The sequence below is a fragment of the Alexandromys fortis genome, unplaced genomic scaffold (genome assembly GCF_014885135.2).
Source record: "Alexandromys fortis isolate MF-2015 unplaced genomic scaffold, M_Fortis_MF-2015_v1.1 scaffold_58, whole genome shotgun sequence".
Classification (NCBI taxonomy): domain Eukaryota; kingdom Metazoa; phylum Chordata; class Mammalia; order Rodentia; family Cricetidae; genus Alexandromys; species Alexandromys fortis.
The window spans coordinates 2,140,585-2,282,263 of record NW_026067940.1 but is presented as its reverse complement, the minus strand read 5'-3'; the positions used below and the strand labels follow the sequence as shown (position 1 = coordinate 2,282,263).

General features: G+C 44.8%; 1 protein-coding gene and 2 long non-coding RNA genes across 4 annotated transcripts in view; 2 read left to right on the top strand and 1 right to left on the bottom strand.

The window, feature by feature from the left end:
- Window positions 1-22,362: 22,362 nt before the first annotated feature.
- LOC126505034 (uncharacterized) lies at window positions 22,363-80,294 on the bottom strand. The gene is made up of 3 exons (XR_007592787.1): window positions 80,119-80,294; window positions 49,529-49,665; window positions 22,363-23,209 (listed from the first exon to the last, which is right to left on the bottom strand). It is a non-coding gene; the product is annotated as an uncharacterized lncRNA (long non-coding RNA).
- A 23,209-nt stretch (window positions 80,295-103,503) lies between these two features.
- Window positions 103,504-111,693, top strand: Znf281 (zinc finger protein 281). Of its 2 annotated transcripts, none has more exons than XM_050147722.1 (3): window positions 103,504-103,541; window positions 104,019-104,248; window positions 104,465-111,693. In XM_050147722.1, the coding sequence occupies exon 3, from the start codon at window positions 104,483-104,485 to the stop codon at window positions 107,141-107,143; it is 2,661 nt and encodes an 886-aa protein (XP_050003679.1). In that variant the 5' UTR covers window positions 103,504-103,541; window positions 104,019-104,248; window positions 104,465-104,482; the 3' UTR covers window positions 107,144-111,693. The 2 variants fall into 2 exon arrangements, with proteins under 2 accessions (XP_050003679.1, XP_050003678.1); XM_050147721.1 differs by having other exon boundaries at window positions 103,506-103,541; window positions 104,469-111,693.
- A 24,829-nt stretch (window positions 111,694-136,522) lies between these two features.
- The window catches only part of LOC126504968 (uncharacterized), a 7,424-nt gene continuing 2,267 nt past the window's right edge, over window positions 136,523-141,679 (top strand). Inside the window, exon 1 of the long non-coding RNA XR_007592770.1 lies at window positions 136,523-136,619. This is a non-coding gene — a long non-coding RNA (uncharacterized lncRNA). The remainder of the gene's footprint in view (window positions 136,620-141,679) is intronic.

Sequence of the window (141,679 nt, the reverse complement as noted above, 5' to 3'; positions counted from 1 at the left end):
ACAGCTTTACTTCCCTGTTGAGCAAGTGCTTTGAAGTTGTGCAAGCTTTTTGCACATTTGGAAGCTGTCTTGCCGGCTGCTAAGGAATTACACGACCTTTAGGAGCTAGCTGCCTCGTCCCCGGTTCCTCATCTGCAGGAGGAAAGGCCCACTGCGTCATGGACTGTGTCTATGGTCACTATGTGGGAGGATGGAAGGATGCTCTTGGCCAATAGTGGATGAGAAGCAAATGTTAGCTGCTCTTCCTTATCTGCTGCAAAACCTTGTTATATAAACAAGATCATGGTGGGCGTGGTAGTGCACACCTTTAGCCCAGCACTTCGGAGGCTGAGGCAGGCAGATCTCTGAGATCGAGGCCAGCCTGGTCTAGAGAGTGAATTCCAGAACAGACAGAGCGACCCACCAAAATAAATAAATAAATAAATAAGTAAAGAAATAAATAAGCAAGACTACACCTGGTACAGGCAGATGCTAGTGTACGAGGATCACGGTCCTTGAAGCATGGCGTGTTTAAAAGTAGATCTTCCAACACTGGGTTCCACAAAAACTGATATAAAGACATGAATTCCATAGTGTTCACAATATCCTCACATACCTTTTGGTGTGGATACTAGGGTTGCCCAGTCTGCTCGGTGTTGTAATGTGATGGTTAGTTTAATTATCAAGAGGACACATCCAGAGTCACCTGGGAAGGGAGTCTCGCTAAGGCACTGTCTGGGTGGGGTTGTTCTGACTACGTTAGTTGAGGTGGCGCTAGTCCCTGGCTGAGGATTCTGAACCGTGTACAATGGAGAAAGTGAACTGAGCACTAAGTTGTGTGTTAACTCATTGTCCCCTGCTCTTGACTGGGAATGAGCAGCTGCTTCCCATCCCTGCTGCCTGGCTGATCCACACTGATGGACCATAGCCTAACGGTCGCCCAATAAGCCGTCTCCTTTAAGTTGCTTTGGTCAGGGAATCTCATCACAGAAAAGAAACTAGGGACAGTTATCATTTTCCAAAATGACATCCTTGTGCGATTCCCTTTACTACTGTTATTATAACAAGTATCACATGTCCACAAAGTAAAAGCATCCGTGTGCCTGCTTTGATTCACGCTCCAGGACATAAGGGAGTCATGAACGATCATGCCTCAGGCAGGGGTGTCTGATGCAGCTGCCTTCTTGCCTGTAAACATAGGGCGTGGTGGGTCCTGGTGGGACCCAGGTTGCGTCTCTTTGTCTCTTCAAGTGAAACTGAACCCACTTTGAACTAGTTCTTGCCCAGCCGGTGCCCTATGGGCCATACATCACCAGCACGCTTTCCTGAGAGGACCATTGCCACGATCCGTCATCCAGGTGAGTGGGGGCCTTCCTAACGTATTGCTCTTATACGTCAGTGTGGTGGGCAGCAGCTCCGGTAATCTATTAGTGGAATATCCCACTGGGTGAGGCATATTGATAGCGCAAAGCTGGTCGATCTGTGAATTGTGGGTATCTAGGCGTCTGGGTCGAGAGAGCGATGCAGATCTCAGACTGGATTGATGTGGCTGTGGATGGTATTTTATGATGGAAAGTTTACCTCTGATTTAGAAAGTAATTTAACGTTAGTGACAGCTTGGGTTCAGGCGAAGAAAGGTCAGCGTGGCCGACATCTGGGAGCTCTTGGAAGATGTATTCCAGGAATAAAGTACCGTTGTTGATACTTCTATTTTATTTTGTAATATGTCATTTGGGGGTACCAGAAAATTGGCCTGAGAGTAAAGTTTTGCACATCAAGCAAAACATTCTGCTGCCTGCCAGGTCAATAAATATGCAGGAGTGTGGCCTCTGGAGGCCTGTAGCCATCAACTTCTGCTGCATCCTCAGGCGCTCATTCTTGACCCTAATGTTACTGAAACAAAGCAACGGTCAGTGCATGGCTCACGGAAGGCTGGGGAGCAACGAGAAGCGGTGCCTGGGCAGAAGAACGGGGGTGCAGAAGACATAAAGGTAGACCCCATGAATGTCCAGTGTGGACCCAAAGGGGGTCACATGGTGACTTTTTTAATATGTATGGTTGATTCGCTTGCATGTGTGTCTGTGTACTACATGCTTGCCTGGTGTCTGTGGAGACCAGAAGAGGGCATCGGACCCTAGAGCTGGACTCTCATGTGGGTGCTAAGACTCAAACCCGGGTCCTCTGGAAGAGCAGCCAGTGTTTTTAACCACTGAGCCATCTCTCCAGCCTTCTGATCTTTTTTTTCCCCTCCAAGAAAGAAGAATGAAGCATGGTGAGATTACTTGGCAGCGTCTGACCAGCAGAGGGAGGATGTCCTGGTGACCCTCGAGTGGCCCACAGCGTCATTACGTATTAAGTCCCCCACTGCAGTTCCAGGTACAGGTAGGCAACCCCTGTCCGGCAGGGTTGGTATTTGCCTTGACTCTCGTACAGTATACTGCTAACACTGTCACATTTTACTATTAGTTACTGCTATCAATCTCTTAATGTGCCTACGTTATAAGTTACCTTAGCACAGGTATGTGTGCTAATGAAAATACATTTATTATATATGTAATGTCTGTATATGTGCAGGGTTTGATATTATCCATCATTTCAGGCTTCCGGGAGAGATCTTGGGGAAAAGCCTCCATGGACTACAGTATAAAACAATAACAGCAATGTCTCATTAAACATCACTTATTCATTTATATCACTAGTAAGTGACAGCCTAGGTTAACCCTGTTAATCCTTACGACAGTCATGTCAGTTAGGTACTGCCTTAGTGAGAAGAGACACCATGACCAAGGCAGTCTTACAAAAGAAAGCATTTAATTGGCGTTCGCTTACAGTTAGGGAGTTAGTCTACTGTTGTCATGGCAGCAAGCAGACAGGCGTGGATCGGGAGCAGTGGTTGAAAGCTCTCCATCCTGATCTGCAGGCCGAGAGGGAGAGACACTGGCCTTTGAGACATCAAAGCCCACCCCTAGTGGCACAGGTCCTCCAACAAGGCCACACCTCATCTCCCTCAAACAGGTCTACTCCAATTGTGTGAGCCTATGGGGCATTCCCATGCAAAACTTGCAGGTGCTGTTACTGTCTCTGCCTTAAAATTGAGAAAAATGGGGGACTGGAGATATGGCTCAGAGGTTAAGAGCATTGTCTGCTCTTCCAAAAGTCCTGAGTTCAATTCCCGGCAACCACGTGGTGGCTCATAACCATCTGTAATGGGGTCTGGTGCCCTCTTCTGGCCTGCAGGCATACACACAGACAGAATATTGTATACATAATAAATAAATATTTTTTTAAAAATTGAGAAAAATGATTCATTAAGGGGTCAAGTGACCTGGTGCCTTTTTAAGACTTCCAACACCTTAATCCTGACTGACGCAGAGATTCTGAGCTGATTAGTCTAACCGGTCCCCATCACCCACATGACAGCTCACAGTTATCTCTAGCTCCATTTCCAGGGGATCTGACCACCTCTTCTGTCTTCCACAGGCACTGCATACATGTGGTGCACATACATGCATTGCAGGTAAAATACTCGTGTACCTGAAGCTCAGAAAAGAAAGGAAGTATACTCAAAGCCATTCTTGGCTATATCGTGAATATAGTAAGTTGAAGGCCAGTGTAGGCTACATGACACTTCATCTCAATAAAGAAGAGGGAGGAGCTGGAGAGATGGCTCAGTGGTTAAGAGCAGTGGCTGTTCTTCCAGAGGACCCAGGTTCAATTCCCAGCACCCACATGGCAGCTCACAAGTGTCTGTAACTCCAGTTCCTGGGGGTTTGACACCTTCTCACCAATGCGCATATAATAAAGTTAAATAAATTATTTTAGAAAAAAGAAGAGAGAGATCTGCTATTTTCTGGGACCTGAGATCACAGAGACCTGCCTGCCTTTGCCTCCTGAATGTTGGAATTAAAGACATGTGTCACTGACCTGGCTGATTGCCTTCAGTTTTGAGCCCAGTCAGATTCCACTGCATAGGGAAAACAATTTCTTTATCTTCCGACTCATTGTGGTGTCTCGACTAGTGCACATACTAATTCATTTCTTACAAATGCGCACTCTGTGGTGGGATTGCTGGACCCTGTGATCTCCTTCCTGCCAGTCCTGCCTAGAGTCTTCCCGGAGCAGCAGAAACAGGGTTTGTCAGAACTTAGCCAGGTTGTCTTGTTTCTTCACTTCTTTCCAATGGTTCTTTTTGTTTGTCAGTTTTATTATTTATTTATATATATTTTTGAGACAAGATCTCTCTGCATAGCCCAGGCTGACCTCAAACACACAACCCCCCTGTCTCAGCCTCCCTACCTGGGCTACAGGTGTTGTCTGCAAGGTTCTATCAGCAGAGTCAAAGCCAGTCATTACAGATGTGTCTGAGACCCTACATGCCCTGCCCTTCCCCTTCCTCACCAACTCTGATGTTGCTTCCTGCTCGTGTGACTTGGCTGCCACAGGATTCCCCCTGCCTTACGGTCTTGGACTTACTGGTCCCTCTGTCTCCCATGTACTTTCCAGGAAAGTGTGCTTGGCTTCTTCATTTCCTATAGTTCTGCTCTTATATTTCACCATGTCAGCCAAGGCTTCCTTGCCCACTGTAATAGACTAAGTGCTGTGTGTCCCACTGGCCTGGTTCATAAGCGGAAACCTTAGGCCTGTGTGACCGTATTAGGGAGAAACTTTCTGCAGACGATTAGATCGTGAGATGAGAACAGGGTAGCCCTTGGAAGTGAGCCTAGGCTTCTTGTTAGGGTGCTGTTGTAGCTGCTCTGTGAAGCTGAGCATCTCTAACCTGGCACCAAGCAACAGCACCTCGATCCTGGATGTCAGCCTCCTGAACTCTATGAAATAGACATGGGCTGTGTGGCTCAGGTAATGGCATTTTGCTAACGCAGCCTGGACTGCCTGACACACCACTTCAACTTTCTGTTCTCTCACTATTTTCCCTGGTGCTGGGGATCAAACCCAGGGTCAGCACTCTACCACTGAGCTGATGCCCCAAGCCCTGCTAACAGGGACAACCCAAAGCTGTGAAGGTGAAATGGAGATTGTTCAGAAAAAGCTGTACTGTACTGAGCACTGTTGAGGTTAGTGGTCAGTTTCAAGTAATTTAATATGTTTATGTGGCATAAGAAACAATACCTGATCCTGTACAAAAGAAATTGCAATGTTAAGATACTTGTTTTGTCTTTTTGTTGTTGTTTTGTTTTGTTATGTTTTGTTTTTTCAAGATAGGGTTTCTCTGTAGCGTTGGCGCCTGCCTGGAACTTTCTCTGTATCTGTAGACCAGACTGGCCTTAAACTCACAGACATCTGGCTACCTCTACCTCCCAAGTGCTGGGATTAAAGGTGTACGCAATCACCACCAGACTGTTTTTGGGTTTGTTTTTATTTATTATGTATGCAGTGTTCTGCCTGCATGTATGATTGCAGGCCAGAAGAGGGCACCAGATCTCCTTACAGATGGTTGTGAGCCACCATATGTGGGAATTGAACTCAGGACCTTTAGAAGAGCAGCCAGTGCTCTTAACCACTGAGCCATCTCTCCAGCCCCTAGGATACTTGTTTTAATATGTGTTCTGTACCTATCAAATAGAAAACCTTTGTATGTTGGTCACTTTTCTATTGCTGTGATGAAATGTCATGGTCAAAGATAACTTTAAAAATGAAGAGTTTATTTGGGCTTAATGGTTTCAGAGGGAGAGTTTATAATGGGGAGGCATGGCAGGCAGCCAGGGCAGGAAGCTGAGGGATCACATCTTCAACCACAAACACAAGGCAGGGACGGTGAACTGCGAGTGAGGCAAGGCTATACTCTCAAAGTCAGCCCCCAGGGATATACGTCCTCCAGCGAGGCCCCAGCTTCCAAAGGCTCCTTAACCTCCCCCCACAATACTACCACCAGGGACTGGGTATTCAAATGTCTGAGCTAAAGAAGGGCATTTTCTCGTTTACACCACAAGTCTTTGAAAGAATGACTGTGTTTCCTGGTGCTTGCTGTACATGCCAAAAGGATGTGTGAATGAGCTGGTTTGGGGCCATTTTCCATTCATCCTGCTGTCCAGATTTATGTGCTAAGTGGAAAAAACTAGAACAAAGGTGGCTTTAAGGCTCTCTTCATAGGGCAGCTTGTGAGAAAAGGAGGCGTTCACACAGACGTACCAGCTCTGGTTCTGCTCAGCTGTAGAGGACAGGACATAGCCCTGTTTGTCCCAACCTCATGGACTACAAAAGACTTGTCTGTTGGGACAAAATACTACCTTAGTTGTCTGGGTCCAGGCATATAGGGTTTGCACATTCCAGGGTAAGGGCATAAAGATTAGAAATATTAGATAGGCGGAACAGAGATATGATAGAAAATGAACAGAGACGCAGAATAGAACTGGAAGGACAATCCAGTGAATACTGAACTCACCTGCATTTATTTTCCATGTGTTTATATACCTTGATTCAAAAGGGTCAGGGGGAGAAGGCAAAAGGCTTCTCTAACATGATACAGAGAACAAACAGAACAATTATCTGCTCCAATACCTGAAACATGAAGCAACTGTTTAGCATTCTGATGTATAGGCAGGACATGCAGCGACCACACCTTAGACCAAGCATTCTGTAGGCAGCCACACTCCCTGGGTCAAACCTCCTGTCATATCCTTGGAGGGGCAGGAGAATAGGCTTGAACTCTCTGACCTTTAGTCAAGGTGAAACGGACTCACTTATGTGGGCCCCCACATATTCCTCCCTTTTTAATTTATTTAATAAAGCCTGTGCTTCCACGACAGCACGGGCTTAGGTGGTCTTCTTCCACTTTCCAGGCTTACCCATCATTAGTACGTAGTACGTACATTCCGTCATGTATGTCCTGTCGTGGGCTGCCTGGAGGAAAAGATCTTACCCATCATTGACTATCAGCCTCTGTTAATAAAGGGTTAAGGGAAGGTGCACAGCTAGGTGCCATGTACCTCTGGGCCAACTTCCCATCAAGAGAGTTCACAGACAACTAGATAAACATATACAAACAGATAATACGTTGCGATATACATGTTCCCATGGCCACAATATCTACTAATAAAGGAGTGTAGGATGACCAAGTTTGGATGGGCTTTTTAAATTGCTCCAGGGTGTCTTTGTGACAGTTTTTATCTGCATCAAAATCCAAATTTGTTTTATTAAACACATCAAATCTAAGGACTCATTGGCATCATGTCGATTTTTTTTTGCAGACAAGCTTTAACCTTTTTCTAATCAGTAACATCTTCATAGTGAAATAAAGCAGCTACAAACATCATAATTCTAGTATGGAAATTAACAGTAAATACACAATTTGTCAAATCACAATTGTCTTAAATCTGTTCCAATCAAGAACAGATTTCTGTGATGGGTGAGCTACGAGTCTTTTTCTCTCCTGTAGTCCAATTGCATTGCTGCTTCTAACTCTCATAGACAAGTTCGAACTGCCCTGGTGTCTGAGTAGCAGCAAAACTTTTATGCCACTCGGGGGCTTCAGTCACACATTACCTCCATAATAGTGTTCCACTGCTTTAACAAACCTCTTTCCCCCAGAGGGGAAATTTCCAAGGCTTCAGGTCTCAGGTCCTTTATCTCAACAACAGACTGAACACCATACTGGCAAAATTGAGTTCTGTGTCCCAAGATATAGTACGGATAAACTGCCAAATATTCAGTCAACGCTCTGGGGCCGGCTCCAAAGTAAGAAGGACTCACTAAGATTGGAAGCTTGTGCAGTAGGTCCACCAAGAGGCTGGGACTCACCAGCCATCACCACGAGCTTCCTTCCTTCTCAGACTGCAGCATGATGACACAGGAGGGCCAGGAGTGCGGGTTCACAATCTCATTCCTACTCTTCTGTGAGGGGACCAGCAGCTACAGTGTCATCAGGGCTGGCATCCTGCTGCTGCATACAGAGGGTCAAATGTTCCAGAAGTCATTGAGTCTCATTCTCTTCCTGTGAAAAAACACAGACATGTTCTTGACCTTTGTAGTCGGAAGATTGTTCGTGCATTCCTGACCACTCAGACCCAAAATATTTACACAGAAACTATATTATTTAAAACACTGTTTAGCCAATGCTTAAGCATATTGCTAACTAGCTCTTGTATCTTAAATTAACCCATTTCTATTATTTTATATTTTACCATGAGGCTTATTGTTTTCTGGCAAGGTTCTAGTGCATCTGTCTCCTGCAGTGGCTACATGGCGGCTCACTGACTCTGCCTTCTTTCTCCCAGCATTCAGTTTGGTTTTTCCACCTAGCTCTACTCTGCCCTATATAGGCCAAAGAAGTTTCTTTATTATTAACAAAGGTACTATAACATATAGCACACTGACCAATACATTTCAGTGATATCACCTCTCTAGGTCCTGTGGCAAAGACTCCTGCCAGGCAGGACTGGCGAGCAAACCACAGAGATGTAAAGGCTTGAGTGTCATGTAGACCGTGGAGCCCTAAAAGTCAAATGACATGCATGTCACATCTCTTTTACTTACCTTGATGGTCCAACCTGACGTGGTGGAAATCTTATGTGACAGGCTACCACTGTATCTTCAAAAGCCAGCATGGAAACAACACATGAATGCCTTGGAAGCATGAACGTCATACAAGGCAATTGATCCACAGGAGAGCGGGTTCATAAATGATGGCTAACAGCCTGCTGATGTCTTTGGGGTCCTAAGGAAGTAAATGGTAAATGTCTGTTCCAATGAGCCCTATTCTGCATTTCCCCCTTGAGACAGGGAATGTGTGGACAGGGTGCCTGGAAGAGGAGAATCCTCCACCACAAATATTTTCTAACTCTTCTTTTTTTCCTAAGGTTTATTTATTTATTTTATGTATATAAGTATCCTATTTGCATGTATAGCTTTCTGCCAGAAGAGGGCATTACATCCCACTCTAGATGGTTATGAGCCATTGTGTAGTTGCTGGAAATTGAACTCAGGACCTCTGGAAGAGCAGCCAGTGCTCTTAAACGCTGAGCCATCTCTCCAGTCCCTCTAACTCTTCTTTTAAAGCTCAGTTTCTATATTTAACATCATTTCCTTTTCTGCCCCTCCCCCCTTGTCTTGGTCTGTCCACTTTCTTCCTTATCCTCAGTGATGTAAGTCTGCTGTGATGGCCCGTTCCAGATCTGCAGCCTGAACTGTAAGATGGTCATGAGATGGGGAAAGCCCAGGGGCCCAGTGGCTTTAGTTCTGTTTCTGGGTCCAGCTGTGTCTGCAGTAAGGGTTTGCTGAGCTGGGCTTTTTCAGTTACATGAAGCAATGACTTCCATGACTAATAACCAAATTCACTAGCAAGCATTTGGGCTGGCGTGTGTGGGCTGCCGACGTGGTTGCCTAAGTGATGTGTGTGATGAACAGTCAGGAAAGAGAGTCCACATGACCCCAGTCCCATGTCGTAGGTCACTGCTACCCACAACTGGTCCCAGAACCCCCCCCCCCCCCATTGCAAGGACCTGGCAAGTAGAAACCTGTTCTCTGACCCTTGCCACCTACTTCCTGGGCCAGACACCTAAGGAAGCAGAAGGAAACTGCCAGGAAGGGGCTGAGGGGAAAGCCTGGCCTAACTCTGCCGGCTGCTCGCCCGAGAAAAGGAGCAAGGCAGAGGGAATACAGAATCTCTCTGGGGAAATAACAGGCTACTTACTATCTCTGCAGGTTTCTGAATTCTTTAGGGAGCCCAGGAAAATGTGTCGCCTCCTTTTCTCTAGCTTTGCTTACAGATTAGAGTTGGGACATGCATTAGGCTGAGATGTAAGGCCCAGGTAGGCTGCCAGACCAGTCCACACATGTGTTTCCACCAGTTTCCAGTAGATAGCAAACCGATGGGACAAACCCAAACCCAGCCAGCCTTGCCAGGTTCTGCAGAGGTGAGCAGGCCCTACAACGCCCCCACTCCACACACACACACACACACACACACACACACACACACACACCCCGCGCTGTCCTGCAGTGGAATTGGGTACTCTGTGACCCACTGTCAGGAGGAATGGCTTTTTCTCTTATTTGCTTGGGGTCATTTTAAGGATGATCTGACCTTTATAGAAAAGGAAATCTACCCAAGACTCGGTCTCACACTTTGATTAGATGACTCCTGACAGTACATAGCTGCTGTGGCATTGAAAAGCTATTGAGATTCCAAAGGCTTCGTGCCTATGGTCCACGACTCAGAAAACACTGCTTGGAAACTCATGTGAAGTGCTACATTCAACTGAACTTCATGCTGATGTTCCCAAGAAGCACCCTGGTAAGCGAAGCTACTATGTTTCTGGCAATTCCTAGGTAAGCACAGCCCTTGTCGGTCACCTGATGCGTCTGCAGGGACAGTCATAAGTCCATAAACTTTCCCAAAAGTTCACGGCCTGCTCCATATGCTTAGGATCTTACCGTTTACCCTCATTGCCTCTGAAGTAGACATGCAATTACCAGAAAGTTCATGGGCTCCCGACACTATGCCCTGAGGGCCTTTTATTTGATTTGGAGCTTTGCGCTGAGCCTCGGCAGGACTTAGAACACGTGCAACGATGTGGACAGAGTTGACTCAGCAGCGGGGAAGCTGACTCCTCCCTGACAGGTCTCCTCGCTTTATTCTGCTGAAGTTGAAGTATTGAGGGAGACACTTTGTAATCTAGCCGTTCCCCAAACCTAATCCTGCCTGGAACTGTTGGAAAATGCACCGATGTGACATCATAGACTCTTTACTCCCTGGGTATTTTCTAAATCCTCAGAGCAGGACCGGGGCCTCCTTTAGAGTGCAAGGTGATTTATGCAAAGAGACTTGGTTCCTGGAAGTCCCTAGCGTGCATATCACAAAGCATTAAACAAGCATTGGGGGAGAAGTCTGGGGAAGCCATCATCGCAGGGGCTTTTGGCAAGGCCGAGAAGGGCTTTTCTTAAAAGAGCACATGGGGACTGGAAGGCTCCCAAGGCTTGCCTTTTCCTTTTTTGTCTGTGAAGTTAACTTCAGAGTAGATTTGTGAAGAGAAAAGGCAGGGCCCTGGTCAGGAGGCACCCGTCAGAGGTACAGCATCTGTTCTCAGCCAAACCTGGGGCGCTCACTGTCTGTAGATATTCCCTGCTCCTGAAGGGGCTCTTCAAACATCGCCACCTCTGCTTCAAAACTGATGGCTTCTTGGCCAGTGAAGCCTGTGACCCCTGCATGCTTATAAAGTGAGATTTCCCGTGGGAACAACCCTACTCCCCAAATATCTCTCTAAGTGACCTCCCCTAGAGTTAGGGTTCATACTCTTGATTGTGATTTGGGGTCAAAGTTTAGGGCCCTAGTAAAGATTGTGGCCAGGTGAAGTTTTATGATATTCTAATTTTATTTGTGTGGGGGGGGGAACCAAAGATTTTTCTAAATTATGGGCTTTTTACATGTTAATAGGTGTATAGTGGATGCAAGGTCTAGAGAAAAGACACCTATGCCCTACCCCTTCTGAGGGTTTTTCCTTCTTAGAGGCAATCCCTCTTTCCCTTGCCCCCAGAGGTCCAGCCTGAAGTCCTGAATCCTCTATGTTTGCTGTCCTCCCTTGGGCGGGGGTAGGGGTAGGTCTATGGACTGTGTAGAACAATCTGGGGCAGATAAAGAGACTGTGTGGCCGTTTTCTCAGTCGCAGATCAGGCTGTGATCTGGAGAGGCAGAGACGTGCGGAAAGGGTCGCTGCTTCCATCCCCAAGTCCATTTGCCCGCAGGAGCAAGGCAAGTGACTCTGGCTTCTTCCAAACCCTCCCAGCAGCCAAGGGAGCTTGCCACAGGGCATACCGGGTTACCTGAGGTCTCCATCTTACTCCTATCTACCCTCTCGCTTGTGCTTCCCTGGAAGGCAGGGGCAAAGGAAATCCAGGCCAGGACAACATTAGTCTGAACTTGCATAAGACCAGGAGGAGTCCATGACCTGAGCTTTGACTCCTGCCCCTTCTCTTTCTGAGTCACCTTAGGCTAACAGGCCTTCTTTGTTGCTCAAAATTCCATCCACAGTGTGGGGTCACTGCAAGGGTCACCGGAGAGGAGGTGGCAGCCGTACTTTGGAAGTACCATCTCAGATCCTCCACTCTACATAGGCTGTAGTATGGGTGCCGGTGACGGGAGAGAAATTAAATTTAGATTCTTATTTGTTGTCCTGTTCTGGGCCTGACTGTGATATGGGTTCATGGCTCACACGAGAGGCCAGGATGGCATCAAGGTTTACCGAAGCCTAGGAATAGGGTTCGGGCTCCAGGGATGGCAGCTGCCGTTAGCAATAGTAGCAGTGGCTCCGCTGGGATTGCATTCAGATGAACGTCACTGCCGCCACCGATCTTGGTATTACAGTCCTGACGAAAGCTGATGGCGTGTCTTTTCCCCTGAAGTAAACTCCTTCAGGACAGCCCTTGAAAGCAGGAACTTCCATGTTTCTATTCTAAAGAGGTTTTTCTGTATCCCATGCCATTATCTCTGCTCGTGGACTAAGTTAAGCCAGATGGTATCACTAGTTTTAAGTTCTAAGAGCTTGGGACAAAGCTTACACCTCATGTGAGGAGGCAAGAGTTTTCAGTACTCAGCACTGTGTGTGTGCTTGCGAGTGAGTGCATGTGTGTGTTTATGTGTGTGCATGGACTTGTATGTGTGTGTACGTGTGTGTGAAGAACTTGAAATAGGAAAGAATGTTAATTTTCTACACCATCCTCTCCAGATTTTCACAGTGCAGCCAAGATTGTTCTAGAAGATGTGACTTCTAGAGGCAGAGGCAGGTGAGTTCAAGGCCAGCCAGGACAGCATACCTAGTTCCTTGCTTTAAAAAAAGAGAGAAAAAAAAAAGGAAAAAATAAATGACCTTTGTTAGCAGAATAAAGTAATAAATCAGAGTCCCGTTCTCAAGGGAGACTCTAGCTATCTCTTTATAGATAACGCATTCAGACAGGTCCCGCTGCGGTCTCAATCAGTCAGGGCCATCAGGTCACAAGGAGTAGTAGTGACCTCCTTCCCAGTGGGAGGTCCTCCCCCTATCGCAACACTCCTCCCACCCCCACCCCAACATCCCCCACACCCACACCCCAACATCTCCTACACCCCACCCCAACATTCCTTACATCCCACCCCAACATCCTCATACCCCAACATTCCCTACACCCCAACTCCAACATCCCCTACACTCCAATATCCCCACACCCCACACCAACGTCCCCTATACCCCCACCCCAACATCCCCCACACCCACACCCCAACATATCCTACACCTCCACTCCAACATTCCTTACATCCACCCCCAATATTCCCCACACCCCCACCCAAACATTCCCCACCCCCACCCCAATATACCCCACTCCTACCCCCCACCCTAGTATTCCCCACCCCAACATCCCCCACACCGCCACCAGGCCCTTGCTTGCACTGGCAGGTTGCATGCAGGTGAAGGCTGACCTAAGGTGCTGAGGAATCTCTGCAGCTGACTCTGCACATCACAGAAAAATCTCCCAGAGCAAGGCGTCCCAGGAGTCTGAGTGAGCAGGGCGGAGCGGCCAAGTGTAGCAAACTGAGTGCTTTGTTTTAATCCTGTCCAGCTTATGCAGATCTTGCTAAAATTTATTGTTTCTACTCCTTGCTTTACTGGGTGCACATAACTCTTCCGAAAATTAGAATTTGTGTTATACAAACATGAGAAAGCTTTTCCGCTGCCATGGCTGAGTTGGTAGCATGCTTGCATAGCAGGCTCAGAACCCTGTGTGGTTTCCAGTACAGTGTAACTGAGTGTGGGGTACCCTAGACCCAACACTCGCCAAGTGGATGCAGGAAGCCCTTAGCCACACAGCAAGTTCAAAGGTAGCCTGGGCACATGAGTTCTTGTCTTCAAACAAACAAACAAAAACAAAATTTTGTTTTCTAAAAAAAAAAATGTAAAACCAAAACAACAGCAAAACATAGAAAACGTACACTGTTAGCCCTCCTGAGAATGGCTTTACTGATGGTTTCTGCCTGGGCTCTTGCACACTCGCCCACACAAATCCTATATTGGCGTCTGGCTGCAGCAAGCTTTTCTTGTCTCACACTACTTTAACACAGGTCCTGAGGGTTTTCTTTAGGGCTGAAAGGCTTTGGTAGATGAACACCCTGGGTGTGTCTTGGGAAGTCTGGGTTTTGCAATGCCCTAGAGTCAGTGTTCAGAATATTAATTCCCACTGACCGTGGGAAAGGGGTAGGTGACCTGCTGAAAATGAAGTCTCAGCAGAACTCAGGCTTCAGGCTGACTATATTTTAATATACTGGTTAACAAACCATTTCTCATACTAATGGGGCCCTTTGTTCCCTGTCACTGAAGACAGAGAGAAAAAAATCTTAATTCACATTTTCCTTCCCTTCCTTCCCACCAGGTCTCCCTGGCCTTATGTAGCCCAGGTTAGCCCAGAGCTCACAATCCCGCTGCGTCAGCCTGTCAAGGATTGCAGATGTGTGCTGGATGCCCAGCTCAGACTCTTCTTTGGGTTGGAAAAGAGTTAAGAGCAACTGGCAAGAGGCACTCCCCCCCCCAGACCCTTCTGGCTGATTTCTTGGCTGGTGGTCTCTCTCCTCTAGTGACAGATTGTGAAGTCACAGGCTGGGGTTCTGCTGGCCACGCTTCTACTCTCTCCGCTGAGACAATGTAGCTCTCTTTGCACAAACCTATGCACTAAAGAAAGACAATGTGTGATGAAAGGAAAGTATTCCCAACACACAGACACCCTAGAAACCAGAGGAACAGCAAATTGGAGCACAGCCTTCTAGGTGGTAAAGATCAAATGTTTGAAGCCGACCTTTGGGGCGGACTTTAATAGGCTTTTCCTAATTGCCATTTAGGTCTGGTCTCTCCTCTTCCTAAAATTCAGAGGAGTCTTTATATAAATTACTTCAAACAGTCCCCAGTTAAAACCCACTTACAAATGTTACCTAATAAGAGGTCCCATGCTGCCAGGCGGTGGTGGCGCACACCTTTACTCCCAGCTTTTGGGAGGCAGAGGCAGGCGAATCTCTGTGCATTTAGGGCTATCCTGGTCTACAGAATGGGTTCCAGGGAAGTCATAGCTACACAGAGAAACCCTGTATTGAAAAACAAAAACAAACAAAGAAGAATATAGTCAAATCAGTAGAGGATAACACCAAAAATGCCCTTCTCTGGCCTCTTTGGGTATGCCCTGCACCTGGGCACACTTGCATACACACGTGCATATACCATAAACATACACACCTGCACACACATGTGCATATACCATACACATGTACACCTGGGCACACCCCCACACACGTACACATGTACACCTAGGCACACCATCATACATGTGCATATACCATACACATGCACACCTGGACACCCCTGCACACACATGTGCATATACCATACACATGCACACCTGGACACCCCTGCACACACATGTGCATATACCATACACATGCACACATACAACCTCTTTCCCATTTATGCCATAGATAATGAACTGTCAACAGTGATTTTTCTGAAATTATTTGGACTTTTTTCTTTCAATTTTTATTACACTTTATGTGCTTTTTTCCCCAAAAACAATTTATTACATTTTAACTTACTTTGTGTGCATGGGTGTGTTTATATGTGTGTGTGTACATGGTCCAGAGTGCAGGTGAGACCAGAGGACAATCTGCTCACAACTGTCTTGTTATTCCAGGTTTCTGGGGTCTGAGGTTCTGGCTTCCACAGGCACCCTATGCATGTAGAACAGAAACACGCAGGTGAAATACTCATACACATGAAATAAAAGCAAGGGTTTTTAGAAAGGAGAAAAAGGAAAAGTTGAAGATGGAGAAAAGTAAAAACAGAACAACCATTCGCAATCCTGTTTTCCAGGGGTGTTAAATATGTGTCCGCCTTTGCTTCAGATGCTAACGTGACACAGTCCAGAATCGTATGGAGGAATCTCAATTGGAGGATTGCCCAGATTAGAATGGTCTGTGGCCATCCGTGTCTGTGAGGAATTGTCTTGATTGATGTAGGAGGGCCCAGCCCACCGTGGGCGGCATCATCCCTTAGTAGGTGGGTCTGAACTGAGTAAGAAAGCTAGCCCAGTGATCCAACAAGCAAATGTTCAACCTGCATGCGCACACTTCCAGTTTTCCTCTAACCCCACACTTTTCATTCTTTTAGTTTTCTGCCTCTCTTCCTCCCTCCTTCCTTCCCTCCCTCCCTCCCTCCCTCCCTCCCTCCCTCCTTCTCTGTCTCCCTCCCTCCCTTCTTTCTTTCCTTCCTTCCTATGTAGTTTAGGGGGGAAGGAGACAGAGCCTTTTTTTGAGACAGACTCTTATGTAGCTTAAATTGGCCTTCAAGCCCTAACATAGTCAAGGACGACCTTGTTCTGATTCTCCCGCCCCCACCTCACAAGTGCTGGGATCCCAGGCAGGGGCCACCACTATGCCCAGTGTCTTTAAAAGTTTTCTGAAGTATTATTTCCACTGACAACATAAACCACCCTCCATGGACACACACACCATCACTTACTCAACCGCTCTTCCAGAAACTCTCACAGCCACAAGCAACGCAGCGTGGAGCGTTTTGTTATAAAACTCCCATCTCTGGTTAGCCCCTCATTCCACACTCATGGGCGTGAGAGTGCACTCTCCATGGGCGTGCAATTTATAAAGGCGTCGATAGGCACTGTTCTTCCAGCGCTCGCACACGAAAACGAATACATTCCTAACAGCTTCACGAACATAGAACTGGTGTTGCTTTAAAAAAAAAAAAAAAACCATGTGACTGATGGAAAATGTCTTCCTGCTTTTAGTTTAATTCCATGTTTCAACGACTGCAGAAGTCATATCATTCAGTGTGTTAACTATTTGTAATTTATTTGTTTACTTTCGGATACAGTTTCACTGTGTTTCTGAGGCTGGTCTAGAACCCACTATTCAGCCAAGGCTAGCTTTGCATTTGCTGTAATCCTCCTGCCTCAGTTTCCTTCGTGCTAAGGATATAAGCATGGACCAACATGATCTGCTTTTTTTTTTTTCTCTTGTAAAGACATTGTGCATATTTTTCTACTAAGGTGTTAGAGAGGTTCTGTTTGGCTATTTAGTTTAGATTTTAGTTTAGTTTGTTGGGTTTTTTTTTACATTTTTTTACATTTTGTGTGTGTGTGTGTGCTGCAAAGTCATGTTGTCTATATAGTCAAAAGGCAAATTTGAGAAGTAGATTCTCTTCTTCCACATGGATCCCAGAGATCAAACTCAGGCACCGGGCTAGCATGATAAACTCTTTACCCATGGAGCCACAGCCTATGTTTTATGGATTTATGAGGATATTAAATGTTTGTTATTTGTATCTCAAATGCTCTTATTTTCTGCTTTGTATTTTGATTTTGTTTGCTCATTTTTGAAACACAGGAATTTAAATTTTTATGGAGTCAAAATTAATTGATATCTTATTTTGCTGTTTTCTTGCATCATGTTGTTGTTGTTGTTTTTGTGAGCCTGTCTTTGAACTCAATCTGTAGACCAGGCTGTCCTTGAACTCACAGACATCTGCCAACCTCTGCCTCCTGAAATTAAAGGTGGTCACCATCACCACCCAGCTCTTGCATCAATTTTATGGCTAGAAAATTCTCTCCCCTCACTCAGAATTTACAACCACCATTGTGTATTATTTTCCTTTCCCTTTCTTCTTCCCTCCCTCCCTTCCTCCCTCCCTCCCTTCCTCCCTCCCTCCCTCCCTCCCTCCTTTCTTTCCTCTCTTTCTCCCTTTCTTTTCTTCGACAGGGTCTCACGTCACAGCACAGGCTGGTTTGAAGGTACTATGGAGCCGAAAATGTCTTTCAGCTCCTGACTCTCCTGCCTCTGCCTCCCATGTGCTGGGATTGGAGGTGTGAACCCTGTGCTGGGATTGGAGGTGTGAACCATCACTCCCCTGTGCTGGGATTGGAGGTGTGAACCATCACTCCCCTGTGCTGGGATTGGAGGTGTGAACCATTACTCCTCTGTGCTGGGATTGGAGGTGTGAACCCTGTGCTGGGATTGGAGGTGTGAACCATCACTCCCCTGTACTGGGATTGGAGGTGTGAACCATTACTCCTGACACAAGATTTTTCTATTCTTTTTCATTTTTTATACCCAAGTATTCACATATGCTAGGCCAGTGCCCTACTTCTGGGCTATATTTAGCCCATTTTCTACTCTCTATGATTCTACTTTATTATTGTTGTGTATGTGTACATCAGAAACTTACTAAAGTCATTCTCCTTCCTCAGTGGGATGTGGGGGAGGGGTTGATTCAGGTGGTCAGGCCTTTACCTGCTTAGTCATCCTGCCAGGCCAATGCTTCTACTTCAACCTCTTTACATAGCTGGGAGTAATTTTATTTTTGGTTTTTTGTTTTGACTTGGTTTTTGATTTTTGGGTTTACTGGGATTTACATGTACCGCATCACCACTGCCCAGCAGGAGTTACTTTGTTAAATGATAGAAATAAGAAAGCTTTTCCCCAATGCAGTGAACCATCTTTAAAAGTAACATTGGTCTCAAACTCCATCCCTCCACTGGCATTTGCTATTTTGGCTTGAGACATATAGCCCAGATTAGGCTTGCTTACTATGTAGCAGCAGTGGGGCCTCAAAATCCTGATCCTCCTGCCTCTGCCTCCCAAGTAGCTGGTGTTACAACCCTGTACCACTACACCAGGTTTTCCTAGCAGATCTCATTTAGCCCAGGCCGCCTTTGAACTCTAAGTGTAGCTAAGGATGACCTTGAACTCATGATCTTCATTTCTCTGAAATACTGGGTTGATAGGCATGTACCATTGGGCAAGCATTCCGCCAACTGAACTACACGGCCAGCCCTGATTTGTTTTTTGTTTGTCTGTTTTGTTTTGTTTTGTTTTAATAAATATATGTTCTAGGCTGGATAGATGGCTTAGCTGTTAAAGGCAAAGGCTCGCAGCCAAAAAAATAGATATATGTCCCCAGTGTTTTAAGTATCTTAGGGTCCATTTAGAGACATATTTTACGTTGCATTGATATGCGTATTTACTTTCAGCTATCCCTACATTATTGTAATTGCCTTTTAATATGCTTTATTAATTTATGCAGTAAGGAAAAGCTTTTTTCACTGTTCTTTCCTACTAAAATTCCTTAATTATTCTCCACTATTATTTCAGATAAATGTTAATATAATGTTGCTGAATATATGTGTGCCTGTATGTGTGTGGGGGGCATATTTGAGACAAGACCTCATGTAACCCAAGCTAGCCACAAACTTAAATGTAGCTGGGGATGACCTTGAACTTCTGCTCCTTCTGCCTCCAAGAGCACCAATACCCAGTTTTTGCTGAATTTTAAAAAATGTTACTGTATTTAAATTTCATTGAACCAATTTCCTGTGTGCTAATGGGGCTGAGGCATCTTTCTGTGAGTTCTTCTGGCTTTCTTGGGTGTGTTCTAACCCAACATGACAAGGGCCTAAAACTCCTTACCAGAGGACAGAGCAGACAGATGCTCAGTCCCTTGTGACTGACCGGTACTGGGTATTCCCGTACTGGGTATTATGTATCTTGCAGTCAGAACAACGAGAAAACAATAAAGGCTTTAAAACTGGAGAGTTATAAAATAGGAGTTATGTGCATTCCCGGGGGGGGGGGGGGGGGGGGGGGGGGGGGGGGGGGGGCTGATGACACAGAGTGGAAGGAAGTACATCACACACCGTCAGGAGAATGACCAGGAAGGTTGGTTTCCTTCATAACCTCGCCTGCTCCCTGTGTCAGTCTGGGCTCGGCTGCCCGTTGTGTTCTGTGCCCCGTCCTCTCTGCGCATGAGTGTGCCACTGTCAGCAGTGGAGTCAACTATCACCTACTTAACTGAGTCAGGATCAGATGTGAGGGATCCTAAAAATAGATCTTGGAGACGAGATTCAGTGTTCTTTCACGGAACTTGCTCTTTAGACTTCCGTGGGAGCCTCAGCAGGATCCTCCTGCTTTCTCTCCGATTTAATAAAGACTGTCCCGTAGAGGCTGGTGCGATGACTCCGCTGGCCAAGGCGCGTGCGGTCGAGCCTGATGGTCCGAGTTCAACCCCTGAGACCCATGCGGCAGAAGGAGAGCGCCAGCTTCCAAAAGTTGTCTTCTGACCTCCACACGAGCGCTGTGGCATGTGCACTCCCCAATAAATAATATATAAATGTAAATAAATATTGTCCGGCGCAGTATGAACCAATTGTAAAAGCGAGTCTGTCATTCTTCATTCCGCCGTGCAAGGCTTTTCTTTACAGAGAAAGTAATATTTATTATCTCAAGAGGACTATTCCAGAGGGTTATCAGACCGAGTGGGCCCACTGCTGCCACGAGCAACCTCTGCATGGAGAGGCTCAATACAGTAGAACCTCGCTTCTCGGGTGCGTCAAATGTGGGTCGAGGCTGCAGGGCGACTCTGCTCCACGTGGTCACGTGGGGACCCAAATTCTGTCCCCCCATGACTCTACCTTTCTTGTAGTTCTCTCATGACAGAAAGGAAATTCTCTTTGCAACAGAAACGTTTTTATGCAGCCCTTACAATACGGGAATATAAAATAGATAAACCAAACAGTTGTTGAAAATAAATCATATCTTTATTTAAAGCAATTCTTTGGTATACATATACTTCTACCACTTATTTCAGAAGAGTGGATTTGCGTATTAATGAGATGGGTGTGCTTGTTTGTTCTTACATAAAGACTTGAGTATGATAGCGGATTTGATGCGGCAGGGCGTAGAGCATCTTCAGTGTTTTTCAGAGTTGAGTGATACTTTGATTTTATAACTGTAGTGCTGAGAATACTGCCTTGTATAAACAGCACAAAAATGGCAGAAATATGTCCTGGGACATTGAAAACATCATTGGGAATTCTGTCCTGAAGCCAAGTCACTACCATTTTACGAAACTCAAATAAAAAATTCTAACAGCCAAGTGTGGTGGTGCCACAGGCCTTTAATCTGCCCTTGGGAGACAAAGGCAAGTGAGTAGTGGTGTTTCTTTTGTATTTTAATAAATAAAGCTTGCCTGAGGATCAGAAAGTAAAACACCACACTGGCCAGCCTTACAGACCGGGCAGCGATGACACACGCCTTTAATCCCAACAGCCACACCAGCTTCCGTAGAAACCAGGCGGTATTGGTGCAGGTCTCTAATCCCAGCCTTAGAGAGGATTATAAAACGGGAGGAGACAGCTCTCGGTCAGTCTCATTCTGAGATTCCTAGAGGCAGGATTGCCATTTTGAACTGAGGTGGAGGTAAGAGCCAGTGGCTGGCTGCTTTGCTTTTCTGACCTTCAGGTTGACCTTCAATTTCTGTCTCTGAGTTTTTATTAATCGTGCTTTACAAGCGGATCTCTGAGTTCCAAGCCAGCCAAGAATATATAGTCTCAAAATACAAAACAAAAACAAACAAGAACTAAAATGAAATTTAAAAAAAGAAATTTAAGATGAAAATTTCGGCACTTGCCAGCAGAGCACGGCAGTAGTAAATACTCATTTTTCATCGCGGAGCTTTTGTGTAGAGTGAAACACTGTAGCTCCGTAACATTCCATCCTGGAGTCTGAGCCAATGTGTCTCGAGCAGTGGGAGCGGCTGCTGCAGCGTGACACACTCACTTGTGCACACGTGTGCTCGTGCAGCTTGGATGAGCACCGCAAACTCCTCCAGCTCATTATGCAGTTGACCTTGGGTTCATCCTTGGTTGTGCACCCGCAGACACACACACACACACACACCACATTCAGAGCTAAGTAACCTTTAGTTACAGAAGCCCAGCAGTATGTGACCTCTGGGGGGATAACACATAGTATGTCCTCAGTATTGCTTGTTGTTGCTGTTAAACACAGTATGTGCGTTCCTCCCAGACCACAGTATCAGCTTCTACTGTTACCCAATTAAATGGCTGGATTTTTCTCTACTAATATTAAAATACTTTATCAGTGCAAATTTTTTATGGCTTTGTTATGATCCGTTTGTGTCTTTCATACCTAGGGAAGAGCAACTCTCATTTGTGGGTCTGGAATTGACGGCTGGTGTAATCAGTGAGCTCACTGGTGAAAGGAAGCCCACAGGTTTGCTAAATGAAACCTGACGGGAGCTCTCGACCCGCTGTAATGTTCGCAAGGGACACTAGATGGCACTGTCTCACAGGCAGATGGAGGCTCACTCACCCTCCCTAAAAACTTCAAATCCGAAGTGCAGATCCAAAATAAGATGGAAGGACCAGTATAAAAATATTTTTTTCTGTTATGAATATTGTGGAGAGAAAATATCTCTAAACATTCTTGAAATTTTCTTCATTTATTTTTATTTTTTATTTTTATTTTTTTTTTTTTTTTTTTTTTTTTTTTTTTTTTTTTTTTTTTTTTTTTTTTTTTTTTTTTTTTTTTTTTTTTTTTTTTTTTTTTAGATAGGGCTTCTTTGTATAATAGTCCTGGCTGTCCTGGAACTCACTCTGCAGACCAGGCTGGCCTCGAACTCACAGAGATCCACCTGCCTTTGCCTCCCGAGTGCTGGGATTAAAGGCGTGCGCCACCACTGCCCGGCTTCTCCATTTTTTTTTTTTTTAATACCCGGAAGCCAACGGACTAGTTAGGTTTTCTCAGACTGGTATCTCTTCTCTGCTTGCATATATAGTTCTGTTTCTGGACATGGTGAGGGCTCCTAAGAGTTCTCCCTTTCCCCGTACGTGTTGGTGGGGAGATTGAGTGCGACATGCATTCAGAGACACTGAAGGCTAACGTTTGTCTCTGGCCGCTATCCACAGGGAGCCATCGCACTGCCCAGCCTCGAGTGGAAACCAGGCAAGATTTTGCTGGTTACTTAGATTGAGCTCCCATCTGTATGGCTTTTTTCTTTTCTTTTTTCTAGAGAACCAAGCGATGAGTATCAGTTCAACACACGTGATGATAATGAATCTTCAGAGAGAAACTCGCCAGTGGTACGATGTCAGAGCGGCTGTGGGCGCTGAGAAGCTGCTGTGTACCAGGCACGGGTCCAATGCTTTTCTGGGTCTCTTCCTCCATCCTCGTCCAGCCCGGCCTGGAGTCCTGCTGTTACTTACTGATAGTCTGTAGCTGAGGAGGTAAGGGCGAAAAGAGTTTCGGTACTTTGCACAGTCTTGGCGTAAATAGGAAATCTGGGATTTTAAGCCAGGTTTATTTGTTCATTTAGTAGTTCCCATGACCCTCCAGGTGTCAAAAGCTCTTTAACAAGGTCCCAGAAGGCCTTAAACTTGTCTCATCTGGCCTTATAGTCTAAAAAGAAAAACAAAAACAATCAAAACAAAACAAAGAAACCAAAAACCTCAGTTTGTAAACCTCCAGCTTCCTTTGTGCTGACATTACAAAGGCGTGTCCCCAAACCATATGTAAGTTGACCCCGAAAGTCAAGTTTTTAAAATCGCTTTAAAAGCATGTCATAACTCAGCCGTGGGAACAGCCCAACAGCTGTTGGGCCTTCTGAATTTCATGGATGCAGCTGAGAGTGGACCGGCTTTTTTACGCCGTTAGTTGATGGCCACACTGCCTAGACTGAACCCCATGATAAGATCAGAGGTGATGACATTTTTTGTCCCTCACATCTGCCAGTATCTGACTGAGCCGGTGCTCAAGACCGTTTGTCAGATAACGAATCCGAGAGAACACGGTTTCTAAATAAAAATAAAGATAAAAAATATACATGATCCGTTTTCCTCTAATTTGTTCTTGTACCTTTATGAAGTCAAGATGAAAAAGCATTTTACCACATTTTTATTGCGTTAAGCAATAAAAACAATTCAAAAAAATTTACATTTGAAATCAGGACTGCCCTGGAGACAGGGCTCCTATCCTGAAAGAGCCCTTGTCCCCTGGACTCAGCATAGAGTGAGTCACAGTGGCCTAGAGATGGCCACCCCAGGCCATCTGAAGAAGGTGAAATAAAACCCTGCTTTAAGTATACAGAGGGAGGAATGGCCTTGGGGGGTAAAGCGGGTGCCGGGAGACCCAGGGTGTTGGAGGAGGAGAGGCAGGTGTGGGCGGTGATGGATGGTATGGCCGCTTGCTCTCTGGAGAAGCAAGCTTGATGCTCCCAGCGCCCCTTTTCTCCAGAAAGTGCCCGCTTCTAACTTTTGCACTAAATCTCATCTTTAATGAGAAGCAGGCTTTGGTATCAGCAATAGTTCTGGAACCTTCTCTGCCTGCTGTCAGGTTTGTGGGTTTTATTTTTATGTGTGTAATTGGAAAATTCCCTGGTGGGTCTGGGGAGAAACATTAATGTCACTGCAGAGATGGGCTCTCCGTCCAACCCATGGGATTGGGCAAGCTCCCGAAAGTGAATCCCATCAAAGAGGTGAGGGTCAGCTGGGCAATTTCGAGCATCATTCTGGCAGGACTTTGTTCTGTGCTGTTAGGGGATGGTAACTACCTGGGCACGATGAGGCCTCAGCCAGCAATGGCAAAGCATAAAACACCTTTACGACCCCTGCAGTGGCAGAGCCGGTGGCTGCCATGAGACCCAGGACCAGGACCTGGTCTGACTTTATCTACAACTGCAACTCCCAAAGTCCTGACAGGGCTGTCCCTCCTCCGCCACCTTACCTCTCTCTGTCCCTCCTCTGCACCTTACCTCTCTCTGTCCCTCCTCTGCACCTTACCTCTCTCTGTCCCTCCCATTATCTTCTCCAAAACTGGGTGGGAAACATATTCAGATTATACTCAAAATGCACACACACACACACACACACACACACACACACACACGTACGCACACACAGAATCTTGTCTCTTATCCTCAACCACTATTTTGTTGGAAAATGTGAGGGAAGGTTGTTTCTCACTTAAATAGTCCTGTAATCAAGTGTCGGTGTGGTAGATGAGCCGGGCCACGTGTGCCAACACAAGCCCAAAGGTAGGAAAGGTTTGCACCGATGGTTTAGGAAGCGTGGCCCTCCACGGTGAAGACTTCCAGTCTCGCCGGTAGAGAGAATGCCCTCTTGCCACTCAGTGGGAACTCGCTCCACACCCCTCCTCGACTTTCATGTCTAAATCTCCTAAAATTTTTGGGCTCATAGTTAATAGACCTGTGTTTGTGTAAATCAGCTCCTATAAACCATTCACTTGAGAACAGGGAGCTGTTTTTATGACTTAAAGGACAGTAAAAGTGGCCCGATGTAGGGCAGCCTCAAGTTTTGTGATTGGGCTATTAAGTTCCTGTTAGCCCCATCCTGTCCTGACCCTTCTGCACGTCTCTTGGAGCTTGTAATCGCTCTAGTAAGAACTGAGCTAAAAGGCAAGCCAGCTCCACCTCAACACACACACACACACACACACACACACACACACACAAGCAAACGAAGACCCCTGGACTTGCAAGTATATTCACATCTTGAGAAGCCACTCCACTGTGACTTCCTGTGGGGGCAAGAGTGGAATATGGAGAAATCTGTCATACCCCAAATTGCCTTTTGCTGCCTCAATTTATCTAAACAGTCCTATTGGCTTCTCCTGTTTTGCTTGTTTTTTGAGACAAGGTTTCTCTGTGTAGCCCAGACTGTCCTGGAACTCACTCTGAGACCAGGCTGGCCTCGAACTCACAGAGATCCACCTGCCTCTGCCTCTTGAGTGCCAGGATTTAAGGGCATGCCTTTAATCCCAGCTCAGGGGAGGTAAAAGTAGGCAGATCTCTGTGAGTTCAAGGGCAGCCTGATCTACAGAGTGAGATTTCAGGACAGCCAGAGCTACACAGAGAAACCCTGTCTCAAAAAATTAATTAACTAATCAAAAAACAAAAGCAATAAAAAAATGTACATTATGTCTAGTTGTATTTTGTAACTAGTGGTGGAGTTTTAAAAACTTTCAGTGGCTAAGTCTCACCTGAAATCTACTCCCTCAGGGCTTCTGGGATGTGAGGTCCAGGCAAGGCTTGTTCTCCACATTCCCAGGAAACTGTGACGTGCCATCAAGGTTGACTACCACTGTGAAATATTGGCTTACGCAGGGGGTGCTCCCTCTGCTGTTTAGAATTAATATTTTAATCACTGTAGCCATTTCCAGTGGCAATTCAGTTCCCTTCCACAGTGTTTTTGGATGCTTATAAAATACTAATTGTTCTGGAAGCTATGTGTCAAGAGAAAGGAATGTGCTCTAGCCTGAGTTCAACAAGACAGTTCACCAACCATGGACTGAGGGCCTGCCTTCTCCCAGACAGACAAGCATCCACCTCTTCATTTGGGGAGACTGTTCAAGATGTAGAATTTGTGTATAGATAGATGGACTACCAGAGGTATTAATAAAACAGTACTAGCTTTTGAACTAACTCACACATGTTTGGGAAATCGCTGCATTTCTACAAGCTGACAATTTGGAAAGAATCTGTAAAACTATTATTAGAAGCAGCACTGGGGAAGGATAGAGCCTCAGACTCTCCCACCTACCAGCTAAGTATCCTTGAGTGAGTACCTTCGGTACTTTTAGTCTGTTCTGCTTCCACAGAAGGAGTCATAATATTGCACCATACATGACAAGGGTTTTGGAAAGACAATAAAAGACCCCCCTCAATATATCAGTAGTAAAATGTGGGATAGTTTGAGCACACTCTGATACTCCTAAGACTGAAAATAAAGTTTACTTTGGATAAGAGGATGGAGCTACTAGCTAATCAAAACTAGCCATAGAGGTTTTAGAGGATCAAGGACATATAGAAGATACAGGAAGTAGTAGAGAGGGGCTTAGAAAATTCTCAGCCCTTTTAGGTCAAGGAAGAAGAGAGAGAGGAGGTCACTAGTTGCTTCTCTGATTCTTCTCTGATGATTCAGGTTCTTACCCCAACATCTGACTCCCGAGTTTCTATTGATAAAGGATAATTAGATAAACACTTCATCTGGATTGAATGCCAGATAAAGTGGGGAAGGTTTTAATTCTAACACAGTGAAACCATACAATAAGAACAATTATCAGGTAAGAAATACATTCACAATGTCCGGTACATTTGCATTTGGTAAATTCAGAGAAAATACTCCATTACTTATCCTGTCTTGCAGATTTTCCGTCTCTTCCTGTAGCTCATAACAAGGCGGGTGTGTGATCACTCTGCCCACTTGTGCAAAAATGTATATAAACCAAGTACTAGTCTTCCACCACCTTAAAGATGAGGATTTTGTCAAAATGTGTACAGGTTTTCTTTCATCCATATCTCTACGTGTTTACCGTGATCCTTGGGCCATCGCTTCCCCAACAGGGCTGCAGAGATGGTGCAGTGGGCAAGATGAAGGCCTGAGTGTGGATCCCTTGCATCCACGTGAAAGCCATGTAAACGTGGCAGCAAGCCCAAAGGGGGACCAGAAGATGCCAGGTGGGAGTTCCATGGCCAGCTAGTCTAGCCAATCAGTGAGCTCCAGGTTTAATAAGAACTGTAGAGCTGCAGAGACGGCTCACTGGTTAAGAGCGTATTCTACTCATCTTTGGAACAAGTTCAGCTCTTAGCACCCATGCAGGGCTGCTCACAACTGCCTGCGACCTCAGCTCCAAGGGGATCTGATGCCTCTGGACTTCCTGGGCACCCACATTCATATGCACGCACACAGAGAGACATAAACATGGTTAAATATGATTTTTTAATGTAAAAAAACAAGACGTATGATAAAGACATCTTACATTGACCTCTGACCTCCATGTATACATGCATGTGTGAGCCTACGTATTACACACAAACACACATACGCAAGCCTACACTATCACACAGAAGGAGAAAGACAGAGACAGAGAGACCATTACAGCAGCACAGTCCTCATCTCAGTTTCCCAAGCAGAATGTTAAATGGTCGGCAATACCCTACAATTTTGGAAAGTGTCATTCCACAGGGAGTCTGTAAGTAGAGCTGCTGCTGTCATCTGGCCTCAGTGGTGCAAGTGGGCTCAAGTGCTAGGCTGGAAGGGGGCACCGGATGAGAGGCACAGAGCTGCTGGCTGCACCCACCCTTTCCCAGTGGGGTCCTGGAGCCTGCAAGCCTTCGTGGTGCCTGTTTCTTCACTCGGTAAAGAGTAGAGCGTGGGTAGCTCATTTACGTGTGAATTAGTCGGGTAAGATTACTCACCAGAGACTTTAACATTTCTAAGCCTGAGCTCAAAGCGTATAATTGTAGGCACTTGAACTTATGGTCTAAACTATACTACGAAATGTCATCTGTACATAGAAATAATCACGGTAATCAGAGTGACTTGAAATGGCAGCGTTCCATAGGGCGGTGTTCAGGGTCTACTGACTGGTTCTTTTCCTCCTGGATTTTCAGCGTGGCACACAGCTGACGCCATGAACTTGGCCACTGTCATCTTGTGCTTGAGCTCTTGCCCAGCGAGTCTTGTATCAGACGCCGTCTCTATGGCAGCCTCAGAGTCATCTCGTTCGTCTCGTTCCCTTGCCAGCTGTATGATGTAAGCGTGCTCTGATGTTGTCAGCAATGAGCTTCGGAACAGATCTTATGTTTTTTCCATGAGCCATTAAGAAATGGAAAATGCACGAATTTCCCCACTTTGGTCAAGTTCGACTCCCCAAAAGTAAGTAGCAAACAGTAGCATCAGACATCATCCAAACGCCTAGTGAAAGAGCAGAGGGTTTATATGGGATGAGGGTTTAGGGGAGGTTTGCTAACATGGCATCCTTCCCTTAAATTTCCCCTCCCATCACTTAAATAGATTTAATAAAGTGAATTCTGCAAGCATTGAGACCTTACTTGCTTCTCAGGACACCGTTTCAAGGAGGAGTCTAAACTGGCAATGGAGTGAGGCTGGCTGGACCCGGCTGGGATACAACTGCTGGAAGATAAGTTGGGGTGCGGTGGGGGAGCAGATCGGTGGCTACCTCTTTTCCCAGCTGTCGCAGCTGTGCCTTTTCATTCTCGGTCCAACCAGGCTCCCAGGAGGCCTTCAAACCAACTCCTTGCCTGTGGAATTTCAGTAAATTATTTGCTTAGAAGCTGAGACGCCACAGAAGCAACTGGCTCTGCTGCCCGTTAAGTGTTGTGTTTCGGGGTATTAGCTTAGCGATCTCCTTCTTCAGGGTCAGAGCAGACCATGTAACTCTGGCTGAGGTGCAAAGCCAATGTTTTCTTTGTACGGGAATGTTGTTCATGCTTTCTATTTATAAAGCAGGTGCCCGGCGGCTAAGCCGTCCTGTGAACTGTTTAATGTCTCTATCCACATCCACCACCGCCACGTGTCACCATCCCCACATGAAGTCAGGCGCTCCATCTCCTTCCATGCCGGCAAACATGGAGCTTCAAAGAGTTTCAGAACCTCCTTGTTGCCTCCCTAGTAGCAATATTGATTGGTTCAGGGAGAAACTGAGGCAAGGCCATGAGCAGCGCTTCAAGCTTTCCTCCACGTGAAATGTGTCGTGGTTTTGTCTTACAGGCTAAGTACATGGCTAACCTGTTTTGTAGGTATCAAACTGAGGTTCACAGATGCAGATAAACAACAAACCAGAAACAACCCTACCTAGTTCCCACGAAGTTTCTACTGTGTCAGTTCACACGATGCTTTTAAATGTTTGTTTATTTGTATTTTATGCATTCTGGTGTTGCCTGCAGTTATGTCTGTACACCACATACATGCAGTGCCCATGAAGGCCAGAGGAGAGTGTCAGATTCCCCTGGAACTGGAGACATAGACCATGTGGGTGCTGGGAATGGAACCCAGGTCCTCTGGAGTAGCAACCAGTGTTCTTAACCACTGAACTTTCTCTCCAGCCATTTAATGCAATACTTTAAAATTTCTTTGTGTGCCTGTGTATGGGGGAAGGGAGAGGTGTACTCTGTGTGTGTGTGTGTGTGTGTGTGTGTGTGTGTGTGTGCAGGACACACTAATGCCAGAGTGCAAATGTGAGGTCAAAGCATAACTTTAGGTGTCAGCCTTCACCTTCCACCCAGCTTGAAACAAAGTCCCTTTTCTGGGGTTCGCCACTGAGTACCTCAGTCTAGCCAGCCCAAGAACATGCCTATTATTATTATTCTGTCTTGGCCTCTCCATACAATAGGATTACACCTGGCTTTATGTGGGTACTGGGGATTTGAACTCTGGTCCTCATACTTAGACACCCAGTGCTTTACCTATGGGAGCCACCTTCCCAGACCTACAACGCACTTTACATTAAAAAGGGGCGTGAGTGACTATAACCTCTAAGCTTTCTTCTGGCTCTTGCACTCTGAGTGTGTGATTCCAAACAGAGCAACTGGTTTGTCATTTGCAAAGAGCATTTCAGAGAGTTTTCAAGGCTGTGTCCTGAGCAGAGTCAGGAAAAACAAACAAACAAACAAAATAACAAAACAACAAAACAAAAAACCCCAAAGCTATACAATAAAAAAGAAATCGAGAGAGTTTTGAAAGACACTCTTGTTGGCTCAGCTGCCGTCCCTCCAGCCTCCTAATTTTCCTGAGGCTGTCCTGCACAAAGCCAGTTTTATTTTATTTTATATTTCTGAGTGGCATTGGGAGTCCCACAAACCCACTCCCTCATGAAAACAAGATTTCAGAAATATGGGTTGTGTGGGAGACCGTTAATTTTTAAGCCCCCCTCCCCAAAACATGGCATGGAAGCATTTCTCTTTGTTTTAAACACGGAGCACATATTTCTGAAAGCCACAGAAAAGCTTTGGTCTTCAGCTCCTTCTATTTATTTATTTTGCCATTATCTGACATGTCAGCAGTGTCTCCTAATGCCTTGTGTCACACAAAAGCAAGCCTGGTCACATTACATTAATGACAGGGCTGAGATCATATAACTGACTGACTAGAAGTCTATGCCCCTATGGCTACAGAAAACATGACCCTAAATCCAGCCAGCTTTGGGAGAAAGGGCCCCACAATTATGGTGCAGCAACAAAGCTCATGTTATATACAATTTGATTGTTTCAATGCTCTCTGCCCATCCAGTCTCATTTTTTTCTACTGTTTATATGCGGTGGGATGGAGTCCAGTGGGAAATCTACCTTTTGGTATTTTAGACAAAATTCTCATTTGCCAAATATGTTCCGCAGGGGAAAACTAAATAGAGTGGGATCCTCTTATAATCCAGCTATTTGAAGTTAGGACTAAGCCCACCTGTAACTGTAATCACAAACCTTTCCCATATGTCTCTGTGGTCCCCAAACGAGGTGAGTGTCAATGTCATTTAAACATGTGCCCAGTCACTCCAATGCCACATGATTTGATTTTGTTTTAGTTAGTTAGCAACATAGCGACCAGCACTAACTGTGGGGATGAAGCCACCCTCTCTTTGGCCCTGTTACCCAGAGGTCTGGACAGGGGTTTTCAGAACACCTGCCCGTCACTTTAGTCAACAGCAGCCAGAGCAGATCTGTCTTATGTCCTCCTCACAGCTGGGGCCTCTGAGGTGCACTCCCGTCCTTCCTGAGAGGCTGCCCGGGTTGTGTTTGCGCGGCTAGAGAAAGCTCCCACCGTTGCCCTGGTTCCCGCGGTGCCCGCGGGTGTTGTCGCTTATTAATCTGTTTCTCATCTTGCAAACGAACTTGTGCGTGATTAGCAGTGAAGCTGTGCTCTGACAGCTCCCCCTCCGTGAAGGCTCCACGGCAGGATGAGATCGTTACACTAAGCAGGGCTGTTCGGACTTGTTATTCTTTGTAATTACCTTCATTAAGTGAAAGCGTGTGTCAATCAACTTTGAACTTTAAATGTATGAGCAATTTGCAAGAAAAAGGCATTTCTATTTCCTACAGGCCCATGTGTGCTTGCAGACGAGTGTATATGAAGTATATGGGTATACGTTGTCATAGAAATATGTGGTTTACTTTCTACGGAATTTCCCCCTGGTTTGCACTTGGTACCTCTCTTTCTTCAGTGCTGGCCATCCAATTCATGACCTGTTACTCACTAAGCTACACCTGAGTCTACATCTCATAACCTCAAGTGCAGGGTGCGCAGTTCTGGAGAATGATACTGGCAGGGGATGTTGAATAAATAGACAAGTCATGCATAAGTATGAGCAGACCTACTTTGTAAAATTTACTCATTTTTAAATGTATGTGTATTTGTGTTTTGCCTGCTATGTATTTAAGTACACCCCAGGCTTGCCTGGTGCCTACCGAGGACAGGAGAGGGTATCAGATCCCTTGAAATTGGAGTTACAGATAGTTATGAGCTGCCACAAGGGGTCTGGGGATAGAAGAGCAGCCAATGCTCTGAGCCACTAAGCCATTTCTCAGTCTCCTGAGCATACCGTTTCAAAATAAGAGCACCCCCGAGGCTGGCAAGCTTAGGAATAGATTAGCTCCATGGGGTCCCACTTGATATGGGTCATGGAACCCCCACACCGAGTCTAATAATGTACTTAGCAGACGGATTCCTTCTCCTACCTGTATACCATACCTCTTGGAATAATTCACCTAGAAGCCTCCCCCTCCCCATCTACAATGGACTATATCATACACCCCTCTCTGAACAATGGCATCGTTTTCTCAACCCCTAACAAGAATCAAGTTTATACAGTTTCTGTCCCAATACATTCCCAATGTGGCCAGGCACAAAGAGTAGAAAGGCTGATTTGGCCTGACCAGGTTTGGGGTTCTTGAGAAATAAGGCAAAACTGTGTCTTCAAGAGAACTTTGAGAGAGAATTCCTGTTTACCATCTTATGCTTATGCATAATTGGGCAGGCATAGGATCAAAATAAGAGGCACTATGGGAAGGGACATGCTCAAAAAAAACCAATTTACTTGATCTAATCTGCCAATCAAAACAGAAAACTACCCTCACTACAGTCCTTCTCTGCACCCTATGAAAGAAAGGCACAAATAATAATTGGAACCGTGAGTATCTGCATCCATGGTTCCGCTGCTCACGTCCGGTGTGTTCTCGTTCCCTGTTGCACTGCTTCCTACACGTGTGTGGGCTTTAATTTCAACTTCTTGAATACGAGGCCAGGAACCTGGAAACGCCTGACCGGATTGCAACCCTGGGTGGCACTCCTTATTCTGTCATAGAAATACACTCACAAAAGCCATGCATGGTTGGCGCACACCTTTGATCCCAGCACTCTGGAGGCAGAGGCAGGAGGATCTCTGAGTTCGAGGCCAGCCTGGTCTACAGAGAGAGTTCCAGGACAGTCAGGGCTACACAGAGAAACCCTGTCTTGGACCAACTTCCCCCACAACACCAAAAAAAAAAAAAAGGAAAAAAGAAGGAAGGAAGGAAAGAAGGAAGGAAGGAAATACATTCACACTAATTTCAACTGCATCTGCCTAGCAGAGATTATTCCATGTGGAATTCTGTACATACTGCATGCCAACAACAGTGGTATTGGACCAGGCTTCACCCAGGCCTGGAATCTTCCGTTGAAGTATTCCATGGAAGCATCCTGAATTTTGAGGAAGTGTTGCTTGAGATACATTTCAGTGAGCAATATAAACCAATGCCCTAGTCAGGGGTGGTGGTGAGGCTCAAGCTGGAGAGTTATAAGTTTAAAGGAAAAAAGAGAGAGAAAGAAAGAAAGAAAGAAAGAAAGAAAGAAAGAAAGAAAGAAAGGAAAGAAAGAAAGGAAGGAAGGAAAGAAAGAAAGGAAAGAAGGAAGAAAGAGATGGGAGGAAATAGGAGAAAAATATTTTAGAAAATTATCGGTTAGATGACTTTTCTTTTAAAAATGTAAGGAAAGAGGTTGGAGAGATAGAAAGGTCAGGAGTTAAGAGCACTGGATGTTCTTCCAGAGGACCTGGGTTCAAACCCCAGCACCCACAATGTTCAGCTCACAACTGTCTGTAACTCCTGTTCCAGGGGATCTGGCACCCTCGCACAGACATACATGTGGGCGAAACACCAATGGACATAAAATAAAAATAAATAAATTATTTTTTATGTAATAAAAATAGATACATAAAAGAAAATATAAGTAGTGAAACGGTGGTACCCTTCTCTCCCCTCGTGTTAGTGGATGCCCAACCCACATTTACAACATCCCAGTGCTACAGGAGATTACAAACAGAAAACCCTAACCTGCCGCTCCAAAGGGGATGTGGGAAAGAAAGCAGAAAACTGTAGGATTAATTAGTTCGACTTCATCCTGGCTGGGTGTATACAGACTCCTTTTCTGCTTGTTCATGGCCACTTTCTTCCACCAGGGGGTGTTCGGGGATAGAAAAATGGATGAAGTTGCTGGAGGGGCCACTGCAGTCTCCCCAGACCCGCCAGCCTTCCCAACTTCTGCAGGGCCCTTTCTCAGAGCATCCAGCCTGCCTTCTCAGCCCCTCATCGGTCTCCAAGGCCACTCTACCCCACAGCTCACACTTCCTGCTTTGGCCCTGACATCCCCCCCCCCACACCCTCAGAAGTTGCCCATGGGTCCTCCTGTGAGTCTTTGTCAAATGATGCCAGCCCCATGAGACCCATGTTGTATTTTTACCTTGCAGCCTCCTCCTCCTTCACACTAGCCTGGGCTAACTCTTGTAAACACTTGTAAACAGCACTTAAGATGTTCTGCCGGTGTGAGTGACTGGGAGATAGCTCACAAATGTCTCAACTCTAGACCCAGGGTATGGGACACCCTCTTCCGGCCTCTGCAGGCCCTCACATACACCCACACATCATGTAAACTGAAATATTATTTTGTATACCCTGATTTCTGTACTGTTGGTCTCAGATCACAAAAGGTTGCTTCTGGGAGCATGGATTTTTGTTTTATTGCCTGATCTAGTCCCTGTTTCTAAAGCAATAGCAACGCATCAAATCCAATAAAAAATCTACTAGGTTGGTTTTTGCTTTGCTTTGTTTTGCTATTAACACACGGGTATTTATTGAACATATCAGGAGTCCCTGTGACCGTATATAACGGGGCTGCTCTTGTGTGACTATCCGTTGTTTGGACTGTGTAATCTCTCTTAGACACAGCCGTGGTGTGTGGTGTGCGGGAATAACTAGAAGGACCATGGGCACCTAGCGAGCAAGCAAGTGCAGAAAGGCAGCGCCTGCAGCCCTGGGAGGCCTGGCACTGGCAGGTAAGACCTGCCGCACCTTCCTGACTGTGTGGCCTCTGAAAGTCCCTGAACTCAGGTGGTCTCACTCTACGTAAAGGAGACACTTGCCTGGAAGGCGGTGGTGACGCTTCTGCCCCAATCTCTCGGCTAGATGCTCAGAAAAGGAACTGGGGGCTTTTAGTATTTCAGGGGCTGGGAGGGCCGTGGAGGGCGGGCCAACAGGAAGTTGTTTCAACAGCCACAACAAAAGCCAAGTGCCTCCCGAGGACAGGCTGAAGTGACCGACACAGACGTGGAGCTGCTGAACAGTCTGAGAAAACTCAGGGAGCTTCCCCGGAAAGGGGTACGTTTGTGGCACGGATAGGGGTGGGGTGTGAGTTGAGGGCGGGTCATTTAGGAGGGGCTGAAGTGGGGGGTCTGTGTATCCAAGGGGAATGGGGTTATTGACCCTATGGCTCAGAAGAGGATCTTTAACCCCCAAACCCCTGGGCTGGGAAGACCGCTTGTCTAGCTTGCACGGAGCCCTCTTTCACCCCGAGCTCTGCATAAACAAAGGCCTTAGCGCTTGGCTGTACAGGTTAAGATGAGTCCCCACCTCCCACCTGACACCTGACACCAAGCTAGGGGCATCTGGGAAAAGGGAACACCTCCGTCAGCTTGCTTGTAGGCCTCCGTCAGCTTGCTTGTAGGCAAGCCTGTGGGACATTTTATTTTATTTTATTTTTGGGTTTTTCGAGACAGGGTTTCTCTGTGGCTTTGGAGCCTGTCCTGGAACTAGCTCTGTTGACCAGGCTGGTATTGATGGAGGGTCCACCCCACCTGGCAACCCAGGTCTTAGGCTGTGTAAGAAAGCCGGCTGAACAAACCCCAGAGAGTAAGGCAGTAAGCAGCATACTTCTATGATCTCTGCTGTAGTTCCGCCTTGACTTCCCTCCGTGATACAATGTGACTTGGAGTGTGAGTCAAATCAGCCCTTTTCTCCCCAGGCTGCACTTGTCCGTGGTGTTTACCACAGCAGTAGAAAGTAATGCAAATGGGAAGCAATAGAAACTAGAACAATAGAGTATGCCTATAATTCTAGCTCTCTACCCAAGGAGTGGAGGCAGGAGGATCAGAAGTTCAAGGTCCTTGGCTACTTAATGAGTTTGAGGCCAGCCTGGGACACAGGAGACCCATCACAAAAAACAAAAACAAAACAAAACAAACAAACAACCAGCCAGCCAACAAACCCAACCAACTAATCAACCAACCAACCAACCAACCAAAAAAACTGTCAACCAAAAAACCAAACCACAAACCCTTCATTTTCTCCTTAAGAAGTCCTAGAAGTTCCTCAGGCCCCTGGAAGTAGGGAGAATTATTGAGATCAGTTCAGATAACTCATTTTAATTAATAGGGAGGAGGGGAAACATTTGAGATGGTGCAGAAGGCCTCCAAGCAGTACATAGAGAAGCTACTGCACACTCCGAAGAGAAGGAAAGTACCTGTGCCAATGGTGGCTCTGTTTCATGCTAACTGTAATGACTGTGAATATTCCAGCCAACACACTATTGTGGGGACTGCCTGGTTCTTCCCATGAGCCTTCTGTGATGGTTTGAATAGGAATGGCCCCCATAGACTCGTGTGTTTGAATGCTTGACACTATTAGGAGGTGTGGCCTTGTTGGAGGAGTGTGTCACCGTGAGGGTGGACTTTGAGGTCTTAGATGCTCAGCCTAGGCCTAGTGTCTCAGTCATTTCCTCCTGCCTGCGGATTCAGTGTGGGGCTCTCAGCTCCTTCTTCAGCACCACATCTGCCTGCATGCTGCCATGCTTCCCACCATGACTATAATGGACTAAACCTCTGAAACTGTAAGCCAGTCCTAGTTAAACGTTTTCATTTTCAAGGGTTGTCGTGGGTCAGGCAAGGTGGTGCATGCCTTTAATCCTAGCACTCAGAAGGCAGAGGTGGGCAGATCTCTGTGATTCTGAGGTCAGCCTGATCAACAAAATGAGTTTCAGGACAGCCAGGAAACCCTGTCGCAATAAACAAAACAACAACAACAAAAAGAGTGGCCATAGCCATGGTGTCTTTTCACAATAATCATATTAGAAGGTATCTTAGTTAGGGTTAGGGTTTCTAACTAAGACACCTGCTAATATGATTATTTCAGAAATTAGTTTTCTGCTGTCAGAGTACATATTGGCTTTGAACAGATTTAGCATCATTGAAGTGTAAAAAATGTCACGACATCTGGAATGTTTTATCTTGATTGTCAACTTGACAAGATCTAGAGTCACCAAGGAGACAAGCTTCTGGTCATGGCTGTGAGGAGGATCTAGAGTAAGTTAACTGAAGAGGAAAAACTGACCTAAATGTACGTGGCACCATTCCATGGAAATGTGTGTGGCACCATTCCACGGAAATGTACGTGGCACCATTCCATGGAAATGTACGTGGCACCATTCCATGGAAATGTGTGTGGCACCATTCCATGGAAATGTACGTGGCACCATTCCACGGAAATGTACGTGGCACCATTCCATGGGTTGGGGTCTTCAATTGAATGTGAGAAAATGAGTTATGCATCAGCATCCATCACTTTCTGCCTTCTAACCAGATACAATGTCACCAGCTGCACCATCATGATGACATCACTTTCTGCCTTCTAGCCAGATACAATGTCACCAGCTGCACCATCATGATGACATCACTTTCTGCCTTCTAACCAGATACAGTGTCACCAGCTGCCCCATCGTGATGACATTTCCTCTGCCTTCTATCCAGATGCAGGGTCACTAACTGCCTCATCATGATGACTTTCCCATCATAATGGACTTGAACTGTGAGTCAAGATAATTTTTTTCCTCTTATGTTGGATCTTGTATTCTGTCAAAGCAGTGAGAAAAATAACTAATTTATATTTAGTATATTATTATTTTGTTTGTTTCTTTGCTTATTTTGGTTTTTCAAGATAGGGTTTCTCTGTGTAGTCCTGGCTGTTTTGGAACTAGCTCTGTAGACCATGATAGCCTCAAACCCACCTGTCTCTGCCTTCCAAGTGCTGGGCCTAAACATGTGTGCCAGCACCACCCGGCTTAAATAATGCTTTTGGAGACAGGACTTTACAGTGCAGCTAGGCTAGTTCTGATCTTGTGATCCTTATTCCTGCAGCTTGACCTAGAAAATGTTCACTCTGTCACAACCACATATCAGATATCCTGCCTAGAAGGTATTTACACTACGATTCACAGCAGTAGCAAGATTACAGTTATGAAGTAGCAAAATGATACATTTATGGTTGAGGGTCACCACAGCATGAGGAACTGTATAAAAGGGTCACAGCATCAGGAAGGCTGAGAACCACTTCTCTAAAAGAAAGAAACTTCTCAGTTAGTAACCACAGCTTATTGTGACTGACTCACCAGGCATGATGTTTACGAGAATTTTCCGTGTGGAAGCATACATCATTCATATTTATGAATGTGTAATATTCAGTTTGTATGGATATACCACATCTTGCTTACTCCTTCTTGTGGGTGGACATTTGGACCACTTCTACTTTGGACTATTATAAATGATGCTACTGTGTACCTTGGATTCTATGTCTAGATATGTATTTAAATTTTTTGGGCATATATTTGGGAGTGGAATGGGCAAACCATACCCTTAACCATTGTTTCACCTCTAGAGAACTACCAAGATTTTTACTACTTCAACTTACAAAATTTATGCGTGTGCACGTGTGCAACTTATGTGTGCCATGTCACATGTGTGCAAGTCAAAAGGCAACTTTCAGGAGTCTGTTCTTTCTTCCTACCATGTGGATCCTGGGGATCAAACTCCTGCCCTCAGGCTGGGTGGCCAGTGCCTTATTGACTGAGCCATCTTCTATATATGCATCTCTGAGCTGCATATGTAGAAAACTGCAAGGCAAAGCAGTCATTTTTGCACTAAAGAAAGACATTTAATAAATGTCATAGCCTTTGGACAAGTGTCTTGCCAGGTCTCCTGGACCCTACGAGATGGATTTACCCACCACCTCAAAAACAAATGTCAAGGGAAAACCGGGACAAGGGGGGTGGGGGGCAAGTGAGGCAGAAGGAAGAAATCAGCAACTGAGGCAGGAACAGGAGAGGGCTGAACTCTCTGAAGGGACTGTCACTATTTTTTTTTTTAAGAATTTACTTTATGTGCATTGGTGTTTTGCCTGCTTGTCTCTTGTAATAAGAGTGGCGGGGCTGCGTCCCCAGCACCCCGGCCACCTGGCTAGCTTATGCCCCGAAATAACAACACACAAACTGTATTCATTTAAACACTGCTTGGCCCATTTCTATCTAGCCTCTTATAGGCTAATTCTCACATATTAATTTAGCCCATTTCTTATCATCTATGTAGCACCGCTAGGTGTGCTTACCGGGAAGATTCTAGCTTACATCCATCCTGGGTCGGAGCTTCATCGCGTGTGTCTGGGAGAGCAAAGCATGGCCTCTGCTCCAGAGAGCAGAGCTGTCGAGTCTGAGCTCACTTCCTCTTCCTCCCAGCATCCTATTCTGTTTACTCCACCCACCTATGTTCTAACCTATGAGGACCAGCCAAGCAGTTTCTTTATTGCTTAACCAATGAAATCAACAGATTGATATATGACACTCCCCCATCACGTGTCTGCCTGTGTGGGGGTGTCAGATCTTGGAGTTAACAAAGTTAAACTGTTAACATAGTTTAGCACAGTTGTGGGAGCTGGAAATTGAACCATGGTTCTCTGGAAGAGCAGTCGGTGCTCTTAACTGCTGAGTCATCTCTAAAGGCCCGGGGAGTGGGGGTAGGGGATGGAGGTGGGGGGGGATAGAGGTGGAGTGCTTCCCATCCCTATGTAGAAGGTGGGGCCTTGTGTCAGCAGCTGCAGCCCATGCTGGAATTACTCATGTCCCATGTGTGAAGCAGCTAGGAAAACAACTCACTTCAGGTGCAGTGGACCGTCTGATGAAAGTGGGGTACCACCTGGGAGCTTCCGGGGATGGGGTGGGGATGGAGCCCACAATCCTCTGCATGCTAGGCAAGCACACTCATCCAGGAAGTCTCCCCCATCCGGGAGCTGGAGAAATTACCAGTGAGATTCCCAGGGGTTTACTGATGCCTGACAGCAGATTCTACCTACCTACCTATCTACCTACCTACCTACCTACCTACCTACCTATCTACCTATTATTCAGGTTATACCTATTATCCACCTATTATATCTACCTACCTACCTACCTACCTACCTACCTACCTATCCACCTATTATACAGTGTTGTCTGCATGTATACCTGCAGGCCAGAAGAGGGCACCATTACACCTCATTACAGATGGTTTGTGATCCACCAAGAGGTTGCTGGGACTTGAACTCAGGACTCTGGAAGAGCGATTAGTGCTCTTAACCTCTGAGCCATTACAAGTGCCCCCATAAAGCCTTGAGTATGTAGCTTGGGTGAAAACCACTTGTGGAGACTTCTGGCGACAAGGAGACACTGTGATGCCCTTCAGTTGCTTCTTAGAGCCCTTTCAGGAGCTCAGAGATTGCTGCTTCTAACCAGGGCTAGTGGAATCAGTGCACTGGCCTACACCTGTAATTCTAACACTCAGGAGGCCGAGGCATGCGGTGGCAATGTGGAGCCATCCTAGGCTACATAGTGGGACCATGTCTCAAAAACACAAACAAGGGGCTGGCCAAAAGACACAGCAGATCAAAGCACTTGCCTGGCAACCAGAGCAGAGTCTTTTCCCCACACCACGATGAGGTGGGAGACAGGACAGAATTACTTGGACACTTGCTAGCTAGCCTGAAGTACACAGCACAGTAGAAAAAAAAGAGAGATCTTGCCTAAAGAAGTGCAAGGAGAGACCCAGCTTCCAAAAGTCATTCTTTAACACACAGGTGCACACGCCCACAGGTGCACACATGCATGCACGCGTCAGCTCAAATAAATAGATAATAAAACAGAGCAAACTAAACACGAAATAAAAAGTGTTCTAGTGAAATAAGAGATTCCAGTATGTCTCCTTGGAGCTCTCAGCCAGAAGCCACTGTTTTAGGCTGTGGATCCCAGCTGCTGGGCTCTGTGAACATTTCTAGGTTGAAGGGAGCAATCTTAGGTGGCAGTGAAGTCTTAGTGCAGTACAGCCTCTTAGCAACCCTAAAGCTTAGCGTGGTTCCCTGGCCTCAGACTTGAGGTGGCTCTAGAGGTGAATATTCTGAGTCGGGCCACGGATCATCAGGTAGCTTGTCCATCTTCTCCCTGCGGACTGATGAGCAGGACCAGATCATGGGGCTCTGGGACTTCCAGCTTTCGTGAACCTCAGTGACCTCCATGTGTCCTAGTGACTATGGTTAGCCTGTTAACTGCCCTCAGTGCTTCTCTGAGCCTACTTCACCAATAAGAAGAGCTACGAACAAAAAAATGAAAAACAAGCCAGGAGGTGGTGGTGCACACCTTTGATCCCAGCACTTGGGAGGCAGAGGCAGGGTCTCTGTGAGTTCGAGGCCAGCCTGGTCCACAGAGAGAGTTGCAGGACAGCTAAGGCTACACAAAGAAACCAAGTCTTGAAAAACCAAAATAAACAAATAAAATAAACAAATTAATTAAACAAATAAAATAAAAAGAACAATTCAAGGGTGGTAGTGCACACCTTTAAACTCAACAAAAGCAGGCGGAGCTCTGTGAGTTCAAGGCTAGCCTAGTCTACTTAGTGAGACCCTGCCACAACAAAACAAAAACAGCAGAAAGTTCCCAGATCCACATTCCCTTGCTCGAAGAAAGATTTGAATGACTCCTCCACACACTGAGCACAAAAGTTCTTCCAGCCTCGCAGACTTCTCCCTGTCTGGCTCTCCCCACTGCTTCCCAGCTTTCTTGGTCTTGCTCTTTGCCTCCTCCGGGCCCTTGCACGGCCCATTTTCTCCATTTGGAGTGTTCTTCTCCCACGCCCCCCCCCCACAACAACCAGAGGATGTTTTTCTCTGCTGTGCCCAGCACGAGACTGTAAACCTTTCAAATGCAAAAACCCTTTACCAGCCTCCTCTGTGTCCTTGGTGGTGCCTAGTGCAGTCAAGTGCATTTAGGGACTCCTTGGTAACACACTTGATGACGTGAATGAGCAAAAATACAAGGAACGTGGCATGCGGGGAAAACAATGACAGCCCGAGTCCTCCCAGCAGGTAACTCAAAAGAGCCGAATCAGCATATGGAGTCTGATGTGTTTCTCCCGACGTTCAGAGAGCCACACAGTTTACGCTTGTGCAAGCAGATCCTCCTGAAGTAATTTTCTCCTAAGAAAGGTGCCGCGCGCAGGCTCAGCAGTAAATTCACAGTATCTTGTATAAGAAAATAAAAAGTGGAAATCATATGAAAAGTGGCAACCACCCACTGGCAGCCCCAACCTCAGCATTAATGGGAGGGGGCCGTGACTTCCGCCTGCCTCCACCGCTCAGCGGCTCAGCGGCAGGTCTACCCAGCAGGAGCCGAAACTCTGGTGGTAGCAGGAGTTCTGACCTAAACAGCCTTTGTTTTGTATATTCTTCCCTTTCCATGATAGAAGGTTTTGCATTTACAACCCACAATAGCACCGGACTGTGAAAACAGTCTTGTGTTGGGTGGGTTTCAGAGGAGGAGGAGAAGAAAGAGGAGAGGAGGAGGAGGAGAAGGAGGATCTCCACGTCCCTTTCCCATCACTCTCTTCAGGCTTTCCTTCTGCTTGGGGCTTTGAAACTGCTCCTCATCATTCAAAACCCGTTTTTCCATGGTTTGGTTTGGTTTTCTTTAAAAATAACTCCTCACACTAGATTACTTGGACATACATAAGATCAGGATGAAACAGTCACTCCTAGCTCTGTCTCCATTAAAAAAAAAAAAAAAAGTCATAATGATTTCTATTTTCCTAAGCTGGAAAACTTTGACATTTTTACCACTTTTTCCCTTATGATTTTGAAAACAGTATTTCTTTATTGGAGAAGTTTTGGACAATGGAAACTTCCCAAAAGCAGCCCATAATGGAGAATGATTTTTCTGCTTTGTGTGTGTGTGTGTGTGTGTGTGTGTGTGTGTGTGTGTTTGCTGAGGACATGAAAGAAGCACGGGGCGATTGTGCAGAGATACCCAGAGTAGAGAAGGTGTGAAATGGGTGTGTGTGGGGGGGGGTGTGGGTGTGTGGGTGAGAGAGAGAGAGGAGTTGGCTATGTGCAAGGTGCCCAGCTGTGGAGAGGCTGTGTCTTGCAGGCAACATGCCCCTAGATGCTAAGGTCCTAAATTAGACCTAAGGTCCTAGTTCCATCTCAAGGACCCTCCAGGAGAGCACCTTTCTCCCTGTTTCACAAGACTATCTTGGCTGTCAGTCAGTTCCTTTGCACCAGCTAGGACTCTGCCTGTCCAAGCAGACGAAGATGGACCAGGTCTCTACAGGGGAGGGTGGGATGGAATGAGCAGGTCCCGGCCACTGCGCTGAGAGGCAGCACCTGCTGCCAGGTGCTAAGGAGAATGGCTGCTTTTGTGAAAGCCGGCTCCAGGCTCCACTGGAGTCTACACGAGATCCGGCTCTACCCCAGCTGGAATACTGGCCGTACTTAATCCGGCTACTATCATGCATCTCATAAGGACACTTTTGGTCAACAGAGACCACATACAGGAAGGCAGTCCCTCAAGATTGGATTCTGAGTGATTTTGCAGCTGTACTAGTTTCCATAGACTTTGTAACATTTGCACAATGGTGAAATCACTTAATTCTTAGTGTTTATCCCCACTGTTAAGTTGCAAGACTCTTGTATAGCCTGTTTACAGCCACATAGTGAGACCTTGTCTGGGGAACCCAAACCACCCCCCACCCCCTCTCTGCGTGCGCAAAAGAGAAAAGTTATAGGAATTGAACCTAGAACCTCTGTAAAAGCAGCAAGTTCTCTTAACCACTAAGCCATCTTGCCAGCTTTTAATTTTATAATTTTAATGGAGAATATGTTAGCTGGGCAGTGGTGGCACGTGCCTTTAATCCTAGCAATCTCCTGAGACAGAGGCAGGTGGATCTCTGTGAGTTCAAGGCCAGCCTGGTCTACAAGAGCTAGTTCCAGACAGCTAGGGCTGTTACACAGAGAAGCCTTGTCTTGAAAAACAAAAACAAAACAAAGTAGAGAATATGTTTTGTGTGGATTGCGTTTGGTGGGTTACTCAGTCTAGGGGTTTGTAACCCACCTTGCAATCAGTTATTCCAGGGTCACGGAGGGGCGCTACCTGGAAGGGAATGAGCTAAGACAGAAGAAGAAGGCCAAGCAGATTTGTCAAAGCCTCCGTTTATTAGGGTCATGGTTGCTGCTTATATAGGGTAAGGAATGGGGGGCAGGGCACGGGATCTCGCCTCCGCGTGGTTCCGGTCACGTAGGCCAGGTTACATTCGGACGGGTAGGCCAGAAGTCACAAGTTGCCACACCTGGTTCCCTGGATAGCTGGAATGTGAGGCGGGTTCCGCTAACAGATAAGTTAATTGGGTGTGGGGTTCTCTGCAGACCCCCTAGGGTAATGGTTCCTGTAATTTTAGGGGGGAAATGGCTCCTGACAGTTTTGAAGTTAAAAATTGTGAAATGATAACAGAGGTCAATTGATTGTATTTTGCAGTGAAAATTATATTGTGTATTAAGAAAAGTTCAGAAGTAGCTAGTGAGAGGGTACCCGTGAACACACACACACACACACACACACACGCACACACGCACTTTCCCTGAGTCATTCATTTATTATGATGATGTTGCAAATGAACTACTGATCCAGCCTTTGGTTTAGCCCTGTGCACACATACTTAGTGTGCACACTTGAATGTGCACAAATTGTGTCATTTTACGTTTTCAGTCTAATGTATTCGTTCTTGTCGGGCATTGTGACAAAAAGGTTATTTAAGTCCCCAAGCTGAGCCACCTCCAAGCCTGTGCTGCTGGCTCCATGTGTTTTCATCCTGCAAGGCAACAGACTCAAAGGGTACCAGAGGCACCACCTCCCTACCCAGATGAGTCCCTAGTGCTGCAGTTCTACGCTGGAAGCTGATTAAGTCCATGATGGGAACAAGCCTGGAGCGGCTGACGTCTTCTGAGATTTACTTCTGCTCTGTGTCTCTCGATTTCTGGTCTTATAATATAAGAATTAAAGCAGCACCCACAGCATTATCTCCTGTAATGGTTTAACAGCAACATCTAATCCTTGACCTCTCTAGATATACCAAGCTGACTAACCGGGTTAGCCAGGCACTGGCTTAGCTGGGCCATCAGTCAGCCCCAGCTACCTGCTTAGTTGAGAAGTAAATCCACCCATCAACCCGCCTTCCAGAGATGGTGCACAGTGGGGATATCTAACTCAGGCTGTGAGCTCCTGACGGCCGGCTACACTGACTGACCTGCAGATCTGCAGGGTGCGTGGAGCCAGCCACACTATCTAATCACTAACTTCACTTTTCCTTTCCTTTTTCGGTTTTTTTGAGTCAGGGTCTCTCTATGTAGCTCTGGTTGTCCTGGAACTTACTATGTAGACCAGGCTGGCCTCAAACTTACATAGATGCACCACCTGCCTCTGCCTCCTGAGGACATGGATTAAAAGCAGGCATATGCTACTATACTGGACTTGGGTTTGATTCCTAACACCCATGTGATAGCTCACAATCTTTATCTTTAGTTCCAGAAGATTCTGTATTCTTTTCTGTCCTTCACAGGCACCAGGTACACATGTGGCGCACAGACAAAACATCCAAGTACATAAAATAAATATTGTTAGGTTTAAAACACTCAATATATAAAGTAAAAGAAAAAAACCACAAAACTTAAAAACATTTTTTTTTAATTGTAAAGGTATCCTTAACCACATTATACTAGGTTGTAGCCAAGCTCTGGCCTGATATTAGTTTCAGTGGGTCATCGGGGGCAAGCAAGAGAGATGGCTTAGGGTTTAAAAGTGTTTGCTGCTCTGCCAAAGGACCTGAGTCTGATTCCCTGCTCCCAAGCAAACAGGCTCACAACTGCCTGTATCTCTATCTCCAGAGGACCTGATGCTCTCTTCTGGCCTCTGTGGGTCCCTGTATACATGTCACATCATGAACACACACAAATGAAAATTAAAGAATAAACCTTTTGGGGCTGGAGAGATGGCTCAGTGGTTAAGAGCATTGCCTGCTCTTCCAAAGGTCCTGAGTTCAATTCCCAGCAACCACATGGTGGCTCACAACCATCTGTAATGAGGTCTGGTGCCCTCTTCNTAACAGCTAGAACTCCTTGAGGAACCATTAAAGGGTGAGGCTAAACCAGGGCGGTGGTGGCACACAGCATGCCCCTTTAATCCCAGCATGGGGGGGAAAAGTTAAGTGAGAGGCAGAGGCAGGGGGATCTCGGAGGCCAGCCTGGTCTACAAAGTGAGTTCCAGGACAGCCAGAACTGTTATGCAAAGAAACCTTGTCTCAAGAAAACCCAACCAAACTACCAAACAAAAAGTTAGCTGAATCTGAGAAGCACCCAGTACATTTAGCAATTATATAGGTGCTGTGTTAATATGTTAATATGATAAAATGCTTAGCATTATTTATATAAAAGCTCATGGTGGAAAATATTCTCGACCACAGCATGGCAAACTCCCTATTCTAAAATGGCTGATGTGATTACTGAGTTAATACATGAATTATGTTTCTAGAAAAGAAGGCTTTTTACTATTCAGAGAGGTGGAAAGGGCTTTGTTTTGTGTTTTGAAGAACTTGGGTGGTATATAATGTTTTTGCTCTTACTCTTTTGGCTTTTGGGGGAGCCCACTACCCAGCTCCCAAATAAATCACAAACAGAGGCTTAATTTTTAGTTAGGAACACCTGTCCTTAGCTTGATGTGTTGTTATGCTAACCAGTTTTTCTTAACTTAATTATCCTGACTATCTTTTGCCTCTGGACTTTTCCTTTTATTACTACTTCTTCCTTTTCCTCTTCTTCTTTTTCTTTTCCTCCTCCTCCTTCTTCTTCTTCCTCTTCCCCTTCCCCTCCTCCTTCTTTTGATGCTTAACATCTTTTTATTTAGACATATAAGCAAATTTGCATGCCAGACTTTAGTCTTTGTTTTACTTGACAAATCTGAAGTGAAAACACAGAAACAGAAATGAGGGAAACAGGCATCCTCACCTGACATCATTGAGAAACGTCATGGAATTGGTGAAAGGAAAGTCCATCAATTGAGTTCGTCTTATTTCTATTGATCTAATTTTCAAATACAGAGAAAATCTCTCTGCCATTAAGTTTTGTATTAGGGTTTTTTTTTTGAAAGTTGGTAAATATAATGAGAAACTTTTATACAACTTTAACTCACCATCCTTGATCAAAATGGGCTCTCTTCTTAATTGCCCTATAATTTTGGATATGAATAGTTTTTAGTAGTTTTGAAACAGTCTTACTTATTCTCATTTTCAAGTTGTAGTTATGGCAGCTTTCTGTCAAGGTAATTAAAAAATCCCCTTATAACTTTTTTAATGGATGGATAACATACTACTACCTTTTATTACTTCCTTATGTATTACTTTCCTTCTTACTCCGTGTTTGGATGAGTGGTTGCGTGGCTGGCTGGGTGGCTGCATGGCTGGGTGGCTGCGTGGCTGGCTGGGTGGCTGCGTGGCTGGCTGGGTGGCTGCGTGGCTGGGTTGTGTGGCTGTCCCCTGAGGTCCTCCTCCTTTGGTTCTTTTGCTGCTCCTCCTCTTCCTGGATTCTTTTTCTACTGCCAGCCCTGCCTATCCTTGCTCCTGCCTTACTATTGGCTGTTCGACTCTTTATTAGACCATCGGGAGTTTTAGACAGGCCAAGAATCAGTTTCGCGGAGTTAAACAAATGCAACATAAACAAAAGCAACACACCTTAAAATAAAATAACATAAACCTAGAGCTCTGTCTGTATTAAACAAATGGTTTCTCATTGAAAACCATTATTGCTTTTTGTTTCTTTGTTTGTTGTTTTGTTTTATGCTTTTGAGACAGATTCTCACTATGTAGTCCAGGCTAGCCTCAAACTCAAGATCCTTCTGCCTGTGTTCCAGAGGGACAAAATAGTTTTCTTTTCTTTTCTGGAATATTTTGCATGACTGTTTAGATGTAGTTACTGTTGTTCCTTTTTGGAGAAAAGTTCGCACATACGCAGAAGGACAATTCCTTAACTGGACTACAAATCCCAGCTCGACGGAGAGCCACGAATGCGCAGGACATTTTCCCAGACGCACCTGGATCCCCTTTAAAAAACGGGGAACGCCATAGCTTGCCCCTTTTCCCTTTTGTCTCTTCACCCCCGTCCCTCACCTGTCGTCACCCCCCCATTAAAGTTCACCCACGTGGGACCGCCGTGTGTCTCATGTTTTCTCTCCAACCCCACAGAAAGAACAACAGTTACCATAAAATAAACGTGTCAGCTATTCTTTTTTTTTTAATTACCCTAGCTTTTGAATGATTTATTATTATTTTCTTTTTCGGCATGTGTGTGGCGTAGGCACACGTGGGTATGTGCAGAGGCCAGAGGCTACCAGGTGTCCTGTTCTATCACTACCCATCCAATCCCTTAAGAGAGGGTCCCTACCTGAACCTGGAGCTGGGCCGGCAGCCAGCAAGCCCCAGTGATCCTTTTTCTCCCAGTCCTACCCCAGAGCTGCGGGTACAGGTATGTGTGAACACATCTAGCTTTTTACATGAGTGCTGGGATTTGAACTCAAGTCCTTATGCCTGCACAGCAGGGATTCTTATCACGGAATCCCCTGCCCCAAGACCAGTTACTTTTGCTCCTGTTCTTATTGTATTTCTCCCCGCTTAGTCTCTGAGCAGCCACCTTAACTGGTTGGAGGTGTTTTAGATCAATGCATTGGTTATTTAAGGATCAAAAAGATGGGTGTGGCTTTCCCTTCTGTGCATCTCCTAAAGGTCAGCGTGTATTTGGAACCTAGTATGGCCAACATGTGTAAGCTCCACCACTATCCCTCAAACTTCTGAAGAAGAGAAGCTTCAAGTCGAGAAAGAAAGGTGTTGCCTGCTAATCTCATTGCAGCAGCAAAGCAAACACAAGCCCATTCCTTTAGAACAATGTTTAAAATTTGCAGAGAAGTAAGCCCTGCCCTTTGTCTGTGAGAACAATAGCACAAAACTGTTGGGGAAGATTTATGACTTGTCTCTCGCCAGTCCTCCCTTTAAGACAGCAAGAAGACAGGTACCATTAGCCCGTGGTTGGTGACAGTGTGGAATTCCGGGGTGCAGTTAGAAAGCGGTCTCGCCCCTCCCCCCACACACACCCCAGTTTGTGGCAAGTATTCAGCTCCAATGAGCCATCAGTCCCTTGCTTGCCTCTCCGGGAGAGTCCCTTCCAGGGTTCAGGGGGATTTCGGTTTATGCTTCTTCTGCCTGCAGCTGGAGTAGAAATTTGTTTTTGAGGAAAAAATGGATCTATATTCCAATCAAAGTGCTTTCCAAGGTCCTAGAATCCCGTTTATTTGTAAATCCATAATTTACTGAACCGTTTTACCTTGCTTGTAAGGGATTCGTGTGCAAATTAACAATACATCTTCGGGTTAATTTATTTTTTGCTGCTGTTCTTGGATTTTAAAAGCGAACATCCCTCAAGATCGCCCTGCTCATAAATACCTCCAGGATGTCTCGGTAGCGCAGAACAGGGGCTCGTTCCTCTACTTTCTTCTTGCGGAATGACGGGTTCAGATATCCAAAAGCAGATAAAACTCGGTGACCCCAGAGAGGCTCTGATTAAACCTGCCGAATCCAACCTGCCAATAAAAACAAAGTGCAGGCACAGCATGAGCGCACAGTTCTGCGTGAGGCGCACAGGGCGGTGCGGGCACGGAGGGTCACCTGCACCCGCGGAGCCTGTGTTAATATTACACTCTTCCTCCCGTGTTCATCGTTTCATAAGCACACTGCTGTTCTAGATAAGACCTCCTTAGAGTCCACTGAGTGTGTGAGTTTCTCTTCCTCGAATAAGTGAGCCAGCAGGCCTCTTTCATAGCCGGCTAGAGAGCAGTGGAACCCTGCCCCAGAGGCTCCTTCCTAACGAGAGGGACGGACAGATTGCTGAGGTTCCGCGATCTGTCCATCCAGATCCATAGTAACGGACTTGTGAAGCTGGTTTGGGAATCTCTGATCTACCAGCCTACCCTCCCTGATTTTAGTGACAAGAAGTGACCAAAAAGAACTGACACAAATGTAACTCCTTACGATATTTCAACCAAGCGGTGACCAGGCACAGAATGGCTACACTAGCTGTTTGAACTTCAGCTGGCCTTTTTTTTTTTTTAAAGATACATCTTCAATTACTATGAAACTAGCATAAGTGTGACTTTACTGAAATGTTTTAGTAAAATCCAGTAGATAAATCAGGTATCTGGAATTCCTTTAATAGCTGTTATTACCAGTTTGACATCTTCTTTTAAAGAAACTGCTAAAATTTTGACAAAATAAATGTGATGGTTATAATTGAACTTGACAGTCTCTCCACGGGGGAAGAGGTGACGCTGCTGTATCGAGAGCGAACGCTCTTGGCCTTATTTCTCCAGCCACACGTTCAGGTTAAATGTGTGCACATCCCGGTGGCCGGAACATCTGTTTCTGGCTCGTTGTTCCTCTTGGCTGCTTTTCAATTGGATTTCCTCGAGCAGGTCCCAGGCTTGTCACCGCAGCCAGGGTCTGTTAAGCCTCACCACTGGTCTTCCATTAAGTGGGAGGTTCAGGGCTAAGCTAATAACTCGCCTGCCTCTCTGACTGATCGCAGGGATGTTCTCTGGGGCCACTTATCATGCGGGCTCCTTGGGGAGGGTCTTCTTTGTCTGCACCTCAGGGTGGAATTGGTTTTGTTTTCCTCCTTCTCAGAGTTGCGTGGAAAAACAGGGCTCACAGTGTGGCCGTGTGAGGCTTTACCAACGCCTTGCCTGACAGGGGTCAAAAGAGCTGTCTATCAAACACAGAGCCCGTTGTGTCCTTTCTACGTGAACTCGATGATACGCAATGATCCTCTCTCCCTCTTCTTTATACACTCTGAAAAGCAAACGAAAAGGAAGTATCGCTCCGTGCAGTTTACAGGAACTCAGTGACTTTTAGAATAAAATTGTAACCTAATAGTGTGAATCTTGGTTATGATTAAAAAGGAGCTGTCTGCTGCAAACCTCTGCTGCTCGTGACATGACAGTGTGTCATCCATACCCAGGGGATGGGACTAGAGGCAGCTAGGTGTTTGTAAAGATGCTTAGAAATTTCTTTATGGGACTGGAAATGTGGCTCAGAGGTTAAGAGCACTGACTGTTCTTCCAAAGGTCCTGAGTTCAATTCCCAGCATCCACATGGTGGCTCACAACCATCTGTAATGAGACCTGGTGCCCTCTTCTGGCCTGCAGGCAGACATATAGGCAGAACACTGTATACAGAAATAAATCTTGAAAAGAAAGAAGAAAGAAATTCCTTTCTGTAACCCAGCGGCTTCAACTTCTCAAGGGTTCTGGCTGTCTCATAAAAGGAAGATGTCCCCCAGCACTTGGGAGGCAGAGACAGGCGGATCTCTGTGAGTTCGAGACCAGCCTGGTCTACAAGAGCTAGTTCCAGGACAGGCTCCAAAACCACAGAGAAACCCTGTCTCGAAAAACCAAAAAAAAAAAAGGAAGATGTCCAAGTTTCCAGGACAGACAAAAAGGGACTTGGGATGTTTGCCCATTGGCAGGGGGAGAGATGACCAGATGACCAGTTCCTTGACCATTTCTACTTTTTTTTTTTTTTTTAGGTAGCTCCTTAGGTAACAAGAAAGTTGGGTTCAGTCCAGGCCCTTATAACCTGGGGTTGACACTTCTGAGTGACTTAGAACCCCAACATTCTCTGAAAGAAGTGGGTTCCCGGTGCCAAACTTGAAAATATTCCTCTCCTCAAGGCAGATGTTTATAGGAACTCCACCCCATTGCCAAAACTTGTCATGGTCCCTTGCAAGATACAAGATGGATCTAGGGTAACTAAGCACTGGACCCCAGTGACAGTTGGGTTCTGAAACACAGCATAGGAGGGCTTTCTGCTGTGTGGGAGGTCATCTTTCTGATCGGAGACTGTCGTGCTGGGAGGGAAATAGATGTTATCAGGCCATCACTGGGTCTGACCAACTGTGACCAGGCAGGTATTTTTGTTCTCGTATTTTTTTTTTTTTTAATCTCTGTCTTTCACTCACCAAGTCTGCTAGAACTTGTGAAAAAGAACCCACTAATGTCTGCCATTGGTTTGGTTTTTAAATGGGAGGATCCCTTTGTTAAAGAGGTTTGAACTTTAAAGGTTGACAGAATCAAGGAGAAACTCTTCAGTTTGGGGTGAGCCTGACTTCTCTCACAGACAAGAAAAAAGAAAACCAGAAGCTCTGGTTATGTGGAGTGCGCTGGCCAGGGCTCCTACAGCCGACTTTTGCAGGTGCCATTCAATACTTTCCTGAACACTCTGGAGAATGTCACCTGCACCTGTCCTCTGCTGCCTTGTAGTCACCAAGTCCAGACACCAAGGAAGGCCTGAGACGCTGAAGCCAAGACGTCCAGACTGTACTCGCGTCAGCTCAGCGGGCTTCCATTTCTGTGTAAGAAAAGTCTGAACTACGCCCGGGGCCTTCCTTCCCTCCCTCTGTCCCCACTTCTGTCAATCCCTCAAAAACAGAGAGAATGTATTGGATATAAATAGAGGGAGGAGCTGAGAAGCCCCTCAAAGAGGGGCTGGGGAGCGCAGAGGAGCACTTGCTGTAGTCTGGGGGCTTGGGTTCAAATCCCCAGAACCCAATTTAAAAGCTGGACATGGTTGAGTGCATCGATGAAACACCCCTCCAAATGCTTGTGGGGTAAGGTGGCAGAGACAGGAAGCTAGCCAGGGCTTGCTGGAGGACAGACAGTATAGCCCCAGGTCCAGAGAGAGACAAAGAGTAAGAGAGTGAGAGTGCAGGGAACTTTGGCCTCCTGTAACACCTGTGCACATAATATGCACAGCACTCGCACATGAGCACGCTCACATACATGTGTGTGCACGCGCATGCACACACACACCCACACCCACCAATTTTTTTAAAATTAGAAAAGAAGAAAGAAAAACTTTGAAGAAAAACCACAGAGGACAGAAGTCACCCAAAGCTGCGGTGTCAGCCCTCAGCTCTGCAGATGCCAAAGAGCCCAGGGGCAGAGAGGCAAAGGGACAGAGAGTGACTGAGGAAGAAATGCCACCCAAGCGGCAAATGTGACCGGAATGATCCCAAGATCATCAAGATTGTCTGCCATGGGCTGGGGAGATGGCTCCGTGGTTAAGAGCCCTTGCTGTTCTTGCAGAGAACCTGGGTTCAGTTCCCAGCACCCACATGGCAGCTTAGAGCCGGCCACCTGAACTTCAGTTCCAGGGGATCTGACATCCTCTCCAACCCTGCTAGGGTACCAAGCACACACATGGTGTTCTGACATTATGATCAGGAAAAGCACCTATACATATTCAGTTAGAAAAATAAAAATAGTGACTCCGAGGCTTAAAAAAAAAAGGATTGCCCAACATCTGCCAACTAATTGTGATCTGTCTCTGATCTGGTGACTTTTCTACACCCACTCTGGACAGATGCAATATGTATGACGGTCCCACAGAAACCCCACCAGCAAATCAGCGTATTGTCAGACATGGCGGGAGGAGGGGCTGAGGGGGGAAGATGTTCACGCTAAGCCGGCACACTTCCCATCTTTGGCTTTAAAAGACTTAATGCGCTGCATGTATATTATAGACAGCGCGATAGTAACCATCCAGAATTTCTGGTTTTGTCATCGTTTTCTAGTTTAGGATTTCTCTCCACACAAGTTTCCTCATTCACTGGATGCAGTTTCTCATTTGAGTTTTCTTTCCCTTATAGCATTGTACCATATTATATCCAGCATTTGCTCCAATCTTAAATAGAATTATACATGCGTACATAGTGGCATATTGACTCTGGGGCCTTGCGTTTTTTAAGTGAAGCATTCTATTACTGTGCCACCCTAGACCCAAACAGAGTTGTTAAGAGCTATGTAATATCCCATGAAAGTGTTCTAGAATTGTCCTATAGCTGGATTTTGAGCCAATATTTTATAGGCACATTTATAGCTAGGCATTGTCTCTGTTATGGCTCAGAGTCTGTATAGTTAAAGAAATGGACCACAGAAACGAATGGTCTCCCTCCCACCCCACACTGCACCTCTCTCTCTCTGTCTCTCTCTCTTCTCTCTCTGTCTCTGTCTCTCTCCTCTCTGTCTCCTCTCTCCAAGTCTCTGTTTGCATCTCTCTCTCTCTTAAGGTCTTGCTAGGTAACACAAGTCGGCCCTGAACTTGTGCTGTTTCTTTTCAGCCTCCCCAGTGCTGGAATCTCTGGCATCCCTTGCTACGCAGAGACAGAAAAATTTTCTTTCACGCTTCTGCTTTTGGAGAAGCTGAGCTTCTGGAATGTTCTATGAAGACATGAAGGTAGGAGGAGGTGGCCGTGATGTTACCTGATCGGCTAAGGTAGGAACCATAAACGAACACCTTACAACAGAAAAAGCATTGCTTTCCATCTTGGATTATGATAAACAGTATCTGAAAGAAAACAAAGGAAGCCTCTGCCTTCTCTTCATTCGTCTACAGGAAGACACCCCAGGGATGGCGGATGGATTAGGATGATAGAAAAACAGAGAGAGTGTATTAATAGGTCTGTAATGACATAAAATTTATTCTGGGGGTGAGGCAAAACTTAATGGTTCATAAATAGCAAATTCATTATATTTTTAATACTCTGGTTATATTAACGCCATATAACATCTTTATGGTACCATTAGTACCATTTAGATCCCGACTCAACATGGAGAACAAACATCTCCAAATCTTGGCCTTGAACTGATTAGCCAGCTAAAATGTTTTAATAAATATTATTGGATCAGAGCATGGTTGGCTGGATCATAAACTGTCTTATAAATGCTTTATGTCATCTGTTGCGCTGAATTTTAAAATATTAACAAATTAATTTATTTTAAAGGCCACACCAAGGTGAAAACAGCTTGTTCCCACTGGGGCATCAGGCAGTGGGACAATCTATCACCAGCCATTTCTCACCTATGTGCCAGCAAGGGAAGAGATGCTAAAATACAAAACGTGGTGTGGTTTGCTAAATATTCATTTGTAATTTGAATTAGCTATCAAGTTATGTGTTGGGCTAGGGTTTAATCGGAAGGAAATACCAGGTCATTAAGGTCTCGGAACGAATAAGACAAAACGGAAACGTTTTGTCCTCTAAGTGTTGGCTAGAATATGTGCAAATGTTTGTTAGTAATACTTAACTGTTCTGAGGAGGCTTGGTCTGCGTCGGAGTTGGGCTCAATAATTCTTTCAAAGCTTAAAGTCATGAAGGCAGATACCAGTCTGGGGTGCTCAGTCTCTGCGGTTGATGGGCTCTCGGTGGCTTGCTCCTCATGACAGCCCTGTTGCTGGCTGCCTAAAACCACTTTAACAGCAAGAGGTAACCAAGGGCTTAGCCTTTAAGCAGTCCCTGGGTATTACAAGAAACATCATCTGGGGTTTGGAAGCTTGAGAGTCAAATTTCTCGGGGATTCCAACTTTTGAACAGACTATCCCAGAACCTAGCAGATTCCGGGAGAAGACGTTCCCATGCTCCGACAGTCAAGTGTTTGATTAAAGCTCCATAGCTGTGATTTCAATTTGCGTTTGGGAAGCTGGAAAAGCGCAGCCATCATGAGCAAGCTGGATGCGGCGGCGTGGTGATTTGTATTATAGTAGCCTGGTAGCTGCCCAATGAACCATGTAAAAACAGTTCATTAAAATGTTTATGTGCTTGGCTGGTTAATGCAAAGAAAGCTTTATTGCGAGCTTTATACAACCTTGGTAACTTCAGGCTGACGGTCGATCAATGCATTGTAAAGCCCCAGACGAGCCTTTCTCTCCCACTCTGAAAGGAACCCAAACACTTGCTTTTCCTCCTTGTTCCTAAGAACACATATCTGCATGTCTTAAAAGCTGGCCTAGATTTTCTTCTTTTTGACTTTAAAAAAAAAATATTTCAAGTTCATTTGTAGCAGATTTATGATACTTTTTGTTTTGTTTTGTTTTGTTTTATGAGATAGGGCTTCCCAGTAGCTATGGAGCCAGTCCTGGAACTAACTTGCTCTGTAGACCAGCCTGACCTTGAATTACATTTTGACTGCCTCTGCCTCTTGAGTGCTGGGATTAAAGGCGTGCGCCACCAACTCTAGGTTTATGATTTTTTTTTTGTGTAAAATCTCGAGGTGGGTATAATGGAATTTAATCAGTGAATATGCAATCACTGCTTTTCATTTAGAAGCTCACTCATGGAATTTCGAGTTTCTTGAACACACACACATGCACACACACATGTGCACACACACATGTGCACACACACACACCCTAACTGAGCTGGAAAGCAGACGTGCTGATCTCTTTGGCAGCTCTTGTTTCCCCATCACTAGGTACTTTTTTGGATTTGTACGCTTACTTTATGGCTCTTCTGGCATTAAAAACATAGTTTGAAATAGTTGAATCTTTGTGAAAAAATGATTTTAAAAACATCTTTAGAAAAAGTAAAATACTTATTTTAATAGGAAAATTAGGGCTGGAGAGATGGCTCAGAGGTTAAGAGCACTGACTGCTCTTCCAGAGGTCCTGAGTTCAGTTCCCAGCAACCACATGGTAGCTCACAGCCATCTGTAATGAGATTTGGTGTCCTTTTCTGGCCTGCAGACATGCATGCACACAGAACACTATATACATAATAAATAAATACATCTTTAAAAAATAGGAAAATTAATTTATGAAGACACTGTCTCAGAATGTACACACTTACCATTTCATTAAAAATACTTCACTCTATTACTATTTGTGTGTGTGCACATGCGCGCGCACGAGTATGCATGCCACAGTGCATGGGTGGAGGTCAGGAGTTGGTTCTCTTCACTGTGGATTCTGGGGACCAAACTCACATTTTCAGGCTTGTGGGACAAGCATTTTTTATCCACTGAGCCATCTTGCTGACCACAATTACTTGGAAGGGTACAATGGTTCAGCTTTGTCCCGAGGAGAGAACCAGTTCCTCCTGGTTGTCCTCTGAGCTTTGCATGCATACTGGGGAACACATGCCCACCCAAAAGTAAACATTTAAGAAATGGTTTAGCTGGGTGTGATGACACAGGTCTTTAATACCAGCACTTGGGAAGCAGAAGCAGGTGGATCTCTGTGAGTTCAGGACAGCCTGATGGTGTATAGAGTGAGTTTTTGGACAGTCAGGGATACATAGAGAAACACTGTCTCAAAAAGCAAAAAGAAACAAAGGAAAAAAAGATTTTCAGAATGCGACTGCTATGGGATCTGTCTTCCCTTGTTCTACAGGCCACTGTTTATAATCACAAGACAACACACAGAGGCCATGCAGTCCAGCTTGTTCATTCACTTTTACGTGTTTGGATGCCTTGCCGGTATGTATGTCTGTGCACCACTTGTGTGTCTGGTACCTGTAGAGGCCAGAGGAGAGTGTTGGATTCCAGGAACTGGCATTACAGATGGTTGTGAGCCACCATGTGGGTGCTGGGATTTGAACCCAGGACCTCTGGAAGAACAGTTAGTGCTCTTAAGCAGTAGGCCATCTCTTCAGTCCTGTATGTTAGAAACTTACTGGATATGTATTGACTGAAAAAGTGTTGAAGGGAGGTAGACAGAGAACACTGTTTTAAATGGTGATTGGGGCTGTGTTGATACTCAGTGGGTTGAGCACAAGCAGGAGGATGTACACTATGGTACACATCTGCAACCCCAGTTCTGGGGCTCAGAGAGGTAAGGGATCCCAAGGGCTCAGTGGCCAGCCTTACCAACCAGTGATCTTCGGATTCAGGGAGAGATCTTGTTTTTTTAAAATAAGACAAGAGAGATGGCTCAGTAGTTTAGAGCCCCTACTGTTCTTGCAGAGGACCTGGGTTCAATTCCCAGCACCCACACGGCAGCTCCAGTTCCAGGGAATTCAGTGGCCTCTACCAGCACTAGGTATGCATGTAGTACAGCATTGCTCGTAGGTAAAACATGAATTCACATAAAAAAATAAAATAATAAGGTGGAAAACAATAGAGAAAGGCATAGTATTGACCTCAGGCCTCCACACATGCATATACAACCTAATTATGAAAAGAAAGAAAGAAAGAAAGAAAGAGAGAGAGAGAGAGAGAAAGAAAGAAAGAAAGAAAGAAAGAAAGAAAGAAAGAAAGAAAGAAAGGAAGAAAGAAAGAAAGAAAGGAAGAAAAACTGTTGACTGGCAATTGTGGATATAAGAAAATTTTCTTCTACACTTGTAATTTATTAACTTTAAAATAATTAAATTTTATTTATTATTCTATGTGAGTGTGCTCATGTGTACACAAGTACACGTTGTTGTTAGAAGACAATACTGGGGACTTAGTTCTTGCTCTTACCATATGGGGCCTAAGAGATGGAACACCCTTCATTAGAGTTTGGTGGCAAGCATCTTCACTGGCTGAGCCATCTTGCCAGCCACCCTACTTGGTTTTTAAAGTAGGTTTTGAAGGGTTGTGTTGGGTTTGAAGCCGGAGCAGCTCAAAAAAAAAAAAAAAAAAAAAAAAATCACTTCATGTCTCCATCAGCTAAGGCGCAGAGGACATGAGCAGTGCTCTGGCCCCTGGTCCTAACGCGTGGCTTTGGAGGGGTCTGGGTGCTGTGCCATCAAGACTGATTTGGTGTCAGAGCCCCAAAGCCTTGTTTTAATGTTTTAAATTGACTTAGGTTTTGAAACAGGACATAGCTGTGTAGAATGAGCTAGTCTCAAATTTGTGACCCTCTTTCTTCAGTCTCCTGAGTGCTGGGGTTAGAAGCACACATCGCCAGGTCTGACCTTTATTCATTCATAAAAATTGAGTTGCATTTTATTTCTGTGTGTTCATGCATGTGTGTGTATATCACAGTGTATGTGTAGAGGTCTCAGGGCTTGAGCTCAGGTCATCGGGCTGGGCTTTAAGTATCCTTACTCCTGAGCCATCTTGCCAGCCCCAATTTTACTTTTTGTTTATTGAGACAGGCTTTCTTTGTGTAGTCCTGGCTGTCCTGGACCTCGCTCTGCAGAGCAGGCTGTTCTCACACTCATAGAGATCAGCCTGCCTCCCCCTCCTGAGTGCTGGGATTAAAGGCATGAAACACCACTATTTGACTTCAATTTTACTTTTTTTGATTGACATACAATAATTGTAAAATATTTATGGGGTGCAGTATACTGTTCCTATGTACTACACCGTGTGATCAAATTAACGTAATTATTGTCACTTGTGAATGTCTGCGTGATCTTCTGGTGTGTCTGAGAGTCTCATTAAACCTCCCTACCATGTCATGTAACCACACACACACACACACACACACACACACACACACACACCCCACGGAGCCCTCTATAAAAGATCCATCTTTAACAAACGTTTGGCTAGAATCTGTGTGCACGTAGCTGTTGTCTTTAGATTTTTGAGGACCGTGGGAGAGCGTAAGCGCGTGGGGGAAGATGCTGGTTTTGAACCTTGTTGTACCGATGACCATGGCGCTCTCCTTCCCGGGATGAAAGGCGAGCTCTCCCGGTTCAATTGTGCTTCCATATCTCTTGACACTTCAAAAAGGGCTGAGGAGTGTGCAGAGGGGAAGCCTTGCTAACCATGTGTGTTTCCTCAAGCCTGCTCAGATTTAATTGCCGGCGTAAATGACCCCCAGGCCTGCAGCATCTCAGCTTGATGTGTATAATTGATAGCCAAACATTTTTTACAGGCTGTTAAATGGTAAGACCACAACGAAATGTATATAATGTTGATTAAAGTGATTTTTGCACGAAAGGGTCAGAGACATTAACAAGTTAAAAGAGAGTGCGAGCTTCTACCCCCATACCGCTAACCTTTGTTCGCTTTTTCCAGTAATTGACACCACATGTTTACTCTGCCTATTTTGGTCCAATTTAAGGCTGTTGCATTCGAGGTATTTTGAAGTGTTCTTGAGATGAGAGTGTACCCACCCGGGTGCCCAGGAAGGTGGACTTCAGATATGAGTGTAGCACATGGTAAAAGAGAAAAAAACGACCCCCTCTAGCGTGCCTCCTTTTAAATCGTCTGGCGCCTAAAGGTAGACTAAGAAACAGTTACTCTGAGAAGGATTAAAATGGACATCCAAATGATAATTACTGGGTAATTTTGTTTTGGTTATAATTTGTGGTGTTATTTTTATAACTGACATGAGACATAATATATTTTTCAGGGTTCTGCAATAGCTGAGCAACAAATGGAATCTGTCAGAAGGCGTCTGTGGGGACAGTTATATAGCAAAAAGCTGTGTGCCCTGCTTAAATGCTGTACACACTTAATTATTTTTCTTTGTAGCTCATGCATCAGAATTGTTTCCTAAAATGAAATGACTTTCAACACGTGACATATAGCAAGCCCTCTGTCTAGGCTTTTGAAATTCTCCTCTTTTCATGAATGTGAATCCGGCAAGGGGTTTTCCCCTTTTCCTGTGCTATCTCCCAAACGCTGTGGAGCCTTGGACTCTGAGCCGTGGATGGATGTCTCCACCCTTACTCCCAGGCTCTCGTTCCTCATTCGCTCTCTCTTGGGTTCTGTCTGTGACTAGGATTTCAGTAGCAAGAACAAGCTGGGGCTTTAGCTCCCGATCCTTCGTTGACAGTGCTCATATCTACCAAACGCCCTGACCTCTGCCTGAGCCACGACCTGGGACGCGCAGACCACCCAAACTCCCCGCCAGCACCAGATGGCAGCTGCGTTCGGCACTTCCCATGTGGCATAATTTTCTGGAATTTACCTCGCCTCATCTGGCTCTGATTATTTGCTGACTTGTAATTGTAGTTATTTGTCTGAAGGCCTTATCTTCTTTGCCAGACTGTAAGCCCCTGCTCTGCCTGCCCTGGCAGCACCGTGCTCTGGGCGGTGAGGAGATCCTTGTGCAACCATGCCCCAGTCAGTGCGCTGGAGACCCAGAATCGCCCACCAAGAACCCAATTACCAACATCTGGAGATGGGCTAGATCCCTGACTAAATCTCCAGCTATTGAAAACGACTTCCCAGTTTCTTATTTCCATAGACGTGAAAGCAAGGGACTATGTTTTTAAATTTCCACGACCTCTTATGTCCAGAGATTTGAAATCATGCCCTGTCGTTCTCCAGACGGTGGGAAACAGCTCTCAGGCTCCGTTGCCGCAGGACAAGGCCAAAGGAGCTGGAAGGAAACTTGATTTCAAGCTTCCCCGTAACACATTTTATAACTGGTCGGAGACCAGAATGAGAGCTGTGGCTGAAGCAGATTGTCTGGGGGCGGTTCTGGTCTCCGGGGGCGTGTGCAGAGTGACCCTGGGGAAAATTCTATCATTTTCTTTCCCCCTGCATCATAGGAGAGGGAATTTTAGGTTCAACCCCCGCAGACTTTTAACTTTTCATGAACAGTTGATGAACTTGGGTTGCATCTGTTTATTTACTGATATTCTTGGAAGATTAAATAAATACATTTCCTTTATAAGTTTCTAACTTTTTCAGTTTTCTTCACCCCCCGCCCCCAACACTCCTTAGGGGTTTAAAATAATGGAGTCGGCTATTGAAATAATTAAAATTGAGGGTGGGGGGATCAGCACCTCCCCACTTCACTCTTTTTCAGAAAAATAACCCTTTCCCCCTCAACTTACATTTTTCTGCAATTTCTATCCCGTTCCAGTCCTTGACATCACACTTAATTGAGATAAAATATTTTCCAATTCAGAAGCTCATCAATTCAGAGAAGAATTTCTAATGTAAGTTATAAGGGGGAAAAAAATCTAAAAGTACCGAAGTTAAAACATGTTTGTGTCTTTTTTTCCCATGACTAACCCATGTCTATCCTCTATGAAATTGATGTCAAAAAAGTATTATATATTTTCAGTACCAAATGGAAGGCTGCCCTCTCCTACCTTGTCGGGACGTCGTATCTCTTTAATCATACTTCTCATTTCAGGACATTGAAATTTCCGTTGCCAAGGACAACATCATAAATAAAAGTGTTTGTGAAATTTCACCTGCAGCTGCCTAACCCTGTGCATTAAGCATGAGACTAGCAGAGAGGTGGTCAAATGCGGAAATTTATAATCATTTATTACGTACGGCTGAAGCAAGCGGGGAATAAAAGCGTGAAGGCATACATCTATACACGGAAGCCGCAGAGCCTAAATGAAAAGTAAAGTGAATTTCTGTGTCTTGTCATAAAGTAATGAGAAGCTAGAGCTTTTATTCATAGCATCCCAAGATGCATTTACTCTCAATCTAGCTTCAGCAGTAAACGCTTCCCTGATGTATTGCTCCGGACTCACAAAGAAATATTTGTGCTCTACATAATAGTATAGTTAGGAGAATTACTGCATGGTTGAGAAGATTCTATAAGGCTTTATAGCGGGTGGTGTTGCTGTAATTTCATCACCATGTAGCTAATGTAGTACTTTAATATCACAGGTTACTTTTTTATTTACCATTTATTAGGCGCTGACAGAGTCGATCATCTCTACATCATAAACAAATCATGGAAGGTTTCTGGTAGGAACCTTAAAACTCCAGATGGATGTACTGTGGCCATTTTACCCGGCCGCGTCCCTGTCAATGCGCTCACCCTCAAATGATTATTTAGATCTGAGAAATGTAAATCAGGCTCCTTGTTCTCAGTCCATCGGCTAAAGAAAACTCGAGAACGTTTTTTAGTTCATGCATACAATTAGCACCGCCTGCCATTCGGGCTCAGAAATAAGTCATCGATCTGATTTCACCGATGACTGGGGGTGACGGCTGGGGAAAGGTGAACGTACTTAGCCGCAGAATCCTTTGCGGGTATATTAATAAGTGTGATGCTATATGAAGATCGGATTGGTGTTTTCTCGTAAGTTTCTGTGGAAGTGTTTTTAGTCCTGAAGCTAACTAAATGCCGCCTTTATGCTCTCTGTTTATGTAGCTTCTCCTTTCTGAATAAATAGAAAAATAGATGATGGGCAGATAGTTTAGTTCCTGGGTAGACCAAGTCACGTTAGCATGGTCAGTGCCAGGGGAATTAGAACATATTATTGCTGGATAGGCCTTTATGCGGAGGCTGTGGCTGTAACAGAGACTGGAGGCAAGCCTCCTGCTAGGCCCTCTGACCTTGGATGTCTCCCAGTCTCTCTAAATCTTAGTATTTCCATCTGTAAAATAGGAGTGATGCTGTTTGTCCTACTGATCCTTCTGGGTTGTTTTAACTATCTAATAACAAACAAATAAGGTCTAGAGCAAAGGCTAAGGGGCCAACAGCGAGTATTGTTGCAGAAGGCTCCAGTTTGGCTTGAGTTCGTTCCCCGGCACCCACTCAGACAGCTCACAAATTCTGTAACTCTAGCTGCAGCACTCGTGTGTACATACTCACACAGCTACACTTAGACACAGTGAACACAGCTTTAAAAGTCATCTGCAGGGCTGGAGAGATGGCTCAGAGGTTAAGAGCATTGCCTGCTCTTCCAAAGGTCCTGAGTTCAATTCCCAGCAACCACATGGTGGCTCACAACCATCTGTAATGAGGTCTCGTGCCCTCTCCTGGCCTGCAGGCATACACACAGACAGAATATTGTATACATAATAAATAAATAAATATTAAAAAAAATAAAAGTCATCTGCAACAAATACATGTGCACGGAATATCAGGGTTTCAGAATGTAGAAGGCAATTAAATAAATGTGGGGTTCAGGGAACAAAGCAGGCATTTTTATATAATAGTTTTTTTTTTATTACATTTTATGCTTCAGGTAAGTGTATTAGAAATGCAAGCTAGGGGCTTAGTGGTTAAGAGCACTGGCTGCTCTCCTAGAGGACCCAGGTTCAATTCCCAGCAACAATATGGTGGCTCACAGCCATCCATAATGAGATCTGGTGCCCTCTTCTGGCCTGCAGGTGGCCATACAGGCAGAATACTATGTATATAGTAAATAAATAAATCTTTAAAAAAAAAAGAAAGAAATGCAACCTAAAGAGATTTTTGACGTTATAAAACAATGCTGTATTTGTTTTTACTTTTCTTCTATAAAATTAAAAACAATTTGTGACAGGGTAACAAGTAGCCCAAGCTGACCTACTTGGAATTTATTATGTAACAAGGATGACCTTGAACCCTGACCCAACTTTCTGAGTACTGGGATTACAGGTATATAACACTAGGCCTGGCTTGAAATTGATTTTTGAAATAATCAGATTTTAGCCAGCATGATGCAGGTCTGTAATCCCCAGTGCTCAGAAGTAGAGGCAGGAGCATGGTGAGTTCAAAGACAGCCTAGGTTACAGAATGAATTCAAAGTCAGCCTGAGCTACGCAATATCTCATCTCAAATAAAACCAATGGCCAGCATTGTATCCAGCAATGAATGCTTGCCTAAGATGAGTCCTAGGTTCTATTCCCAACACCAGGCTAAGAAAGCACCTTAAAAAAAAAAAAAAAAAAAGGCTGAGTGGTGGTAGTGCACATCTTTCTTTTTTCTTAAATTATTTATTATGTATACAACATTCTGCCTCCATGTATGCCTGCAGGCTAGGAGAGGGCACGAGACCTCATTACAGATGGTTGTGAGCCACCATGTGGTTGCTGGGAATTGAACTCAGGACCTCTGAAAGAGCGGGCAGTGCTCTTAACCTCTGAGCCATCTCTCCAGCCCAGGTAGCACACACCTTTAATCCCAGCACTCAGGAGGCAAAGGCAGGCAGATCTCTGAGTGAGGCCAGCCTGGTGTACAGAGTGAGTTCCAGGACAGCCAGGGATACATTGAGAAACCTTGTCTTGAAAAAACCAAAACAAACAGAAAAGATTTATTTCATGTATGTGTATGTATCTATGGGTGCCCAAAGAGGCCAGAAGAGGCTATCAGATTTGTTGGAGTGACAGGTGGTTATAAGCAACTTGATGTGGGTGCTGGGAACTGAACTCTGATCTTTTGCACGAGCAGCAAGGCAGCAAGCACTCCTAACCACTGAGCATATCTCTGAACCTCAACACCTTTTTTTTTTTTTTTTTGCCATGGCTGTCCTGGAACTCACTCTGTAGATCAGAGGCTGGCAATGAATTCTGCCTCTGTCTCCCAAGTGCTGGGACTAAAGGTGTGTGTGCCACCACAATCCCATTTTGTTGTGGAATATTATTTTAAATGGGCAAAGATGTGCTACATTTGTTGATGCTGTGGAATATTACTTTAACTTTGTAAAGGTGTGTTACTTTTGTTTATGCTTCATTTGTTTAATCATGTAAAGATGTGTTGCCTTTGTTTCACCTTGCCTGCCTAAGGCACCTGATTGGTCTAATAAAGAGCTGAATGGCCAATGGCTAGGCAGAGAAAGGATGGGCGGGGCTGGCAGGCAGAGAGAATAAATAGGAGGAGACATCTAGGCTTGGAAGAGGAACTAGAGAAGAAGGATGGAGAGAATAAGGAAGAGACGAACAAGCCTGGGGCAAGATGCCATGCAGCCACCAGCTAACCATTTAAGCAGTTAAGTAAATATATGGAAGGAAAGAAAAGTAAAAAGCCCCAAGGCAAAAAGGTAGATAAAGAGAAACAGATTAAGTTAAAAGAGTTGGCCAGAAATGAGCCTAAACTAGGCCAGACATTCAAAACTAATAATAAGTCTCCAGGTCATGATTTGGGAACTGGTTGGTGGCAAAGAAAAGAAAAAAAAAAAGAAGAAGAAAGAAAAGCCTGATATATGACTTATGACTTCTAATTTTTTAAAGGTTTTAAATTAAAAAAAATTTTTTTGACAGTATGTATTGAATGTGAGATTAGTCCTCTCTACCCCCACTGCTCCATTCCCCGCTATCCTGCCTGGCTAGGAGTTTTCCCTTCATTTGCCCTTAAAACCACCACATCCCATATCTCGCATTCAGTGGAGATACTTAGGATTATCCTTTGTAGTTACATGACGGGGGGGGGGGGGGGGGGGGGGGGGGGGAGGCAGGGTGAATGTCTTAGTTACTTTTCTATTGCTGTAATAAAACATCATAAGCAAGGCAACTTATGAAAGAAAGTATTTAATTTGGTTTATGATTTCCCAGGGTTAGAGTCTATGATGTCAGAGCAAAGATCAGTGAGAGTGCACATCTTTTTACTGTTTTTTTGTTTGTTTTGTTTTGTTTTTGAGACAGAGTCTTTCTGTGTAGCCCTGACTGTCCTGGAACTCACTCTGTAAATCAGGCTGGCCTTGAACTCACAGATCCATTTGCCTCTGCCTCCTAGGTGCTGGGGTTAAGGGTGTACACCACCACCTAGTTGAGCTTAAACCTCTTGATCTACACCCAAAAGCAAAGAGAGAAAACACTGGGAATCACACAAGAGTCTTTTAAAACCTCAAAGCCCACTGCCAGTGACATGCCTCCTCCAATAAGGCCACACCTCCTAATCCTTCCCAAACAGGTCTACCAACTGGAACTGTAAACAGACATTTCTTTCCCAAAGGCCTGTTCCCAACCGTGCTGCAGCTGCTTTCCAAATTACTACACAGAGGCTTATATTAATTATAAAGGCTCGGTCAATAGCTCAAATTATTACTAACAACTCTTACATTTTAAGTTAATCCATATTTCTTATTTATGCTTGGCCACTTGGCAGTACCTTTTTTTTGTTTTGTTTTGCTTTTTGAGACAGGGTTTCTCTGTAGCTTTGGAACCTGTCTTAAAACTAGCTCTTGTAGACCAGGCTGGCCTCGAACTCACAGAGATCCACCTGCCTTTGCCTCTCGTGTGCTGGGATTAAAGGCATGTGCCACCACCGCTCAGCTGGCAATACCTTTATTAGCATTGTATGCTCAACTGCTCCCTCTTGTTTCTGGCTTGTGACTCAACTCTTCCCTTTTCCTTTCCATCATCCTTAGTATGGTCATCCTGCCTATACTTCCTGCCTGGCTACTGGCCAAGCCGCATTTATTAAACCTGTTCAAGTGACAAGTCTTTAAAGAATACAAGAGGATTATGCCACAGCAGGGGACCAAGTATTCAAATATATGAGCCTATAGGGCCTTTCTCATTCAAACCACCACAGTGAAGATCGGGTGTCTCCCTCTACACCCTCTACCTTATTGTTTTGAGACAAGGTCTCTTAATGAACCTGGAAATGGGGGTTTCTAACTAGATGGCCAGTGAACTTCTGAAATCCCCTATCTTTGCCTCCCCAAACTGGGATTACCGGCATCCACTGGTTCTCTCTCTCTTTCTATGTCTATCATCTCTCTGTGTCTGTCTGTCTATACAGCATATGTATATATATATATATGTGTGTGTGCATGTTTGTTAGTGTGGGTGTGGAGGTGCCATACCACTCCTTGTCTGAGACAGGGTCTCGTGTTTATCACTAAGTTTGCCAGGCCGGCCGTCCACAGGCTTCTGGGCAGTCTCCTGTCTCTGGCTTCTATCATGCTGTAGCAACTCTGGGGTAACCGAAGCTCACTACTACGTCTGGTTTTCCATGGGTTCTGGAAACCAAAATTCAAACTCTCATGCTTGCATGGTGAGCACCTTCCCCATTGAGCCATCTATGTCCATACTGGCGTTTAACCTGGGTCTGAGGTCAAGGTAGGTCTTCATGTTGGACAGCAAGCATTTTGCCCACTGGACCATCTCCCAGTCTCTGCAGTTAGAGCTTAAAAAAATATTTGCCCTCCTCTTCTCCCCTTCCTTTTCCATGTTAGGAATGGAATTCCAGGCCTCCTCTATGCTAAGCAAGCACCACGCTGTTGAGCTACACTCCGTCCTGTGGTTAATTTTAAGTGTTCTACTTGTCTTTCCCTCTGTACATTTACCAGATGCTCTTAAGTAAGACCAGTGGTGGCTGTGGCCTGGATGGTCCTGCGTCGGTAGCCCCGGGTAGAGAGGGTGATTGATGGAAAGCGGACGGAGGAGCTTCCAGGAGCTCGGTTGTCTTAGGAGCTCTGCCCTCTACTGAGCAATACCCTCAGTGGTGAAGACCCTGGTTGGCTGGGTGGACATAGCGTGATCCGATGGAAAAGTCAGTGAGGAAAGCATGGTGAGGGATGCCTGACAGGTAGATACCATGACTGTCTGAGCTCGAGAAGCAGGCTGAGGGGAGGAGCGAGAGAGCCTGGCTAGTCCTACCACCCCAGTCCCACTGCTGGCTCTCGCAGACTCATCCCTTCCCTTATGAATGGGGGACATTTCATCTTATGGACGGAAACGGCAGGACTATGGCAGAGTAGGATCGGTGAGACAGGCCCAAAGCTTTCTTACTTGAGATCATTCCGTCGATACGCTTATGTACTCATTACTATAAGATGTAGAAATTAACTTAAATAGTTGTGTAAGAACAGAGAATCACATTCAATGAAAAGTAAAAATCACAACCATTTGGGGAATCTTGTGTTTCACCGACTCTAATTCCAAACGAGTGTGTGATCCGAAGCACATTGCTTTACTATCTGAGCGTTAGTCTGTTCTGTAACTGATACCAGAGTCTGGGTCTCTTTATAAAGAAGAGGGATTTATATAGCTCACAGTTCTGGAGGTCCAAGGGCATAGCGGTGATATCACCTCGGCTCTGGTGAAGGCAGCATGGCCGGAGTGTGGACGAGAGGAAGTCAGAGGGTGAGTGGGGTCCCATGAGAACCACACTAATCACACCCAAAGACATAAGGACCCCTTTACAAGGCACCACCGATGAAAGGTACCACCGCTTCGTTATGGACTGAGTCTGAACATATGGAACCTTAGGGGTGGACGTGACACCTTCTACCTAGCCACTCTCCAAAGTAAGTTTTACTTGTTCATAAATGATTTTGTGTGGAATAACTGTACCTTTTAAAATTAGAGACTACGATAATTTTGATCAGCACAATAAATGCTTTGAAAATTATTGCAAGCGTGTATGAAATTCTCTAAGAAAAAATTAAAAGTATATTTTTTAAAGGAAAGAGTACTGTGATGTAGGATAGAATAGTATTAAATTTGTGTGTGTATTAATTTGGAAAAAATTTAAATCTTAGGAAGGAAACACAAGACACTAAAAATGATGCTAAAGAAAAAAAAATCAGGTTGATTTGAGGAAGGTAGAGTTTCGAAAGTTATGCCCACTCTGAAGAGACAGAGCACAGAGAAAGAAAATAGCGCAGGGGAAATGGTGGGCACTGTCGCACTGGGGTCTCAGGAAAGATGCTGAAGGCTCGGGGGATAAAGAGAGGGGGCCTGGAAATGCACGGGCGAGCCGTAGCATCTTTCTCTGAATGTAGCTCTAAGGAGCATGGCAACTGCCTCTCGGAGTGTCAACTAACGCTATTACCGCTCACATTTAACTGCAGCTGTTAATGAGAATGCCATGGCAACGCTAGCATTTAGTTCGAGCATTTTGCTGTTCTGAACGTTTCCCATAGCCAAGTGGGGAAGTCTGCCAAGCCTTGGCTTGGTTAATTATATTTATTCATTCAATATTATTTACTGAATATTCTTCTTTGTGCCAGGTACCATGGACACAGCCAACAGCCGCTAACGGAGCTTAGCTCTGGGAGAGACAGATATTAAACAACTAAATGCAAAAATAAGTATTTAATTAAATCAGACGGATGAGAGCTTCAAAGGGCACATGTTCTAGGTGGCCCAGGTGGAAGGCTGGCTTACAGTTGTTTGTTTTGTTATTGTTTTGATGGGGTGTGGGGTAATTTTATTTCTAAATCAGGTCATGTATCCCAGGCTGACTTCAAACTCACCAGGTAACTGAGGTGGTTCGAATGGGAATGGTCCACAGAGACTCATGTGTTTGAATACTTCGTCCATAGGGAGTGGCACTATTAGGAGGTGTGGCCTTGTTGGAGTAGGTGTGGCCTTGGTGGAGAAAGTGTGCCTTTAGGGGCTGGGCTATGAGGTCTCAAAAACTTAAGCCAGTTCATTTGCTGTTACCTGCTGATCCAGATGTAGAATTCTCAGCTCCTTCTCCGGCTCCATGGCTGCCTCCACCGATGCCATGCTTCCCACCATGATGACAATGGAATAAACCCTGAAGTGTAAGACACTCCCAATGTTTCCTTTGTAAGAGTTGCCTGGTCATGGTGTCTCTTTAGAGCAATGGAAATCCTAACTAAGATGAGCAGCCAAGGATAACTTTGAACTTCTGATATCTCTACCTCTCATAGGCTAGAATTACAGTTGTGTGCCACAAACCACACATCTGGCTTGCATGCTGCTGGGAATCAATGTTGGGGCTTTGCACATGAAATTTTAAAAAAATGGACTAAGGAATATTTCTCAAAAGGAGAAAGGGGGGGGGGGGGGGGGGGCTGGAGAGATGGCTCAGCAGTTAAAAGCACTGGCTGCTCTTCCAGAGGACCTGAGTTCAATTCCTAGTACTCACATGGTGGCTCACAACCGTCTGTGACGGCAGGTTCAAAGTTCTGTCTTCTTCTGGCTTTTGTAGGCACCAGTCATACGTGGTACACAGACTTACATGCGGGCAAAACACCGCCCATGCACATAAAACTAAATAATTTTTTAAAAGAAAGCACACAAATAGCTAATTTTTTTAAATGTTCAATATCATTAGCCATCAGGGAAATGCAAAATAAAATTAGAGGTTCCATCTCACCCTCATCAGAATGACTATCATCAAGAAACCAAGTGAAAGCCAGGCGGTGGTGGCATGCACCTTTAATCCCAGCACTTGGGAGGCTGAGGCAGGTGGATCTTAGTGAGTCTGAGGCCAGCCTGGTCTACATAGTTACTTTTAGGGATAGCCAGGGCTACACAGAGAAACTCTGCCTTAAAAAAACAAACAAACAAGCAAAACAAAAACAAAAAGCAATGAAGGCAGGATCCTGTAGGCAGAAGCTGATGCTGGAGGGGGGGGGGGGTCGGGAAGGGGGGAAGTGGCGCTTGCTGTCTTGCTTCCCACCGCTAGCAAGGTCAGATTTCTTAGAGAACCTAGAAATGCCTGCCCACGGGCGACTCCACCCACAAGGGGCTGGGTTCTTCCCCTATGAATCATGAATCAAGAAAATACCCTTATGGGCTTGCTTACAGCCCAATATTAAGGAGGCATTTTCTCACTTGAGGTTCCCGCCTCTTTGATGACTCTAGCTTGTGTCAAGTTGACACAAAACTAGCCAGTACAGCTTGTGTTTGGCATTTTCTTGGCTGCTAATTGATGTAGAAGGGCCCAGCCCATTGTGGGTGGTGCCAACTCTCTGCAGGTAGCTGAGAAAAACCAGGAGGCAGTACTCCTTCCGGCTCAGTTCCTGCCTCCAGGTTCCAGTCTGGACTTCCTGCCTTAGCTTCACTCAGTGATGGGCTGTAACAAATAAGCCCTTTCCTCCGCAAGCTGCTTTTGGTCAGTATTTTACCGCAGGACGTTGTTACTGAGAGTGGGGTATAGCTGAGACCGCTGACCATGCTTGCGGGGGCGGGGGGGGGGCGCAGGGGGGTACTGTGAATGTCACGTAGCTTTGTTCACAGCTACGGATCGAGTTGATGTACTTGGGAGCAGAGTGCTGCCCAGGACGGAGTCTGGAGGAATTCTAGCCTTTAGAGTCAGTGGGCGGAAACAGAGAAGGGTGACTCAGCTTTCCAAACTCTGGGATTCCTGCAAAGGGGATGTCTGGGGTGGGGGGAGAGAGATCCAATCAAGCTCAACAAGTTCTTCTCACCTTGGGACCTTAAATACTAGTCATGTGTACCTTGAGGCCAATCTAACTGGTGACAGGCCTCTTTAAAGCTCTTAGGGAAACAACTGTGTGGTATTGTAAAAACCCTCCAGGCTCCTGTATAGATCGTGTGATTCCTGTTCCTTGAGGTCTGGTAGAGTTGAGCACTATTTCCTTCTCTTGTGTCAGTAGCAGAAGCGCCAGGATTCAGGGATGGTGGAGAGGAGGAAAGATGGAAGCGCCAGGCAGCTGTTGGAACCTCTTCTGCCCCCCTCTATTCTCCCCTCCCCTCCTATTTTTCCCCCTCCCCCTCCCTACCCTCCCTCCCCTCTCCCCTCTCTTTTTTCCTCCCTTCTCTCTCCCCTTTCTCTCTCTCTTCACTGGGAGAGAGCTCAACCTTTGAGGACAGTTAGACTCAGCTATTTAGGATGGGAGAGTATGAGAGGGAGCAGAGTGGACGGGGGCCACCTCTGTAAACATTTCAAGGAAAAAGGCAACATGGATATGGTGTCTGCCCCATCTGTGGAGTTTGGAAGGTTTTAGCCGCGAGCGAAGGGTGGGGCTGTGTTGTATTGAGTTGAGAGAGTGGGAGGTGAGGAAACAAGCGAGGAAGCACAGCTAAGTCTTTAGAAACCCTGCTGTAAAGAGGAAGAGAGAGATAAGGCTGAAGGTGAAGGCAAGGTCTGAGGAAGACTTGGGGTTTTGTTTTTAAAGATTTTTTTTTTTATGACTATGAATGCTTCATCTGCATGTGTACTTTTATTCCAGAAGAGGGCGTCAGATCCCACTGTAGATGGTTGTGAGCCACCACGTGGTTGCTGGGAATTGAACTCAGAACCTCTGAAAGAGCAGTCAGAGCTCTCAACCGCTGAGCCATCTCTCCAGCCGAGGGATTTTTAGTTTTGTTTTGTTTTTGTTTTTTGAGACAGGGTTTCTCTGCTTCCCAAGTGCTGGGATTAAAGGCATGTGCCGCCACTAACTACCCAGTGAGGTTTTCTTTTCTTTTGGTTTGTTTTTTTCAAGGGTTTTTCTGTAGCTTTGGAGCCTGTCCTGGAACTCGCTCTGTAGACCAGGCTGAGGTTTTGTTTTTATTGAGAAAAGAAAACCTTTTCTTTAAAAAAGAAAAAAAAAAACCAAAAAACTATATATTTATTTTATGTGTTTGGGTGTTTTGCTTACATGTTTGTCTGTGTACCACATGCCTGGTGCCTGCAGAGCCCAGCAGAGGGTATTGGATACAGGTCCTAGGACTGGAGTTACAGACAGCCATGAGCCATCATGTGGGTGCTGGGAATTGAACCCTGGACCTCAGGAAAAATAGCCAATGTTCTTAAGGGCTGAGCCATGGCAAGACTCTGAAGCCCATCGAAATATCCTTGGGAATGGTCCAGTTGAGAGAGTGAAGTGGCTATTCCTAGAGAGGGGTAACAAGGGAAGTAGCAGGGATTGGGGTGTGGCCCAGAGGTAGAGTGTTCATTCATCCAGCAGGTGAGGCCTTGGGCCTGAGCCCTAGGGGAGCAGGATTTGGCTTTTAGTGTTAGGAGGGCAGGAAGAGCAAGCTGCCAGAATGAACTAGGCTTCCCAGTGAGGGCAACATGTGAGCCTCACTCACCGTGATGAGTGGGCGGGGTGTGGCTCTGGTTTGTACCTCAATCTGTTACGCTGCCAACAAGCCACAGCAGTGTAGAGACCTTTGTGACTGGATGCAAGACACCATGGTTCTAACTAGTACTGTTTGCCTTTAGTCTTTCCCCGGTTTTAGTTTCGGTTCTTTCCTTTTTGCCGTTTCCTGTGTATTTTGGGCACAAGTTCTTTGATGTTTACCTATTCAGTGGATTCTGGCATGGGTCCCTTCACACTCCAGTGCCTGAACGGAGCAGATGAGGGAGCCAGTCTCTTCTGTTGTAAAGACCCATTGTGCCAGCAGTATGGCTAACAAACTCTGTCAGCTGAGGCGACAGCAGTGTATATGCGCGCGCGCACGGGCGTGCGTGTATGCTGGCGTGCGTGCGTGCGTGTGTATGTGTGTGTGTGTGTGTTCTATATGCAATTCTCATGCATTATCGAAGATGCTCCTGCCCCAGTCCATAGGTCTGTGGTCATCCTGTGTGCCTGCCTCATCTTGCACCGGGTATTTAATCAACCACCCTCAAAAGCCCTTCCTTACAGTCTTCCACTTCGCTGCACCAATCTTATTCCTTAAGTGTAATTAGATTTAGCTCAATAGATCCTTCACTTATGAAAAACAAAGTGTTAATTATGATGATTTTCATTTTAGCACGGGGAATCCAATACTCAGATTTTCATGTGCACATTTAGGTGGCATTTTCTTAAAGGCGGGCTCGAGAAAAAGAATTAGGCTATAGCTTAGTGATTTATTTTGAATCTCAATAAACTATTGCTGAGGCTAGTAGTAATTATTGTGGGGCATGCGCCCATAGGGCGAGAAGGACTTTTATTTGTGATGAGAGCCGAAAGACTGGAGGTGGCTGTGAGGTAGGAAGCCAGAATGGAAAAATGTAGTAATTTGATATTCTTGACTTAGTGTTCAAAATGTTTAGTAATGGCACTAAAAATAATAAACAAAAAAGAAGTAAAATAATGTATAATATGATGGGGAATCTCTGTCAGCCAATGATCTTTAAGGGGTGGGGTCAGGTTACAAGTGACTTTCTGGCCCAGGGGTGCGCTCGAGCTCGCGCTCGCTCTCTCTCTCTCTCTCTCTCTCTCTCCCTCTTTCTCACTCTCTCTGTGGTTTCCACATTACACAGCTGATCTTGGACTACTTGTTCCTGTTTCGTGAGTTTGCCCCTTATAATAAAGAAAATTATAAAGAAAATTATAATTGGTCTATCTTTTAGCTGGTCTCGACATAATTCAACAATAATGTTGGGATTTTAGTTTAAAAGAGGAAGAAGGAAAGGAAGAAAATAAATTTAGGAAAGTACAAGTAAGTTTCTTTTTTCTTTTTTTAGATACTCAGAAGCAGGAACATTAAGAGTTCAAGGCCTGTGTAGGCTACAGAGTGCCTTCAAGGCCAGCCTGGGCAGCTAATCAAGACCCTGTATTAAAATGAGAAAGTGGAGAAAAAAGCAAAAAGACAACGAAACCCAAAGAAAATTATGAACTAGGGAAAGCCCCATTACTGTTTCGGTGGTTTCCTTCCTGGTTTTTACAGCATGAAAATCAACCCCAACCTGCTTCTATGATTGAGGCCGTGCGCTGTCCTTGGTGGTCCTGAATGCTACCCATCACACCCAGCTTTTCAAGATGCTGAGTCTCTGAAAGCTGGGTATGGTGGTGGTGCATGCCAGTGACCCCCTGCATCACCCACGCTGCGTCCTATTTTATTGTTAGCGAACGTTTACTCATTAAGTTAAACCATCTTTTTCTTATGTCTCTTGGGAAGTCCAGGCAAGGTTTACTGCAGAGGTTCTGAAAACTAAGCATTCGAGGTCTTTCTTAGTGTTCTGTATTCTGAGATGCACTATTCAGCTGGGCCCATGGGAATGGATTTCTCCAGACATGCAGCAGGGTGTGGGGAACCAAAGTTTGGCTTGCAAATCTGTTGGCAGAAAGCATGGATGAAAGAGTTCTCTTAATAAAACGGCAACTGGGGGGGGGGGGGTTTGCTGAAGTTGCTTTCAGCACATGAGTTCTTTGCACTGTCGTAACGAAAGAATGAAGATGACAGGGTTTGGTTGCTGAATGAGTGTTCTGGGGGCTTTCCGGTTAAGCAGTGTTATTCATTCGTACTATAAGAGGATGCCAAAAATAAGCCTGCAGATGCAGAAGGGACCATTAGGCTTCACTGTCCCGTGCAAGCCGTGAAACTTGGGCCACCTGCCTGGTGTTTTCTCAGTCGCACACTTTGAAATGACTTCCAGCAATGGTTCAGTCTCAGGACCAAAGTTAAAAACTGCTAAAACAACCGCTCCCTTCACCTCCCAAAGCAAACCTGGCGTCTTAAATCTAGGTCTGGGACAGCGCAGACTAACTTCCACTTACTGTGAGGTCCATGGGTCTTCTGGAGAAGCAGCTAATTCTCTTAACCACTGAGTCATCTCTCCAGCCCCAATAACTGTAATTTCTATTTGTTTGTTTGTTTTCAAGACCGGATTTCTCTGTGTAGCCCTGACTATCCTCTAACTCTGTAGACCATGCTGGCAACTAACTCAGAGGTCCACCTGCCTCTGCTTCCCTAGTACTGAGATTAAAGGTGTGCACCACCATGGCCCAACTTATAACTGTATTTCTTTTTAAACCAACTAAATTTAAAAACTTCAATTTAAAGGCAAATGTCCGATCAGAAAACCTTGACATAGAATTCTTACTCAGCAGGTGCTAGTTTGTTTGCTGCATGGTTATCTGCAGAGTCTTCATGGACTTCCTCCATCCAAGAGAACTATAGTGTCACAGAGGGACCAGCCGGAGTCCATCTTGCTTGAAGTCCTATATCCATTAGTTAACTGTTCTGCAATCATCCTCCTGGAAGGGGGCAAGGGAGATGGCAGTGTCTACGCAATCCTGTTTCTAAAGCTGGCATCGGCAGGTTGTATGCATTCCAGCCAGCTCAGCACCAGGAGGCAGAACCCAAAGCTGGATCTCAGTGTCTGAGAGCGTTCCTAGCATGCAGAGGTCCTGGGTTTGAACACACGTATGTGTGCGTACATGCCGAGAGAGTTATAACACTAGTGGGTTATAATAGATGGGAGTTCTATAGGGAGCGGTGGTTTTTCTGACTTCTGGTTAGGGGGATTTGATCATAGCAAAGGCTCTGTGTGGTGGGGTGCGCACCCACCCCCTGTCCACAGTGGCCAGTCGCTGAATCTCCCAGGCCTGGTGTTCTTCCTCTGCCTGGTAAAAGGGCTGAGCTATTTTATAGACACCAGGAGACTATTTCAGGCAGTGACATTTTATGACTGTCTTAACTAATCCTATTTATCAGATGGAGAGAGAAACTGGAATTTTCCACTAACTTTATTTTGTTTCTATGTCCTTTTTACGGGGAAGGATGTTAAGAAGGATTGGATGCTTCTGAGGTGTTAAAGCCTCATAAGAAAATGTAATTTTAAGCTTTGACTCAGACCTTGGGGGTACACCTCTGACATAGGAAGAGCTCCCCCCCACCAACCCAAGACTGCTGGGTACCCTGGAAGATTGACAGGCTGGGTTCATCCACTCACTCCAATGCAAAGCCTGTGATGCGTTGTTAATGGAACTGGAACAACCGGTTCCGCTTAGGGCCTTGGGCCCAGCTTGCACCTCACCCCAGGTTCTCCTTCTAGCAATAAATATTTACTGAGCATCTACTTTTCTAGATCCTGGACCTACAGCCTTGACAGAGCTGACCAGGTCTTAGAGCTTAGAGAGAGGTACAAAACAAACAAAACAAGGGACTGGAGAGAGGGCTCAGCGGTTAAGAGCACCAGCTGCTCTTACAGAGGACCAGAGTTCGAACCCCAGCACGCACACAGTGGCTCACAGTCACAAAAACTCAACCAACAAACACAGTCAATTATGGTAAGAGGTAATAAAGACATTAGGGGACCTCCACATTCAGGTCTCAGGTTCCCCATCTTCCCTTCAAGGAACTCACTCAGCTAGAGTGACTGACCAGCCAATCCCAGAGACCCTCCTGTCTCTGTGCCCCTGCAATGGGATTGTAGGTATTTGTCACTTGCCCAGTTCACGTGATGCTGGGGGTGAAACTCGGGTTCTCATGCTTGCATAGAGAGGAGTTTGTTCATGAAGCCATCTCTAATCCTAAAGTAAATATGTGTGCTGGTATGCACCCGTGGAGAGGCCAGAGGTGGACAACAGTTGTCTGCCTTTCTACATAGCCTTGGCCATCCTGGAACTCACGATGTAGACCAGGCTGGTAGAGATCAGCCTGGCACTGCCTCCTGAAAGCTGGGATAAAGGGCATGTGCCACTGTGCCAGCAGCCCACCTATTTTTGAGAGATTTCTCACTGACCCTGGAGCTCACTGTTTTGGTTGGAAAGCTGCCCAGCACCCTGTGGGCTATGCCTGTGACTCCCAGCACAGGGGCTGCAGGCAGGACCTTAAAAGCCCGAGCAGCAAACACTTCCCCCTCTGAGCCGTATCCTCAGCCACTCCTGGGTAAAGTTTTAGGTGACTTTTGCGTTTTTGCTTTGTAGTTTTCCTACTGTTTGCAGCAAACAAATGGTTTCAGATTTTTTTATTGTTATTTTATGCCTAGGGGTGTTTTGCCTGCCTGTATGTCTGTGTACCGTGTGCCTGCAGTGCTCAGGGAGGACAGGAAGGAAGCCGCATCAGGTGCCCTAGAACTGTAATTACAGACATTTATGAGCTGCCATGTGGGTGCTGAGAATTGAACCCTGGGTCCTCTCTACTAACGGTCATTGTTCCTAACTACTGGGCCATCTCTCCAGCTCTCACAAACAAATATTTTTTATTTATTTATTTAGCTTTGTTTGTTTGTTTGTTTGTTTGAGACAGAGTTTGCCTGTGTAATCCTGGCTCCCAAGTACTGAGATTGAAGGCATGTGCCACCACCTCCTGAAAACAAATATTTTTAAAGAAACAAGTTACACTTTTAACAAGAGTAATAATAAAAAAAACATACAAAACTGAACAAGATGAGAACGAAAGAGTGGTAAATGTGAGCCCTGACTTCACAGCGGGCACGAGAGCACTCAGACAGGGAAGCCATGGCTGTGTCGTCTACGTGAACAGATATGGGGGTTTCGCTTGTTTCTGCAGAGTTTTCTTTATTTTAATAACTCATTAAGCATATTAAAAGTGTGTATCATATCAAAATAATCAGTTTGAAGACCAGCCACAGAGGGTAAATTTGTTAGTTCCACAGGTTTTCTTTGGGGCATTTTGATTTTGTTTTTATTTTTTTTGCAATGTGATTTGGATATAAATTCCTAGACGGCAGCTCAAATGGTGAGAGGGTTTTTCTGAAGTAAACTGGAAAGGGACTGAGGGGGTTTCCAGAGCCTTGGTAAACATATTCATGCCTACCTATTACTAGATGGTATAAGTTTAGGGTTTGAGTAAAGCTTGGCTTCGTGTAGACAGCAAGTTTCTTAAGCCTGACTATAAGAAAATGCTCAATGGTGATTTCTGTTACTGTTTCCTCCTCTGCAGTAGTATTAAATGATTTTTTGAAAGCCTGGCTAGCTACATTTTCTTTAAACATTTTAAGTCACAAGAGGTCTTGGGTCTAATACTCTCATATCTTAGGCTTATAATAAAATTTATATGTTCTTTTCTAAATTATAAAAAGGCGGAGGTACTGGGAATGCATCTGTCAGCAATGATGTGACCTCTGCAGACTTTTTTTTTATTTTTTAATTTTATGTGTATGAGGGTTTTTTGCCTAAATGGGTGTATGTATGTGTACCGTGTTCTTGCCTGGTGGCCTCTGGTTGTGAGCCACCATGTGAGTACTGGGAATTGAACTCAGGTCCTCCTCAGGAGCAAGTCATGCTCCTAAGAGCTGACCCATCTCTCCAGCCCTAAGCTACTGTATACTTGATCGTCACCATGGCTGCGATTATCTGCACTATCCTGTAAACAACCCGTGACCCACGCTCCTGTAAGCAACCCTCAGCAAACTCAATAGGCCACAAAATTAAACAAAACAAACAAACAAAACACGTGAAAGTGAAGGGGGTTAGAAAGAGGAAAGGGAGCCGCAGACTGGGAGGAGGAGAGAAGATAATGAAGGGTGGGAGTATGGATGATCAAAATACTTACACGTATGAGGAGATCATAATGAAACCCTGATGCCTCTTAGTAATAGGGCAGGTGAGATGGTTCAGGGGGTTGGCAAACCTGGCCGCTTGAGCTGGTTTTCAGGACCCACATGGTGGAAACAGAGACCCAAGCCTGCCAGTGGTCCTTTGACCTCCACACAAGTGTCGTGGCTAAGGAACACAAACTCACTCTCATTCGCTCCGATAATCAATGTAATATTAACAATAGAAGTACACTACAAAAGAACAAAATCTAGATTTTAAAACTATATCAGATATTGAAATTTCACCTTTTGAGAAACATATACTTAGGCCTTTTGTGAATGTTTCTTTTTTCAAGGCCTCATTTATTTATTTTACAATATAAATTTACATTTTATAATATATATTTTTTATTTATTATTTTTGGGGAGGTTGATTTTTCGAGATAGGTTTCTCTGTGTGGCCCTGGCTGTCCTGGAACTCTCCCTATAGACCAGGCTGTCTTCTAACTCACAGAGATCCACCTGCCTCTACCTCCCAAGGACTGGGAGTAAAGGGGTGCGCCACCACCGCCAGTCCTATTTGTTACTCTTAAAGAGATGGCTCAGTGGTTAAGAGCATTGCCTGCTCTTCCAAAGGTCCTGAGTTCAATTCCCAGCAACCACATGGTAGCTCACAACCATCTGAAATGAGATCTGATGTCCTCTTCTGGCCTACAGGCAGACACACAGACAGAATATTGTATACATAATAAATAAATATTAAAAAAAAGACTTACTTTTGACTGAACTCAGACTCTGAAGTAGAAGCTCCCAGCGAGGTCAGCCGCTGTCTCTTGCAGTCTGCTCCTGGGTTTTATTGTTCAGTTTTGGTTTTGTACTTTCGGCTTCCTTTGTTCTCTTGGCCAAAAGTTTAGAATATTCTGCAGCCGCCTGGCTTTCCTTCGCTGCTCACTGTTTCCTCAGAGCAATACTTAGGCGTTTGTGCCGCAGGCCACAAGGAGTAGCAAAACGCCGAAATCTCGGGTGCTTTGGGATTCTTTCTTTGTTTAAGGGCTTTCTGACTGTGTACTGTTGGACATCATTCTTTAGGGAGACTGATAAACTTTTGATTCTCCTTGCTCTTTCATGCTCCGGCCATGGAGACTCGGTAGTATCTATCAGTTCAGGAATATCCTTCTCTCCTAATGGCTGAGCCAGCTCTCCAGTCCCTTCTCCCCTTTCTCATTTTAGTGGGTTTTTTTTGTTTTTTTTTTTTTTTTTTCACAATAACCAAGTTAAGGGCGCTCAGATTGGCATCCACAAGGCATCCTGCAGAGACCTGTGCTTCCTCGCCTGGTCGCATTGGTGTAAATATCTCTATAGAGGCACACGAAGTCAATTTATTTGTATGTGTGTTTATTTATTTAGAGACATGGTCTTGCTATGGATCTCCACGCACACACACAATAAGTAAATAAAAATGTAAAGAATGTGTTTCTAATTTTACAATCCAGACATCACCACTGCTATCAGTCTGCTTTTCTTCGTTGTTATGAAACACCTAAGACAGCTAATTTACTAGGAGGAAACGGGCTGGAGAGATGGCTCAGTGGTTACGAGCATTGGCTGTTCTTCCAGAGGTCCTGGGTTCAATACCCAGCAACCACAATACAGCTCACGACTGTCTGCAACCCCTTTCCAGGGGATCTGACACCCTCACACAGACATGCATGCAAGCAAAACACGAACACACGCAAAATAAATGAGGAGGAGAACTGACTTCCATGGTCCAGTCCTCTTTCCTTTTGTGGCGGGAACAGATGCCAGAGCAAAATCTACCCATCTGGTGTTTGGAGAAGGGGGATGGGGTCCTCATATCTCCTTCAACAGTCCCCAGTCCCCCAGTGAGTCTTGTCTCCCCATCCCAACCATGCCACATGCCTTTAACATGTGAGCCGTTGGGAGATATTTTGTCAACCTTTCTTGTCTTTTATTCATACTTAAAATATACATATTCTTCTTAAAAGGGGGATGGAGTTTAAATTGTACCTACCTGTGTTTTGTAGCTTATTTTTAAAAAGCCCAATACATTATGAACTTATTTGCATTGTTATTAAATTTGTAATTTTTCTCCAGTTGATTTGTCTCTAATGTCCAGAATGTATTGGTTGGCCTAATGGAAAATTCTAGGAAAATCATAAAAATAAACTTAAGAGTATAAGGAAGTGATTTTTGGAATAATATCACTATCATTGGTTGTCTCAAGACTGGTCTGTATCAGCCTTTGTGAACCTTCTGGTTGAGAACATCCTAGACTCTAATCTGTCTTCCTGATGTAGGCAGACTTGAAACAGAACCCACAGAGGACTAGACAAGTTCAGATGGGAAACCATTATAATTCTGTTACTGCCATCTACGATTGTATTAGAATCTTAGCAGTTGTATCATGTCATGGTGTTATGTACAATGAACATTCAATTAGAAAAACTATAGCTGCATATCTCCGTGGGTGGGGTGTAGAGATGCTTGTCTTTAATCCCAGTACTCAGGAGGCAGAGACAAATGGATCCCTGTGAGTTCAAGACTAGCAGACTCTACATAGTAAGTCCCAGACCAGCCAGAGCTACATAATGCTTCCCAAATTATATATATACATACATATATATACAATATAATTATATAATATAATTACAATTATATATAATATAAAAGTTCAATTCCCAAAACCCACATAGCAACTCACAACCGTCATAGCTCCAGTTCCAGAGGGTCTGACGCTCTCTTCTGGCCTTGGAAGGCACTATACACATAGTAATAGACATACATCCAGGCAAATAAACACATAAATTGTAGATGTCTATAACTGACAAGTCCTCAACCCCAGGCACTTCCAGGCAACAGTTTGCATTTTTTAATTAAAAAAATAAAAGTATCTGTTAAAGAAGAAAACGAAAGACAAAAATTCTGTTATTAGCATTCTTGTACCCATGAACTGAGACTAAGATGTGGTTTTAAAAGGGGTGGGGAGGGGGCTGGAGAGATGGCTCAGAGGTTAAGAGCATTGCCTACTCTTCCAAAGGTCCTGAGTTCAATTCCCAGCAACCACATGGTGGCTCACAACCATCTGTAATGGGGTCTGGTGCCGTATTCTGGCCTGCAGGCATACACACAGACCGAATATTGTATACATAATAAATAAATAAATATTAAAAAAAATAAAAGGGGTAGGGATTGAGAGAAAATTCACAAGCCGGGCTGTGATGGTACACGCTGTTGTAGAATATTATTTTAAGGTGTGTTACTTTTGTTTATGCTCTGGAACATTTGTTTAATGATGCAAAGATGTGTTTGATTAAATAAAATTCACCTGCGTTCAGGCGGTTGCATCAGCAACTAGGTGAGAGGAAGGGGTAGGTGGAGACCGGTTTATAAGGAGGGATGAGGAGAAGCACAAGGGCTCCTGGAGACACACGAGGAGAAGCATGAGCTGCTTGCTGATCAGTCTCCTGGGGAACAGAATTCAACCTCAACCTCAACCTTCGAATCTTGAGTTCTTTAGTGGGGGTAGAGCTAAGGCTCTTGTCCCTCTCTGGACTGACTAGGATAGCCACAGTTGAAAGGGCAGCGACAGTTAAAAAAGAAAACAACAACACACCCCCAATCCCAGCTCCTGGGAGGCAGAGGCAGGCAGATCTCTGAGTTTGAGGCCAGCCTGGTTTATAGAGTGAGCTCCAGGACAGCCAGGGCTACATAAACTCTATCTTGCAAAACCAGAGAGAGAGAAGAGAGAGAGAGAATTCACAGAACAAAGTTTTTTGTTGTTGCTGGTTTTGTGTGTAGGTGGTGATGGTGCCACAGAACACATGTGAAGATCAGAAGACACCTCGGGTGTCGATCCTCACCTTCCATATTGGACGTAAGGTCTCTTTACTGTTTGCTGGTGCATCTGCCAGGCTAGCTGGCCCAAAAACAGTCTTACATGCTGCCACACCCTGCTTGATGACGTTTAGGGGTTCAAACCTGGGTCCTCACACTTAACCCCTAGCCAACTCTCCATCCTCAAAGCAGAGTTCTTGAAAACCAAAACAGCATGTGTGGTAGTTTGACCGCAGTCGGCTTCCATAATCTCATAGGGCGTGGCACTATCAGGAGGTGTGGCCTTGTTGGAGTAGGTGTGGCCTTGTTGGGGGAAGTGTGCCACTGTGGAGGTGGGCTTTGAGGTCTCACGTGTGTTCAAGACACCACCCAGTGTCACAGGGCACTTCCTGTTGCCTTCTGATGCAGATGAAGCCAGCACCACGTCTGTCCGGCACACAGCCATGCTCCCAGCCGTGATATGGGCTGAACCTCTGAACTGTGAGTGAGCTATCACAATTAAATGTTTTCTTTTTAAAAGTCACCGTGGTCCTGGTGTCAGCAACAGAAACCCTAACTAAGACAATATCACATGATACATTTCAAAATGGGTAACTGGCTGTGGTGACCAATAGCCTCCCCGCTGAAAGACGATACATCCCAGCTCTCCCTGTGACTGTGGAAATCACTTCTGACCCTTTAAGAGGTCGAATCCCATCTTCTGTGGCATTTTGCCAGTCTGCTCACACAGGTGACAAAATGCCTCCTTGCTGTGAATACACATGGTCAGACTAAGCCTCTCTTTCTTTTTGCCTTCTGTCTTTCTGCCGTGGCAGAAATAATAATAATAATTTAATAATAATAATAGTCTAATATATGCTGAAGGCCACCCGTGGACAAACCTTCCTGGCTCTCATATATTCAGTAAGGCCTGGTAGGCCCACCCCCCACCCCCGTTCTCGTCTCGGGAGTCTTATCTTTTTACTTTCTGTCTGTCTCTGCCCTTTCTCACCTATTATCTCCCAGACACAATCTGACCTTCAGTCTGCTAGGCAGAAGGCCAAGCTGCAGTTCCACCAGAATGCGCCTTAATGCATCAATGTAGCAAAATGCTGGAACAAGGTAACCAGTTGGGGTCACCTCCTTACTTTCCTGGTATGCTCACATTTTGAGACTTAGAGGATGTTCTAAGGGACTTCATATTAGCCCCTGTTTTTTTTTTTTTTTTTTTCTCTTAATCCTGGGCCCTGACGTGGGTTCCAAATTCTCCATTCCAAAGTACACACTGTCAGCTGGCTGCAGGGTGATATAAAAATCTACCTTTGAGAGACCTCATAATTGCTCAGCTCTTGATCCAAATCGGGCCTCAGTATACGTTGGACAAATGGCCCCTGCTGGTCCAAATTGAGAACTTTGATTTTTAATACCTAGATTGAATTAAATAACTCCATAAGATGCAATGGTAGTGTGATCCAAGGCCCCTCCCCCATAATCCTCTTCACGGCTTGGCCACTGCCAAGTCTGCTGGGTCTCCACACGTACCTACTCCTAACTGAGATGGCACAGAACTCTTTTGCCTTCTGCTTTTATCCTACTCATGTTCCTGCCTCTCCAAACCTGGAAAATCCTGCTTGGATCTTCAGCAGCTAAGATGCCAAAGCATCCTGAGTTATCTACTCCCATCTGCAGACACACACAAACTGGTCACAGACATGTATGCACACAGAGCACTGGATCCAGTCTTCCAGAGGCTCACACGGCTTTGGGGTTTGAATACTATTTAAAAACTCTTTCATGCTGTTCTACTCTACGGAAAAGGCTGACCCTGGAGCTGGAATTCAGGCCACCTGCTTCAAACCCAAGCATGTTAGTTTAAAAGTTTCCTCGTAAGTCTCTGTCCTGGGTCAGGCTGGTCACCTGACTCTGACAGGAAGGAGAGCAAAACAGAGCAGCTGAGGAACAGACACTTGGCTCTTGAGGGTACCTAAGAAGTGAACTACTTCCCGCAGAGGTTCCAAATGGCAAGGTGTTAGTTATGAACTCCCCCCACCCTTCTTTGGCTTTTGTTTACTATCTTTAAAGCTTTTGCTAAAACTTTAGCATTCTGTATTTTAGGATTTATAAGTTCATTGAGTCTACAGATAATCTTAAATTGCCACGTATGTAACTTGGGTTTAACTCTTGTCCAGGAAAAGGGTATATGCAAGGTGGGCTCACCTAGAAGTAATAATAACCATGGGGTTTGCCATTATCTTGACTGATGACCTAGCAACCACATGACTTGCTGCCCTCTTGGTTGGGGCCTCATCATGATGGAATCAGGCCATGTGACTTTACACCATCTTGGTTAAGTTGACTGCATGGTATAAAATGGTTTGTTTTATTTTGTTTTTCCTACACTAAGGTGGCAACAGAAGGCCCACCAAGTGTTTTAGATAGGAATGGATTTTTGTATGATGATTTGTGTCGCTAGAGTGAAAAATAACAAACGAGGACAAAGCCAGGAGCGAGTTCTATGTAACCTATGTGATGGTTAAGGTTTATAAACTCTTAAAGTTAGAGTAACCTATTCAGGCTTCAGGCTCTCTGTTAATATTGTTAAGGGTTAGCTATTTGGTTAAACCAAGTCATATATTAAAAAAAAAAAAAGACCAGGCAGAGATGGTGCACACCTTTAATCCCAGAACTCAGGAGGCAGAGGCAGGTGGATCTCTATGAGGTCGAGACCAGCCTGGGTTACAGAGTGAGATCCTGGGCAGCCAGGACTACACAGAGAAATCCTGTCTGGAAAAGAAAAAAATGGCTTTAGCTTTTGTCAGTTTAGACCATGTTACATGTAAATTATTACAGATGTCACATGACTGCTTTCTTCTGTCATCTGTTGGTGTTGAGCATATGGAAGGAAAATGCAGAGTTTTTAAAGGTTCTGTTAGTAGAGTTAATTTTAGAAAAACATTCGTCTTTCCCGAGAATAAACTTTGTAAAATGAATCATTTACTTGATGTGGCAATCACCAATTCAGGTTGTAACCTGGGGTATTCTAGAATATTCTAGAGAAAGTGTTCATTGAAGAGGAAGCAAGGTGGTCACTGTCTCTAGGAGTATTTTTAAATTGAAATTAAAAATAATTTCTTTTGGGGGCTAAAACAGAATTAAATTGTCTCTTTACATAGCCTGACAATATAAAATATATTTACTATATATTGGTATAGCAATTTGATGCTAGCAAAAATATGTATTAAGTCATGTTTTCAAATACTAACTATGGCTATTTAATGTAACAGGTTTAATTTTTCATTGTTTTTATTGAGCTATACATTTTTCTCCACTCCCTTCCCTTCCTCCCATGTCCCATGACAATAGGTTTAATTTTTAAAAATTTTACCTTAGCAAATTGCTTATAATAAAAATTGTGTCTTATTTGAAATACTCTGGTTTTGTTCATTAAATAATAGCTGATATTGTTAATATTTGAAACAAATATCAAAGTTTATCATATGTGGAAACAAGGAATATCACTTTCTGTTCAGATTCATTCCTTGAATGCAATTCTGACTTTTTTTTTTTTTTTTTTTTTTTGGTTTTTCAAGACACGCTTTCTCTGTAGCTTTGGGAGCCTGTCCTAGCCTCAAACTCACAGAGATCCGCCTGCCTCTGCCTCTGGAGTGCTGTGATTAAAAGTGTGAGCCTGGCTTAACTGACTTTTTTTTTACACAACTTCTGGGTGCTTATTATTCCTTATGCAGGAGATTGATATGGACAAACAGATAACTGCAGTTACCTTATCCTTCTACAGAACTGATTCATGATCTGGCCAGTTGTATAACTGCCAAGGACTGCTCAGGACTTCAAGCATCCTAGGCAAGAATTGAGCCTCCTTCCCAGGCTGATCAACAGTTATTACAGATTTTAGAGGAAGAAGAAATCACCAAAGAAACAACTGAAGATTGCTTACATACCCACCAAAGAGTATTTAGATCGAAAGGGCCCCCACTGCCCAGAACAATGAATAAAAATTGATTTACATAGTGACCTCATTACACCTGAGAATAATGAGACAGTTTTCAGATAAAAATAAGCAAACAAATAAATTAGAATAAAAGTTTCATAAAAAGCGTCAAGTAGAAGAATTGACAGAATTGTCAGTGGCGGTCCTAAAGGGTAACAGACCACTAAATGCCTTGACACATCTACGGGATGGCAGTTTCTAAACTAGAATTGTGTTCTAGCAATATGTAAAGATATTTTCTGATATGTGGGGTAGCAAGAAGCCATTGTCAAGGAGCTGTTGATGGATATGTTCTACCAAAAAGGGGTAAGTGTCCAGAAAGGAAAGGAGCGGGCCAGTGACATAGGCCAGCATTAGAAAGGGACGTGTGTTTTTTATGTATATGCTGTTGTAGACAGTCCGGAGGTACAATACAGCCTGAACACCAGGATGTAGCGATGTCAGTCCGTTACTTACACACATCAAGGAAGGCATAAAAACTATCAGTCAAGACTTTTTTTTAAAAAGGAAGGACAGTAAGAGAAGAAAACAGGAGCCATCGAGATGGTTCCAGGGGTAAAGGTGCTTGCTGCCCAGCCTGCCAACATGAGTTTGATTCTTGGGATCCCCAGAGTGGAAGGAAAGAACTGACTTTTAGACGGTCGTCCTCTGGCCTCCACACCTGTGTGTGGAGAATTTTTAAAGGGTTGTAAAGAGTGAGAAACAATGGACACGCTACATGGAAACAAATAAAAACCCGTTTCCTCTGAGAAATGGGAAGTAGATAGAGATCTGTGTGTGATTTTTTGTTGTTTTGTTTTTCCCTAGGCCAGGTGGCTTTGAACTTGCTATAAAGCAGAGGATGATCTTTTTTTAAATTGTTTTTATTGAGCTATACATTTTTCTCCACTCCCCTCCCTCCCCTCTCTTCTTTTACCCTCTCCTGTGACCCCCCACACTCCCAATTTACTCAGGAGATCTTGTCTTTTTCTCCTTCCTATGTAGATTAGATCCATGTTTGTCTCTCTTAGGGTCCTCTTTGTTGTCTAGGTTCTCTGGGGTTGTGAATTGTAGGATGGTTTTTCTTTGCTTTATGTCTAAGAGGCACTTGTGAGTGAGTACATATGATATTTGTCTTTCTGGGTCTGGGTTACCTTACTCAGTATGGTTTTCTCTAGATCCATCCATTTACCTGCAAATTTCAAGAACTCATTTTTTACCACTGAGTAGTACTCTATTGTGTAAATGTACCACAATCTACCTCCAGACCCAGCAATACACTTCTGGGTATATACCCAAAATGTTGCTCCATTGTACCGCAAGGATGCGTACTCAAGTATGTTCCTAGCAGCATTATTTGTGATAGTCAGAACCTGAAAGCAACCTAGATGCCCTTCAGCCATAGAATGGATAAAGAGGATCTTATCATTCCATCCCCTTCGGATCCCCCAGTCTCCTCCTCCAGTGCTAGGGTTGCAGGCACATCTCCAGCCCAATCCATGCTATTTTTTCCAATAAAGATCTTGCAGAACTATCAAGCATGTGAACCATGTACTTTTGTAATTTTTGTTTGTTTGTTTTGTTTTTTCAAGACAGGGTTTCTCCGCGTAACAGTCCTGGCTGTCTTGGAACTGCTTGGTAGACCAGGCTGGCCTCAAACTCACTGAGATCCACCTGCCTCTGCCTCCCAAATGCCATGATTAAAGGCGTGCGCCACCACCACCCAGCTGTACTTTTGTAAATTTAATAAGAATAAACATAAAAGTCAACGTAAATAATGTCATCACTCAGATGGATCTAGGCATGGCTGACATGTACGTATCCTAGAGACTGTCTCTTACAATAGATGTTGGGTATCTCAAGCCTGTGGTGAATGTCATCATACTTAAAAATCCTGTCAAATGCCTATTGTGGGAGACAGGGTACACACAAGTGTATTTCTGAGCATTTTGAAGCTAACTAGACTTGTAATATCTCACAGCAATAACAGAAGAAAGTATTTCAGCCTGAAGGATTCCAATCTGAAGACTGTATTCCGGAGGAGAGCTAACAGTGTCAGTTACAAAGGCTGTCTCGAGTAAGCTCATCATAGCCTGACGGAAACCGTTATTTTATGTCCTTTTAAACGAGAAGTTCCTCTGACGACTCGGTCCGTGCATTTGATGCCTCTTACCAAGCCAATAGGACCAGCAGCTTCTGAACTCAGGCACTCAGAGGCAGGACGTACATCAACACCTAAAGGCCAATACTTAGTCATTCAGTGTAACTGTTACTTAATTTAACTCCAAAGTAAAACAGAGAGAAGACTCCAACAAAAGCCTTTTTCTTTTCCTTGGGACTGGATGTTCTTTCTCCTGCTGTAAGCAGTGATATTATACTACAACTTTTGGAAGAGAGTGACTAAGAGCCTGGGATTTGAGACAATTTAGTTCCTATTTATGGTGTAGAGAGGTGAAGGCTTTACACTGCAGAAATCTCCATTCTCCACAGCTGCTCACAGTGAAACAAAACAGACTGAGCTGGAGGGGGCCTGCTGCTTCTGTAGACCGATTCACTCTTCAGAGGTTTTTGGTTGAGTCTTCAAATTTGTTGTAGCCACGCATGGTGGCCCTTAGTCCCAGCAGAAGCAGGTGGATTTCTGTGAGTTGCAGGCCAGCCTGGTCTATTTAGCAAGTTCTAGACTAGCTAGGACTACAGCAGATCAAGATCATTGGCAGATGTAGTGTATTTAATATATATTCAATTAGCCTCCCCCACCCCACCATTTTTTTAAGGGTCCTGTTCTGCAGCCTAGACTAGCCAGGAATGTGGAGTATGCCATCTTCCTGCCTCAGCCTTTCTACCTGGGAGTATTAAGATTGCAGGCATGAGCTACGGCTGTGGGTCAGTTTTATCTTTTAAGGATGGACCAAAGGCTGGCAAGCTAGCTCGGCAGTTAAGAATGCTTGCTGCTTTTCCAGAGGACCCAAGCTGAGCTCCTGTTACCCACGGAAGATGGCTCACAATTGCCGCTAAGGTCAGCTCAAGTTCTGGCATCCATAGGCACCCTCACACAGATGGCATACACACATACACAAATACCAAAATTTTAAATTTAATTTTTAAAAGGGATAGCTCAGATGGAACTTTAAATTCATCTCTTGAGTCTGTGTTCCTATCCCACATCTCAGTAGTTTGTGAATGCATTTAAGAGCAAGTTTGGTGCCGGGTATGGCAGGTACTGCAGATCCTCTGGGTTTGGTACAACAGTCTGAAGACCAGAATTCCAAGTCAAATTACCCAGGCCGCTTATGCTGGATGAGTGTGTGTAAGGGGAGGGGGGAGAGGATGTCCGCCCAGTTTAGCAGGGGGCTTTGTCCCTCCAGAGTCCACTGTTTCACAAGTCAGTAATGACTATGGTGAGGTATGAAATAGGCTTTCTCTGGTTCTTGCAGTTTTCAATAGGCCACAGCAACTACTTAGTGGATATTTGTTTACTGCCATTTATGTGAGTCCACAGCCATGTCAGGTGATGAGCGTCTTTCCAGTCCCCATCAGCCACTTGTCTCTCCTGTGTTGTTGCTGGTGACGAAATGGCAAACGTGGCTGTGTTCCTTCACTTCTGTATGTAACGAGAAGCTAACAGCGCTGGTCTTCTGGGAAGTACTCGGAGACAACAGCTTGTGAGCTGCTGCAATGTTCAGATACTTCATCAACACTCTGGTAAATGAGTAATGATGCCCTTCTAACTGCCGGGGAGGGTCTGGGTTTATAATGGACATGCTTCATCAATAAGTAGCAGGGGGCGGTGTGTGTGTGTGTGTGTGTGTGTGTGTATGTGTGTGTGTGTGTGTGTGTGTGTGCGCGCGCGCGCAGAGAGTGCTCACAGATGACCTGAGTTTGGTTCTCAGAGAAGCCACTCGGGACGACTCACGACCACCTGTAACTCCAGCTCCAGGGGATCCAAGCCCTTCATCTGGCTTCTGACTCTGTCCAGAATCTAGACCCATTGAACGTGTGTAGCATTCACTCACACAGAAACACACAAGTAAAAATAATTAAAATAAACCTTAAGAAATAAAATAGTAATTAGCAGAGGAGCTATCCTGAGTAAGTCAGATGTCTTAGAAATGGGTGTTTGTGGGATAGATATCAAGAATAAAAACAGAGGAAAGGTGTTTCCTTGCTTTTGCCATGGAGTAGCAATGGTTAAGCACTCTATTCTGTCCAGTATTTCCTGTGTAATTTTATTCGGTTTTGGTGGTTGTGATAAATTATCCCTGTGGTCCTACAACTTGAAGGTAATTGCATTAGAGGATCTCTCCTGATCCTCGCCTCCACCTCCCGAGAACTGGGATTACAGATGTGGACACCAGAGCTGGCCAACTGGATCTCCTCCTGTGTAGCTGAAAGAACACTTTGGGGTCTCTTTTCTTCACTTGTGCATACAGGTAGGGTCCCCCATGGTCAAAACATTCCATGAATATTTGTTTTTAATGTCTGCATAGTGTTACATCATCATACCAATATATGCTACTTTCCTTAACTTTTTCCTTTATTCAGTCAGGACTTTTTCCTGTCTTTTTTTACACCAGACCCCATAAATTGGCCATTTTATTTTAAAAAAGACTTATTTATTATGTATACAGTGTTCTGCCTGTATGCTTGGACACCAGAAAAGAGCACTCATTGTAGATGGTTGTGAGGCTCCATGTGGCTGCTGGGAATTGAACTCAGGTCCTCTGGAAGAACACCTAGTGCTCTTAACCTCTGAGCCATCTCTCCAGCATCTCCTCATATTATTTTGTATCTCTGGCATAAGAGCGGTCTTTTTACAGGATGGGGGTATATATAGTTTATTTAATGGTAAGGGGATATGGAGTGGAGAGAGAGAAGGGTGGAGAGAAGGCATCGAGAGATCTCATTAATCAGTGATTTTTACCTTTTGCTTTAAAATTACACTTATTTATTGATTGAGAGGGGTGCAGAGGTTAAAGGTCAACTTGCATGCATCAGTCTTTTCCTCTCCCCAGGTGGGTCCTGGGGCTCGAACCCAGGTCGGCAGGGTTGGGAGGCAGGCTCCTTTATCACTGAGTCATCTCACTGGCCCTCTTTTCTCCTTTAATAAGATTCAGAATTGCAAGCATCTGGGGACCCTTCACCACTTCAACTTCGTGCTTCCTTGATGTTCGTCCTGCTGTCTTCAATTCTGACAAATGCACTTATTTCAATCTGTGAGTCCTGGGGGTAGAACCCCAACCCTCGGATGCCTTCTGTCTTCCCTCCTCCCTGCCCTCGCTGTAGATGGCGGCGGGAAGAGAGGCAGCCATCTTGTGTGGCCCTCCTTTTCTAACCGTGAGACTGGCTGACTGATAGACTTGTAAACAAGTCAGAGCCTCTCTCAAGGGCTCACTCCCTGGACTGTAGAGATCGGGCTGCTGGGAGCCTGGTGAGCAGAATGGAGCCAGGTGCTCCTCAAGAGCTGAATTAGAAAAGCTATTTTATCTCATGGGGACCAGGGACCATAAGAGCTGCTTCTCTGGGGCACATACATCTCCCTAAGAGAACAAAAGAGAAGCAGCTGGGAGTGTTTGTTCTGTCCCCTCCCGGCCATCCTGAGAATTAATTGTGCAATTATTTATTCAACTCTGATAGCTAGCCCAGTATTCTTTTGGCAAGTCTCTTATTTGTCAATATATTACAGTATATTTTGAAATCCTTATAACTTAGTCTTATAAAGTGGCAATACCCTAAATCACATATGGCAAATCACTGTAATTTAGAATAATAAAGCAGCTGGGTGGTGGTGATGCATGCCTTTAATTCTAGCACTTAGGCAGTGGCAGGTGGATCTCTGTGAGTTCCAGGCCAGCCTGGTCTATACATCAAGTTCCAGGACAGCTAGGGCTACACAAAGAAAACCTGTCTCCCAAACAAAGCAGAACAAAAAAACATCCAACCAACCAACCAAACAAACAAAAACCCAACCAAACAAAAAGCCACTATAGCTGAGCAAGTTCACTCGGCCACCCAGGAGCATCTTAAATTTGAGGCTAGCCTCGACTACATGGTGATACCCTATCTCAAGACACAAAACATCTGGGCTAATAGCAGAATGCTTCTCTAGCATGCATTAAGGCCCTGAGTTCTATCCTCAGTAAGAAAAATTTTAAATCAGCCAACAGACAATAGCAGCAAAAAGCAGATTCCTAAGACCAACCAAGGAAAGGCTGACGGCACGATTTCTCTAGCGCTGTTTCTTCCATTTAGCAAAACAGTGTGATCTCACAAAATGATCTCTATGATAGGTCTTTAGTAACTTTAATTTTTTTTTTGTTTTGTTTTGAGACAGTTTCTCTGTGTAATAGTTCTAGCTGTCCTGGAAGTCACTCTGTAGACCAGGCTGGCCTCGAACTTACATAGATCTGTCTGCTTCTGCCTCCCAAGCACTGGTATTAAACCACCACCCGGCTTTACTTTTTTTTTTAGTTACAGAATGAGGGACTGCTATGTGTACATCTGATTGTTAACTTCTATTTACCTTGCTTTGATAAGTAATGTCAAACGTAAACCATTTGTCTGAGAGAGTCATATTGAACTGACCGCCACACCGCTCACTGCAAAGTCACGGGGGAAACGGGTGTTGGGAGAAAGACTTGACCAAAGACCACACTTGATTTAACTAAATCAACATTTCTTACTCTGCTGCGGACAAGTCAAGGCCACCGCAGATCTATAGCTTTGTTAGTTTGCTCCTCTGGGGAGAGGTTTTGATCTACAGAGCCCACTCAATACTCGGGGCACTGCTCTCAGACTATTGCCCCACCGTGCTTCTATAACTCATGTGACCAAGGTCACCAGCAGCAACCCGGAAATGGCAAGAGGTGGAGGCTAGGGCACCCATCACACTCGGTCAAATCCTGGGGCTGTCGCTTTCCAGCTTGGAGGCTTAACTCTGAGCTATGCTTCGGTTTCTGTGGTGTACGGTCCTGCACCCCGGGTGTGAGAGAGGTGAGGTGTAGGTGACCGGAGCGACACCATATTAGACGTTGCTACTCACCAGAACATTAGATCCTTCAAGGGCAAGGTCAGTGTCTCGTTCATAACTCTGTCTCTAGTGTCTTGACATATAGTAGCTACTCAAATATAAATAGAACGAATTGCTAAGTCAGAACCCAGTGGCGTTTTCAGGTCCTTTAGTATTTGATCTTACCGTGACAACCTATCAGTCATCCATGCAGCACTTACCTCATCCCAACTGCTGAAAAGTTCCAAGCACTTCACAAATGCAATTTACTTAATTTCCATACCAACTCTGAGTGATAGGTGCAATCATCATGTACCTTTTACGGATGATGAGATGCAGGACAAAAAAATTTCGCTAACTTTCCCAAGCTTACGTGGCTGAGCTTCAGTTACTCCTGGAACCCAGGAAGCTGATGCAGAGTCTAAGGCTTGAACCTCTGTGTGCTTCCAAGCATTTCCTTCTGGTGACCTCTCTCAGTTGTTTCCATGCAAAACCAAACAATGGTTGTATTTATAAATAGGAATATTTTGAGACACGGTCTCTCCCAATAGCCCCGTCTGACCTGGAGCTTCCTATGTAAACCAACCCGCACCTTATGGAGGCATTTTCTCAGCTGAGTTGCCCTCCTCTTGGATGACCCTAACTTGTGTCAAGTTGACTTTAAAAACCAGCCAGCACGCCCTCCAAGAAACATGCATGCTTTTCTACTTAATTCTCTGGGAAAACAGTACCCCTACTCAGCATATAATAGAAGCCAGAAATCCCAGCATCCCCTGAACCTCGGCTCTGTCCTAATTGCTCCCCGGCATCCATGTCTGGCACACAGTTCCTAAACACTCAAACCCCCACAACCGTGTACTTAGTTCTGATTCTCTGACAGCTGTACCGCCTAAACGGGTCACTTTGGGTCTAACCTGGGCCACCTCTGTTCACCTCCACTGCTCGTTGTCTGCTGTTTATTCCCACGGTGCTTCTAAAGTGCATGATTGCCACCCGGCTACATGCTCAACCCCCCGTTTTCTATTCATCTTTTAAATTTTATCATATCACTTTCTCAGCTAAAATTCTTTAATGACTCACACTCTCTTCTTAAAGAAGAAGAGCTGAACTTCTTACTTGACATGCAAGACCTTCGTAACCCGATCCTTCCCGCTCTCCCGTTTTACCTCCTTCCCTTCTCTCTTCCAAACTTTGTGCTCTGGCAGTCCCGAGCTCCCGGCAGGTGGCAGATGCAGGTCCCCTCCATCCTGTGCTCATGGAGACTCTTTCTCTGTAATCTTCTTCCCCGGGTGCCTCTCTCAACACCACCTCCACTTTCAACAATCAGATCTTCAGAAACAGTTATATCACACGCTCACCACAAAGGAGGCAGAAGCTCACTAGATTTAACTTCCTTCGTACAACCCACTCTTTCCCCCTGGAAAGACTGATGTGTGGATCACTATGACTAGCTCCCGTAAGCGTGTGTGTGTGTGTGTGTGTGTGTGTGTGTGTTGCATGAGCGTGTGGGCGTGTGCACAGGCACGTGGAAGCTGGGGAGGGTTCGAGGGTCTTCCTCTGTCGCTCTCCACCTTGTCGCCTTGACACAGGGCTTCTCACTGCGCTGGAAGCTGGCCGTTTTGACTAGACTGTCTGGCCATGGAACTCTCAAGATTTGCAGGTCTCCACTGTCCCTGAAGCCTTAGCGCTGGGGTTGTAGGCACATGTAGTCATGCCTGGCTTTCTGTATAGGTGCTAGAAACTCAGACTCGGGTCTTCCTGGTTCCAGAGCCAATGCTCTTGCCTTCAGAGCCAGCTCCCCAGCTCTAAGTCTTTTCATCCACCAGTTAGAAGAGTGCTTGCCTATCATCCTTAATGCTCCTATCATCCCCCAGTACCCTTAAAACCAGGAGTAGTGATGAATGTCTGTGATCCCAGCACTCAGGAGGCCGAGGCAGGAGTGTGTAGACACGTGCATGCATACACACACACACACACACACACACACACGAGGCAAGGGAGGCTTTTTCTTGATTACTATTATCTTGTATAGTGACTACAATAAATTTTAACAAGTGGAACTATTCAAAGTCAACGTATTTTTAAATGGGTTTATTGTATGTATATTTTATAGAGATATACATATATAATGATAAAATTCCTGATAGTTATTCTGTGTCTTTCTCCAGACCTCTGGTTTCCTTCAGATTTTATTTTTAACTGTCCTATGATATGTGTGTGGTGCCTGTTTAAACATAGTTTCACATCCTGGTTTCAATTACTCACAGTTGACCCTGGTCCAAAAATATTAATAAAAAGTTCCAAAAATAATTCACGAATTTCCAGTCGTGTGCTATTCTATGTAGTGTGATGAAACCATTATTATCATCATCAACATCAACATCATTATTATTTTATGCATATGGGTGTTTAGCCTGCACATGTGTCTGTTTACCACATGTGTGTCTGGTGCTCTTAGACTTCAGAGAGGGTGTCATATCTCCTGAACTGAAATTACAGATGGTTGGGAGCTGCCATGTGGGAATCAAACCATGATCCTCTGTGGAAGAGTAGCCAGTGCTCTGAATTGCTGAGCCACCTGTCCAGTCCCAGTGTGATGAAATACCTTGAGCCATTCCGTCCTAGATGTGATATTCCTCCTTGGTCCAACAAGTCCATATGGTATGCTCCACCCACCTTGTGAATCACTTGGCTCTCCCGGTAGTCAGGTCCTGGTATTGCATTCTGCAGGGGAGCTCCTTAAGCAAGGAGAGTATTTTGGGACCAGTGTCCCATGACTGCTAAGACATAACATATTCAGATCCCTATCCAGGTACAGATCCTGCCTTCTGAATTTAGGGGAGCAAGAAACAAAGCATGAGATGCGCTTGTCCTTAGATTGTTTACAGTGGTCTCTTTAGTTTTCCTGGCTTGTTTGTTTCTGGCTTGCCTCCTCCCTTCTTGTACTTCCCACTAGGAAGCCAGTGGCCCTCTGGTGAGCATCTTTGTGTAGCCTTCCCCTGCTTACCCTCTTAGATCTGGAGTGAGAAAAGGACGTGGTTTTGTTTTATAAAGGTGAGTACAGAGGGTCCCAAAATGCCTGAAGACCTGAGCTTAATCCCTGTAACCCACACAGGAGAGAAGAGACTCCCAGGAGTTGACCTCTGACCTCCACACGTGCACCCTGATGACCCCCCCACAATAGCTAAATGAGAACATATACCATCCTTGTCTCTTCCTTTGATTTATCTTTTTCATTTAACATTACGTAGTTAATAAACACAGCTGTAACCCATTGTGCTAGCTGGGATGTTCCCAGGGATGGAGGTAGCACAATTTATTCACCCATCCCTTTGTTGCGGGGCATTTAAAGGTCTAGTTTTCTGCCTCTGTTCCCAGAGCTTCAAGGAAACACTCCAAATGTACAGACTTGTACACTGATGTCCTTGTTCCCATCAGATGAGGCCCCCAACAGGAACTACTTATAGAAAGTAGGTTGGAACATGATTTATTTAAAAGATAAAAAAGAATAAAGAGATACTGCACAGTCAAAGAAATTCAGTAAATGATCCTGGGTGTGGTAGAACAGGCTGATAATCCCTGTACTTGCTAGATGAGGCAAGGAGAAGGATGGTAAGATCAAGCCGATCCTAAGGTCAGACATTGTCTCAAAAACAAACAAAACAACTCAAAGAAATTCAGAAAATGATGATAATATCTGACTGTGTGGGTACCTAGCAGTCTTTGATGGGAAGTGTTTCCTAGCAACTGGAAGGTACACATCACTGAACGAGGATTCATAAGCAAAGAACAGAAGACAGAACCTGGCTCATAGCTTAAGAGTCACTCTTACAAAGCATGTTTCCTGTTTTGCTTGCTAGATTGGAAGGAAAGCCGGGTTATTTGAAGCATTAGTGGCCGTTGAGCCCCTGACCCTGTGAACTACGCCGACTTTGAGGTGACTCAGCTCATGTGGAAGGGGACCTGGGAACTCAAAGCCAGCCAGTGAAGGCAGAGCTGCAGTGGGGAGAGTGTTTGCTAAAACAGAAGCTAAGCTGGCTGTGGTAGCGTGATCCTAGCATTCGGCAAGCAGAGGCAAGAGGCAGTAAGACTGCGAGCTCCAGGCTAGCCTGGACTACATGGTAAGAGTCTGCCTCAGCAGGTCAAGAGTTGGACTAATGCAGAGGACGGAACTTGCTGAGTGCGTTTGAGGGCCTAGAGGGCACAATGGGAAAAAACAAACAAGCGAAAACAAAACAAAAAACCTGCAAATGCTTTTCTTTCCTCCAATTAAAAATATTATTTATGGAACAGGACCTTGCAGGGCTATACTTTCTTATGTAACCAAGGTTATACACAGCTTGGGAACCTCCAGCCCCCTCTGAATGTTGGGATTATAGGCATGAGCCAATACATCCAGCTATAATATCCTTTTGGTAAACCTGATATTTATTTATTTATGTTTTATGTTTTATAATTTTTATTTTATTTTGAGACAGAATCTCATGTAGCCAAAGCTGGCCTCAAAGAATAGCCTTAGCTTCTGGTCCTCTTGCCTCCATCTCCCGAGTGCTGGAATTACAAGCCTGTTCCATCACATCTGGTCTTGTGAGGTGCTGGAGGTCAAATCCAGGGCTTTGTCCGTGTTCACTGTACTGACTCAGCTACACCCCCAACTCCACAAACCTAAATTTTAAGGGTCCCACCAATTGCATTCCTTTGAAGCTGGTGACTTAAAACCGTGGACGGGTCTATTTAAGGCACGGAAAGAGCCTTACATAAGGAGGCAAAGGCTCTGCCAACCTGTCAGTGTTGTGATACCTGGAGCGAGCCTCAAAGCCTCCTCCTTTCATAAATTAAGTTAGCAGTGCTTGTGCCGCCCACTTGGCAGTATGGTAGTTAGGAGTAACAAACAGAATTATGTAAATCCAAGTGCAAGGAGAAAGCTATCCATACATTAGCATTATTTATGTTACACACTGAACACACGCAGGGCCACCACCCTGTTGTTTGTGTCGCCCAGAAAGAATGTCTTATCACTTCAGAGATACTGGTTTTGCAATAGTCCTGAAATGGACCACAGAAGCACAGGGAAATAAAGAAAAATAAAATCACAGACTCCCATGAGTCACTGACTATTACAGCCGTGGCCCAGCAGCCTTCTGCAACCGTGAAAACAAGAACAGAGCTGCCTGGCTTCCCAGCGCGTCACAGCTAAGTGAGAAAGAGACGGTGTGTTTTTCCCCTTTCCCTTACAGCGCTATATTTAGCGCCTGTACAGTATCAGATGGCTCCTACTCACAAGGTACACACCTGCTCACAGGAATCTGGCTACACTTTGGGTGCTTCCTGTCACTCAATTCTTGTCACTAAAATGCCGAGGGAACTAGTAAATCTATAGGTTAATGCATTTAATAAGTTATTTATGTCTTGGCACATCTGGACACTGGATGGACACACTATTGGATTTCCTGGCAGGAGGCACTCTTCAGGTGTGAGGGCTCTTTCACCCTGGAAATGTGGCACTGTATTGTAAGACACAATGTTGGTGGGGGAATTTGAGAGATCTCAGTGCCAGTTTAGATGGCAGTTGGTTCCCTCCAGCTGTTCTTAAAGGTATTTTTCTCTGCCAGGTGAAAATGCAGCTAATCACTATGACTCCAGATGCTGATGTCCAGATGTTCCTGTTTGGTTCCATCCACGGAGAAGAGATGCGTTTGCAGCACTGGGGTTTATGAAATCTGCACAGTTAGATGTCAGCACACAACCGGAACTCCAGGAGCTGCTAACGTTGTGGGGAACATTCCGCCTGTGTGGGGACTACACACAGATGAGGACTATTTTCAGTGTTACACTGCCCCACTGCCATAACAGCATCAGGGAGATGCCTCAAGAGAGCCGCAGAACCCCTGGCGTGAATTTCAGACTTGTTGGCGGTCTGTCGAAGTCACAGATGGGGTCTTCTCGGAATGTGTAGTCTGTCGAGTGGAAGAATAGCCAAAGAGAAAAAGAAAAGCTGAGATTGGAACTTCCTGTATTCAAAATCCATTTTCAGTTTACATCCTGTTTTCAAAGAGGAGAGGGTTAACTACATTACGATTTAAAACAGGTAACAGAGACAGAGCGCAGTGAAGAACTCTGGGCTGTCCTCATATTCTGCCCAGTTTACCAGGACATGAGGGAAAACATGATCTTCTCTTAACCCTTCCTTTAGAAAAAAACTAACCTTAAAAAATTACATATAAGCCGGGCAGTGGCGGTGCATGCCTTTAATCCGAGCACTCAGGAGGCAGAGGTAGGTGGATCTCTGTGAATTTGAGGCCAGCCTGGACTACAGGTGCTAGTTCCAGGACAAGCTTCAAAGCTACAGAGAAACCCTATCCCGAAAAACCAAAAAAAACAAAAAAAAAAAACAACAAAAAAAAAACACCATAAATTATATGAATGGTCATAGAAGAATTATTTGATTTTCAAACTATAGATTTTATCTAAACAGCTGAGTTTCTAATTCAGACATCATCATGTGGATTATGTAACATCCAAGAAGATTGGTTTGACTGAGAAATTAATTTGCTGCACAAAGAAAAATAGTCCTACTTCATCAATAAAATTTGAGTGACCTGGGCCTAGTGACTTGACTCAGTGGATAAAGATTCTTGGTCATAAGCCCGACGACCTGAGACTGACTCATAAAAGCCACGTGGTACAAGGAGAGAACTGCCTCCAGCTGTCACATCACATGCCACTGTGGCACACACATACCCAGTAAAATATGTGTATACACACACACTCATATACATATGATTGCAAAGGGAATTAATGGTGGAAGACAGGTTACTAGCTAGTGCGCCTTTACCTGCAGAACCATCTTGCTTGCAGATTAGTTTTGTTCACCTTTATAGATTAAAATGTTTAGGTTTTTTGTCTGGTTTGAGACAGTTTCACTGCACAGTGCTAGCAGGCCTTGGACTCACTATGCAGCCTACCTTTGAACTCACAGAGATCTGCCTGTCTCTGTGTCCTCAGTGCTGTGGTTAAAGGCGTGCACCACAACTCCTGGCCTGAGAGTTTCAGGTGATATTTAGACACGCATGGTGAAGCATGTCTTCCTTTAATCCCAGCACTCAGAAGACAGAGGCAGGCGGATCTCTGTGAGTTCTAGAACAATCTGGACTACATAGAGAAATCTTGTCTCAAACAAATGAAATCTTTTTAAAATTTAAGTGTTATTTTAAAAAGTATTCATACTTCTGGGTGTGATTTCAGTGCTTGGGAGGCAGATGCAGAAAGAACAGGAGTTTTAGGCCAGCCTTGACTATACAATGAGACTGTTTCAAAACAGACAGACAATTCACACTGATGGTCTTCTTTGGAGGATTTATTCACCTCAAGTGTATGACTTTTTGCCTGCATCCATGTGTGTGCTCCATGTGCATGCCTGCAGGACCTCTGCGAGAGCAACAGGTGCTCTTAACTGCTGAACTCCATCTACAGCCCCACTATCTAAGCTGATCTCATTAGTTCTGAGGGTTCGAAGGAGGCTGGCTACTTTTCCTGGTAGCCCATAGCCTTATGTACAGCAGGCAACCACAGACCCACTGAACTATGCTCCTAACCCCCAGTGTTTTAATCTTTCAATTATTTTCCAGCTATAAGCATCAAAGATTTTGACAAATATACTAAAGTTGTCGCGGCCTCAAACAGTGATTAGAAATATTAATGTCTAGTGCTAGTTCTGATTTGACTTTGATAATATCCTGACTTTAATTTTTTTTTATCACCTTCCAGAAACTGATATACTGATATACTGATTTTCCTAATGACAATTCTATGTAGTTGGATGCTCTTTTTCTTTTCTCTCTCTAAAGAATTGACGAGCACGACCAGTGTAAGCGATGTGCTGGTGTGCTGTCATATAAATGCTCAAGGTGCAGCTTCTAATGGTGAAAAACGGGAAACTAAATCGCCCTTGATGAAGTGTGTCTTCTTTGGTCTGTTCCCAGGAAAGTTTATTTCAGGCATTTCTACTGCTGGAATGATTAGCGCTAACAGCTTTCCCCCTCCATTTTGTTTTACAGGGTCTTTTCATCTTCTTGATAGATGGGGTGTACAACCCAGAGGTAAGTCTGCTAGGAGTAGCTCAAGGCTGACAGTGAATGAGAGAAATGACAGGTTTCTTATCTTGATAACGGAGGGACAAAGCTGGCTTTTCATCTGAGTGTCCTGCTGCCCTTCATGCTTGGACTAGCTTATATGCATCCCAGCTTACTATTAAAAACACTGGCACCCTGAATAAAGGGACAGCCTCATTTCTCACTGGCACTGACTGATAGTTTATTACTGCCTGAAGTTTTTGAATTTCCAGTGTTTAATACTTAGCTATACTTGACAGTTTCGGGAAATCCTTAAATGCAGTTGCATGGGGTTAGAAAGGTACAATGCCTCATCAAACAACCCATAAAATACAGTTCTTAACTTTTCCAGGCAGACTCAGAGAGGCCAGTGTTAGTAAGTAACGGTCTTTATGGTTTTAATTGTGAAAATTCTCAGAGAAGATATTTAATTACAAGAAGTCATTTGGCGAAACACCATGAAAAAACGGACATGTAATTTCTTTAAGAAAACACACAACCGGGTAGTGGTGGTGGTGCACGCCTTTAAATACAGCACTTGGGAGGCAGAAGCAAGTGGAACCCTGTGAGTTTGAGGCCAACCTGGTCTACAGAATGTGTTCCAGAACAGGCTCCAAAGCTACAGAGAAACACTGTCTCAAAAAAAAAAAAAAAGTTACAAGAATGTCAGGGATGTATAAATACTCCCAGGAAAGATGCTGGTGTAGATGAAAGTGAGTGCTTTTTATACATTATTAGGCACTAATAAGTAATTATTTGGTTTTGTTGGTAGAACTTTTTTGCTGTTTTGATTTTTCTAGACAGGGTTTCTCTGTGTAACAGCTCTGGCTGTCCTGGAACTCGCTTAGTAGACCAGACTGGCCTTGACTTCAGAGATCTGCCTGACTCTGCCTCCCGACTGCTGAGATTAATGGTGTGCCCCACCGCCGCCAGGCTTATTGAACTTTAATTTCAAGCTTTTACCTAATTTTGCCCTATTGAATAATTTCCCCAAATGAATAATTTTGCATGAGCCTCTCGGCATTCTGTACTGAAAGGGTCGGGAGGGTGGGGTTTGTATCCTGGCAGAGAGCTTAGAAAATAATGATGGTCAAAATTTTCAAATGAGGCTAGAGAGCAACCAACGCGGCAAGCAAACTCAGACGACTGGGAAAGTATATGGCATTTAAATACCACCTGCTGATGAAGTATGCGTGGGCGTGTTTTACAGGATGGCCGCACCTGGGATTACACGTGGTTTCCCTTTGCTGTAGCCTTCAGGTAGGTTGGCAGTGAGACAATTTTTTTCAACGGTACCTCAAAGGCTCCTCCCCAGTAGAGGCAAGGGCTCGCGTTATTACGCCCCATTTGATAGGATGGAGTAACAGGTATCTGTAATCAATGCTATCACGAGGATAATGCTTTCAGACAGAATCACGTGTGCCTCAAGGACTCCTTTTCTAGGCCTGATTTTGATTCAGACCTAGATCGCAAACCCTTAAGGGAAGAAAATGCCAAAGTTCAGTCCTCAGTTTCTCCACTTTCTGCAAACCCCTTTCTCTGCGGCTCCCACGCCACGCTGCAACACCCTCAACAGGCGTCCCCCGACTTCCCGCCCCTCGGGTTCCACCTCCAGAGCGTCTTTTCCCCCAGAAACCCTCAGCCACTTTGTGCCCCTTGACGCAGCCACCAATCACGTCCCCCCGCTGCGGAAGCCCCTCCGCCGTCGGGCTCTAAGTCCCCGCCCCTCCCGCCCAGCCCCCAGCAGCTCCGCCCAACCGCCCCCTTGATTGACACGCCGGCCAGGCGGAAACTGCGGCGCAGGCGCACTGAGCCCGTAGAGCTCCCCTCTGGTCCGGTCGAGGAGTTCCCGGCAGACACCGCGCCGCGGCTGCGCAGAAGCGGGGAGGCTTTTAATTCCATTGTGGAGAGGACGGCGTTATTTTTATTAACTGGAGGCGACGGCGGCTGCGGCGGTGGCGGAACCCGTAAGTGTGGCCGGCGGGCCGGGTCGGGCGCGGGGGCGGCTAGGAAGGCCGCGGGGCTGAGCGTGCCGAGCCGGAGGCAGCGGGGCTGCGGACGGGCTCCGGGCGCGGTGCGGGCTGGGCGGCGGCGCGGCGGGTCCCAAACGCTGCGGTGGTCCCGGCCCGGGGCCCGGCCCTACCGCGGTTCCCCCTCTTCCCTCCTCTCCCTCCTCTCCGCAGCCAGGCCTCCTCCGGGGTATGAAAATCGGCAGCGGGTTCCTCAGCGGCGGCGGCGGTCCCGGCAGTAGCGGTGGTAGCGGCTCCGGCGGCAGCTCCGGCGGCGGCGGCGGCAGGAGAGCAGAGATGGAGCACACCTTTCCCCAGGGTATGGTTATGTTCAACCACCGGCTCCCCCCGGTCACCAGCTTCACCCGGCCGGCGGGGACGGCCGCCCCTCCCCCGCAGTGCGTGTTATCCTCCTCTACCTCCGCAGCCCCGGCCGCAGAGCCCCCCCCTCCGCCAGCCCCGGACATGACTTTCAAGAAGGAGCCGGCGGCGTCAGCCGCGGCCTTCCCTTCGCAGAGGACCTCCTGGGGATTCTTGCAGTCCTTGGTGAGCATCAAACAGGAGAAACCCGCGGACCCCGAGGAGCAGCAGTCCCACCACCACCACCACCACCACTATGGGGGGCTGTTCGCTGGGGCCGAAGAGAGATCACCGGGCCTAGGAGGCGGGGAAGGGGGGAGCCACGGCGTCATCCAAGACCTCAGTATTCTCCACCAGCATGTCCAGCAGCAACCAGCCCAGCACCACCGTGATGTATTATTGAGCAGCGGTAGCAGGACTGATGACCATGGCACCGAGGAGCCAAAGCAGGACACTAACGTCAAAAAGGCAAAGAGGCCAAAGCCAGAATCTCAGGGAATCAAAGCCAAGAGGAAGCCAAGTGCATCTTCCAAACCGTTGGTTGGAGATGGAGAAGGTGCCGTCCTCTCCCCAAGTCAGAAACCTCATATCTGTGATCACTGTAGCGCTGCTTTCCGGAGCTCCTATCACCTGCGGAGACACGTCCTCATTCACACGGGAGAAAGGCCTTTCCAGTGCAGCCAGTGTAGTATGGGTTTCATTCAGAAATACCTACTGCAGAGACACGAGAAAATTCACAGTAGAGAGAAACCCTTTGGGTGTGATCAGTGCAGCATGAAGTTTATTCAGAAGTACCATATGGAGAGACACAAGAGGACGCATAGTGGAGAAAAGCCATATAAGTGTGACACTTGCCAACAGTATTTTTCAAGGACTGACAGATTGCTGAAGCACAGGCGCACGTGTGGTGAAGCCATAGCAAAAGGGGCCGCTAGTGCAGAATCTGGGTCATCCAACCATAGTAATATGGGTAGTCTGGCTGTGCTGTCTCAGGGAAATACAAGTTCTTCAAGGAGAAAATCGAAGTCAAAAAGCATAGCTATTGAAAATAAGGAACACAAGACTGGCAAAACAAATGACTCACAAATGTCAAACAATATAAACATGCAGAGTTATTCAGTAGAAATGCCCACGGTGTCTACCAGTGGAGGCATAATTGGCACGGGAATCGATGAACTACAGAAAAGGGTGCCAAAATTGATCTTTAAGAAAGGAAGCAGAAAGAATACAGATAAAAGCTACCTTAATTTTGTGTCTCCACTACCAGATGTAGTTGGGCAGAAATCCTTGTCTGGTAAACCAAGTGGCTCACTTGGCATAGTCTCGAATAATAGTGTGGAGACCATTGGTCTTCTCCAGAGTACAAGTGGCAAACAAGGTCAGATAAGTAGTAATTATGATGATGCCATGCAGTTTTCAAAGAAGAGAAGATACTTACCAACTGCCAGCAGCAACAGTGCCTTTTCTATAAACGTAGGACACATGGTCTCCCAACAGTCAGTCATTCAGTCTGCAGGTGTCAGTGTTTTGGACAATGAGGCCCCATTGTCACTTATTGACTCCTCAGCTCTAAATGCTGAAATTAAGTCTTGTCATGACAAGTCTGGAATTCCTGATGAGGTTTTACAAAGTATTTTGGATCAGTATTCCAGCAAATCAGAAACGCAGAAGGAGGATCCCTTCAGTTTAACAGAGCCACGAGTGGATTTACACACCTCAGAACACTCAGAATTGGTTCAAGAAGAAAATCTGAGCCCAGGCACCCAAACACCTTCAAATGATAAAACAAGCATGTTACAAGAATACTCCAAATACCTCCAACAGGCTTTTGAAAAATCCACTAACGCAAGTTTTACTCTTGGACACGGTTTCCAATTTGTCAGTTTGTCTTCACCTCTCCACAACCACACTTTGTTTCCAGAAAAACAGATATACACTACATCTCCTTTGGAGTGTGGTTTTGGCCAATCTGTTACCTCAGTGTTGCCATCTTCATTGCCAAAGCCTCCTTTTGGGATGTTGTTTGGATCTCAACCAGGTCTTTATTTATCTGCTTTGGATGCTACACATCAGCAGTTGACACCTTCCCAGGAGCTGGATGATCTGATAGATTCTCAGAAGAACTTAGAGACATCATCAGCCTTCCAGTCCACATCTCAGAAATTGTCTAGCCAGAAGGAACAACAGAAAAATTTAGAGTCCTCAACAAGCTTTCAGATTCCATCTCAGGAGTTAGCTAGCCAGATCGATCCTCAGAAAGACATAGAGCCTAGAACAACGTACCAGATTGAGAACTTTGCACAAGCATTTGGTTCTCAGTTTAAGTCGGGCAGCAGGGTGCCAATGACCTTTATCACTAACTCTAATGGAGAAGTGGACCATAGAGTAAGGACTTCAGTGTCAGATTTCTCAGGGTATACAAATATGATGTCTGATGTAAGTGAGCCATGTAGTACAAGAGTAAAGACACCCACCAGCCAGAGTTACAGGTAAGGTCTCAAGAGTGACCAGGCTGGGAGTCTTCTAATGTAATTTTGTTTTATTTTGAGAACACTGCCATTGGAATGTTTCTACACGATCCTATTAAGAATAATGTAATGCCCTTTCAATGCAACTTTTCATATTTAGTTTATTTTGTTAGTGTGATTTTAGCTGTTTGTATTATGATTTTTAATCAAAATCAATAGATTAAAAATAGTTTGACATTCAAAGTGACAATGTTTAGCAATCAAATTTACATGTATAGATTGTCAGGGAATAGCCCAAAAGTTTTAAATGCAAAAAAAACAAAAAAAAAACAAAAACTACAGGAAAAAAAAAAGAAAAGAAAAAAGAAAAAAAAAACTTTGTTGCTAGGATTAAGGTTATTCTAATTGCTTTACTCTCAGGAAAGTGTAATAACGCATGGGAATTCTGTACGTTATCACCGTAATGGAATATCCAATTTACAAATAGTATGATACACATTTCACTGTTTAAGTTAAGGGATCTTAAACATTTCAGATTTCTCCTTCCGGGCTGATAGAATATACATTTCATCATTTAAGTAAGGGATCGAAAACATTTCAAATGCTATCTCTGTCTGGGCTGATCCAAAATTCTGAGATTGTTGGCTACCTATATTTTGTTGCAGCTTTTAAATGTACTCCAAACTTCCAAACCCATGTTCATTCCAGCTTGGTAGAGCAAATATTCTTGGATCTTTGATCAAAGCCTGGAATGATAGCTTTAATAAAAGAAAGGGGGGGGGGGGGAAGCACCCTCCTTATCCAACTATAACAAGGCTGTAATTCCATTAAGTGATTCTGTTAATGTCTAGCACAGTGTTAAAACCCAAGTGGTTGGTTGGTTTCAGTATTAGAAAGTAAGTTGGATTCGCGTAATACATTGAAATTAGGGGTATGCATTATTCATTATACATGGCCTAAAAGCATTCTCTCACTTGTGCTATTACGTACCACCTTCACTTCTGGTTTTTTGGTACTTATTCTTAACTTCCTCTTAAAGTTCTAGGCCTTCTTGTTCCTTCTCCCTGTCGTGATGGTTTCAATTTTAGAGTGATTTGTCATCTAGTAGATGGTTGATTATGCATTTTATATGTCTTATGGCATCTAAATACTAAACAATAGTATTTAGTTTATTCACCTTTTTTTTTTTAAGAAAACAAGCCCAATACAGATTTCCATGTACAAGCTATAGATATTAAAGGGTTGTAATTCCACCTGGTAACATAGCTTGTGTAACAGATAAGAGTATATATTTACTAGTGACATCAGAACTCTTTGTGAGATTGCAGCCTTTAATGTACATTTTGAAGGGGTGTATTAGTCAGTATTGTACAGGGATCTTGTAAAGTCATCAAAACTTGCTATGAACGCTAATTGCCATTTGAAGCTACTGATAGGCAGTGGCTCTGCTCTAAACCACTTTTTAGCAATTGTATTTTTTTCCTGATTATATTTTTTAATGTACTTTGATGTTTATGCTGATGAGTTTTTTATGTACTTTTGGTGATGTTTCAGTCTTATGAACTCTTCTGACGTCAGAAAAGTACCACTGGTTGTTTGCAGTCTTATTGTGTAATCAGCCTACCACAGGCTTCCGTGTATAATAAAGTAATTAATATTGTGCAAGTGTAAAACACTTCTGTTATAAAAGCAGTGTTTTGAAAATAAGAAATTATTAAAAAATGGTTACAAAATACTAGTTAATTCCCTTTTCCCACCTTCCTTTGGCTTTAGTTAGCTAAAGGGTACCAACTTGTCATTGAAAGATTCTTAGAAAATGTGTTTAATTCTTTTAATACACTCAGTACTAAAATGTCTGTATGTCTTATTAAGTGCAGTAAGTTCTATTGGGTACAGAGACAAGTGTGATCAAAGGATGGCGAGGACCTTTACCCCTGTATCTCTTAAGCTGTATGATTTCTCTCTCGCTCGCTTTTGTTTTATACAGGTTTTGAATTTCTTTAACTTTTATTGTGTGTACTGAATACTACATATGTATTATTCTGATTGTTTGCTCTAGTTTACTACCAATAAAAGTCCTGTTAATCACAAAATTGAAGAAAGGAGATATCACTTAGTCATATTTTTCAGTTTTCTGTGGATTACATTTCATAAACTAGTCGCATTAATGGTATAAATTGTAAGTTAGGAGCTTGCATTTTTATTGTATTTTTAATGTATTTTGTCTTTCTAGGTTTATATGAAAATGCATTGACTATTTTGTTTGAGGTGCACAATAATATAAGGAATAGAAATCTAATATGTAAATTAATACTATATTGATACTAGTTTAACCATCCTAAATATTATCCTAGGGAGATATTTATTGAGGCTTTATTTAAAATCATAACGCAATATTTTGGCTCAAGGTGTTATATATCCTTTTGCCTCAAAGGGTTATAATAAAATTACAGAATGATGGATTAAAATGGTCTTCAGCATTTTTAGTAAGAAAAAAGCTAAATTGCAGCTAACATGTCAAGAAATTGAGAGCGTAGGTATTAGAAGGAAAAGGTGAAATTGTAATATAGAAGATGCAGTAAAGGTATTTGAAGTAAATACTAACTTTAAATGATAAAAGAAACTGACTATGGTGACCATGCCCTTAGTCCCAGCACTGGGGAGGCAGAGGCAGTTACAACCAGACTGGTCTACAAACAGTTTCAGGCCAGCCAGGGCCACAATGGGACCTTGTCTAAAAGAAAAAGTTGCACGTCTTTTGAGGTGTTTAGAAAACTGTAGGTTTAGTGGCAGGGATATTGACGGACTAGGAGTGAGCATACTGAAGGGTAGTAGAATGCTCTGAGGCTGTGCGTATGTGTGTGATGATACGTAAGTATCGTATCATATATCATAGTAAAGGTAAGCATGGACCTTTGCGATTAGAAGGCAGGATAGTTTGTTTTGCCATAGTTACTCCCACACTGTTTCTTGGAGTCAAGTACTAAACAGAAGGAAGTTTCACTCAGTCTAAGATGACTGCAGTTACTTGATTCCCTGAAGAGCTTGTTTTTGCTCAAACAGATAAGAATTTTAAAACCCGCTTACCTGCCTTTTTGTTTTCCTTTTATGGAATATATACAGATATTATTTTAGTCAACGGATTTTGTTTTTAAGGCATGAGACCATGTATGGCTAGGAATATAGGTAGTTCAGATGATAGAGTTCTTCCCAGCATGCACAAGGCCCCTGGGTTTTATCCCTCAAACTGAGTTAGCCAGCTCTGCCTGATGAACACTGGGGAGGTGGAGGCAGATGGATAAGAAGTTAAGGGTCATCTCTGGCTACCTGATGAAGTCTGAGGCCAGCCTGAGCTACATGAGACCGTGTCTCGAAGAGAGGCATTAGGTGTAAGGTGGTGAGTACTGCGGTGGGTTTCTGTTGAGATTCGTATACAGTGGGGACTGCTCTTCAGCAGTTACTGATCAGTAATTTGAGGTAATTTTATGACAACAGAATGTGCTTAAATTTTTAAGTATTGCAAGCATACAAATATCTACCTCAGATTTCATGTATTGCACTAACATTAGACAGACGTTCTTGTCCACTTTAATATTGTTTTCATCCCTGATAATCAGCATTTTATAATTAGGTTTAGTGACTTTTAAGCCTGACTGGGTGACTATTTGAGTTGCTAACCTTATGTATAAACCTTAGCCTCTAAACTCATAGGTTCTTGTTGAACAGAACTTCCCTGAAGAGAGAAGGGGAAAAAGAAATCTTAACTACAAACTATTTTTAGAGTAAAACATTCCAAAGGCTATCATTTTCTGCATTTCATGGTCTTCATGGTCTCGGCAGATACAGACCAACTCTAGCTAGTTCTCAGGACACAGGGCAGGACTGTACTGAGATGGGTCTCTAGCTGCTGGAGCTGCTCTCCGCGGTGTCGGGGTCTGGGCAGCTGATTATCTGCTTGTGCCCTCTGAGATGCTAGAGTTCCTGATGGATTTTTAGGGGAATTATGTTATTTTTTATGTCCTTAATTTATTACTTGGAATGCACAGCATTAAAGATAGCGCCTTGGGATTCTGTTGTCTTACCCTTGATTTAAAAAAAAAATAGGGAATTTGAGACTACTTAGTTTTAATCAAGACATTGCCTTTATGAGATCACATACTTTTAAAATTCTGCTTTGCTTTTTGTTTTGCTTCAAAATATATTTAAGTGTGACTGGCTGGCGTAGGTTCTAATTTTTGTTTTGTCTTTTGAGACAGGGTTTCTCTGTGTAGCCCTGGCTGGCCCGGAACTCCGTAGACTAGGCTGGCCTGGAAGGATTCTAAATTACTAACTTTCTAGCTTATGCAGTGAAATACTGTCTAAGAGTTTGGGGTTCACAGATTGGGCACTTGATAGACTCAGAGCCTCCCTGACTGCACATTAGTGGAAGTACATCTACACAAAATAGTTTGCAAGTCAGTCAACAAGCACATATCTTACATCTTACATATGGACACCTATTAAGAATTCCTTCCTTAGAAGATGCCTATATTCTGAAATTTATTGTACAAATAAAAGATTAATGCCTGAAATGTATCCAGTTCTAAATTTCTTCCTCTGCAGCTCATTTCCTCACCGTCTGTGGGAAACACTGAGGTTCTATAAGGCCAGTCAAAGAGCACGCGTGTAGAACTTGGAGTTCTGTGCACCCTTTCTCACCTTGCGGGTGCTTGGGCTTTGACAGTGTTTCTACCAACAGAAATGGTAGCAATATAATCATTAGCCAATTTTGGAAGTTCTTAGCGGTTCAAAAGCAGGTTCTGGTTATGTGCTGGCAGATGTGCAGGCAAGCACACCGGCCCATGCCTTTTTATGTATGGATCAGGAGTAAGATTATACTCAGCCCACGTGTGACTAGCTGGGCTGAAGTGTACTGTGCCAGATAAAACATGAAAATATTTTTATATGCTATATTTTGAAATGGGTCATTCTTGGGAAGCATAAATAAATAAGGGAAAGTTGATGATTTAAACCTTATACACCCAGGGAGAAGATTTGTGAGGGTTTTTTTTTTCTTTTCTGTTTTTAGAAAGTAAGAGAAGAATGGGTAAGGGTTGAGTATTAAGGGACAGTTCTTAAAGTCTAGAGGAAAAGGAACAAGTTTGGAAGGAGCAAGGGAAATGGAAACGTTAGCACAGTTTTAGTAGGCAGTTGATCCAGAGGGCAAAGGGGATCTTTGGAAATTCGTTCTTCTTTGTCATTCTTTCGGTTCAGACTAATTGTGGTACTTTGGTTTGTTTTGAACTTTAGTACTATTGTGGAACAATTAATAAATAACTCTACACAGACAACTGTGGTGAACTTCTGTTTACATTCCCGACCTAGGAAAAAGATGGCTCACCTTTGTGTTTATATATTAAATCTGCTCTTTAGTAACTCAGTGGCACAGCTTCCATTGGCTGGTAAGGATTTAAGTAACTTATTTTTGCCAGGCTAGTCAAAAGTCTTGTGTATGACCAAATGAATATGCAGAGAATTTAGGAATTAAGATAAAAAAAAAAAAGTCAATTCACATTTCCTATCCACCAGAAAAGCAATTTACAAGTATACTGTAGCAAGACATAATACATTATAACAATGGTTTTGAGTGGTTTTTATAAAAACTTGCAATGCCTTATTTTATAGTTTTATCTTGACAAAATGTTTGGAGGTTTTAAGTTGTGACTGGTTCCTTTGTGTATTCCACTGTTTATATTGTGCTACTGGAGCTTGAACCAGGGTCTTGCACTGAAGTAGGCAGATGCTCTACCAATGACCTATATCCTCAGCTATTTCGGCTTTTTAAAAAAGTGTCATACCAGAATTATCCACTGGAAAACCAAGGTTTAAAATGGGATAAAAAAGCCAGGCAGTGGTAGCACACGCCTTCCATCCCAGCACCCGGGAGGTAGAGGCAAGTGGATCTCTGAGTTTGAGGCCAGCCTGCTCTACATAGTGAGTTCCAGGACAGCCAGAGCTCCCTAGTGAAACCCTGTCTCTAAAAAGAAACCAGAAGAGCTGAGATGTAAAGTGTTGGGTGAGTTTGGTATGCGTGCCCTGTTTAAAGTCTCAGTGTTGATTTGAGATTCAAAGTTTGGAGTAGATTGCAAAATTGAGCTCAGCAGCAGCACCGTTTCTTGTTTGGCCACGGGAAAACTTGCCTCTTTCCTACAAAAAAGCCATGAGCAAGCATTTGAGAGTTCCTTTTCGCAGTAAGAACTGCACATAGGTGTTGTGGTAGATCCCCATGAAGAGCCAGCCCATGACCTTGATTGGCTTATGAATTGAGCTGAAAAGCCTTTCTGTTTATTTTAGGGCCTGACTTAGTGACCCATAACAACTGAATGCACGGTACGGGTTGAAAGATGACTTGGGGTGTCTTAAATGCGGAACAGCTTTAATTGGTCTGGACATTGTTTTCCACTTGTATTAGAAGTCTCCCCAGCAGGGCGTGGTAACGTGGGCTTGAAATTCCAAAACTTGGAAGGGTTAGAGCAGGAGGATTGCTGCAAGTTTGAGGCCGGCCTAGGCTATGGTGGTTACCATCTCAATAAAAATCTAGTCTTTTTTTTTTTTGCATCTTAAAATTGAGTTAGGATCCTGTTGTAAGACATTTCATTTCTTTTGATTTGGGGGCAGCTGGCTGGATTATCTTAAAGCTCACTGAGTGCTGGTGTCTGCACAGCCATGTTTGGGGTAGTGGGGATATGTATCTCGACCATCTTCCCTGCCAATTTGTTCTTTAATGGTTTGGTCTAGAGAATTGGCATAGGGAAATTCAAAGTCATTGCATTTTTTTTTCAGTGGCCTCATTTTTAATTAAAAAAATAGGTCATGATTACACTAAACATAGATGAGTACTCTTCTGAGGTACTAATGTATGAACTTTAGATACGGCTCACAAAACAAAATTGTGTAACTGTTGAGACCAGAAAGGATCCCCGGGTGCTTTTGGTTTTTGAGCAGGGTTTCTCTATAACTTTTGGAGCCTGTCCTGGAATTCACTCTGTAGACCAGACTGGCCTCCAACTCAGAGATCCCCTGCCTCTGCCTCCGAGTTCTGGGATTAAAGGTGTGCGCCACCATGCCCAGCAGGGGGATGAATATTAATAGACTTGCTTCCTATTGATTCCTTATAAAACTTGGAAAACTGGTAATAATGACAAAATGGACAGGGGGTTACTGCTGGTGAATTACAGCACCAATATTTGAATATTAAAATGTACTTGAGGCTTCTAGAGTGGCCTAGCATGTTTGATACAACATAATTTTTTATTTTATTTCCTCTTTGATCTCATTAAATGTCTAAATCAAATTGGTGTAGTGATGCATATGTGTAGTCCCAGGGGCACTTGAGAGGCGGAGACAGAAAGATCGAGAGAGTTCAAGGCCAACCTGAGCTACATGCATAGCCCCTGTATCCAGAAAAAAAAAAATGAGAATGAAAATACTTTTTACCTTTAAAGTCTGTCATCTCGTTTACAAATGTAACTGAAGTTTCTACAATGTGCAAGGAAAAATTTATAGAACTTGGTTATACAATGAAATAATTTTAAGACGTCCCATGACATTCAGTTATGGAAATAACATTTCAGATTTCCACATAAGAAATAGACATACATTCTGTAGTTTAGTCAGAAAGCTTCGCTCTGGAATATGTTGTCACTTGCCCAGCTGAGCCAATTGCTCCATCTGGAAGTGAAGAGCAAAAGTCGCCTTGGACAATGGGTTTTTGATCCTACTGCACCTATTGGCTTTGTGGGAGCCTAGGCAGCTTGGATGCTCACCTTACTAGACCTGGATGGAGGGGGGTGGTCCTTGGACTTCCCACAGGGCAGGGAACCCTGATAGCTCTTTGGGCTGACGAGGGAGGGGGACTTGATTGGGGGAGGGGGAGGGAAAGGGGGGGGCGGCGGTGGGGGAGAGACAGAAATCGTTAATAAATAAATAAATATATATAAAAAAAAGTCGCCTTGGAGCAGCCTGCAAGTGCTGGTTTTAATGTTGCTCAGTGCCGAAATAGCTGGGGCTCTGGACAGCCGGGAGAGCAGGAATTCCAAATGTATATAGAGCTGTCTTTGATCAGTGATGGCTGGTCGGCCACGAGTAAATAGTGATTTAGGTGTTGTATTTATCTCACTTCTGTCCCCATGCTCTTGCTCTGTAATAAGGCAGTTAGAACACAAATACTGGGGACTGAATATGCTTTTTTTCCATTACTGGGGAAATTATATATATATATATATACACATATATATATATATACATATATGTGTATATATATATTCTTTTTTTGAAAGAAGGGCCTTTCTCAAACATACAATCAAGAGCTGATGGGACCTTGCTCCACAATAGTAAGATTAATGTGTGTGGAGCTATGAGGGTTGTGATGAGAAAGGGAATTTGGGCCTATCAGCAGGACACCAGTCACAGCTAGAACCTGGCTTCTGATGACTGAGAAACAGCTCCAAAAACTGATCACTTTTTGAATCCCTTGTTCATGTAAGTTATAAACAGTATCTGGTTTCTCCTGTTTCAAGACAAACCTCATCTTCTCGAAGCTTTCAAATGCTCAGCACTTTGGGTTTATACTAAAATGTAAACCAAAGAGCAGGCTTTTCAAGAAAAGGATTGTTTCATTTGGTAAACTGAAATGTCTATTCCAAGACAAAATTAAATAATTTGAATATACTAAGGAAAAGGGTGTGTATGTGTGTGTGTGTGTGTGTGTGTTTTTCTTACTTCAACTGGGCAGTGGGTGCCCAGTGCTTAGAAGGCTGAGGCAGGAGGATTTTGAATTTGAAGCCGATCTGAAATACATAGTGAGACCACCTGCCCCATCTTAGAAAACAGTCTCTTCAAGTGTGTTTTTTGAACAGAGTGGAACAAAAATCAGGACGTTGGCTCGTACTTGGGAAGTGCTAGTGCTCCTGCCTGCCATTCGTTCTGTAAAGGCGTTGAGTTCTGTGAAACCTGTTGGCAAACGACACTCATAAACAAATGTTAAATTTTAATAATTTTCTTTTTCTTAAATATAGCATCACTTTTAAGTTAGAGGTGGTTGAAAATGTGTTTGATAATCTTACAGCTTGGCTTGGTTGGTTTGGTTCACTGTCCCAGTGCTAGAGGCCTGAGGATGGGAGCGAGAGTGCTTGCTTCATGTGCGTGAGGCCCTGGTTCAGTCCCCAAATTCCTGTGGTGGAAGCCGGGGATTGTGACCGTGCATGTGATCCCAGCAATTTAGAAGACGGAGGCAAATAAAACTCAAATCCAGACTAGGCAACTTAGTAAGACTTCACTTCAAAAACAGAAATTTGCTGGGTGGTGGTGGTGCATACCTTTAATCCCAGCATCAGGAGGCAGAAGCAGGCGGAGTTTGAGGCCAGCGTGATCTACACAGAGTTCCAGGATGGCGAAGGCTACACACGTGCACACAAAAAACCCTGTCTCGAAGGAAACAACAACACAAAAACGTGCAGATAAGGGGTACACACCTTTATTCCCAGCTCTCGGTGGGCAGGTCTCTGAATTCAAGGCCAGCCTGGTCTACAAAGCAAATTGCAGGCTAGCCAGAGTTATATCTCAGACCCTGTCTCAAAAAAACAAAACCAAGAAGTCTAGTGATGAATTTAGATAAACAAATACATCTATCTCCTGCTATAAGTGGTGGTGAATGTCTGCTCGTGTAGACACGAAAGCGCAGGGAAAGGTGACTCGTGTCAAGACCCCAAAGAGGCTAAAAAGTGAGTCTGTCAGAAGAGAGTTTAGGCTGCTGCTGTCTAACCGTGAGCTTTAACTCACTGATGGTAGTTTGTGTTTTGTGGGTCACAGGTCATCTCTAGTGAAGAGCAGGCACTGGACAGATGGAAACCCTCCGGCTTGAGCCTGTACCCTGGTAGACCTGCGAAACCGCTCTGCTGTCTCCTCTTACAAAGTCTTACTTAGCCTTACGGAAGATCCATATAGAGTGTTACAGTTAGACCCAAAGTCTGGGCACCTGCTCGGGAGATCATTTCAGTTTGAGGTCAGCTAGGGCTTTATAATAAGACCTTGTCTCAAAAAAAATTAAATTTTGCACATGCCGGACAAGGACACATAGCCGGCCAGAAGTGTTAGTCCGTGAGTACCATCAGAGGGGTGTTTATTCTAGAGGGTGCCTGCTCGCTTTAACCAGGGTCCTTTGTGGTAAAGAAACCATAGAGAGAGCTTGAGGCTAGTGGCTGGTTTGTTTACCGGATGACACTGGGCAGTACTGGTTGGCACTTAGTTGCTACAACTGGGAACTGATTGTATGCTAATAGCTTCTATTGAGAGGTCAGAAATGTGCTGGAGTAAGGAAACTGCTTGAGTAGATTGCCACCATAAACTGGGCAGCAGTTAGGAGCAGAGCTTTGGAAGGGCTGGGCATGTACCCCAGAGGTATGTAACATGTAGCATCTCATAGGCATGTAGCACCTGCTGGTAAGTATGACCTGCTGGTCTCCAGCAGTGGGGTGTGGGGGGAGGGTTGGGTGTGGTGGTGCACACCTGACATTTCAGCGTGCATTAAACACAAGTTCTAGGCCATGCTGTCTAAAAAGTAGGGAGGGACAAGAGTAATTGGATTGGGACAATTTTTACTGTGAAACTTAGACCAAAAAAAAAAAAAAAAAACTCCTTGCAGGCTGGGCAGGGAGATGGCTCAGTGGGCAAAGCTCAAGTATTGGGGCCTGAGTTTAGATGCCGGTAGGAAAGCTGGGGAGGGTAGTACGAGCCAGGAAGCCCAGCACCGAAGGGGTGAAAGGCGGTAGGTCCCAGACTCTGGCAGAAGTGCCAAGCTCCAGGTCCAGAGAGAGAGTGCGGAGGAGGAAGATGCCTGGCACTGACCTCGAGCCTCCACACACTGCACACGCATGCACACAGCACATACTCACTCATGCACACACAAGAAGAAACAGGCTTCCATACACACATGCACAGGTAGGCTCACATATTCTCTTCCCACACATACAGCGGACACACAGAGGAATAAAACTACAGAGCACTGCCTGGGTCTCTCTACCCAGCTTCAGTAACCAAGATTGGATTTGGTTGTCATTGCTTTCATTTCTGACTGTTGGTTAATTGAAAGAATGTGTTGGTTAGTTAGAAGAACTTAGGATTTCTGTTTGTTTGTTTGTTGTTTTGTTTTGGAGACTAGGCTCTGGCTGGCCTAGACCAGGTTAACCTCCAACTCAGAGATCCACCTGATCCTGCCTCTGCTTACTGAGTGCTGGGATCAAAAGCGGTTCCCTAGTGTCTTATCTATTTGGATAAATAAATATTTAAAAATCTATTTGAAGATAAACCTCACTTAAAGATTTGTTTGTATTACTTTTTAAATTATATGTATATGTATATATAAATATATACATATAAATTTTAAAATTGTGTGTGTGTGTGTGTATGGATTATACGTGTTTGAGTGCCCATGGAGACCTGAGGCATCAGATCCCCTGGAACTGAGGTTACATGCAGGTGAGAGCCACCCCAGGTGGGTGCTGGGATTGAAGCAAGTGTTCTTAACCACTAAACCGTCTCCCCAGCCCCAAACCTTACTTATATTAGTTTCATATTTAGCTTTTTGAAAATGAGACAAAGTACAGTTGCTTACTGTTTCTCATTCCAGGGTTCTTCCTTCAAAAAAAAAATCATTTCCCTTAAAGACAAGTCTTATTTTGTAGGCATTGTCTGAGGGACAACTATAGCATGCAGCAATGACAAAGGGGTTGAGTCCCAATCGTGGCTGCATGCCAGCAGGAGCGTCTGCGACAGGCTGGAGGGGGAAGGATAGGGCGCAGTATGTTAGAAATGGCTTGTATCTGGCCCAAACTCGAGCCGTTGCTTAGAAGTCTAATTTTGGAGCTGCATAAACTTAAAGAACCGCCCTGACAGAGCATGTCTCGATGGCCACGCGGCCTGAAGAGTGGGCGGCTTGATGGGGACATCCATTCTGCTGCCGTTACCTCATTTATTGCTCAACAGACCTAAAGGCAGGATAACAGGAATCCCATTACAGGATGAACACAGTGTGAAGAAACTTTGAGTAAGCCGGGTGGTGGCAGCGCACGGCTTTAATCCTCGTGGAGTTGGTTCTTTCCCTCCCTTTGTGGGTTCTGAGAATGGAATGCAGGTCTCTGGGCTTTGCAGCAAGGCCCTTTACCCTCTGAGCCATGTTGCCGGCCCTTGCCTGTGTTTTTTACTACCACCTGCATAAATGGATATAAACATACTTGCCTGCTTGGTTTTCTGGACTGTTGTGACCAGACGAGCAGAGGACAATGAGACAGGTTAGGCTTAGAGCCCAGGGAATGCTAACTGCCCACATTACATTAAAGCCCTTGGCCAGCAGAACTCGGCTGACTGGATGCATGGGAGCGAAGCTTCTATTTTTAATTACTCCTTTTTATAGGATCCAGCTCTGTCCCGCTGGTGATTCTTTTGTTCTGATGCCGCGGTGTCCGGCCATGTGCAGTTCTCGGTGTGGTTGTTCTGATGCTGCTGTGTTCGGCCATGTGCAATTCTCAGTGTGGACACTCTACAGTGCTAATGCTTGCCATTTGCAAGCTGGAAAACCAGCCTGATCTACACAGGAAGTTCAAGACAGAAAGGGCTGCATAGTGATACTCTTCTGTCTTGAAAAAAAAAAAGTGGTTTTATGTGTCTTGAGAATGGAAGAAAAATTAGAAAGTGTACTAGGGCTGGAGCTTAGATTAGTGGTAGAAAACTTGCCTAGCACTGCGCAGCTCTGGGCTCCATTCCTAGAGACGTAGCTCACTTGGCAGAATGCTTGACTAGCATGCCTGAAGCCCTGGGTCTGGTCCCTGCACACCTGAAACTACAGCACACAGGAGTGGGAAAAAGAGCATCGAGGCCATGCTCAGCTGCCAAGGCAGTCTGAGGCCAGTCTGGGCTACCTGAGACCCTCTCTATATTTCTCTCCACCCTCCCCCCCCATGCACACAGAGAGAGACACAGAATTTGACAATATTTCGAAAGTTCTCTCTCTCTCTCTCTCTCTCTCTCTCTCTCTCTCTCTCTCTCTCTCTCTTTCTTTTTCTTTTTGGGACAGGGTTTCTCTGTTTAACCGCTCTGACTGTCCTGGAACTCTCTTTGTAGACCAGGCTGGTCTCGAACTCACAAAGGATCTGTCTGTCTCTGCCTCCCAAGTGCTGGGATTAAAGGTAACCACCACCAACTGGCATGTAAATTTTCTTACCAAGAGAGCCACATGAATGTCTACTGTGTAATCTAATTATTGATTTCTATACTCCTCTTAAGTCAACGTGTTCAACCTCCCTCCCCTGCAAAAGGAAATAAAGTTTGTTGCTTATTTATATTTAGGATTCAACTTCTTTAAAATAAAGCCAAATCTATATTTATTTCCTTATTTTGTGCATGTGTGTCATATGCATACATGTATGTCATGGTGCTGTGGGGGGGGGGGTAGAAGAATACTGGAGAAATTTGGTTCTCTCCTTTGACCACATAAGTCCTAGGCTGGTGACAAACCCTTTGCCCACTGAGCTGTCACCCCCAACCCTTTTATTATGAGACAGGTTTTCAGTATATAATTCTTAGCAGGCCTGGACACCACTATGTAGCTCAGGCTGGCCCAAACTTCTGGTCAGCATTCTGCTTCTTTGAATGCTGAGATTATAGGCACGTTCGATCTTGACTAGTGGGATTTGACCTTTGTATCCTGTACAGGAATTTCAAGCACTTCTACTTGAAAGCCTGTATTTTTTTATTGTTATTAAGACATAATTCATGCTTTTTTTATTTTAAGGAGTTAATACTGTTAGCAAATTTGTATAGGATACCTGTATAAGAGTAATGTAGTTTTATGTGCTACATTTGCTCTGTTGTGGAAATCCCACTTTGTTGTTGTTCTTTAAGGACAGGCTAGCCTGGAGCTCACTCTGTAGACCAGACTGGCTTGAAGCTCACTCTGTAGACAGGCTGGCCTGGAGCTCAGAGATCTACCTGCCTCTTGCCTCCTGAGTGCTGGGATTAAAGGCATGTGTCACTCCATCCAGCAAAGATTTATTTATTTTTATGTGCAATGGTGTTTTTCTTGCATGTTTGTTTGTGTGAGGGAGTCAGATCCCCTGGAACTGGAATTACACATAGTTATGAGTTGTCATGTGGTTGCTGGGAATTGAACCCAGTCAATGCTCTTAACCGCTGCACCATCTCTCCAGCCCAAGATCTCACTTTTTTTTTTTATAACATGTTGACATTATTTAGTGTTTTCCAGCAGATTTAAGGATGTAAGTTTCTTTTCCTTTTTATTTATTTATTTATTTTGGTTTTTCGAGATAGGACTTCTGGAACTCGCTCTGTAGACCAGGCTGGCCTCGAACTCACAGAGGTCCACCTACCTTTGCCTCCTGAGTGCTGGGATTAAAGGTGTGTGCCACCACCATTCAGCTAGGACCTAAGTTTCTCAAAGGGTAGCTCGGCCCTATCCGATGTCCCAGGCCTGTAATCTCAGCCACTAAGGAGGCTGAGGCAGGAAGATTACAAGTTCAAGGCTAGCCAAGGCAACTTAATGAGACCCTGTTTTAATATAAAAAATAAAAAGAGGTCTGGGGGTGGAGCCCAGTGACCCAGTACTTGCCCAATATGTACAAGGCCCTAAATTCAGTTCCCGGTACCAGGAAAATAGACGTGAGTGTCAGTATTCCTTCTTTAATGGAAAATTGGCAGTGGATGCATGAACACTTAGAATAAGCCATGTTTGCTTGTTTTAAGGCAGGGTCTCATAATCTAGCCCAGGCTAGCCTCAGACTACAGCTCCTGCCTCCCAGCGCTGGAATCATAGGCATGTGCCACCTCATATCCCATGCTTTAGATGCTCTGTGTTGTTGAGAACACCCCAACATCAGACCAACAACAGTTGTAGAATTAACTAACAATCATAATCACAGAGATGAAAAGAAAGGTCACATTTTATACCGCCTTTTTAATAGGCCAGTATTCCCATACGCCATGGCCGTGTAAGACAGTGAAAGAGCTGACGTCATGATTTAACTTTTCCCCAAAAAGAACTCTAATTTCAATATCTCCGTTTTCAAATATGACATCGCTCCATAACAATGTTTATTGAATGCCAAGGTACTGTTAGCTGTCAGCAGTCAAGAATCAGATGAGTGGGGGAGAATCTGATCAAATTACATTATCTGTATATATAATACTTATGCCAGGAGAAAAGAATTACATATACATATATACACACATATACATATAAAACAAATGTAATGAAATTGTACAAAAAAAAAAAAAAAGACCTGAAAAAAGAATCAGGCATATTTCTTCCTCTCAAGGGGTTTAAGTAAAATCTGTTACAAAGAAAGACATGAAGTGGGCATGGTGTCATCAACCTTTAATCCCAGCACTCTGGAGGCAAAGGTCGGTGAATCTTTATGAGGTCAAGACTTGCCTAAGCTGGGTGGTGGTGGCATGTGTTTTTAATCTCAGCACTCAGCACTGGGCCGGCTGACCTGCAGCCTTAGTCTTCCTAGCTCTTCCACTTTAGTCTCCCCGGGAAATATCATGCCATAGCCCTAGAGTATGTTTGCAGTTGGCTCCCCCGGGCACAGGGGAAACCACCATTTCCTCACTGACTGCCTGAACTTCCCAACTCCCCTTATTTTTGACACTCCTGACTCCCTGGTTTCAAACCGCCGCCTGCTCTGGCAGCTGCCAGTCTTCTTGGGGATAATAGCCGTGCCTGCTGCTGCGAGACCCACACAACCACTACCCGAGGGTTCCGTTCCGATCCCGTCCTACTTGCCTGGCCCCCAGGAAGGCAAGCCCAGGGCTACTTGGAAGCAAGGCCTCTGTCGCTCTTGTTCGTACCAACTGGCTCGTGGAAGGCACTCCTTCCACAGGGCAGTGAGGAGAGGAGGTCGAGGGAATGCCGGAGGCTGTGCTTGTAGGACGTGAGTACCGGCAGCAGAGGAAGCTTTCGGAGGACAAGAGGAGTATGGCCCGAAGAAAGGACGCGCAGAGGCGTGAGGTCTGTGGTGGAAGCTGGCTGCTTAGCTATGGCATAGCGGGTGGGGCAGTGTTTACTGTGGCACACTGTCAACACCCCCGCGGGTCTGGGCAACTCAAGACAGATGTCTGGAGATTTACAGCTGGCTTAGGTCACTATTGAAGAATACATCTGCTCTAAGTTTTTCTTTAGATACTCGATTAGGGAATTTAATATTTTCTTTTCTTTTTTTCTTTTTTTTGTCATTTTTATTTTGTTTTGTTTTCAAGACAGGGTTTCTCCGTGTAGACCTGGCTACCCTGGAACTTATTCTGTAGACCAGGCTAGCCTCAAACTCAGAGGTCCACCTGCTACCTGTTGGGATTCAAGGAGTACACCACCACAGCCCCACCTTTTTTGTTTTGTTTTGTTTATTGAGACCACCACCACCCAGCCTTTTTTTTTTTTTTTCTGAGATGACCTCATTATGTCATCCAGGCTGGCCTAGAATTTGTTGTGAAGTCCATACCGGCATCAAATTCATGATCATTCTAGATACCTAGATTTCAGGTCTGTACTACCCGGCCTATTGCTTAGAAATTTAATTTCTGATTGGATGAGGGCGAGAGTAGTTTCTTATTGGTTTTGTGGAAGCTTCCAAATGCTTTTCCCATGACTGGCATAGTAAAAGCTAGACTGACGCCACCTAGAAGGCACACAGTAAACTTACTGCGCCATTACAGAACTGTGATTTCTGTTGTTGACCTCTGATAAGATATATCCTGTTTTAATTTTTGAGAGCGCCGGCTGGGACCCACTAGAAGTAGTTTATAACTTGAAACTCACAGCATGAGGTGACAAAGGGTCCTGGTGAAGGAGAGAAGAGAGGGTGCGCTCAGGTCTTGACCGCCCTTTCTCTTGTGCAGGAGTAGCCGTGCTGGGGTGTGTGTGTGTGTGTGTGTGTGTGCATGCTAGGATTGGAGCCCAAAGCTCTGCACCAGCTAGGCAGGTACCCTACCATTCGCTTGTATCCCCCCCCCCCCGCCCCCAACTCATTCTTCATTTTATATTCAAAGTAGTTTTCATGGAGTTATCCTGGTTGGCCTTAAACTCGCTACGTAGCCCAAGCTGGCCTTGAATTTGTAATTTTCCCATCTTACATCCTGAGGAGCTGGGATAATAGCCACCCCTCCCTCACTGCCATCTACCTTGTCCTTTCTAGAGGGAGATGGAAAGGACAGCTAAATCAAGCCTTCCATTGACACCAGTTTTTCTTTTTTCTTTTCTCTCTCTTTCTTTTTTTTTCTCGAGACAGTTTCTCTGTATAACAGCCCTTCTCTCTCTCTCTCTCTCTTTCTCTCTCTCCCTCCCTCCCTCCTCCCTCCTCACTCTCACTCTCTTTCTCCTTTCCTTCTTTGAAACTCACTAAGTAGCCCAGGCCAGCATCAACATTTGTTGGCTTTTGATACAGTATCTAACATTCATTAGTTAACAAAAGACCACACTTAAATACAGTGTACACCAGTGTGCACAGAAAACCATGTTTGTCATCCCAGCCACCCAGGAGGCTAAAGTAGGATCACCATCACCAGTCCAAGATCTACCAGGGCTTCAGAGTAAGTTCAAGACAAGTCAGGGCAGCTCAGAGCCTGTTTCAAAGTGATGGGGGTCGGGGAGATGGGATGGAAGGATGACAGAGGACGGAGTGAAATAGAGCTCTTCATAGAATTGAGAAAAGGGCAAAATTTGCTGAAGTTCTTACACATTTTTGAAAAAAAGGACACTTGACACAGCATTCTGTTCATCAAGATGGATGAAGAGAACCCCCAGCAATGCCTGGTCATTCGGAAGGGGAACGACAGACAGCGGGGCAATTGTCTAAGCCTCTTTTCTCCCTGGGCAGCCTTGTCCTCTGTGCCTCGTAGTTCAGGTTCCACGGTAGCCCCTGGATAGCTGTAATGTCAGCAGTCACAGTTGGCCCCAGAGCCAGTGTGGTAAAGTTTGTCCCGGGCTGCTGTTCTTGCTCTAAAACGTTTGGATTGGTTTCTTTGCATAAGAGTTCTCTGTGATTTCTGTCATGGTTTGTTTCTTTCTGGTAAACTTATTTGCTATGCTTGATGTAAATTTTGATTTTTTTTTTTTTTAAGAATAGAAAAAAATACAAACCATCAGCAAACAAGGCAGATGTGTACTGAGGTGGTAGCATGTGCTGGAGTGAGACAGAGTCTGTCTACATAGCCCTGACTGTTCTGGAACTCACGACGTAGACCACACTGATCTCACGCACAGAAATCCATCCGCCTTTGCTCCCTCAGTGCCGGAATTGAGCACTGCCAGGCTCTGCTAGGGTCAGCCATTTTAGATGTGGTAGTGAAGAGGCCTAAGAAGAAACACTTTCCCTCTTAGGGCTCCTACTCAGTGCTCCTCAGTTACCTCAGTCTGGGAATCTGACTGAGAGACTTGCTAAACACCCACACACCCGTAAATTGAGATTCCCTGAGTGGAAAGGAAGTGACCTGCTCGGGAGTCTGCACGTACAAACGTCCTTCTTCTTAGCCCTCTTTAAACAGATTCCCTCAGCAAATGGGCTGCCGATTGTCTGAGGTCCTGGTAGACGAAACAGGTGATGCTCTCCTCTCAGAGTTGATACCAGGCAACTTTAAATCTGTTCCTTTCTTTCCTTTTTTCTTTTTTTTTGGGGGGGGGCATGGGGTGGGGCAGGGATTGAGATAAGGTTTCTCTGTGTAGCCCTGACTGCCTTGGGACTGAATCTGTACACCAGGCTGGCCTTGAACTCGGAGATCTACCTGCCTCTGCCTCCTGAGTGCTAGGATTAAAGGCCTGTGCCACCACTGCCACTATTTACTTATTTAATGTGTGTGTGTGTGTGTGTGTGTGTGTGTGAGAGAGAGAGAGAGAGAGAGAGAGAGAGAGAGAGAGAGAGAGAGAGAGAGAGAGATGGAGAGAGATGGAGGAGGCAGGGAGAGAGAGCATGTGTGGAGATGAGAGGCCAGTTCGCAGGCTTTGGCTTTCTTCTAGCACGCCTGTCCTGAGGATTGAACTCAGGTCATCAGGCTTGGCCGTGTCCGCCACTACTCAACACCATCTTTCATCCCTGAGATTAGCCGAAGTAGATTCATCCTGTAGATGCAGCACATCTAAAGAGCCCGCCCAGCTTGCAAAGTCGAGCAGTAATTCAGGAGTGCAGAACACTGTCAAAGTTAAGCCTGGACTCAAGCTGGTGCAGTAGAGAGGCCTACAGAGAACTTGCTACAGGCCCTGCTGAAGGGAAAGACCCTGCGAAGAAGACGCTTTTCCTTAGACCCCCAGCTACAGTCAATAACAAATAACAAAAAACAAATAACAAAAACCTTTATAGCTGCTAGGTTAAGGCAAAATAAAAGAGTAATAGCCTCGATTGCATTGCTACAAATAAGACTTTGTATAACTCTGCAGTGACACTTAAGACCCCTATGGGACTCTCAGGGACTACTGAGCAGTGACTTCAGATGGCCGGGTGGAAGCCTGCTGCTTCCATGTTGATTTTTACTATTGGTTTTCTTCGTTTTGGGTTGGAGTGTGTGTGTGTGGGGGGGGATCTTTTCTTTTCTTTTTTTTTTTTCCTTTTTTTTTTTCCAGACAGAGTCTCACACTGTTGCCCAGGCCACCCTGAAAATTGCAGCAATCCTCCTGCCTCAGCTTTTTGAGTGCTGCTATAGGCACACATTACTATTACTGACATTTAGCATCTGAATTTTAAATATGTATTTTAAGAAAAAGAGGCCTTCCCTTCGATTTGAGAGCAATTTGATCTTTGAACTGTCAAGGACTTAACTGTGTGGAATGCGAGGCCTTGGATCACTCATCAGGAGTAAATATGTCAATTACTTAGGAAGCCTTTCATCAAATCTTCTTTAAAAACAGAATTCTGAGGGGTTGAGCTCAGTCGGAGGAAGACTGCTTGCCTCAGTACCTCAGACAAGAACAGCAAAGTAAAAACAAGTAAGTAACCCAGAGCCAGTTGTGGTGTCTCACAGTCAGACTCACAGCAAAGGGAGGGAATGCGGCAGGAGAATTGCTCTAAGTTTGAGTTTGCCTGGGCTGCATAGTTCTAGGCTAGGCTGGACCACAGAAGGAAATCCAGACTCAAAAGAACAACAGCGAAACACCCATCCTGTACTGCATGTAACGGACGGCAGCTGAAGATGTTTTCACCGTCCTGAAGCCAGCGATACCTATGAACACTGTCATTGGACTTCCTATTCGTTCAGTCACTCATTCGTTCATTTTCTTTCTTTCAGTTTTTGTTTTCTGTTTGTTTGTTTGTTTTGAGACAGGGTTTCTCTGTGTAGCCCTGGTTGTCCTGGAACTCTGTAGACCAGGCTAGAGATCCACCTGCCTCTGCCTCTGCCTCTGCCTCTGCCTCTGCCTCTGCCTCTGCCTCTGCCTCTGCCTCTGCCTCTGCCTCTGCCTCTGCCTCTGCCTCTGCCTCTGCCTCTGCCTCTGCCTCTGCCTCTGCCTCTGCCTCTGCCTCTGCAATGCTGGGATTAAAATCATCACCGCCCAACTTCATCCATTCATTTTCAAGACTCTGGATCTCTTCTAGGTGGCAGGCATTGGGGTCAGAGAGGAAACAGGCGGCCTAGGTTCTGGCCCTCCTGGAAAGGACATTCTGGTGAGAGTAGCCAGACAGAAGGCGACCAGCAAGATGACTGGACAGTGATAAGTACTACAAAGAAAGGTCCGGGAGGGATCCAAATAATAGGGTGGGGTGTGCTTTGGGGTGGCTGCTCCAGGAGTCAGGGGGCCTCTCGGCCTGTGGCCCCCTTCCAATTCCCGCTCTCAGCAGCTGCTGAGCTCAGCTGGTGCACACAACTGGAACCGCGGATCAGCAGGTAGAGGTGCTTCATTTGGAAGGGTGTGTGTGGGCATGTGTGTGTGTGCGCATGCATGTGTGTACATGTCTGTGTATGTGCGTGTGTGCATGTGTGTGCGCACGCGCATGTGTGTGTTCATGTGTGTGCAATCAAAACTTAGGAGATAATTTAAGGGAGAAATTTCTGAAACTCTAGCATGATTGACTTTTCAGACATGATCTTTTAGGATGGTCTTAGCCTTGTCCTACGTGTGGCGCCCTGAGCTAGATTACCATTACCTAAATGCAATATGTGGTAAACATCTCCACTTCTCTGATTTAAGGTAAATTCGCATGGCTCTTTAATTTCACCTGAGAACTGTGCCGTCTTTGGTGAATGTTGATACTTTATTTGTGCATGCCTTCATTCATTCATCCATTCAGTCATTCATTCAAGTGCCTTTCTGGGCTCGGAATGCTGCCGTGATAAAGCTAAACAGCAGCCTCTACTCAGGCCTACAGCTCCTTCCTCTCTCCTCCTGCCTCTGTCCTCACACTCGGCTCATCCCGCTGCATCCTGCCACCAATTCTGGAAGACTCCGATTATGCGGTGGGCACAGAAGTGCTTTATGTTCTGCTGTTCTGAATTTAAACATTATTGTTGTCAGTGGCTTTTTATTCTTTGGGATGTGGGTAACTTAACTTTTATTAAGGTAATTTTAGGATGTTAGGTCCCCAGCTCTCTGGCCCCTGAGTGCTCTGCTGTGTGTAGGAGCATGGCTCCTGACTGATGTGCCGTTGTGACTCTACACGGGGAGATAAATCATTTCCACATTCTTGCTTAAGTGGCCATTTTCGTGCAGAGTGGCACATTTTCTGCTGAAAGCCGACTTGACTGTCTCCTTGACCCAAGGGCTCCACAATTTTTAAGCAACATGGGTGTGATGGCTGGGGAAGAGCTTGATAGATATTTTTATTCTGGAAAATTAATTTTTTCTCTTCAGATAGTTATCGACACTCATTTTAAACGGTATAGTTTATATATATATATATCGATAATGAAAACAGTAGGGTTTTTTTTTTTCATTTCTTATTATTTAATGGCATGTGGGAGTGATCAAGGAGTTGGCTAAGAATTCACTCATCCGGGGCTGTGCTGGACTACGCACCTGAATTCTTTTTTAAAAATTTATTATTATTGTGTGTTTGTATGTGAGCATCTGTGTGCATGCTGTGACATGGATGTGATAGCCACACGAGCACCCGTGTGCGTACCACGTCATGCATGTGATAGTCACATGAACACCTGTGTGCATCCTATGACATGCATAGGGTAGTCACATAAGCACTTGTGTGCATACCACGTCATGCACGTGATAGTCACATGAGTATCTGTGTGCAAACTGTGGCATGTATGTGAAAGCCACTTGAGTACCTATACACATACCATGACATGCATGTGATAGTCACATGAGCAGCTGTGTACACCATTACATGCAAGTGGAAGTCAGAGGACTTTGTGGGACTCATTCTCTTTTTCTGCCATCCAACTCTGGGTGTCTGCTCCTATAGCAAGTGCTGCAGCTGCTGGGCCATCTCCTTGGCCCATCTCTCAGCTCTTACCAATGTTTTGGTCCGTGGACAGCGAAGCAAATCTGTAGTAGGCGTTCATTCTTTTCCCTATTTATGCTTATGTGACATAAAAACACAAAGAATATGTGGAGGCAGAACTGAAAGCTAGGGTCAAATCCAGTAACTGCCACCTCGTTATCTTCATCTTTCTGTGGAGAGTGGAGCCCAGGACCCAGGGTATACTCTGTGTATGTGTGTGTGTGTGTGTGTGTGTGTGTGAATCTTTTTTGGAGACGCAAACATCAAAACAAAGATCTCACACTTGTGTGATTTCCTACCTTTATTTAGCAGAGGGCCCAAAGTCTAGTCCAGGAAACTTGTGTGCCATCCAGAGAAACAGGAGTGGGTGCAGGAAGTGCAGTGCACCCTGAGTTTTATTGTTTTGTTTTGTTATTAAAGTAGGTCTTCCTTGGAAATAACAGAAACTTAGGGTCCGGATTCCTAAGGCCGATTTCCCCAGGGAGGGACTGAGCCAGGGGCTTCTGTGGAAAGAGTTTCCTACCTGCCCACTGCATCCTGGGAAGTCATGGGGAAAGAGGAAAAGCTAAGTACTCATTCCGCTGTCAAAGGCTTTCACAAGGTTCCCGCACTCATTTATTAAACACTTTAAATAGAGGGGGATATGAAGCATTGTATATAACCTCTCTCTCTTTCTCTCTTGCTGTCTCTATCTCGCTCTATTTCTCTGGTTTGTTTTTGAGACATGGTGTTTATCTGTAACCCGGACTCCTGGGCCTCCCAGCACAGACTTCAGAGAACTAGGATTACTGTGTGCCCAGCCTTTGGGTTTACTACCTTCCTAGTCCTTCTTCCTTTAAAAAATATTAAAATGAAGCCAGGCAGTGATGACGCCTGCCTTTAATCCCAGAACTTGGAAGACAGAAGCAGGAGGATCTCTGTGAGTTCAAGGCCAGCCTGGTCTACAGAGGGAGTTCCAGGACAGGCTCCAAAGCTACACAGAAAAACCCTGTCTCGAAAAACAAAAACAAAATTAAAATGATAGATTGGCATTTTAAAAAGCTATAAAAGTATAGGAAACACTCACACTCCTGTTGTTTCATTCAGATATATTTGAACATAACTGCAATTGTAAAATGCATTTGACTCTATAATTTATATTCTGCATCTCACATCATTCTTGGTGTTTTTCTCTATGGTGACAGTTTCCTAATTAATTTGTAATGGCTGTGGAATATTTCTTTAGGAAATCACCATAATTTCCATTTTCCTTATTATTGAGTACTTGGATTGACTCAGATTTTATATCAAACACATTTTCATTTGCATCGTATTTTGAGTTCCAGTAAGATGACTGTGTCAAGGGACCAGGAGGAAACATCTTTATGACTCCTGATACACATTACAAATTGTCTTGCAAATGGTTTGGCCTCATTTTCTTTTGTACGACTTTAAAGGTGAGTCATCAGCTGTGAGCCGACGCTAACATCTTGATGGTTAGTTGCTATTCCCATATTAGGCAGGGAGAGGTTCTGGGCACGTCTGATTCTCTCCTATTTGCTTTCATTATATAGAGCCAGATCGTTGAGAAAAGTGTCCTGGCCCTGAGACACTCCAGACAACAGAGCCATCACTCCTGCAAAGTTTGGCCCAATCCCAAGTGTGTAACCAGTTCCCAGCGTTGTTCATATTTCTTTTGGCAAAGATATCTATTACATGGTCAGATGCAGCTGCGTGGTTAAAGTCATAGGGTGAGCTGATCAAGGTGCCTATTTTAGCATTAGGCTGGCAGTCTGTGGTCAGGTGTCTGGGTATTTTGAGCGAAGTCATTTTGAAATGTAATTTGCAATTCATAAGTGAATGGGGTCATGAGAGACATATCAATGGAGATTCATTCTGTTTCTCTGTCTCTGTCTGTCTGTCTGTCTGTCTGTCTGTCTCTCTCTCTCTCTCTCTCTCTCACACACACACACACACACACACACACACACACACACAGCTCCCTGCTGAAGGATGGCCACCCGGTGTGGGTGAGGCTACATTGTCTGCAGGGGACTCAGAGAACCCTGATCTTTGCCGTCTGTGTCACAGTGTCTGTACTGTGCAGCAAACAGCTTCACCTGTCACCTGCAGCCGACAAGTAAAAAGGCACAAGAGTCCTCACGGCTCTACTCTTCTGTCCGGTGACTACGATCACACATTTGTTTGTTTGTTTTTGTAGCCAAAGATGTAATTTCTCTCCTCGTTGGTGCCTCGGTGAGCTACCAACAGAAAGCAACAGGATTTGAAAATAGCAGATATGTATGTTTTGACATTTCCAGCAGAAGCTTTCGCGGTGTACATAATTAGAACTAATGACGCAAATTATTTTTACTCCCCGTGGCATGACTGCTCCTCATTAGCATGTAAAACATGAGAAAGGGGGAAAGTCGCCTTTATTTTGTCTAGCAGGTTAGGAGGAAGTTAATTCTTTCTGTTGACCTGGCTGTAAGCTTACTTACCACACTTTATTCGCCGACTGTAACAAGTTTAGAATAGATAGTGGCACTCTCAGAGGCGTAGTTTCCGAACGCTGGCCTGAGCATTTAGCAGGGCATTTTGAAACTCTAATGGCAATGTTGTAAAAAGGGACTGGGACAAACAGATGAGAGAGAAAAGGCGAATGGGGAAGCTGTGTGGTCACTTCGTGCATCTTCGTAGCTGACCTCAGAAAGCCGCCAGCTGGCTGTGAGGACCCGACCACGAGGGGAAATGTGAAGAGTGTGCCATTGAGCCTGAGTAATTGGTCCTGTTTGCACGGGTGAGAAGGATGCAGCCAGCACTGACAGGAGCTCACAGAGCTGAGGTGGTGTTGCCCTTGTCGAGCGAGGGCACTGTCTTTAGGGAACCCACTCTCGCCCTCGTCCCAGGGAGCAGCTGCAGAAACACACTCGGTCCCAGGCCCAAGTGGAGACTCCTCAGAAGTCATTACATCAGGAAGCCGTCCCAACGTCCATTAACTTCAGCGTTCTTGTTCTTACATGCCTGTTCTGTGCGGGAGGCTACCTTGGGTATTAGTATTTTTGTAAATTCTACCCTTGCCCAGGAAACAGATGGTATGCAGACAAAGATACAATAAACAGGAGGGAGACTGAGTGACTAGGCAGAGCCCTTGGACAGGGACGAGGGTAGGAGGGTGCTGGCTTTGACAGTTTTCAGTTTGGGTAGGGTGGGGTAGGCCTGGAGGAAGTAAGGGAGCACCATTCAGTCCACATCAACATTGGGCAGAGAATGTTCCAAGGAGAGAGAGAGAGAGAGAGAGAGAGAGAGAGAGAGAGAGAGAGAGAGAGAAGTGTGAGCAATGACCCAAGGCCACAGAATTGATTGACGCACTCTGGCGGTGTTGTCACTAAATGGGCGTGCACAGGGAAGAGAATGGAGTAGGGACTGACGTCAGAGATGGGTGGAGTCTCCAGGTCATATAAAGCCTTGGAGATAAAGATAGGAAATGTCTTTGCCACTCATTCATTAATTCATCTGTCACTGGAGTGGACTTAGGGCTGCGAACGCGCTAGGCAAGAACTCTACCACATCTCCAGCCCTGGCTTGGATTTATGACAAGATGGAAAGCCATGAGGAAAGTATGCCAGGGCTTTGCTGTAGTTTGTCCAGGTAATGTAGGCTTAGGCAAGCGGATGTAGGGAGACGGGAGTTAACCTCATGAAGCTGGGCTTTGTAGCGTGGTAACTCGGAACATTGGGGTTAATGTCAGCTGGCTGAAAAGCCAAGAATCAGGCTGGGTTTGTTGCTCAATTGGTGGAGTACCCGTCCAGCATACACAAAGCCCAGGATTTGACCCTTAGGACTGCATAAACCTGAGTGTGGTGGCACGTACCTGTGATCCCAGTATGAGGAGGATAAGAAACTCCTGGACGGCAGGAGAGGGCGGCAGATTTCTGTGAGCTCGAAACCAGCCAGCGACGTGCAGTGAAACCACGGCTTAAAAACAAAATAAAAGAAGACAAAAACAAAAGCCAAAGAAGTTCACAGTCAGCTTTGGCTACAGAGAGAACTGGAGGCTTGCGTGGGGTTCATGAGACTGTTTCCACACACAACAGAAGCATTCCCTTTCTTAGACACATCAGCACACTTCCGGTGGTCAGCTGCTACCTGGGAAGATGGGCACACGTCATTTTCTACCATGACAGAAAGTTCTCATGCAACAGTGCAGTCAGGTCTGGGGACGGAGAGAGAGAGAGAGAGAGAGAGAGAGAGAGAGAGAGAGAGAGAGACTCAGCTTCTCCTCTGCTAAGTGGAAAGCCAAGTGAGGGATCTGAGCAGAGAAGCCTGAGATGTGACCTTTGCAGAAGGTCACTGCTAAGGATAACCCGGAAGGGGCACTGTTCAAAGCAGAGACCAAGGCCTAGAGGTGACTGCACCTCCTGTGCTAAGGGAAAGTTGCTAGGGTTGGGAGATAGTTTGAAGGCAGAATTAGGAGAATTTCTCATGGAATTAATGTGCTCCGTGATGAAAGGTGACAACGTGTTGTGTGGGTGACAGTCAAGGAGGGGAGGTAGAACCCAGACGGGAGAGTTGATCTCAGAGCAAAGGCCAGGAGGGAAGGCAATTGTGGTGGTGGAGAAGTCTACAGCCCTAAGCATCAGGAGCTGAAGGAGAGGGGGGTGTCTTAGAGAGCTGATGGTGGGGGAGAAGCTTTGAAATAGCCACTGCGAGGAGTTAAAGAGAAGAGGGCAATGGTGGCGCATGCCTTTAATCCCAGTACTCGGGAGGCAGAGACTGTTATACCGAGATCAGTGGAGCCTCCCAAAACCAACAAGGAGATGAGTCCCGTACGTAAAAGCAAAGAACCTTTATTCTTACACAAGTAAGAGAACTCAGATTCCCCATATGCCCAATGTATTGGCGCAAACAGAGAGCCCTGAGCACAGTTGGGGTAGGGTTTTTATAATAGCAGAGGGGTTTTGAGGTTCAGAACCCCTGATTGGCTAACATTTGTCTAGGGGTGTCCTGGTGAAAAGCAATGGGTGTGTGCTGGCAGGTGATCCTATCTACAATGGTTGGAACGTTAGGAATTTCCTGTGGATGGTCTGTTTCTGGGTGGAGTGTGGGTGGTCTCAGTTTGTGGTCTTTCTTGGAACCAGGCATTGTCTTAGGGTAAACTGAGACTCAGGTTTACCTTCCGGTTGGTCTATAGGGCCTGTGGCTGGTGTGTACCAAGCTGCCCTGGGTCCCAAGGCAAGCATCTCTCTCTGTGAGTTCAAGGCCAGCCTGGGTCTACGAAGCCAGAGCTGTTACACAGAGAAACCCTGTCCTAGAAAACAAAAACAAACAAACAAACAAAAAAGAATTAAAGAGAAACGTGACACAGTTGTTGGTGTGGTGGCCAGGTGACCATGACCCTGTCCACCATGCTCAGCAGGGCCTGACTGATGGCAAGCAAGGAAGGGGAGAAAAGACGGCTGGGCGACTCCAGGGCTGGAGCTGCTGTCTAGACAGAGCTGTAGAAAATTCAAAGTTGGGCAGTTTAAGGAATTGGCAGAGGGTATCACAGCAACAGACCACCGTGGAGTCTAAATGAAATGTAGGAAAGTGAGAGGAAGCAGAAGTCCAACTGGGCTAAAAGATCTACAGGCTGGTGTCTCCAACATGTCTAGAACATTCCAAGTTGTTCATTGTACAAGTTGGAAGGAGAGGCACTCAGGTGGTCAGAGCCATCCACCGGTGACGACCGGGGAGCTCTTTGACTACATTTTCCTTATAGGCTGACTTGCCAAGTGTGCCGGCTAGTTTTATGCCAACTTGACACAGGCTAGAGTCATCAGAGAGGTGGGAACCATAACTGACAAAACGCCTCCATGAGATCAGGCTGAAGGCAAAAGTGTAGAGCATTTTCTGAATTAGTGATTAATGGGGAGGGTCCAGCCCACTGTGGGTGGGGCCACTCCTGGGCTGGCGGTCCTGGGTTCTGTTAAAAAAAAGCAGGCTGAGCAAGCCATGGGGAGCCAGCCAGTAAGCAGCATCCCTCCCTGACATCTGCACCAGTTCCTGCCTCCAGGTTCCTGTGGATGGTTAAGCCAAATTAACCACTTTCTCCCCAAGTTGTTTTTGGTCATGGTGTTTCATCACAGCAACAGTAAACCTAACTAGGCCGCTAAGGCTTAGAATTCCCTCAGTTTCCAGGCCTGGCACAGCGCAGCTGTGTACCTGAGAACGTGAGGAAATAAACTTGCAGCGTCTGGAGTCTCTGATCTGTGGCTCTGTGGGCTCACACTCACAGGCTGTTCTCCCAAATACCGACCTTCCACCTGAAGAGGAGAGATTAGCTATGTAGATTTTTATTGAAGTCTCTTGGAAAGCCCTCCTCTGGGGCACGTCCTGGAATCTGACTGCAGTCCTCGGAGCGGGTGAGACGGGACTTAGCCACTAGCCCAGAGATGGCTACGTAACTGGACCTTTGCCCACCCTCCCCAGGTCTCTCCTCTCTTCGACACACCTTTCTCTTGCTTTCCTGTGAGAGCTTGATCAGCGGAAATCACAGAGGTCTCAGAATCAGGTGCTGGGGGACCTGTAAATTCCTGTGAACATCTCATTAGAGTAAAGGAACACCCAGCAGAGATTCCCGGAGTGAGAACTGCCCTCCACCCCCATCACTACCCTGCCTAAGGCACAGAGAGAAGGAAGGACAACCTGAGGTAAATTTTTAACAAGATGGGTCCCACTTGAGCTTGGTGAGGTTTAGCAGAGGAAGTGAGTGGTTGGCCGCATTTTAGAAAAATAGCCACACTGTTTGCTAATTTCTCTCCGGAGTATTCTAGGGTCATTCGATTGACCCAACTGCTGTACCTGCTGTTTGAACTGGTGGAGGCTTTTGAGGGACGGAAAACAAAAGAAGGGTGTCGAAATGCAAACAGCTCTGAGCTTCAGTCAGCCAGGCTGTAAAGTAAAGCCGGGCCTGGCATCGGGGCTCCCACCATCCTTAACCGGGACTCTAGAAAAATCTCACAAGATGTATTTCTTTGCATGGATCCCAGGCCTGAGGTAGGTAAGAAAAACAAAAACAAAATGCGAACAAGGCATCTCATACTTGGGAGTGTACTCGGAGCCAGTTGAATAGGGAATTGTTTGTTGTGCTCATCCCCTCCCCCATCTTTTCTGCCTGAATAGATAATCCTTACAAAACGGCTATTCATTCATAGTGAAAATTTCAAGAATTACGTGATACCGACCTTGGCACAAGAAATGGATGGGATGAAGATGGCCTTCTGTCTGCTGTGGCTGACTCATGTTTCGGGGCTTTGTCAGCTAATGGCTATCTTAGGACTAGGAAAAGATTTACAGTGTTTTAATTAGTGAATACATTGAAGGTTACAACCTATAAATAAATGTAGAAAATAAAACATTTTTATAGCTTGCCTTTGTGCACAGATTTGATTTTGCTTGTTTGTTTGCCCAAGGAGAGGCCTTCAGAGTCTAAGACTCAGGTGGGCAGAGCCTAGTGCAGGAGAAAGGTTTTATACCTCATGTGCGGAAGGGGGGGGTGTCAGAAGTTCAAGGTTATCCTTGGCCGAAAAGCAAGCTTGAGGCCAGTTTGGGGTGCATGAGATGCTGTCTAAAAATGAATTGAATAAGTAGATTAAAAAGTACCTGCTGGGACTGGAGATGGAGCTGAGTAGGTAGCATGCCCCTGTAGCATGCAGGAAGTCCTGGGTTCAATCCCAAGTACTGTAAAATACCAGTCAATCAGGCACAGTGACCCTTGCCTGTAATCACAGCGCTCTGGGAGTAGAAGCAGAATGAGAGATCAGTGAGTTCTAGGACAGCCAGAGCTACGAAGAAAGACCCTGTCTCAAAATAACTAACAAAAAGGACCTGATACTGATGATAGTTTTTCTCATTTCCGTGGACCACATTAGCTGCTGTGTGAACCATTATTCTTTGTTGTTGTTGTTTTGAGGTTGAGTCTAGTTATGTAGCCCAGGCTAGCCTTAAAACTCCCAGGGATCCTCCAGTTTTAGGCTTTCCAGTGGATGTCACAAAGGTTACCCAGCTACCAACAAGTTTAATTTTGTAGGGGAATAAAATAAGGCATGAAGGCAGCCCGAAAAAAGAATACTGTATCAGGTTTTATCTGCCAGGTTAGCTTCTACTTGGTTTTGCTTTGAGCCGTCTTCATGGCTCAAAGTTGTTTAGCTCTGTTTACATTTTATTTTATTTCTTTGTTTATTTTGAAACAAGGTCTCACCTGAAACTTGCTATATAGCTAAGAGTATCCTTGAACTCTTGATCCTCCTGAGTCTATTACAGGTATGGGCCCCTAACCTGGATCTTTAGTTTTAATTAAAAGAAAATATTAGAATAAGAAATGTTGGATAATAAAATAAATATGAATGTGGATTTTTTTTTTTTGTTTGGTTGTTTTGTTGTTGCTGAGACAGTGTTTCTGTGTAATTCTGACTGTCCTGGAACTCAGCATATAGACTAGGCTGGCCTCTCATTCACAGAGATAAAGGTGTGCATCAAATCCCGGCTGTAAATGTGTTTTAAAGACTGCATCAAAGACATTCTCAGAAACTTCAATGGTTTTTTTTTTTTAACTAAAGATGCCCAATTTTATCAGTAACCCGACTGTTTTGACCTACTTATTCATTTTTTTTATAAGCTTCCATTTAATTTTAGGCGCTTATAAGTTCTTCAGTTTGTTAATGGGAAGACATGCCATTCATGTCAGTGACTACACAGTAACTTTATTCTGGTAAAATAATCTCTTAAATCCTTATATACACAGTCCTAACTGTTGGCTTTACGAGGTCAGTACCCACAGGCCAGCCTGTGGCTGTCAGAGGCTCAGGTGTCCAAGATAACACTAACTTGAACAAACACACACAAAAGCGAAGGCTTTAGACTCTCCTATGGGCTCTTTAAAAAAAAAAAATCATTAACCAAGTTACATTAATTATAGAAATGGTTCGGTTGTACCAACACAATTTAGCTATGCATTTGCAGAAGGGACAGATGGAGAATCAGACCTTTAAAGTCAGATATTCTTAACTGCCAACTTGCAGGCTGTTTATTTCTGACTGCTATTTTGGATGGGAAAGCATTGCAAGCCGACATTCGGTCCTCAGGCCCCTTAAGCATCACAGCCCTTTAAGAGAGAAGCGCTGTGGGATTAGCAGAGCCAGAAGGCCTTAGGACCTGGACTCTGGGGCCCAAGGTTCAGAGCTCCAATATTGACTCTGCCTGAGTCACCCTGACCCAGGCACCAGGGCTCTCATGTTTCTCTCCGGAGAAGAGCTGAGACTGTGGACTTTTCACGAGCTGCAGAACACATTATAAACGGAGAGGAAAGTGCTGTGCAAACATGTAAATCCCAGGACAATTCAAGGGGTGTATTGTACTGAGAATAAATGACATTTTTGATAATGGGAAGGTGATAAACCTTACGTAGGAATGGGAGCGCTGATCTCAAAGTAGAGGTTTCTGTTTGAAAGTTTACTTTGAGCTGTGTAAATTTGGGTTTGGGCTACTGGTTTGTGCTAGATACTGAATGTCTTAGTATAGTGTGGTTAATTGGCTACCTGATGTCAGACCTCCAGGTGCTTTGGAAGTCTGTATCAAAATCTGTACCAGGCACGTGGCACATACGCAGTGACAGCCCGACTTTTCGAGAGGGAGACTGATGTCTAGATCCACACTGGGCTTGGGCTTTTCTGTTTGTCGTAAATACACCCAGGGGACAAAATGAACACTCCAGGACTTTAGCGGGTGGTGGTGTACTCTTTCTTGGAATCCTAGAGTTTGGGAGACTGAAGGCCAGCCTGGACTCCGCGGTAAAACCATGTCTTTAAAATAAATAAATTTGGGGCTGGTGCTATATATAGCTCAGTGATTAAGAGCGTTAGCTACTCTTCCAGAGGACCCTAGTTCAATTTCTAGCACCCACATGGTGGCCCCTGGCCCGTAAATCCACTACCAGGGGATCCAATGGCCTCTTCTGTCCTCCTTGGGCACCAGGCACACATGAGGTACACATGTGTACATGCAGTCAGAAAGCCCATGCATATAAAATGAAATAAAATACTAAGACAAACACATGCATAGATAGATGAAAAAGGAAAGTCTCTAATGAAAGTTAAACATCAGTTGATTGACAGGGCTAGAGAGATGGCTTAGCAGTTAAGAACATGTGTTGCTCTTCCAGAGGTCCCAGGTTCAATTCCCAGCACCCACGTGGCAGTTTGCAACTGTCTCTTACTCCAGTTCCAGGGCATCCAGTGCCTTCTCGTGACCTCAGTGGGCCCTGTGTACATGTGGTACACATCCATGCATGCAGGCAAAGTACTCATACACATAAAACAATAAAATAAAAAATAAACGTGGTGATGCATGTCTTTAGTTCTAGCACTCAGGAGGCAGAGGCAGGCAGAGCTCTGTGAGTTTGAGGCCAGCCTGGTCTACAAAGTAGGTTCCAGGACAGCCAGGGCTACACAGAGAAACAAAAAATAAAACAAACAAAAACCCAAATGAGAGAGAGAGAGAGAAAGTATTTGAGATAACCATTTCTCTCCTCAGTTTCCCAAGATATTTTCAATAGCAGCATGCGTGTGTGTGTGCATGTGTGTGTCTTTGCGCGCACGTGTGTGTGTGTACATATATATATAGACCATGGTATGAAAATAGAGAGTCGGACAACATATGGAAGTTGTTTGTCTCCTTCCTTCTATCTTGTAGGTCCCTGGTTCAAACTCAGGCCATCAGGAAAGATTCAGTGAACTGTCTCACGGTCCCCCAGTCTTTTTTGAATTGTGATTTCTTGCTCTTTATTACTGTGTCATGGATACAGAAAACATTTCTGAAGAACTTTGTTTTTCAGCTCTTTCAATGATACAGTCAGCTGTCCCCACTTCTCAGAGCCCATGTACAGTTTGATGGGTCCTTGTAAATATTATATACACACACACACACGCACACACACACACACACACACACACACACGGTCAATGAACTGTTAAACGGCTTTGAGTATATATAGGAATGATTTCATATACACCTATTACTCTGTGATTTTCTCTCTCTCTCTCTCTCTCTCTCTCTCTCTCTCTCTCTCTCTCTCTCTCTCTCTCTCTCTCTCTCTCTCTCTCTCTCTCTCTCTCTCTCTCTCTCTCTCTTTATAAGGCTGGGCTTCCCGTAGTCCAGGTTGGCCTTGAACTTCAGAACACACCTCTTGTGGCTACACCCCAAGTGTTAGATTACAGGTATGCACTACTACACCTGGTTCTTAGTTTCCTTTTAACATTGTTAACATTTATCCTGTTTCTGTATGTGTATGTGCACATGTCCACATAGGCCGTTGCTATTTGGTTCATGGTATAAATACATTTTATTAATCAGGCCACTCATTGGTAGACATGTGATTCCTTAAATCTTCCTACTGTGGGCAGTGCTTGTGTTATGTGTGCATATGAGAACGCTGCAGCCAGTCACTCATGTGGCTCTTCAGGTGTAGAGCGCTCATCCTGAATATGCACATTTAACTTTTAAGAGATGTCATTTGTTTGCTCGTTTTTGAGGCACGGTCTCTCTAGGTAGTGGAGCTCACTCTGTAGACCAGGCTGGCCTCAAACTCCCAAAGACCCACCTGCCTCTGCCTCCCGAGTGCTGGGATTAAAGGTGTGCACCACCATTACCAGCCGACATCCTTGGCCTTTTAACTGTTTGGACCAGCTCTCTCAATAGTTTGGAATGCTCCATCAGACAGCTTAGTTTTCATCAGTGCTGGAATAGCGAATGACTTTTCTTGGGCTTTTTTGGACTGTCTACTCTGCCTTGTTCAATAACAGGGCCAATACTTTGTAGGCCCCGCCGTGCCCAGTGGCTCTCACTTTCTCTGTGGTCCACAGTGTGCCAGGTCATTTGCAGGCCTCCCATTTCACCTCATCTATCCATGCCCAGCTGGACCAGAATGAGTGGTCCACTGTTTTCTCAAACTCACATCTCACTTTTTGCCTCTGCAATCTGATCATGTTCTTCTACATTCCTTTATTGAGTCAATAAATATATATTGAGCCCCTTTCTACCGGCCAGGTGCTGCGAAGGGA

Coding starts and splice junctions, on each gene's coding strand:
- Znf281 (XM_050147722.1), top strand. CDS start 104,483: ATGAAAATCGGCAGCGGGTTCCTCAGCGGCGGCGGCGGTCCCGGCAGT.